This window comes from Chiloscyllium plagiosum, chromosome 1 (genome assembly GCF_004010195.1).
Source record: "Chiloscyllium plagiosum isolate BGI_BamShark_2017 chromosome 1, ASM401019v2, whole genome shotgun sequence".
Lineage (NCBI taxonomy): Eukaryota > Metazoa > Chordata > Chondrichthyes > Orectolobiformes > Hemiscylliidae > Chiloscyllium > Chiloscyllium plagiosum.
The window spans coordinates 70,602,048-70,746,226 of record NC_057710.1 but is presented as its reverse complement, the minus strand read 5'-3'; the positions used below and the strand labels follow the sequence as shown (position 1 = coordinate 70,746,226).

General features: G+C 40.2%; 2 protein-coding genes across 6 annotated transcripts in view; one reads left to right on the top strand and one right to left on the bottom strand.

Annotated features, from left to right (window-relative positions):
• The first annotated feature begins 40,399 nt into the window (after positions 1 to 40,399).
• LOC122549366 (mesoderm induction early response protein 3-like) lies at positions 40,400 to 116,765 on the top strand. 5 transcript variants are annotated; one of them, XM_043689098.1, is made up of 13 exons: positions 40,400 to 40,621; positions 50,802 to 50,826; positions 67,470 to 67,615; positions 72,341 to 72,469; positions 72,591 to 72,711; positions 84,039 to 84,121; positions 86,537 to 86,609; positions 91,557 to 91,708; positions 96,176 to 96,257; positions 96,964 to 97,058; positions 101,146 to 101,273; positions 104,335 to 104,477; positions 112,610 to 116,765. In XM_043689098.1, exons 1-13 carry the CDS (start codon positions 40,613 to 40,615, stop codon positions 113,068 to 113,070), a joined length of 1,647 nt encoding a protein of 548 aa, XP_043545033.1. In that variant the 5' UTR covers positions 40,400 to 40,612; the 3' UTR covers positions 113,071 to 116,765. The 5 variants fall into 5 exon arrangements, with proteins under 5 accessions (XP_043545033.1, XP_043545024.1, XP_043545040.1 ...); XM_043689089.1 differs by lacking the exon at positions 40,400 to 40,621 and adding an exon at positions 41,551 to 41,713; XM_043689105.1 differs by lacking the exon at positions 40,400 to 40,621 and adding an exon at positions 46,334 to 46,375.
• A 7,663-nt stretch (positions 116,766 to 124,428) lies between these two features.
• The window catches only part of setd9 (SET domain containing 9), a 26,415-nt gene continuing 6,664 nt past the window's right edge, over positions 124,429 to 144,179 (bottom strand). The window contains exons 2-6 of the mRNA XM_043689064.1: positions 143,453 to 143,820; positions 139,730 to 139,853; positions 138,351 to 138,466; positions 136,350 to 136,455; positions 124,429 to 125,086 (exon numbers count right to left, since the gene is read on the bottom strand). Of these exons, the coding sequence (XP_043544999.1) occupies positions 124,999 to 125,086; positions 136,350 to 136,455; positions 138,351 to 138,466; positions 139,730 to 139,853; positions 143,453 to 143,820 (802 nt within the window). The 3' untranslated portion in view covers positions 124,429 to 124,998. The remainder of the gene's footprint in view (positions 125,087 to 136,349; positions 136,456 to 138,350; positions 138,467 to 139,729; positions 139,854 to 143,452; positions 143,821 to 144,179) is intronic.

The window sequence follows — 144,179 nt, the reverse complement described above, 5'->3', positions numbered from 1 at the left end:
ATTGAGGGGGAGGTCTGAGGGGTTAATGAATACTCAGCAAGGCTTGTGGCTGGGGCCTGGTGTGGAGCTAGAGTTGAGAGTGGAGGTGTAGACTGGCTCTGGAGTGGAGCAGTCATGTGATCTTTGGTTCTTCATAAAATTCAGTCAAATTTGTGAGATATGATTTCCCATGCACAAAGCCATGCTGATTATCCCTAATCAGTCCTTGCCTTTCCAAATGCAAATAGATTCTATCTCTCATAATCCCCTCCAACAAATTACCCACTCTTGATGTTAGGCTCACTGGTCTGTAGTTCCCTGGCTTTTCCTTGCAGTCTTTCTTAAGTGAAGGCACAACATTTGCTACCCTCCAGTCTTCCAGCATCTTACCCGTGGCTTTCGATGATACCATCACACATTTTAAGACCTCCTGCACCTCCTCTTCTGTAATATGGATACTTCTTACTTCCCCGACTTTCTCCACAGAAAAAGTGATGGGAAACATTGATTAGGATTTCTGCCAATTCCGGTGGCTCCTCACACAGATGACCTTGTTGATCTTTAAGGGGCACTATTCTCTGCTTAGTTATTCATTTGTCCTCAATATACTTGTAGAATCTGTTTGGAATCTCTACCTGATCTATCAAGACTATCCCATGTCCCCTTTTTGCCCTCCTGATTTCCCTCTTAAGTGTACTCCTACACCCTCTATTCTCCTCAAGGAACTGACTTGATCCCAGCTGTCTACACCTGACATATGCCTCCTTTTCCTTGAACAGAGTCTCAATATCTCTAGTCGTTCAGTGTTCCCTTCTCCTGACAGCCTTGCCCTTCACTCTAATAGGAACATGCTGTCCCTGAGTTCTCACTGTCTTGCTTTTGAAAGCCTCCCACTTGTCAGGTGTCCCTTTACCTGTGAACAGCCTTCCCCAATCAACTTTTGAAATTTTCTGTCCAATACGATCAAACTTGTCCTTGCCCCAGTTTATAGCTTTCACTTATGGATTAGGCCTATCCTTCTTCATAGCTATTTTAAAAAAGAATTATGGTCACTGATCCCAAAGTGCTCCCCCGCTAACACCTCAGTCACTTGCCCTGTCTTATTTCCCAAGAGGAGGTCAAATTTTGCCCCTTCTCCAGTAGGACCATCTGCATATTGATTGAGAAATTCTTCTGAACTCACTGAACAAATCCCACTGCATCTAAGCCCTTAACACCATGTCGATCTTAGTCTATGATTGGAAAGTTAAAATCCCCTTAGTATTACAACTCTATTATTCTTGCATATATGTGCGATTTCCCTACATCCTTGCTCCCCAGTTTCCCGCTAACTATCGAGGGGCTAACTATCCAATCAAAGTGATCACCCTCTTCTTATTTCTCAGTTCCACTCACATATTCTCGCTGGATGATCCCTCAGGAATATTCTCTCTAGGTATTGCCATGGTGTTTTTCCTAATCAAAAATGCCACTTCCCCTCCTCTCTTTCTATCCTTCCTATAGCATCTGTGCCTCGGAACATGGAGCTGCCGTCCTGTGCCTTCCTCAGCCATGTTTATGTAATAGCTGTGATATCCCAGTCTTATGTTCCCATCCATGTCCTGGACTCATCTGCCTTACCTGTCAGGCCTCTTACATTGACATAAATGCAATTTAATTCATCTGTCTTCCATCGTTCCTGCCATGCTCTTGCCTGCCTCGTTTATTTACTTTGCTCTCTTTAACTTCGGTACCAGCCTCAACCCTCTCTTTTGTCTCACTACAGCTTTGGGTCCACACCCTTTGCCAGACTGGTTTAAACCATCCTAAGCAGCTATAGTAAATCTCCCAGCCAGTACATTGGTCTCTCCAATTCAGATGCAACCTATCTCTCTTGTACAGGTCGCCTCTACCCTCGAAGAGATCCCAATGATCCAAAAATGTAAACCCCTACCCCTGCACATCTCCTTGGCCATGCATTCATCTGCCCTATCGTCCTATTCCTACTCTCACCAGCACATGGCACAGGGAGTAATTCAGAGATCACAGTCCTTGAGGTCGTCCTTTTTAACTTCCTACCTAACTCCCTCCATTCACACTGCATAACCTCATCCCTTTTCTACCGCTGTTTTTGATACCAATGTGTACAACGACCTCTGGCTGCTCATGTTCCCCTCTGAGAATTTGCCACAGCCATTCTGAGACATCCTTGACCCGAGCACCGGGAAGGTAACACATCAGCCTGGAGTCTTGCTCAAGGCTACAGGAATACTTGTCTGTGCCCCTGACGAGAGAGTTCCCTTTCATATTGCTCTGATTGGTCAGACCATTGAATATAGGAATTGGGAGATCTTGTTGCAGCTGTGCAGGATGTTGGTAAGGCCACATTTGCAGTACTGCTTGAAGTTCTGATCGTCCTACTATCAAAAGGATATTATTAAATTAGAAAGAGTGCAGAAAGGATTTACTAGGATGCTACCTGGACTGGAAGGTTTGAGTTATAAGGAGAGTCTGGATAGGCTGGGACTTTTTTCCCTGGAGTGTAGGAGATTGAGGGGTGACATTATAGAGGTTTATAAAATCATCAGAGGCATAGTTATGGTGGATAGCCAACAGCTTATCTCCATTGTAGTGGAGTCTAAACCAAGACAGCACAGTTTTAAGGTGAGAGGGAAGGTATATAAAAGAGAGGCAATTTTTTAACACAGAGGGTGGTGACTGTCTGGAATGAGCTGCCAGAGGTCAGTGTAGAAGCAAGTACAATTTCATCATGAAAGAAACATTTGGACAGGGATATGGGTGAGATAGGTGTGGACTAAACTCAGGTAAATGAGACTAGTTTAATTAGACAAAGCGGGTGGCATGGGCAAGTTGGGCCAAAGGGCCTGTTTCAATGCTGTGGACCTCTGTGACTCTATGATAATGGCCCACTTGGACATTGTCATAACCTGCTTTACAACAGAGTCAGTCATGGTGCCAAAGACCTAGCTGCTGCTGCTTTTTTCCCCTAAGATACTATTCTCACCTCCCCCCCAACAACAATATCCAAAACTGTGTACCTGTTTGATAGGGGGATAGCCGCAAGTGACTTCTGCACTACTTTTCTACCTTTCCTGACAGTTATCCATCTACCTGACTGAACCTGCGGTGTGACCATTCCCTGAAACTACTATCTGTCACACAGTCTGCCTCCTGTATGCCCCTCAGTCTGTCCAACTGCCGCTCCAACCAATCTAAGTAATCTGAAAGGAGCTGCAACTTCCTGCAGACATAGTCGCCAGGGACAGTCGACTGTTCCCTGATCTCCTCCATTTGACAGAAGGAGTTTATCACTCCACTGACTGCCATCCTTTAACCCCTTTAACAACTTTCTTTTTTTTAACTGAACTCTTGAAAGTTTAAAACTTTTAGGCGACGTTTTAAAACAAAAATTAAACTAAGTAAGTCCCTACTCCTACTTAAACAAAAACTGGCAAAATAATAGTTTGGAAATACCCACCAGGATTTATTCACCAATCAGCTGCTCCCATTGGTCCCACTCACTTTCTAAACTGTCATATCTGGTCTATTCCTGACCCCACTGGGCCTGTAGAGTAGTCAGCGAAACAAGACACAGCAATGGCCCCCTACCCCACTTCCCTATACTCCCACACTCACCTCAGCTCGCAACGTTTCACTCTCTGCAGCTAGCACTCTGTGATCAACTTGGATTTCCAGAAGGCCTTTGACCAGCTGCCCCATAGATAATTGAGAAAACATGGTGTTAGGCACAAAGTGCTGGCATAGACAGAGGATTTGCTGATTGGCAGAAGGCGGTGAGTAGAGATGGAGATGTCTTTGTCAGGATGGCAACCACTGACTCATGGAGTTATGCAGGGATCCTTATTTGGCCACACTATTCATGTTGTGCATTAATGATCTGAACAAAGGAACTGAGGGCATTGCTGCTAAGTTTGCAGTTGACACAAAAATAGGGGGAGGGACAGGTAGTGTTGAGGAAGTGGGGAGGCTGTAGGAGGACTAAGCTAGGCAAGTGGAGACAGAAGTGGCAGATGGAATACATAGTGGCCAAATATGAGGTTATGCTCTTTGGTAGGAAGAATAGAGGTAGAGGCTATTTTCTAAATGGGGATTAGCTTCAGAAGTTTGAACATAAAGTCCTAATTCAGGATTCTCTTGAAGTTAACATGCAGGTTCAGTTAGCTGTTAGGAAGGCAAATGTAATGTTATCATTCATTTCAAGAGGGCTAGAATACAAGAGTAAAGATGTATTGCTGAGGCTGTGTAAGGCTCTGGTCAGCCTGAATTTGAAATATTATGAGCAGTTTTGAGCCACATATCTAAGAGACAATGTTCTAATATTGGAGGGGGTGCAGAGGAAGTTTACAACAATGATCCCGGGGATGAAGAGATTGTCATATGAGAAATAGGTGAGGACTCTGGGACTGTAATTGCTGGAGTTTAGAAGGATGAGGGAGGGATTTGATTGAAATTTACAGATTTCTAAGAGGTCAAGATAATGTAGACATGGAGAAGATGTTTCCACAGGTAGGAGAGATAAGGACCCAAGGACACAGTGTTAGAGTGAAGGGGCAACCCTTTAGAATTGAGATGAAGAAGGATTTCTTCCACCAGAGGGTGGTTAATCAGTGGAACTCATTGTTGCAGAAGGCTGCAGAGGCCAAGTTTTGAGTGCATTTAAGACAGAGAGGGATAGAACAAAGAACAAAGAGAGAGAGGTTTTTGATTGGTAAGGGGGTCAGGGTTCCAGGAAAAAGGCAGGAAAATGGTGTTGAGAAACTTATCATGGATGATTGAATGGCAGAACAGATTCGATGAGCTAAATTACCTCACTCTGCTCCCACATCTTATGGTTTTATGAGTATATTAATTTTTGAATATGAGAAACATTAGCAGTGAAACACACATTTGAAATTAGAAGTGAATTCAAAAAGATAATAAGTAAAAATAGATACTGTATACAGATCAGTCTCCGGATGGTTAATAAAGGGTGGATAGTTGAACATTGCAATGGTCATTAATGGTAGCATTTACAATACTAGCTGAACAGTTAGCTTCAGGTTCGGTAGATTCTGTAGTTCTGATTCATATTGGACATGATTGAATTCCATCATTCAGGGTGACTGGTTGGCCTGCTTTCTTTTGTATGTTTGTTTCCTCAGACTCAGAATGAGAGTGTCTTTTAGATTAGATAAGATTAGATTCCCTACAGTGTGGAAACAGGCCCTTTGGTCCAACAAGTCCACACCGACCCTCCGAAGAGCAATCCATCCAGACCCATTTCCCTACCCTATATTTACCCCTGATTAATGCACCTAACACTATGGACAATTTAGCATGGCCGATTCACTTGACTTGCACATCTTTGGATTATGGGAGGAAACCGGAGCACCCGGAGGAAACCCACGCAGACACAGGGAGAAATTGCAAATCCATACAGACCGTTGTCTGAGGTGGGAATCAAACCCGGGTCCCTGGCACTGTGAGGCAGCAGTGCTAACCACTGAGTCACCGTGCTGCCCAAAATCTGCAAAACAGGGGTGACGAAGAGATAATTCTTCCACTGTGACCTTCACAGCCTGCTAATGCTTGAACCTAAACTGTACGTACACAAACATTCAGTCCCATTACCACATCACAGGATAGTTGGATTTGGCTTTTGAATCACTGTCCTCGGGTATTCTTCAAAGGGAAAGACACAAAATCTGTTTGCAGTGTGGGACATAATCCACAGGGCAGAGCTAGTTGTTGAGCAGGGGGTCATCAGTCCTTGATTATCTTTGTACTCCGAAGATAAGGTAGTAATATCTAGATTACGCCCGGTGCTACGATCTAGGGAGGGTGGGAATAGGAGGATCATGCATGTCTGAGGAACTGGTGCAGGGGGAAAGGGTTCACATTTTTGATTCATTGGAATCTCTTCTGGGGTAGAAGTGACCTGCATAAGAAGGACGGATTGCACCTGAATTGGAAGGGGACTACTATACAGGCAGGGAGATTTGCTAGGGCTGCTTGGGAGGATTTAAACTAGTAAGGTTGGTTGGTTGGGGGGGGCGGCCAAGGGAGATAGTGAGGAAAAAAAATCAGTCTGAGACTGGTACAGTTGGGAAAAGGAGCAAGTCAAACAGTCAGGAACAAAGCAGAGAATGAGGTAGGACTCATAAATTAAACTGAATTTATTTGAGTGCAAGAGGCCTAACAGGAAAGGCAGATTAACTCAGGGCATGGTTAGGAACAGGTATATCATAACAATTACAGAGATGTGGCTCAGGGATGGACAGGACTGGTAGCTTAATGTTCCAGGATACAAATGCTACTGGAAGGATAGAAAGGGGGCAAGGGTAGGGGTGGGCTGGCACTTTTGATAGGGATAACATTACAATTGTACTTAGGGAGGATATTCCTGGGACGATGTCCAGGGAAGTTATTTGGGTTGAACTGGGAAATATGAAAGGCATGATCACCTTACTGGGATTGTATTATAGACCTCCCCAGTAGTCAGCGGGAAATTGAGAAACACATTTATAAGATCTCAGTTATCTGTAGGAATAATAAGGTGGTTATTGTTGGGGATTTTAGCTTTCCAAACATAGACTGGGACTACCATAATGTTAAGGGTTTAAATGGAGAGGAATTTGTTAAGTGCGTATCAGAACATTTTCTGATTCAGTGTGTGGATGTACCTAATAGGGAAAGTGCAAAAGCTGACCTTCTCTTGGGAAATAAGGCAGCACAAGTGACTGAGGTGTCAGTGGGAGAGCACTTCAGGGCCAGCAAACATAATTCTAACAGTTTTAAAATTGTGATGGAAAGGATAGACAAGACCTAAAAGTTGAAGTTCTAAATTGGAGGAAGGCCAATTTTGATGGTATTAGGCAAGAACTTTCAAAAATAGATTGGAGGCGGATGTTCACAGGTAAAGGAAAGGCTGGAAAATGAGGTAACAAGAGTCCAGAGACAGTATTGTGACAAATGAAGCTCACTGCAAATAATTTTAGTCCGAGTCAAATTCTGAAGCAGTTTTTATTCATACATTTGTGCAAGCCCGGGTGACCACAAAATAGGCACATTTCTGAATAATACTATTGCACATTTATACAGTTTTCTATGAGCCTCCCTGTACCTCCCCTTTTACCTCATATGTGACAGTTGTATTGCTCTGTGCAGCTGCTAATCTAATTGGCTGATCACATCTGTCTGTGGCCTGTTGTTAGCGTGCAACCCCCCCTTGATAGCTGAGTCTTATTACTTTTGCTGACGCAACACTGGGTCTTATCACTTCTGCACACTGAGTCTTTATGACTTCTGAGTATCTGACCTCTGCAGAAGCAAGATGCAGCTACTTGTAGCTGTTTGTGCAAGCATATCAAGCTTAACATACACCCACCTCATGATTCAGCCTTGTGACTTTTGCAGAAACAACAACATTTGCAAGTGCCTCTCACAGTATGTTCCTGTTAGGGTGAAAGGAAAGGATGATAGGTGTCGGGAATGATGGATGACTAGAGAAATTGAGGTTTTGGTTAAGAAAAAGAAGGAAGCATATATCAGGTATAGACAGCAGAGATCAAGTAAATTCTCAGAACAGTATAAAGGCCGTAGGAGTATACTTAAGGGGGAAATCAGAGGATGAGGTACTGGATGTCTTAAAACACATAAAGGTAGATAAATTCTCAGGATTGATGAGGGTAGAGCGGTCGATGTAATCTATATGTATTTCAGTAAGGCATTTGACAAGGTTCCCCCAGGGACACTGCTTAGCAAGGTTAGATCACATGGAATACAGGGAGAACAAGCCATTTGGATACAGATCTGGCTCAGAGGTAGAAGACAGAGGGTGATGGTGGAGGTTATTTTTCAGATTGGAGGCCTGTGACCAGTGGTGTGCCACAAGGATCGCTGCTGGGTCCACTGCTTTTCGTCATTTATATAAATGATTTGGATATGCGCATAGGAGGTATAGTTAGTAAGTTTGCAGATGACACCAAAATTGGAGGTGCAGTGGACAGTGAAAAAGGTTACCTCAGAGAACAATTGGATCTTGATCAGATGGGCCAATGGGCTGAGGAATGGCAGATGGAGTTTAATTTAGATAAATGTGAGGTGTTGCATTTTGGAAATGCAAATTAGGGCAGGACTTGATGCACTTACTGGTAAAGTCCTAGGGAGTGTTGCTGAACAAAGAGACCTTGAAGTACAGGTTCATAGATCCTCGAAAGTGGAGATGCAAGTAGATAGGATACTGAATAAGGCGTTTGGTATGCTTTCCTTTATTGGTCAGAGTATTGAATACAAGAGTTGGGAGGTCCTGTTGTGGCTGTACTGGATGTTGGTTCAGCCACTTTTGGAATATTGTGTGCAATTCTGGTCTCCCTGCTATAGGAAGGATGTTGTGAAACTTGGAAGTGTTCAGGGAAGATTTACAAAGATGTTGCCAGGGTTGGAGGATTTGGACTATAAGGAGAGACTGAATAGGCTGGGATTGGTTTTCCTGGAATGTCGGAGGCTAAGGGGTGACCTTATAGAGATTTACAAAATCATGAGGGGCATGGATAGGATAAATAGACAAATCTTTTCCCTGGGTTGCGGAAATCTAGAACTTGAGGGTAAGATATAGGGTGAGAAGGGAAACATTTAAAAGGGATCTAAGTGGCAACTTTTTCACACAAAGAATAGTGCGTGTATGGAATGAGCTGCCAGAGGAACTGGTGGAGGCTGGTACAATTACAACATTTAAAAGGCATCTGGATGGGTATATGAATCGAAAGGTTTACAGAGATATGGGCCAAGTGCTGGCAAACAGGAGTAGCTTATTTTAGGATATCTGGTCGGCATGGACGAGTGGGACCAAAGGATCTGTTTATGTGCTGCACATCCCTATGACTCTGTGACTCTATGATCACAGTTCACCAGTACCCTTCCACTAACACTCTCATTCGTTTGGCTGAACTGTTCCTCACCTTCAATAATTTCTCCTTTAAATCCTCCCACTTCCTCCAGATCAGGGGGGTAGCCATGAGCACCTACATGAGTCCCAACTATGCCTGTCTCTTCATCGGGTACGTAGAACAATTCATCTTCCGGAGCTACACAGGCACCATTTCCCACCTTTTCCTCCGTTACATCAATGACTGTATGGGCACCACCTTGTGCTCCCATGCTGAGGTGTTTTTTTGTAAATATTTTTATTGAAGAAAAGATTTTAGGTTTTTTACAAAATTATAAAACCAATACAAAATAGCATGACAACTTTATAATACAATAGCAATAATAGAAGGTAAACTACTACTCTACTCCACAGATTACAGAAACACAAAAAAACCCCCCAAAAAACCTATAAAAACTACAGTTCAATAAATAACCAAGGAGAATGAAGGAAAAAATAAATAAGCGGATGAAATTAAATTAAACCAAGTTATAACAAGATAACTTAAATGATATTCAATTAAATTAAATTACTGCACTCAGCTCAATTTCATCACAGCTCCTCACCACTGGGAGCAATGGCAAGTAGACCCGTATTTATTTGGGATTCTTCCTCCCAGCGGCCCCCAAATCAACAGACACAGGCTAAACAAAGGCCCTGAATAATATAGTTGATATATCTACATTAATATAGTTCAAAAAGGGCCCCATGTTCTGTAAAACAATTCCGTTTTCTGATACACCATGTTCGTAAGGAAGTCCAGGGGTATGTGTTCCATGACTATCCTATGCCACCTCGAGAGTCCTAGGGGATTCTCCGACACCCAGCCCATTAGAATGTTCTTCCTCATGCAAAATGAAAGAATTTTTAACAATTTCTTCCCATGCACATCCAGGGAAGGAAGATTTGGGAGACCCAAAAGGAGGGATACTGGATCCAAGCTAACCTTAGTTCCCAAAACCTTAACCAAAGCACTTGCTATGTCATCCCAATACCTGTGGATCCTCTGGCATGACTATAAGCAGTGAGTATGAGTACCATCTCCATTTTGCACTTGGGGCACATTGGGGACACTCCTGTCTTGAATTTCACAAGCCATTCTGGTGCCAGGTGAGCCCTATGGAGTATGTTCAGTTGAATAGCCTGGGCCCTATTACAAATTGAGATCTTCCTAACATTTTCCCAGATATCCTCCCACATCTCTGAGATTTCCACCCCATCTCTTGAGTCCAGGTTTTATATAGCCGTTCAATGTCCTTCGAAACACTACTACCTAACATGTGATAGAGATTGCTAACCGAGAGGGTGCCCATTGACCAGAGCACTCTCCTGTCCATGTCCGATTTGTAAGGATTAAGCAGAAATGTAGGGTTTTTTTGTATAAAGTCCCTAAACTGGAAGTAACGAAAGAGATCCTTCTTTGGTAGCTGAAACTTCTGACTCAGCTGTTCGAAGGACATCATGGCCTCCCCGTCAAATAGATCTCCCAAACAGGAGATTCCTCTGGAATCCCAGACCTTAAAGCCAGAGTCCATCAAACCCAGCTGGAATCCCAACATTCCCACTATGAGAGTGAAAGGGGAAGTTTTTTATAAATTGCTCTCGCCCTGTCATATCATTCTCCATGCTTTAACTATGTTTAGGACAATCGGGTTTTTACAGTGATCCATAACAGTTCTCATCTTGTCCATAAACAATAAATTAATGAGGGGGCATTTTGTCTGGGAGACCTCAATGTCTAGCCAAATTGATCATGGATCGTGACAAGCCCATTCAGCCAAATAGGATAACAAGGAACTCAATTGGTACTTCCTAAAGTCCGGAAAACCTAGCTTTCCCCTCACTTGCGGAAGCTGCAATTTATCCATCTTAATAAGAGGCCGCCTATGATGCCAAATGAAAGATCCAAGCCAGCTGTAAAGCCTGCGCAGTGTTTGCCTTGGCAGCACCAAAGGGAGCATTCTCATGGGATATAATTGGCGAGGAAGAGCCTTCATCTTAACCAGAGCTATTCTATCCGACCGTGTTAGCAGAAAATCGTCTCAACGCCGAAGGTCCTGCCTGATTTTCTTTAGCAGCTGCTTATAATTGGCTTTATATAATTGATTGAAAACCAGGGTAATAAAAATGCCTTAACACAGAAAACCTCCCTGTGACCACCGGAAAGGGAAACAGGTTCCATCCCCAAATTTGGATATACTAGTAAGACCCCCCACAGGCATGGCCTCTGATTTCATGAAATTAATTTTATACCCTGAAAACAAACCAAATAGATGAATCATTGTTTAAGCGGGGCACATTGGATTGGTTAAAAAGAGAAGCCCGTCATCCGCATAGAGGGTAATTTTATACCTGCCTGACCCTACTTCCAGAGCAATTATATTGGGATCCGTCTGAATGGGTTCCGCCAGCGGCTCGATCACCAATGTAAATAGTAGTGGTGAGAGAGAGGGCACCCTTGAAGCAGTCCCTGCCGACAGATAAAACTATCTAACCTTATACCATTAATGAGCACTGCTGCTTTCGGATCATTATACAGCACTGCCACCCATTTGGTAAAAACCTCTCCAAGACCAAACCGTTCCATGACATAAAAGATGTACGGCCACTCCACCCGATCAAATGCTTTCTCTGCATCCAGGGAGAGTACCAAACCCCGGATCGCTCTTTGTTGACATATTTGGACCATATTTAATACTCTTCTAATGTTATTAATAGACCTATACCTTTAATAAAACCCGTCAGGTCCTCCTGTACAATAAAAGGCAATACCCTCTCCTGCCTTAACACTAGCACCTTCGACAGGATTTTAAAATCCATGTTCAATAACGATATGGGCCTGTGCAAAGTGCAATCTTCTGGGCTTTTCCTTTCTTAAGGATAAGAGAAAATTTGCTTCTCTCAACGAAGATGGGAGACAGCCCTGACTGAATGAGTAATTGTACATATCCAAGGGTGGCCTGGCCAGCTTGTCTATAAACTCTTTATAAAACTCACTGAGATCCATCTTGTCCAGGCGCTTTACCACTCTGGAGCAGCCTCACTACCTCCTGTATTTCCTGAATTGTTAAGGGGGCACTCAGAAAGGGCGCCTGCTCTGAGGTTACACCTGAAAGGTCCACGGTCTTAAAAAAGGACTCCATCTTCATCATTCTATCCTCACAGCCCTCCGATGGATACAGCTCAAAATAAAGCTTCCAAAATGCTGCATGACTCTTTTTGGCATTGCAAGTAAGAGTACCAGCACTCTCTCTGATGGATGTGATAGATTAGGGGGCATTCTTCTTTCTGGCCAAGTACGTTAGATATCTACCTGGTTTATCACTATACTCAAATAATCTCTGCTTTGCAAAAGAGATTTCCCTCTTTGCTGTTTGGATAAGTGCAGCATTCAAAATAGCCCTAAGGGCTGTAATTCTCTGTAATTTAGTTATAGACGGCCTATCAAAGCATGCTAACTCAGCCACCTTCAGGAAAGCCTCGAGCAAACATTGCTGTTCTCCCCTCTGTTGTTTTCAGGTCGCAGAATAAGAAATAATTAAACCCCATGCAGAGGCCTTGGCCGTCTCCCATAACACCGATGGGTTGCTGGCCGTGCCTGAATTGATATCCCAAAAAATTTTAAACTCCCGCAAAAAATACTCTATAAACTTGCTATCTTTCAGGAGGAAAGGGTCCAGGCACCAGTGCCGGGAACCCGCCCCACCACCTCTGGCCTTGACCTCCATATCCACTGCCGCATGATCAGAAACAGCTATATTCCCTATTCGACAGAACAGTACCGAGTTCAAAAAGGCCGATGGGACAAAAAACATGTCAATTCTGGTATAGCACTTACATGGACATACCCACAAGACCCTTAGGTATACTGTCCACCTCGGAGTCACTCATGCAATTAAAGTCTCCCCCTATAATTGTATGATGCGCCCCAAAGGCTGTCAATCTAGAAAGTACATCCGTTATGAAATTAAAGGGATGTGTCAGGGGGCAATATGCATTCAGAATCCCATATTCCTCTTCATGTATTAAAGTTTTAGGTATTATGAGTTGCCCGGACTCATCCTTAATTTGGCCTAGCATTTGAAACAGGAGGTTCTTCCGGATGAGAATAGCCACTCCTCTGCTTTTCAATTTAAAAGATGAGAAAAACATCTGACCAAATCCTCCCTGTTGCAACTTCAAATGCTCCTTATCAGTTGAGTGCATTTCTTGCAACAAGACTACATTGACCCTCTCCTTTCTAAGGCTTGACAGTATATATTTTCTCTTAATTGGTGAGTGATTCCCCTTAACATGCCAGGTGTACCATTTAAATGAGTGGCTAGCCATGATCATCTGAAACAGTCTGAGACCCCCCCAGGAGGAAAAACCCCACTCATAATGGACTGAGTGAAAACCACAACCAGTACATATAAGTTTAAAAATGCAATCTCCAAAACTACTCAATCAAAACTTCTAACAGCTACTTCTACAACAAAACAGCATAAAACATAACTGAAAGGAGACCTCCCCCTTATCCACAGGAGGCACTCATACGCCCATTAGTCCCACCATGACTCCTTCTAGTTGAAGCCATGTCCCACCCCAGACTACACAAAGTAAGGAAAAAATTCCAATATCTTATGTCAAGAAAGTTGAAAGTGGGCACCCAACACATCCCCTCCCCAATGTAATTCTAGGCACTCCGAGAACAAAAAAGAAACTCTCCCCGCTTCCCCCCACCGCCCCCACCCCATCTAAACAAATAAAGAATGATGGGGAGGGGAAGAGAGAGGAAAGGGAACAAAAACAAAGGGGGAAAAGAGATAATTATGATCCCGAAATATATTGAAGGGAAGACCAAGATCGCCGCTGCCTCCCCCCCACCCCACCCCACAACCAGGTAAATCACGCATGTTACAGAAAGAAATGGCAGAATAGAATAGTTGTCCACATAACTCAGGCCTATCGGTATATTTTAGAGCATCCAAGAAGCCTTTTGCCTTTTCCGGTGAATCAAAGTTGAACACAGACCATCCGTGGCTGAAATGCAGTATCGCCGGATGTGTAACAGAATACAGGATATTCAGGTTCCTCAGCCACCTTTTTACCTCATCTTGTGAATCACGACCAGGGAAAATTCCTGAAAAAGCATGACTCGTGATCCTTTATATACCATAGTCTGGGGATCCTTCCCCAGTGTTCTAGAGACTTCCAGTATCATTTGTTTGTCTCCATAATGCTGGAGTCGCATTTGGACCGGGCGGAGACGCTGGTCCGATCCGGGCCTGCGCACTGCGACCCGGTGAGCCCGCTTGACCCGCACCAGGCATACCTCAACCTCCAGCCTTAGAAACTGTGGGAGTCATTGCTCCAGAAAGCTGACAAGCTGGCCTTCTTCCTCCCATTCGGGAAGCCCCAGCAACCTGCTCCTCCAAGGCTCGCATTCGACATTCCAAGGCACTGAGGATTCTGCTGCAGTCTCGGAAGCTGCGACCTGTTGATCCGCCACCCCCCTCCCCCGACATGCTGCCCGAGACGCTGGATCTCCAGGTGATGCCTCTGCAGCATGACCAAGATCAATCCCAGCCTGGCCTGGGTCTCTTCCATTGAGGAGTCGATCTTCTCTCAGAGTTTTGCAAACTCCAAGATCAGGCTCTGCTGTGCAGTTGAGTCCTCTGGATCAGCCGCAGAAACCAACGCTGCAGCCACAGGTGGATCTGTTCCTGTGGGGAGGCGTCCCTGCCTGGTGCAAGCCCTGTGCTCCTTTCCCCTTAGTCATCTTTAAAACTGCTATAAACTGTTCAGAACTGGTGGTAAATAGTTCCAGAGGTCAGGAAATAGCTATTTTAACAAATTGAACAGTGAAGGGAGGGTGAGTGCCCCACTTTGTCTGGCCCCTCTGCTGCAGAGCTCAGCAAAAGCAGACCTACTGGGTCACTGCCATCTTGAATTCCCCCCCCAAAAAATGAAGTTGAACAGTTAATCAACTGCACTAACACATTCCATCTTGACCTTAAGTTCAGTTGGATCATCTCAGATACCTCCCTCCCCTTCCTGGACCACTCCATCTCCATTAATGGTAACCGACTCAACACTGACATTTACTACAAACCTACCAACTCCTGCAGCGACCTGGACTACACCTGCTCCCACCCTGCCTCCTTTAAAAATGCTATCCCTTATTCCCAATCCCTCTGCCTCCAGCACAAATGCTCCCAGGAAGACCAATTCCACCACAGAACAAAACCAAAGGATCCTTCCACATCCGACAGAAATTTACCTGTACTTCCACACACTTCATCTACTATGTCCTTTGCTCCCGATGAGGTCTCCTGTACATTGAGGAGACAGGATGTCTACTTGTGGAATGCTTCAGAGAACATCTCCGGGATATACGCACGAAACAACCCCACTGCCCCATGGCTGAACACTTTAACTCCCCCTCCACTTCCCCAAGGACATGCAGGTCTTGGGCCTCCTCCATTGCCAAACCTTTACCACCCAATGACTGGAGGAAGAACACCTCACCTTCCACCTTGTGACCCTCCAACCACATAGAATCAATGTCGATTTCACCAGTTTCCTCATCTCCCCTCTCCGCAACTTATCCCTGATCCAACCTTCCAACTCGGCATCATCCTCTTGAACTATCCTGCCTGTCCGACCTATCACCTTCATCCCCACCTTCAGCTACCTATCACATTCTCAGCTACCTTCCCCCCAGTCCTCCCCCCCGCATTTATCTTTCAGTCCCCTCGGCCCACAAGTCTCATTCCTAATGAAGGGCTTATGCTCAAAATCTCGATTCTCCTGCTCCTCGAATGTTGCCTGATCTGCTGTGCTTTCTCAGCACTGTAACCTCGACACAGTTCATCCTGTTTTGAATCGCTTCTTCAGCCCTTTAAAATGCTGATGTCTGAAGTTCCTTTCGCATCCATTGGTGTGAAACTCAGTGGACGTCTCTCTTTCTCCAGACAGCCACTCAATTTGCAGCAACAACCATTTCGGCTAGAGAATCATGGAATCCCTACAGTATGGTTAGAGACCATTTGGTCTATCGAGTCGACACTGACTCTCAGAAGAGCATTCCAGCCAGACCGATCCTCCCAATGCCGTAACCCCACCCCCTAACCTCATCACCTTGTAAACCCACATTTCCCATGGCTCTTCAAATGAAGATTATTACTACCAATCTCTTGCTTTCCCCTTTCAACTTTCATGTTATTTCTGTCCAAATGATCATCCAGTGCCCAACTGAGTGGCTCAATTAAAACTGCCTCCAGCACATCACCATGCAGAGCAAACAATATCCTAAACACTTGCCGTGCAAAAAAGAATTCTCCTCACATTGCATTTGATCCTTTTCTCAAATCACTTTAAATCTATGTCTACTCATTCTTGTTCCTTTTATGAGTGGGAACAGTTTCTCCCTATCCATTCTGTTCATCCCACAATTGATTTTGAAAACCTCTATCTGACCTCCTCTTATCTTTTTCTCTCCAACCAGAACAATCCCAACTTCTTCATCTACCTTCAGAACGCTTCATTCATCGACCAATTCTGATAAATTGCCTGGACAGCTGACATTGAAGGGGTAATTCCAGAATGCATGGAATAGATACATTTCAGTCAGCAAGAAAAGTTCCAAGGGACAGATTCACAATCTGTGGTGAACAGAAATGTTAAAGTTAGTACCAAACTAAAAGAAAAAGCATATAATTGTACAAAGATAATTTGCAAGTCGGAAGATTGAACATAGAGCATAGATCAGTACAGTTCAGTGCAGGCCCTTCGGCCCTCGATGTTGTGCCGGCCTTTTATCCTACTCTTAAATCAGGCTAACCTACATTCTCTTCATTGTATTATCTTCAATGTGCCTATCCAACAGTCACTTAAATGTCCCGAATGTATCTGACTCTACTGCTACTGCCAGCAGTGTATTGCACACACCCACCTGTCTGTCTAAAGAACCGATCTCTGACATCTCCCATTAACTTTCCTCCAGTTACCTTAAAATTATGTCCTCTCAGGATAGACATTTACACCATGGGAAGAAGTCTCTGTCTATCGATTCTATCTATGCCTCTCAACATCTTGAAACCTCTATCAAGTCACGTCTTATCTTTCTTCACTCCAATGAGAAAAGCCCTAGCTCCCTAAACCTTTCCTCATAAGACATGCCCTCCAGTCCAGGCAGCATCCTGGTAAATCTCCTCTGCACCCTCTCTAAAGCTTCCTCATCTTTCCTATAATGAGGTGACCAGTACTGAACACAATGTTCCAAGTGTGGTCTAACCAAGGCTCTATAGACCTGCAGCATAACTCGCGACTCTTGAAATCAATCCCCCTGCCGATGAAAGCCAACACACCATACCCCTTAACAATCCTATCAACCTAGGTGGCAACTTCGAGGGATCTATGGCCATGGACCCCAAGATCCCTCTGTTCCTTCACACTTCCAAGAATCCTGCCTTTAAGCCTGTATTCTCCATTCAAATTCAACATTCTAAAGTGAATCACTTCACACTTTTCCAGGTCGAACTCCATCTGCCTCTTCTCAGCCCAATTCTGCATCCTATCAATGTCCCATTGCAACCTACAACAGCCCTCCACACTATCTGCCACTCCACCAACCTTCATAGCATCAGCAAACTTACTAACTCACCCTTCAACTTTCTCATCCAAGTCATTTATAAAAATCACAAAGAGCAGAGGTCCCAGAGCAGATCCCTGCAGAACACCGCTGGTCATTGAGCTCCAGGCTGAATACTTTCTATCTGCTACCACTTCTATAGGCCAGCCAATTCTGCTTCCAGACAGCCAAATTTCCCAGTATCACATTCCTCTACTTCCTGAATATGCCTATCATGGAGAACCTTATCAAACGCCTTACTAAAATCCATATACAACACATCCACTGCTCAACATTTTATCAATGTGTTGTTACAACACAGGGTAAACTCCTCTGCAAATTAAAACCTGTAACACAAAAAAGATTTACACCGTGTGGTAATCTGTGAAAATTCGAGAGGCCAAGAACTATCTCAAAGGTCACTACTTAAAGTAAAAATCAACAACTTTATCTTTTAAAGTATAACAGAGAATAATTAACTATTTACGACTCCTTTCTCTAACCTATCTTTTACCTTCCCCTTCTATAATATGAGTACTATAAAACCTCCTGATTAATATTTACCAAAAATTCAAATTTCAAAACCAGCCAGCTGTCGAATCCTCTCTTTGGATTTTACCCTGTCTTCTTTTCTTCTCGTTAAGGATTTCTGTTTCACAGGTTGTTGATAGATAAAGGTACCTTTAAGAGAGCTAATTTTCTGGGCAGTCTGCATATGTTGGTGGCTTGGCAGTTCTCCTTAACTGTTCAGGTTTTCCTGGTCTTATATCCCCAAATCATCAGATTGTGTCATTGGCTTTTAAGATTGTCAATATACTAAATTCAAACTTAATTGAAGTTTGGTATATTTTGGGGTGTAATTTAAACTGTTTGGCCTAATTCAAATTTGTTTTTGTATCCAGGCAACCAGCTGCTCTAGCTGCTGGACCAAAAGGTTACATTGTATCTTGTTCAGAACACTTGTTGCTGTCAGGTAGTTCTGCCAGCTTTTAACTCTCTTAAAGTTACAGTATACTTCTACACCTTCATAACACCTCCTCCCTTAAGAAAAAAATGAACCATCATAATGAAAAGATGGCTTCATTTTTTTTCTATTCTTTAAACATATCACCCGAACATACTGATAACCTTAATCTAAGTTCACCTGAAAGTCTTCCCAAATAACTGTATATATAACATTAAATAAATACAAATCTCATCTAAACCTTATCTGTTAAATCTGCGATAACACATCTGCGACTACATTCTTACAACCCACAACATGTACGATTTTTCAATTAAAATTCTGTAACATAAGACTGCATTGAAATAGTCTCATATGCTTTTCTTTAAAGCATTCTAAGAGTGTAAGAGGATTGTGGTCCTTGCACACCACCGTCTCCGATACACTGTTTGTGACATACACATTAAAATGTTGCAAGGTAAGTACCAAACTCAATTGTTCTTTATTGATCACGGAGTATTTCCTCTAGTGGATGTTGATCTTCTTCGAAAAGTAACCAATTGGCAGTTCAATCCCATCCTCATCTTTCAGGAGTTTTCAGCTCCAACTCCTATGTCACTAGCATTGATGGCGACTTTAAAAGGTTTTGAAAGTTTGGTGTAGCTAAAACTGGTTTGGTGATTAATATGGCTAATGCCTCCTGGCATTGTTCTGTCCGCCGAAACTTTGCATTCTTCTTCAGCAAATCGGTTAAAAGTGCCACGACACTGCTGAAGTTTGGAACAAAATTCCAACAAAAACTGTTGAGTCCTAGGAATCAAAGCACATCTTTCTTTGAGGTTGGTAATGGAAATTCCTTGATGCCTTCATCTTTGCATTCCGTGGGGCCAACCTTCCATGACCAATGTTATGTCCCAAGAACGTCACCTCTGCTCTCGCAAATTCAGTTTTATTTAAGCTTATCACAAGTTTTGTTTCTCGTAGTCATTCAAAGAGCTCTGCCAACTGTACCATGTGATTTTTCCAGGACTTACTAAAGGTCACAAGATCATCCAAACAGATTGCACAGTTTGTTAACCCAGCCGCAACTCTAATCATGAGTCTTTGGAACATGGTAGGTGTGTTCTTCATTCCAAAGGGCATCATTTTAAACTGATATAGCTCATTTCGAGTTACAAACACAGAAATTTCTTTCGCTGTCTCTAATAAAGGGATCTGTCAGTAACCACGCATTAAGTCCAACTTGGTGATGTAACTGGCTTGTCTGACTTTCTTAATACAGTCCTCCAATCCAGGAATTGGATATGTGTCCAATTTCGTAACGGCATTGACATTCTTATAATCCATGCAGAATCATTGAGTCCCATCTGGTTTGGGAACTAAGACGATTGGCAAACTCCACTCACTCTGGCTTGGTTTGATAATGTCCTTGTTGAGGATGGCGTCCACCTCCATCTGGACCTGTCTGGCTTTGAAAAGATTAAGCCAATAGGGGTGTCATTTTATCTGAACAGTATTCCCTAAGTCGACTTCATGTACAATAGCATTAGTCCTCCCCATCTGATTCTTACATATGTCCTTATACTGCAGTAACAAATCTTTCAACTGCATTCTATGCTCCTGTGTCAGATAGCTTACTAACCTATCCCACTCCTCAAGAACTTCTTCATTTTTTAATCTATTTTGAGGAACATCAAAATCCCCATCATCTGGATTTGATTCCTCACTCTGCGGGACAGTAACTAACACCTGTTTCTCCAGTTTTTTCTCTCTAGTGTAATGCAGTTTCAACATGTTCACATGGCATACCCGATACCTTTTTTTTGTCTGACATTTTTACTAGATAGTTCACCTGACTCAACTTTTTCTCAATTTGATAGGGACCACTAAACCTGGCTTGGAAGGGATTTCCTGTCACTGGTGACAGTACTAACACGTCATCCCCTTGGGAAAACACCCAAGTCTCAGAGCTTTCATCTGCCACCTGCTTCATTCTACACTGTGCCCTCTTTAGGTGCTGTTTAGCTAACTAATCTACTCAAGTTAGTCTCTCCCTCATCTCTGATACATAAGCTCAATGTGACATTTCTGACTTTGGTCCTGTCAATTTTTCTTTAATTAATATCAAAGGGCCTCGTACTTCATGCCTGAATATTAACTCAAAGGGAATGAACTGAGTAGATTCATTTGGGGCATCTCTGATGGCAAACAATATGAATGGGATACCTTTATCCCAATCAGTCAGGTAATCCTGACAATATGCTCACAACTTGGTATTCAAAGTGTGGTGCTACCTTTATAAAGCTCACTGAGATTCATGATGATACATACTGGATTTAAAGTGTTGTATACTTAAGCTATCCATAACGTCCTTAAACAGCCTAGCAGTAAGATTTGACCCTTGGTCCGACTAAATCTTTCTGGGTAGCCCACATCGAGTGTAGAATGCAATTAATTCCTCTCCCACATTCTTTGCCATGATACTCCATAATGTAATTGCCTCCGGAAATCTGGTAGACACATCCATTACGGTTAACAAGTCCTGGTTCCCACTTTTAGTTCTCGGGAGGGGACCTGCACTATCAATTATAACCCACGTGAAAGATTCTTCAAATGCGGGAATTGGTAGCAAAGGTGCTGATTTTATTACTACCTGTGGCTTACCTGCCATTTGGCATGTATGACACATTCTGCAAATGTTAACCACATCCTTGTGTATTCCAGGCCAATAAAAATGTTTTTGTACCTTAGCCTGAGTCTTTTGCACCTGTAGATGACTTCCTACAGGTAGTTCATGTGTTACCCTTAACACTTCCTGTCTGTATGCTACCAGCAACACAGTCTGGTGCACTTTGGTCCATTTCTCGACTGCACTAACCTGTCGTGGTCTCCATTTCCACCTTAGGATTCTATCTTTCTGATAATAACCCTCCAGAATATTCTCTGCCTCGTTTTCAGATTACGCATCCACATATATATCTTTTATCATCTTGACTTGCTGTTGCAAGTCCCTTAGCCTTTCAGGGCTAAACACGTCTGTCTGACCCTCTGTCTGCTCAGGTTTTTCCTGAACCATTACGTCAAACAGAGTATCCGTTAAATGAACCTCAACTCGTTCATCTTTCTCTTTACTTTTTGTTTTGTGCTGTGACTTATGACAGTGGGATCTGGTTGCCATGCAGTCTGGGAAAATACCAGGATATTTCTGTTTTAACTCCACAGTTTCTTGGTCTTCCTTGGGCTTCTCCACAGTAAGGGGTGTCAATCCCACTTTGGATCCTGCCAAATCATTCCCAAGAACAAACTGAATTCCTGGAAGTGGCACTGTCAATCACTCCCACACTAACTTCCCCAGTCTTGAATTGGCACTCCAACCTGATCTTACATTGAGGAAGGCTAAATGCCTGTTCATCTATCCCACAAATTACCACACTCTCGAGTAAAACATCACAAAGAGTGCATATTCGCTCATCCCTTACTGTCAGCAACTGATTAGATCCTGTATCTCAGAATTATAACTTCTTGTCCTTCTCCCCCTGTTCTTTCTGAGTAAACTTTACCCACAGAGGCGAATTCTTTGTAGAGATCAGGTGCTAACTCCATACCCAGCCCCTGCCTAGGCTGTGCACTCTCCTGCAGCTCCTCGGCTCTTCTTGGGGTCTCCTTTACTACCTTTGGCTTAGTTTCTTTTACCACATTTTTTCCAACAGTGCATTTCTTTAACAACCAGCACTGTGACTTTACATCTCCCACCTTCTGAAAACATCTGTTCCCAGTGCCCTTCTGAAACCACCAGCACTGTAATGTTCTGTGTCCCACTCCATTACAGTGAAAACACCTGAGGCCTTTCACATCCTTTTCACACTATTGGGCTTCTTTAACATGTGGTAAATTCTTACCATTGGTTTCTACTCTTGGTTTTGTAGTGTAGCATCTCTGTTTCTCCGAACTTCTATCCCTCACAGATTGAAATTCTGGCCGGACGTTTGTCTTATGCACCAACATGTATTCATCTGCTAATTCTGCTGCCCTTCTCACTTCCTGAACTTTCTGTTCCTCCACATGAATCCTTACCATCTCTGGAAGTGAGTTTTTAAACTCCTCCAGCAGAACAATCTCTCGTAGAGCCTGAAAGGTCCTATCTATTTTCAAAGCATGCACCCATCTATCAAAATGACTGTGTTTAATTCTTTCAAACTCAACATAAAATCTAAAATCACACAACACCAGGTTATAGTCCAACAGGTTTAATTGGAAGCACTAGCTTTCGGAGCGACGCTCCGACGCTTCATCAGGTGACAATCACCTGATGAAGGAGCATCGCTCCGAAAGCTAGTGTGCTTCCAATTAAACCTGTTGGACTATAACCTGGTGTTGTGTGATTTTTAACTTTGTACACCCCAGTCCAACACCGGCATCTCCGAATCATAACATAAAGTCTGACCTGGTTCCTTATTTATGTTTCTGAACCCATGTCTATATGCTTTTGGTAACAATTCATAAGCACTTAAAATAGCCTGTTTAACCTCCTCATAACCTCTTGACACCTCATCTGACAGCGCGGCAAATACCTCACTAGCTCTGCCTACCAGTTTAGCCTGAATTAACATTCGCCATAAATCGTCAGACCACTCCATCTACCTAGCCAATTTTTCAAATGAAATAAAGAAGGCTTCAACATCTTTCTCATCAAAATGTGGCAGAGTTTTGACATATTTGTACATATCACTACCTTCTCTTTTAATCTCCATCCTGTTAATTTGACTTTGCTGACTAAGTCACAACTTCTCAAGTTCAAATTCTCTCTTTTTTTGTCTCTTCCTTTCTCCTCTCTCTCTCATTGCTCAGCGAAAAACTTTCTCTCTCTCTCTTTTTCCTCTCTGTCCCTCTCTTTTGTCTCTCTTTCTTTCTTTCTCCCTCTCTTTCTTTTTCTTTCTCTCTCCCTCTCTCTTTCCTCTCTCTCACTCTTTGTTTATCTTCTAACTCCATTTTCCTCAATTGTAATTTGCATTTTTCTACCTCTATTGCACTTGTCTGTTTCTCTGACACACCTAAGTATTTTAGCAATTTCCTTACAACTTCAGCTTTACATCTCTCTTTTGTTAAACCCAAATCTAATATCTTTGCTAATTCGAAAAGTATGGCCTTATGTTTTCCTTCTAAACTTTCTTGGCAAACTTGAGAATCAACTTCAAATCCCAGAACCTCTTTAGCAATTTGAAGAGCCATTTCTCTCACTTTTAATTTAATCAACCACAAGTCACCGAAAGTAAACAAATTGCGTCACCTAAGTTTTATTTAAAGATCTAGAGAACTAGGACACGAACCTGAAAGTGTTTAAATTTGCTGGGATTTTTCATATCCCCAGATTTATTCAAATCTATCTAAACCAGTTCAAATCCCAATGACAAGCCCTCAAATTGTTATGACATGAGGTAAACACCCCTGCTAATTTAAACCTGTAACACAGAAAAGATTTACACCATGCGGTAATCTGTGAAAATTCGAGAGGCCAACAACTATCCCAAAGCTCACTATTTAAAGTAAAAATTAACAACTGTATTTCTTAAAGTATAACAGAGAATAATTGACAAACAGCTATTTAAACTCCTTTCTCTAAGCTATTTTTCACCTCTTCCTTCTACAATACTAATCCAATAAAACCCCCTGATTAAGATTTACCAAAAATTCAAATTTCAAAACCAGCCAGCTATCGAATCTTCTCTTCGGATCTTCCTCTGTCTTCTTTTCTACCTCTTAAGGATTTCCATTTCACAGGTTGTTGATAGATAAAGGTACCTTTAAGAAAGCTAATTTTCTGAGCAGTCTGCATGTCTTGGTGGCTTGGCAGTTCTCCTTAGCTGTTCAGGTTTTCCCGATCTTATATCCCCAAGCCATCAGATTGTGTCATTGGCCTTTAAGATTGTCAATATACTAAATTCAAAGTTGATTGGAGTTTGGTATTTCTTTGGGGTGTAATTTAAACTGTTTGGCTTAATTTGAATTTGTTTTTGTCTCCAGGCAACCAGCTGCTTTGGCTGCTGGACCAAAAGGTTACATTGTATTTTGTTCAGAACACTTGGTGCTGTCAGGTATTTCTGCTAGCTTTTAATTGTCTTAAAGTTACAGTACACTTCTACACCTTCATAACAGTGTTTTGTCACATCCTCAAACATTTCAATAAGGTTTGTGAGGTATGACCTGCCCCTCACAAAGCCATGCTAATTATCTCTAATCACACTATGGTTTTCCAAGTAATCATAAATCCTATCTCTCAGAATCCTCTCTAATAATTTGCCCACCACTGATGTAAGACTGTCTGGTCTGTAGTTCCCAGGATTATCCCCATTCGCTTTCTTGAACAAGGGAATTACATTTGCCACCGTCCAATCATCTGGCACTACGCTCGTGGGCAGTGATGATGCAAAGATCGTTGCTAAAGGTGCAGCAATCTCTTCCCTCATTTCATCGAGTAACCTAGGGTATATCAGTCTGGCCCAGGAGATTTATCGATCTTTATGGTTTTCAAAATTTTCAGCACATCCTCCTTCCTAACATCAACCTGCTGTGGCATACCAGTCTGTTTCACTCTGTCCTCAGAAACATCAAGGTCCCTGACACAAGTGAAATCGAAGCAAAGTACTCATTAAGGACTTCCTCTACTTTCTCCAACTCCAGGCGCAAGTTCCCTCCCTGATCGGCCCAACTCTCACTCTGGCCATCCTCTTGTTCCTCACAAAAATGTAGAAACCTTAAGATTTTCCTTACTCCTACCTGCTAAAGCTTTCTCACGCCTCCTTCTAGCTCTCCTAAGCCCATTCTTCAGTTCCTTTCTGGCTACCTTGTAACCCTCTAAAGCCATGTCTGATTCTTGCTTCCTCAACCTGAGGTAAGCTTCTTTCTTCCTCTTGACTATATGTTGCACATCCCTTGTCACCCAAGGTTCTTTCAACCTACCATCCCTTCCTTGCCTCAGTGGGTCAAATCACGATTAGCAAGTGCTTCCTATACAACCTCCACATTTCTGTTGTGCATTTCCCTGAGAACATCTGTTCCCTGTTCAAGCGCCCAAGTTCCTGCCTAATAGCATTGTAATTCCCCCTCCCCCAATTAAATAATTTCCCTCCTATCCCTCTCCATGAGTATAGTAAAAGTCAGGTGAGTTGTTATCACTATTACCGAAATGCTCTCCCACTAAGAGATCTCACACATGGCTTGGTTCATTGCCAAACACTAAATCCAATACAGCCTCCCCTCTAGTCAGCCAATCTACATATTACAGCAGGAACCCTTCCTGGACACAGCTGACAAAAACTGCCCAATGCAAACTATTTGAACTAAGTAGGTTCCTATCAATATTAAAACTTTATTGCTGGAACAGCACAGCAGGTCAGGCAGCATCCAGGGAACAGGAGATTCGACGTTTCGGGCACAGGCCCTTCTTCAGGAAGAAGGGCCTGTGCCCGAAACGTCGAATCTCCTGTTCCCTGGATGCTGCCTGACCTGCTGTGCTGTTCCAGCAATAAAGTTTCAACTTTGATCTCCAGCATCTGCAGACCTCACTTTCTCCTCCTATCAATATTAAGGAAGTTGAAGTCACCCTTGACAACAACCCTATTACTTCTGCACCTTTCAAAAATCTGCCTCCCAAGCTGCTCCTCCCTGTCTCTGTTGCTATGGGGGGAGGGGGGGGGGGGTGCCTGTAGAAAACTCCCAATTAAGTGACTGCTCCTTTCCTGTTTCTGACTTCCACCCATACTGACTCTGGAGGCAAACCCTTCTCGACAATCTCCCTTTCAGTAGCTGTCATATTATCCTGATTAGCATTGCCACTCCTCCACCTCTTTTACCTCCCCCCAATCATTTTGAAACATCTAAACCCTGGAACATCCAACAACCATTCCTGCTCCTGTGATATCCAAGTCTCCATAGTGGCTACAACATCATAGTTCGAAGTACTGATCCACGCTCTAGGTTTGTCACCCTTATCCCTGATACTTCTTGTGTTAAAATAGACTTACTTCAACCCATCACACTGCTTGCACCTTTGCCCCATCAAGTGCCTATTCCTCCTCACAGACTCTGGTTCTTCACTATGTATTCCATCATCTGATCCGTAGGTCAGGTTCCCAGGCCCCTGTCAATGTTGTTTAAACCCTTCCAAAGAGCTCTAGCAAACCTCCCTCCCAGGGTACTGGTGACCATCCAGTTCAGGTGCAACCTCTCCTTCTTGTACAAGTCCCACCTTCCCCAGAAGATATCCCAATGATCCACATATCTGAAGCCCCCACTTCTACACCATCCCTGCAACCACATGTTCATCTGCACTCACAATTCAATTCCTAGCTTCAGTAGCACGTGGCACTGGTAGCAATCCTGAGGTTACTACTCTGCTCATCCTGCCTTCTAGCTTCCAACTTAACTCCCTATATTCTCTTTTCAGATCCTCATCTCTTTCCCTAACTATGTCATTGCTACCAATGTGTACCAGAACTTCTGGCTGCTCTCCTTCCCCAGAACAGAATATATAAAATAATATGGAGTGGCCAGAAAAGTAATACAGTAAAAAAATTAGAGTATGAGGGAGAGCTCACCAGAAATAGAAAAACAGATAGTAAAAGTTTCTAAAAAGGTTAATAACTTAAATGTTGATTTTACTGAAAGCGATACTAAAGACTTCCTTATGGAAAGTTAGGAAATGATTGATGAATTAAGTAAGCATTGTGTATCAGGCTTCCCTCTAGAGGATGCAAGTAACATTCCACAAGGAGAAATAATTGAAGACATGTAAAGGAGGGATGAACTCAGGAAATTCACAATCACCATGGTCGTGTTACTGAATACATGTTGTAGGTGAAGCCTGACAAGTGCCTAGGTCTTGATGGACTTCACCTTAGAGTCTTTAAAGAAGTGGCCAGTGAAATAGTTAATGTCTTGATTTTCCAAAACTCCCTTTATTTGGGGAAGATCCAATAGACTGGAAAATAACAAATATAACTTTTTTATTCAAAAAGACAGAAAACAGACATCTACAGACTAGGTAACTTAACCTTTGTCATAGAGAAAATGCTTGAAGCTCTTATTAAAGAGGATAATGCAGGCCACTTGGGTACATTCAATGAGGTAATCAGATAGAGCCAGCATGATTTTATGAAATGGAAATTATATTCAACTCATCTGTTTCAGTTTTTGAAGAGGTAACATGTGTAATGGATAAAGGAGTATTATTGGTTGTATTTTTCTCTGATTTCCAGAGGGCATTTGATAAGGTGCCACATCAGTGGTTATTCTGGAAAATAAAAGCTTATGGTGTTGGGGTGAGCTTGTTGGCATCAGGAGAAGATTGGCTGGGTAACAGGAAGTAGAATGTAGGCATAACCATTTTTCCAATTGGTGAGATATAACAAGTGATATGCTACAGGATGTGTGCTGAGACGTCAACTGTTTAAAATACGTTGTATATAAGAATGACTTAGATCAGGTGGTCTAAGATATGGTTGCCAAATTTGCCGAAAATAGATGGAAAGTAAGCTGTGAAGAAGGCAAAAGCAAGTTGAAATAAGATAAAGATAGGTTAAGTGAGTGGTAAAGATATGGCGAATAGAGTGTGAGTGGAAAAATGTGAAATTTTGCTATCTTCCTGAAAAGGTGGTGGAAACAGAGGCCTTGAATATTTTATTCAGGCAGAAGTAGACAGATTCTTCTTAAGCAAGAGTGTAAGAAGTTATCAGGGTAGATAGGAATGGATTTGAGATTATCATCAGATCAATCTGATTTTATTGCATGTTCAAGAAGTCTCAAGGGTCTGAATGACTAATAAGGGACCCTAATTTGTATTTATAGATAAGAAAAGAGATTAAATTCATGATGGACAATGATATTATTGAATGAGGTCATAGTAGCTGGAGCACACCTATCATGATGATTCCAAAACTGGTTGGACCACAAACGTGAGGGTGCATGGGGCTGCATGGTGGCTCAATGGTTAGCACTGCTGCTTGCAGCACTAAGGATCTAGATTCGATTCCAGTCTTGGGTGACTATCCGTGTGGAACTTATACATTCTCCCCATGTCTGCGTGGGTTTCCTCTCACAGTCCAAAGGCGCACAGGTCAGGTAGTTTGGCCATGCTAAATTGCCTTGTAGTGTCCAGGGATATCCACATTAAACTGGTTAGCCACAGGGTTACAGAGATGGTTTGGTAGGAGCCAGATCTGGGTGGGATGTTCATTGGAGGGTCAGTGCAGACCTCAAGGGCAAAATGGCCTCTTTCTGCACTGTAGTGATTCTGTTTTTCTGTTGATTATTGCAAAGGGTGAACTCTTATTCTGTGTCACAACTCAAGGTCTGCAATAAGAGAAATAGTCAAGCACAACTCATCATCTGAAATGACATGCTAAAAGGATATTGGTAAGTTCCACCTACACTTAGAGCCAATAAATATCAGCTTTTGTATTACTGAACAAACCTTGTCAATGTAAAGTCATGCCAAATGGAATGAAAGGTGCACAAGCAACTTTCCAATGATTAAATAAGAAATCTTTTGAAGGATTATGTAACCACATTGTTTACATCGATACATTGGTTGCATTTGGTCATAACTGACAAGGACATTTACACCACTGGAACAAACATTTTGAACAGAATCAGTCTGACCATACATCTGGTTAAAAATGAATTTGCCAAAGCAAAAGTACCTTATTTGGGCCACATTGTGGGACGAGGTCAAATATTACCTTGAGAAGAGAAAACAAGAGGTATTTTGTATCATGCCATGCCTAACACCCAGAAAACACAAAATTCGTATGAATGGATTATATTGAAAGTTAATTTCAAACTTCAGCACGATAATTACTCTTTTGACAAATTTCTTTAAGAATAGCAAGAAATGTGAATGGACAAAATAATGTTAGAGTGTCTTTGCCAACTTGAAAACTATGCTGACAACCGCACTTGATTTAGCAGCACTGATTGATGAGAAGTTATTTAAACCCACTGTTGATGTCAGCAACTTGGGTGTGAGTTCTGTTTTACAAAATGAAGCCTAAATGAGGTTTGAATAGTTAGTCAGTTATTTTTCTAGGCAATTGAATACTTGTAAACAGAAACACCATACCATAAATAAAGAGACATCAAAGAATGAATATGACCGAAAATTGTTTATGTGTCAGTTTTGGTGAGTTTCACAAAGAGTTTTTCTTTGCAAGGCCTTGTTGTCTCATACGGTCACTCCAAATACTGGGAAGGACTCATTCAGCATTGTCAGGGCCCTGCAAATAATCTCAGAGGAAAAGATCCCCTTGAAAACCATAACCATAACACTGTAGAATTTGGCATTCATTTTTGAGGGGGAGAAATGTAGGTTAGGAACAACTGTGTAAAACTTAAATAAAGAAATTACAAAGGATTGGCGAAGAGCTAGGTGGAGTCGACTGGGAAAGAAGCTCAGCAGCAAAAACAGAACAATGGCAGACAATCAAGAAATGAGTTAATAGGTCACATCGAAGATATCTCCCTGTGAGAAAGAAGGATTCTAGAAAGGAGATGAGACTGCCATAGTTAACCAGGGAAGTTAATGATGGCAGCAAATTGAAAGAAACAAAACATACAGTGTGGCAAACATTAATGGTGAAGCAGTGGATAGGGAATGTTTTAAAAACCAACAAAAGTTACCACAAATTAAAGATGGCTTAGACTATTGCTTGAACATTAATCCTGAAACTCAGCTAATGTTAACGGCATTGGGGCTTGAATTCTGCCACAGCACATGCTGGAATTTCATTTCAATTTTTAAAAAATCAGGAATTAAGAATCTACTGAGGACCAGTGTTGATTGTAAGAAAACTCCATCTGGCTCACTAATGTCCTTCAGGGAATGAAAACAGCCATCCTCACTTGGCCTAGCCTACAAGTGATTCCAGGCCCACATCAATGTTGTTTCTCTCAATCGCCCTCTGAAATGGCCTACCGAGCCATTCAGTTGTATCAATTACAACAAAGTCTCAAAGAAATGAAACCGGACGGATCACCTGGCATCAACCGAGGCAATAGAAAAGACAATGGTAGAAACAGCCCTGTCATTCCTGCAAACTCCTTCTCACTATTATCTGGTGGCTCGTGCCAAAATTGGGAGAGCCATCTCACAGGCTAGACAAGTAAGCTAGACATAAGCATTCTCATTGAATCATACCTTACAGACAATGTTCCAAACACTACTATCACCATCCCTGGATTCTGTCCCACTGTCAGGACAGACTCAGCAGTGGTGGCGGCACAGTGGTGTACAATCGGGAGGGCGTAACCCTGGGAGTCTTCAGCATTGACTCCTATTCCATGAAGTCTCGTGCCTTCAGGTTAAACATGGGTAAGGAAACATCCTGCTGATTGCCATGTATCGTTCTCCCTCAGCTGGTATTCCTCGATGTTAAACAACACTTGAAGGAAGTACTGAGGATGGCAAAGGTGCAAAATTTACTCTGGACGGGGGATTTCAATGTCCACCAACAAGATTGGCTTGGCAGCAATGCTACTGATCGAGCTGGTCAGGCCCTAAACAACATACCTGCAAGGCAGGGTCTGCAACAGGTGGTGAAGGAGCCAACAAGAGGGAAAAACATACAGACCCATCTGTCCATGACAGTATCACTAAGTGTGACGACTGCACAGTCCTTGTGGAGACGAAATCTCAACTTCACATTGAGAATAATCTCCATCCTGTTGTGTGGCACTATTACCTTGCTAAATGGGACAAATTTGGAACAGATTTAGCAACTCAAGACTGGGCATCCATGAGCTGCTGTGAGTATTCAACAGCAGCAAACTGTAATCCAGCATAATCTGTAACCTCATAGCTCGGCATATCCCATATTCAACCATGACCATCAAGCCAAGGAACCAACCCGGTGCAATGAAGAGTGCGGGAGTGTATGCCAGGAGCAGCAAAGGGCATAACTGAAAATGATATGTCAGTCCGGTGAAGCCAACATAAGCAGCAAGTAATAACAGAGCTAAGCGATCCCACAACAAATGAATCAGATCTAAACTCTGTAGCCCTGGCATATCCAGTATTGAATGGTGGTGGACAGTGGAGGAGCAAGTTCCACAATTATCCCCATCCTCAATAATGGGAGTACTCAGCACATCAGTGCAAAAGATATGCTCAAGCTTTTGCAGAAATCTTCAGTCAAAAATGCTGAGTGGATGATCCATCCCGGACTCCTCCAGTGATCCCCAGCATCACAGATACCAGTTTTCAGTTAATTCAATTATCAAGAAATGGTTGGAGTCACTGGATACTGTAAAGGCTATGGGCCCTGACAATATTCCAGAAATAGCACTGAAGACTTGTACTTCAGAACTTGCTGACCTCCTGGCCAACCTCTTCCAGTACGGTTTACAACACTGGCATCTATGTGACAATGTGAAAAATTGTCCAGGCATTTTCTTTATGTAAAAAGCAGGACAAATCTAATCCAATCAGTTATCACCCCATCAGTCTACTTTCAATGAACAGTAAAGTGTTGGAAGGTGTCATCAATAGTATTCAGCAATAACCTGCTCAGTGACCTCCAGTTTGGGTTCCAGCATGGCCACTCAACTGCTGACCTCATTGCAGTCTTGGCTGAAAATGCACAAGGTGAGGTGAGAGTGACCCCCAACCCCCCACACCCTTGACATCAAGCCTGCGTTTCACCAAGTCTAGCATCAAGGCACCCAAGCAAAACTGGAATCAATGGGCATTGAGGGCAAACTCACTGCTGGTTGGAGTTATAACTGGCACATAGGAAGTTGGTTATGGTCGTTGGAGGGCAGTCATCTCAGCTCCAGGACACCTCAGCAGGAGTTCCTCAGGATGGTGTCCTAGGCCCAACCTTCTTCTGCTGCTTCCTCAATGATCTTCTGTCCAAAATAAGGTCAGAAGTGGGGATGTTCACTAATGATTGCATGACGTTCAGCACCATTTGCCACTCCTAAGACACTGAAGCAGTCCTTTTTCAAATCCATCAAGATCTGGACAATAACCATGCTTGGGATGACAAGTGGCAAGAATACATTCATGCTATACAAATGTCAGGCTATGACTATCACCAATAAGAGACAATCTAACCACTGCCCCTTGACATTTAATGATGTTTCCATCACTGAATCCCCTACTATCAACTTCTTGGGGGTTACCAATGACCAGAAACTCAACTGGATTCTTACATAAACACAGTAGCTAAAAGAGCAGCTCAGAAGCTAGCAATACTGTGACAAGTAACTCACCTCCTGACTCCCCAAAACCCGTCCCTCATCTACAAGGAAAAAGTCAGGAGTGTGATGGAATACTCCCCATTTGCCTGGATGGTACAGCTCCAACAACACTCAAGAGGCTTGACACCATTGCGGACAAAGCAATCTGCTTGATTGGCACCACATCCACAAGCATCTGCTCCTTTCATCACTGATGCTCAGTTGCAGCAGTATGTACTAGCTACAAGATGCACTGCAGAAATCCACCAAATATCCTTCCAAATCCACAACCACTTCCATTTGGAAGGACAATGGAACATCAGCACCTTCAAGTGCCCCTCCAAGCCATTCACCATCCTGACTTGCAAACTTGTTGTCATTCCTTATCTGTCTTTGGGTCAAAATCCTGGAATTCCTTTCCTAATGGCTTGTGGGTCAACAGGTTGGACTGCAGCAGTTCAAGAAAGCAGCTCACCACCAGTTTCTCATGGGTAGTTAGAGATGGGCAATAAACACTGGTCAGCCAGCAAAGCCAACATCTAAAAAAATGAATTAAAAAAGGGAGAAAATAAACTTTGACAGTAAACTTGCAAATAATATCAAGAGAAATAGTGTGAGCTTCTTTAAGTATAAAGCAAGATAAGCCAAAGAGATACAGGCCCCTTTGAAGATGAGGCTGCAGAAATAATAATAGAGAATAGAGGAATAGCAAAGGACTTGAATAAATACTGTGCATCAGTCTTCACGGTGGAAGATACAAATAGCATTCCAACATTACTGAATAATCAAGACACAAAAGGTGTCTTACATAAACACAAAAGGTACCTATCACTATGGAAAACTAGGGAAACTAATGTTTCTGAAGACAGGTTAGTCCCCTGGACCTGTTGAGATACGTTCTTGGACAGTGAAAGAACTAGATACAGAGATAATCTTCCAAGAATCCTTAGATATAAAAAGCTGCCAGAGGATTGGAAAATTTTAAAAGGGAAGGAGACAAGAAACAGATAACTATAAGCTAGTTAGCTTAACATCTGTTATTGGGAAAATGTTACAGTCTGGTAGAAAGGATGTAACAACAGAGCATTTATTTGATTTGTGATTTGATTCATTATTGTCACGTGTACCAAGATACAGTGAAAAGTATAGTTTTGCGTGCTACCATACCTTACATAAATACATCAGGGTAATAGAATATAATGCAGAATATAGTGTAATAGAGAAGGTGCAGAGAAAGACCAACTCTAATATATGAGACCATGAGTCCATTCAGAAGTTTGATAACAGCAGGAAAGAAGCTGTCCTTGAATCTGTTGTGTGTTTTCAAACTTTTGCATCTTCTGCCCAATGGAAGAGGTCAGAAGAGAGTATAATCGGGGTGGAATGGGGTCTTTGATTATGTTGGCTGATGTCCCAGGGCAGCAGGACGTATAGGCAGAATCAATGGCTGGATGGCTAGTTTGCATGGTGGACTGGGCTGCATTCACAACTCTTTGTAATTTCTTGTAGTCTTAGTTAGAGCAATTGCAATACCAAGCTGTGATGCATCTGGATAGGATGCATTCTATGCTTTCTACATAAAAATTGGTAAGAGTCATTGTGGACATGCCAAATTAAGAATTAAGAACAGCATCTTATGATCAATCAGAGTCAGCATGGCTTCATGAGAGGGAAATCATGCCTGATAAATTTAATGGAATTCTTTGAGGAGGGAACAGCAGGATAGATAAACAGATGTAATATACTTAGATTCCAGAAAGCATTTGTTGAGATACCATATATTCGAGTACTTAATAAGAAAAGAGCCAGTGGCATTGGAGATAGTATATTAGCATTGATGGAAAAAGTGGAGTACTATAGGGATCAGTACTGGGGTCAGAATTATTTACAATATATGTTGAAGACATGGATGAGCAAAGTGAACGTACTATTGTCAAGTTTGTGGGTGACACCATCCACCTAAATCCCTCAGGCTAACTGGCTATATGGTGGAGCAGGCTCCCTCTACCCCAAATGAAGACCCCAAGAGTGCTACAAGATATAGCTGAAGGAAAGAAAGAACAATACGTCTGAGGATTCATTGATGGTGTGAGTGATTGTATCACATTTGTTAATAAGTATTCACTTCTCACCAGTGGGTGTGTGACAGAATGTCTGTCCAGTTGTAACAGAATTGAAGATGTGGAGCTGAGCCATCCAGCATGCTACAGACTGGTTCCAATTCAAGATGCAAAGTGAGCATCTGCTGCACCATGTGCATGATTTGGGAACATGCAAACTGCTTTGACTTTACCAAATAGGGTAAATGTTTCCACACTGCAAAACATTTCTTGTACATCATAGCCATTGGGAGATTGACTCCTGATACTGCATGATGTGGCCTTGAGTGCTTTGGGCCAGCCACTCAGTAGATTAATGCTTATAATTCAGATACAATGCAGTCTTTGACCTGTACTATTTGCCTATGTGATGCTGTTGCCCTTTACATTGTTTAAAAGTGAAGACCCTCCCTCAGAAAGTAAAATACTTGCACCGCCAACTCTGGGAGTGGTCACTACCATGACTTTCCATGACTCCCAGATTTCTTACACAGTAACCACAGGGCTGACTGTGGACTTCCCAGACTGAAGTGGTACGGATATCCTGACCAACTCAAATAACAGATTGACTGTCCCTAAGCCCTTGATGTTAACTTACCTGCACTGTCTGACTGATGACAGACACCACTTCCCTCCCCACCACCTTCTCCCCGCACTGCCCCCAAACACACACACACACACACACACACACACACACACACCTTGACTCAAATAAGGTCTATTCCCCTTCGAATTTGAGACATGGCTATTGATGCACATGCAGTGCATTGGCCACATAAGCTGCTGGCACATGGTGAGAGTTGAGATTAATGTAGCACTGTGATATTCAGCAACATGTCCACAACCTTAACAAATCACTGCTGGCAACCAAGGATTTGATCAATAATCAAGCTGCCAGCTTTGTGTCTGTATTAAAAGACAAGTCAAGATAGATGTAAAGTGAGGATTGAACTCAAAAAGTCTCAAAAAGACATTGCATATCAAGTCTAGACACAAATGCTGTGGGCATTGAAGTAGGTGCGAAGTGAATGAGCTTTAAGAGAGTGAATGAGGATCCCTGAGATGCTGCTTGATTGAATAGATGAGAGAGTTGCCTGTTCTTGCATGCAAAGTGTCCTGGTAGCAGCATAGCAATGAAGTGTGCCAGTGATCAAAAGCGCAGGGCAGTACAATAGATGGATTAGAGATGTATCATGGTGATGGGGTGAGACTGATACATTTTGGATGCCCAGGTCTGTGGATGGGGACTGGCAAGCACTTGCTGCCCATGGAGTAGGCCCTAATAGAAATCAGCAGGAGCAAACAATGAACTCACCTTTCCAGGTAAATATTCTGAATTTCACTATTGAATAGGAGAATGCTAAACTGCATATAAATGAGGTGAGATTACCTAATAATGAGATGTCAAAGTATGCTAATGCATACACTAGGCCTCTCTTTGCTCACTAGTGAGATTTTCATCTCACTGCTCAACAATATATCAGCAAATGGGATTTTTGGTCTTGATTCCAAAAAGCTCTTTGCTGGCCATCTCACTCTATTTTCCCAACTTTCTCACATGGTTCCTGTTAGTCAGGGACTGAGACAGTTCTGCCCTCAGCACTGTGTTGGTTCCTCAACAACTTGAAATTTGCATATTTAATAATTGTCAAGGTACCATTATTTGAATGGGTCACAAGCCTTAAGGTTTTTGGAAAGCTTTGAGCGATTTCATTAAAAGTGTTTCATTGGAGTTTAATATTCCAGCTATGAAATTTAAAACTCATTCATCTGGTTTTAAAGGACAATGTTATTGTCAACATTTTGTCAAAAGTACATTGAAGGACATGAGAATGTTGTGTTGAAAATGGAATTGTTTAGAATATGGATGTTATGGAAATTCTTGTGTGTTTAATGTAACAGTTAATGTAACAGAAATAGTGTCAATAAGAACTTTTTGATAGGAATTAAAAATGCCTCTTAAGAATTTCTTTTCTTTGTAGAGTGGTAAGATGGACATTGAATATTACAGATACATTTTATATAATTTTTGGAAATTTGACACTCAAGTTGAGGCAGGGGGATTTTGATAATTTCTGGGAAGGTGTTATCAAAAGGGCAGGAAGTCATTCGGACAGTGATGTAAATACATTAGTTCAAAGACAGCATGTAATTTCAGCCAACTGCATAGACCTCTGTGATGTTACTGGATAATACATGTATAATGATATGTTTATGACAGGCAGATTAAATAGAACAAAGTCATTACTTTTGTTTTGACTTCAGAGCAGATGAATCAATGTTTTCAGTTAGGTTTAAAGGAATCTGGAGTTAAATCAGAAGAAAGAATAATTTCTCCAAGCAGGAAACCAAGTTTTTTTTTCCAGTTCACTTCAGTTAAACCAATCTCTTCAATAGCAGGGGTTGCATTCTGTGGAGTTTCTGAGCCAGTAATGCTTATATAGATATCTTCAAGTTAAAAGTTAAACTGAGAGAACACTTTAAGTAAAGAATTAGAAGAGATGCATTCAGCTTGGTAATGGAAGAAAAGGTGAAATTCCCAAATCAGAGTCTAATATGGCTCGCCATTGAAACTATTCTTGCAAGTATTTTCTGTACCCTGTCTCATGCCTTCACATTTTCTTGAATGCAATGATTCTCATAATTGGATTCAATATTTCATTTGAATTTCAACCAGTGTTGCTTTTGTACTCTCTATCCCCTTTATGAATCTGAGGAAATCATTAGATGTATGAATATCAGCTCATTACTGTTATTGTATGTTTACAAAACAAAATCAAACTTCCAGAATTTGTATTATTTATAGTTCTAAGGTCCAGGAGGACACTAAATTCATGGTCAATGTCGACAAACTTGACTGGCAAATATGGAGTATCTTACACAGTTGTCAAAGCAATGTCTGGCTCCTTTTAAGCATGTGTGATGGGGATAATCATTAAAATAACAAGGAAGCTCTGTGAGGAACAACATTATAATACTCAATCTCAGCGAGAAATAATTTGCAAGTGGTGACTTTGATTTGATTTGATTTGATTTGATTTATTATTGTCAGGTACTGAGACATAGTGAAATGTATTGTTTTGCACGCTCCCCAGGCAAATAATACCTTACATAAAAACGTTAGGGTAATAGAACAGAATGGAGTATACAGTATTACAGCTATAGAGAAGGTTCAGAGAAACATCAACTTTAACACATGAGAGATTGATTCAAAAGTCTGATAACGGGTGGAAGAAACTGTTCTTGAAACTGTTGGAATGTTTTCAAACTTCTTTATACTCTGCCCAATGGAAAATGGTCAAAGTGAATATAACCGGGATGGAAAGGGTCTTTGATTAAGTTATGATTTGCTACGAAAGCTAGTGTGCTTCCAATTAAACCTGTTGGACTAAAACCTGGTATTGTGTGATTTTTAACTTTGATTAAGTTGGTTGCTTTCCCAAGGCAGCGGCAAATATAGACGGAGTCGATGGATGGAAGACTGGTTTGATGGATCGACTGGGTTGCATTCACAACACGATATTTTCTTCTGGTCTTGGATAGAGCAGCTGTGCTATACCAAACTGTGATGTATCTGGATAGGATGTTTTCTGTGATGCATCAATAAAAATTGGTAAGAGTTATTGTGGACATGTCGAACTTCCATAACATTCTGAAGAAATAGAGGTTTTGGTGTGCATTCTTGAGCGTGGCATTGACACTTATGGACCGAGACAAATTGTTGGTGATATTTACACCTGAGGACTTGAAAGACTTGACCATTTCCACCTCAGCACCATTGATACAGATGGCAGTATGTCCTCCACACTACTTCCTGAAGTTAATGGCCAGCTGTTTCATTTTGCTGACATGGAGGGAGAGATTGTTGTCTTTACACCATGCTCTATATCTCTTTCCTATACTATTTCTCAGCATTGTTTGAGATCTGACCCACTATGTAAATGAAATTAGAGCTGAGTTTGGCCACACTGTTGTGAATGTATAGGAGTATAGTAAGAGACTGAGTACGCAGCCTTGTGAGGCACTAGTGTTGAGGATGATCATGGACGAGATGTTGTCGCCTATCTTTAATTGATTGTGGTGTCTGGGTCAGGAAGTCAAGCATCCAGTTGCAGAGGGGGGGTGCAGAGACGTGGGTCTCGGAGTTTGCAGAAGAGTTTGGTTGGAATTATGGTGTTGAAGGCAGAGCTAAAGTCAGTAACTAGGAGTCTGATGTAGGTGTCTTGTTATTCAGATGTTCCAGAGATGAGTGTAGGGCCAGGAAGATAGCATCTGCCAAAGACCTGTTCTGAGGCTAGGTGAACTCCAGGTGAACCCAGGCAATCTGGGATGCTGGAGTTGATACATGCCATTACTAACCTCTCTCAAAGCACTTCATATATAATGGATGTCAGAGCAATTGTGCAGTAGTCATTAAGGCATGCTAGGAGAAAGTGAGGACTGCAGATGCTGGAGATCAGAGCTGAAAAATATGTTGCTGGAAAAATGCAGCAGGTCAGGCAGCATCCAAGGAGCAGGAGAATCGACGTTTCGGGGATAATCCCTTCTTCAGGAATCCTGAAGAAGGGCTTATGCCCGAAACGTTGATTCTCCTCTCCTTGGATGCTGCCTGAACTTGCTGTGCTTTTCCAGCAACACATTTTTCAGCTCATTAAGGCATGCTGCCTAACTTTTCTTTGGCACCAAGATGATGGCAGTTTTGCAATGATGGAAGTAGATGGGAACCTCAGATTGGAGTAAGGAGAGGTTAACAATGTCTGCAAATACTTCTGCCAGCTGGTGTGTGCAGGATCTGAGAGCAGGGCCAGGGATTCCATCTGGGCCAGTTGCTTTCCATGGGTTCACTCTCAGGAAGGCTGATCTGCCATCTATGGTGGTGACTATGGGTACAGGTGCGCCGGAGTCTGTCAGAGCAGCTGACATTGTTTCATTGACCTTCTGTTCGAAACGAGCAGAGAATGCATTGATTTCACTGGGGAGGGGGTGTATTGTTGAAGTTATCCTACTCCACCTTGCTTTGTAGACCGTTGTATCGTACAAACTGATGGCTGAACATAACTGAGGGAATGAAGTTGGAGTGAAAACGGAAAGTCAATGTTAATTTTTGGAAGAAGAAGCAACACCTTTATTCTAAGTATCCTGTGCGAAGGCCCATTAAAAACACACACAGATGGTTTTACATGAGGGTTCACACAATGCGTGATTTTCCCTCTATCTCCAGGTCAGGCATGATGGACGCACTCATGTTTTGCTTTGGAAAGAAAACAGGTTTTGCATTCCTAGAAAGGAGAAACAAAACAAAAAATGCTGCATTCCCATCGCTTTTATCAGCCGAAACCCTAAAGGTAGATCGTGAGTCAGCGAAACCTGTCCCGGGGATTACTCGCAGTCACTCTGAGATATAGTCATCTCATGTATCTGGACTCAGACAACATTCAATTATTATTATTGGTCCGGCACCGCAACCAAGCGCGGCCAATCCGCTGAGCGCAGGGCGGGTCATCTCAGCATCTCCAGGTTGGTTTGAGGGAAAAGGGGAGGGAGGACTTAAGTTCAAGTTTTCAGAAACAAAATTTCGGGGTTTTGTTAGCGTGTTCTGTTTGTTTTTTTTTGGGGAGGGGGGTGGTGATGGGTTTTGCGGAGGTGGGAGGGAGAAGTTGCTGGTTGATGTTTGTGGCTGGGACAAGGGCAGCGCTGGAGTTGGACTGACACTTTTGGTTTGCTCCGCTGCTGCGGGCTCCGCCAATGGGAAAGCCCTGGCTCTGCCTGCATCCGGGTCTCGGCGCTGGCCAGCTCGCTCTCCGGGAGGGCGAACAAACATGGCGGAGGTAAGGAGACGCCGGAGCGGAGCGACCCGACCCGACCCGACCCGGGCAAGGCTTTGGGGGGGAACCGACAACCTCGACCCAACGTCCCGTTTCCCCCTCTTCCCCCCGCAACCGGAGACGGCCGCGGCTCCGAGAAGCGGCGAGCGCTGACTCCGGTTTGCGGGTAAATAAGAGATGGAGGGAGAGCAGCGGGCACCGCCGCCGGCTTCCCCGAAACCCCTTCTCCCCGCGCGTGTGTGTGTGTGTGCCCCGGGATGGGGTACGGAGGGGGGGTCGATCTCGGGTTATTTTCGCGGGTGGGTTGGGGCTGCTTGTTGTTGTCGATGCCGAAGCTGGTCGCCGCTAGGCCCCGGCCGGTCCCTCCATCACCACCACCACCTCCTCCTCCTCCTCCTCCATCATCACCCACCGCCCCTCGGTCAATCGCAGTCTCCCTTCGCTGCGAGAGACGGAGCTCCCGGTGCTGTTTCACTGCCGGCGCCCATCAGGAGGACGCTCCGCTGGCGGCGGCGGACCCGGTAACTTTTAGTCTCGGCCAAGGCTCAAGGGGAATCTGTCCCGACAAGGCTGGATGGGTGGGCGGGCGGGTGTCGGGAGCTGGGCGCAAAACGTCCTGCGAAAGAAAAAACGAAGGAGCAAAGCTAGGTAAGGGGCACACGGAGGAGGAGAGGCAGAGGAGCGAATACGGGCGCTGTAGGTTCGTCAAGAAGGGCAAAGAAACAAAGTGGGCAGAAGTGCCGACCAAACCAGCGGGGAGAGAGGAACTTGAGATATCGGATCAAGAGTAAACAGTATAATCTCTCGCCTGCTCCACCGTTCGGTACGATCATGGCTGATCATCGTTAGCACTTCATGTTGTTATTTAAAATTTATGATTGATTCTCGGTTGGATCAAACTCCCAATTTCTCGCCCGTCTCCCACAGCACACCAGTTCCAGGGAACAAACATCTCTGTCTTAAAAAGTGATGCAACATCCACTCTCCCCGGATAGTGTTCCAAAATTCGCAATCCTTTCGAGTGAAGAGGTTTCTTCTCTTGAATTCAACTCACCTTTATCCTTCTATGGTTCTTCAGTAACTCAGCCTCTCATGGTAGGACAGCTCCCACCCCATCCCTGAACTTTGCTGGTACCATTCCGAGTATCATAAAATAACGACTGGGCGACTGGCCTCTTTCCGCTCTGTCTAGTCTGCATCAACCCTCTGAGATACATCCCACCCAGACCCCCACACCTCAATAACCATGGCCAGTCCACCTAACCTGCATGTCTTTGGACTGTGGGATGAAACTGGAGCACCTGGTGGAAACCCATGCAGAAATGGGGAAAACACACAGACTCAACACATTCTGTCACCCATGGCTGGGATTGAACCCGGGTCTCTGGTGCTGTGACAGACAATACAAAGTTAGGTGAGAACGTAAACTGCAAAGACAACACAGACTGCATGAAATTAGAAAGTGGACAAAGTGATGGACGGAGTATGGGGAAAGTGAGAGGTTCTTCACTTTGTAAAAATAATACGGAAGTAAAACATTTTTTCAAAGATGTAATACTTCTACATGTTGATGTTCAAAAAGACGTGGGTGAGCTTGCACAACATAAACAGGAGATCAACATGTAGACCGAGCAGGCACCTTTAGAAGACAAATGACACAGTTATCTTTATTGCAAGGCAATTGGAATTCAAGATTCCAAGAGTTGGGCTGAGAAATGGCAGATGGAGTTCAATCTGGGCAAATGCAAGGTGATGCATTTTGGAAGATCCAATTCAAGAGCAAACTTTACAATAAATGGAAAAGCCCTGGGGAAAATTGACGTACAGAAAGATCTGGGTGTTCAAGTCCATTGTACCCGGAAGATGACAATGCAGGTCGATAAAGTGGTCAAAAAACATATGACATGCTTTCATTGATATGGGATATTGAATGCAAGAGTTGGCAGCTCCTGTTATCGTTGTATAGGATTTTGGTTCCGCCACATTTGGAATACTGCTTACAGTTTTGGTCGCCATATTACCAAAAGGATATGGATGCTTTAGAGTGTGCAGAGGAGGTTCACCAGGATGTTGCCTGGTATGGAGAGCACTGGCGATGAAGACAGGTTGAGTAGATTAGGATTATTTTCATTAGAAAGACGGAGGTTGAATGCGGACTTGATTAAGATCTACAAAATCATCAGAGGTATAGACAGAGTGGACAAAGTGAGGGACTCATTACTAAGTTTCATGAGTTCAAGTTGAGAGGGGAAAAATTTAAGAAGGGTATGTGTGGAAAGTTCTTTACTCAAGGGGTGGTGGGTGCCTGGAATATATTGCCAGCAGAGGTGGTAGAGGCTGGCACGATAGCATCACTTAAGATGTATCTGTACAGATACACGAATGGGCAGGGAGCAGAGGGATATAGAAACTTAAAAAATAGGTGGCAGGTTTAGATCGAGAAACTGGATTGGTACAGACTTGGAGGGCCAAAGGGCCTGTCCCAGTGCTGTAATTTTCTTTCTGTTAAGAACATCTTCTTATAATTGTATGGCTTTTTGCTGAGGTCACACTCGGAGCAGTGGCTCAATTTTGGTCTCCATGTTTGAAGAAAGATATATGTGGTCAATAAATATGTTTCTGATGTCTTGTGGTTATTATTTTCTTCAAATAGACAAAATGTCCTTGGTTTGTAACTGGGCAGAAACAGGGCTGCTGCTTACACATTCTCCCTGTGTCTGCATGGGTTTTTTCAGGGTACTCTGGTTTCCTCCCGTAGTTCAAAGATATCCAGGTTAAGTGAATTGGCCATGCTAAGTTGCCCCGGGTGTTCAGGGATGTGTAGGCTAGATGCATTAGTCAAGAGAAATGTAAAGCAATAGAGTCTGGGTGGGATACTGTTCGGAGAGTTGGTGTGGAACAATTGGGTCAAATGGCCTGTTTCTACAGTGTAGGGATTCTATGACTAAACCTGGCTTATATCATGAGTATAGATGTTAAATAGCTGAGGATCCAGCATTGATTCTTGTGCCACTCCACTATTCACAGCCTGCCAACTTGTATCTGCCCTGCTGATCACTGCTATCTCTCTCTGCATGCTAATATATTACTTGTTACCCTTCTCTTGGGTATGAACATTTTGTCACACATTATTGAATACCTATTGGCGATTCAAGTATGTAACATCTACTGGTCCTCGTTCATCTTCCCTGCTAATTGCATTCTGAAAAATCTACTATATTTATCAAATACCAATTTCCATTTATAAAACCATGTTGACTATGATCTTGTTTATCTGTGCACTGTGAATTAAGACTTTCTTAAGAAATTCTAGTGCTTGACTGATAACTGGCCCATCGTGCACAGCTTTCTATTCTTCAATTTACAAAAAATAAGGTTAAATTTGCGAACTACCAATCTGCTCTAGAATTGGGCATGGGAAGCAGAGAAAACAGGTGGGGTCCAAGAGAGCTATTGAGCAGGCAGAAAGATGAAGGAAAGGAATTGTGTGGGAAGAGGAAGGGTGTGGGAGAGAGAAGAATTGGGCGAATGCAGGAAAGGAATAGGGAGAAGGAGGATATCAGGGAATGGTGAGGGGAATAGGTAAGGGAGAAGAATTGGGCAGGAAAAAGGAAGAGAAGCAGTGCAGGTTGAGGGGCATGAGTCATGGGAAAAACATTTAGGTGAGGTAAAGTGAGAAGAAGGGCTTGAGATTGGGTAGACAGTGGGAAAGAGGAATCTGGTAAGGAGAAAAGAGGATTGAGAGAAAATGACCATATTGGACATTGGAGCAGGTATATAGTTGGAGAGTATGAGAAAATGAGCAGTGAAGGGAGAAAAGTAGAGAATGGTAGAGAGGAAAGATGCAGAGGGAGAGAGGATGAGAATGGGGAGGGAGGTGTGTAGGTAGCAAGGAAGGTAAGTGGTAGAAGAAACAACATTTCGACATTTGCGTTTATTTTAGAGTTTTTAATGTGGCAAAGCATCTTCAAGTGCTTCGTAGCATTGTTTACCAACAAAATTTGATAGTGAGCCACAGAGTGAGATATTGAGTCAGGAAGATGTAACTGTTGAGCAGTGCCTTGAAGGACATCCGATGTAGCAAAAGCACAACTGCCAGTGGTGGAGCAATTGAAATTGGGCTGAATTTGGAGATGCGTAGCCAGACTTTGAGAGTTTCAGGACAGGAGAAGCTTTCAGAGATGGGGTTAAAAGCGAAATAATGCAGTTGGAAGGTCATCATTCCAAAAAGCTGACTGGGTTTCTCTCCACAGATGCTGCCTGACCTGAATTTCTCCAGCTATTTTTGTTCATATTTTAGAGGTGGAGAATTGAGAGGCCATGGAGCAATATTTCCTCCAAGTTCTGCAGCAACCGAAAAGTTCCTATATGGGCCACGCACAAGTCAACTTATTTAATTACTCAAAAAAAAACCTGAAAAGGCTACTAACTTAAATTGGTATGAAATAAAGTTAGAGCATTTTAATGGGATTTGTGGAAAGGAATTTTAAAATCAAATTGTCAGGTGATCACATGAGTAAATGGGATTTGGTGTGAGTACTATAAGTAGACTTTTCAAGGACTTCCAGTTTATTTAGGATGTAAACTGGAACTTGAATCAAGAGAGTGTCACTAGATTTCGAGGTAGCAAAGGCATGGATGAGCGTTGCAGCAGCTGAGCTGGTCACAGTCTGGGTTGGGCGAGGTAAAAGTAATTTGTTTTAGTGATGGAGTGAACATGTAATTGAAGCTGTTTTCATGGTTGGGTGGGACACAGCTTGCAAATATTCAGTTTCAACTTGGAAGGTGGCCAGGGAGGGGGATAGATTTGCTTTGCTTTGCTCTTCCTGGAATTTAATTGGAGGAAATTTCATCTCATCTAATATGAGATGCTGGACAAGCAGTTTGACAGATTGGGCAGTTGGGGGGAGCCTGACATACTTTCGAGTGAATGTGCCAAGAGACAGCTTGTGGGTGAGATGTAGATCCTTGGACTGGGATTTAGAACAGTACAGCACAATACAGGTCCTTCGGCCCTCGATGTTGTGCTGGCGTTTTATCCTACTCTAAGATCAAAATAACCTGAATACCCTACATTACTATTTGTTTGTTGAGGTGTGGATATCACTCAAGAGGTCATCTTTTATTGTCCATCTCTAACTGATCTTGTGATGGACCCACAGGGCCATTAGGGAAGGAATTCCAGGTTATTGACCCAGCAACAAATGAAAGTATGGTGGTGATCCAGATCCAATTTATTTATTGTATATGGCTTGGAAGGGTAATAGGGTGCAGAGTAGTGAAGTTCCCTTGTGCTCTTGTCCTTCTCTGTAGTAGAGGTCTTGGATTTGAAATGTACTATCTAAGGAGTCTTGGTTGTTACTACACTGAATCTTGTAAATGTTGCACACTCCTGCTACTGTGTCATTAGTGAAGTAAATAAATGAAAGAACTGGTAGATGTGATGCCGATCAAGTGGGATGCTTTGCCCTGGATGGTAGGACCATAAGAAATAGGGCCAGCAGTAGGCTGTTCATCCCCTGAGCCTGCTCCACCATTCAACAGGTTCATGACTGTTCTGGCGTTCATCATGTCCACTTCCCTGCCTTTGCTTGTAACCCTTGATTCCCCTACTAATTAAAAATCTATCTATTTCAGCCTTTAATATGCACAAGGATTCTGCCCCCTCAGCTCTCTGTGACAAGGAGTTCCAACAGCTGTCCACCCTCTGAGATGATGTTGAACTTTTTCAGTGTTGTTGGAGCTGTACCCATTTAGGCAAGTGGAGAGTACTTCATCATACTTTTGAATTGTCTTGAAGGTAGTGAATAGACATTGGGAAATCGAGGGCTGCAAAATTTACAGCCTCTGATCTGTTGTATCCACTGTATATATATGGCTGATTCCGTTTTTGGTTATTAGTAAATCTCAGTGAGGAGTTCAGCAACAGTAATGCCATTGAACATCAAGGGATGATGGTTAGATTCTTATTGGACATGGTCATTACCTGGCACTTGTATGGCACAAATGTTACTTTCCATACAATCAGCCCAAGGTTGGATGTTGCATCTGAACATAGATTGATTCTGATCTACTGAGGGATTGGTGGTGGGGAATTGGTTCTGTGGGTAAGTGAGATAAGCCCCCCTAAGTGCTTCTCAGATGAGAGACGGACTGGGTTTGAGGTGGGCTGGTAAGATAGAGAGAAGAAATTAAGAGTCAACAGGCAGAGCGTAAAAGGCGGAGTGAGAAAGCAGCTAGGAAGTAGAGGTGGTAATTTGATACAAAGTAACTGTAGAAAAATATTACAACTGGGGGAAAGAACAGCTGGGAGAAAGAATGTTCAGGAGAGGAGGCAGAATAACAAACGTGGTAACAGTAAACATACAGGTCATCCTGCTATGTTTTGTCAATGCAAATTGGCTGTAACATGATTTGATGAATTGTTGATGTTGTTTGGATAATGCAAGCTTTTCTACTGGACGGGTATAGCGGTTTTCTAATACAAATCTTCTACAGCGTGATTTTCTATAGTAGGTATCTGTAGTCCGATTTTCTATAGCATGAGGAACACAACTGTTGTGTTATAACAGAATGACCTGTATGTGCGGGACTGGGAGAGGAGGGCTTTTTCCAAGAAAGAGTAAATAGAAAACTTCCTGGAAAGGATGTGAGAGAGAGAGAGAGAGAGAGAGAGAGCAATAAAACTGTTCGAACAGAGTAGAAGCCTTGGGAAGCAGTGAGAGAAAACTGTGAAGTGAGATGACAATACAGCTATAAAGGTGGATAAAGACGTTTGGAAGCAGCTGGGAGAGAAATGTGGAGACAGTATAGACCAATTAGGGAGGAGGAGGATAGGGGGAAACAAAAACAGATACTTGAGGCAAAACAAGATTCAAGACCCTTCGCAGGAGTATTAGACAAATTTTGATACTGGGCCAGATACGAAAATATGAGGTTAGTTAACAAAAGGCTTTCTCGCTGCGGTGCATTTGAAAGTGTATGTTCAAGGAGGGAATTGAGGAGGAAAAGTGTAGAGATCCAAGGAATGAATTACAGTGAAAGGATCTTGGCAGTTGAAGATATTAAATTTGCAGTTGCCAACGCATTGTTTTGTGATACTACCTGTGATCGAAATTGATCTTTGTCTCTTCTATTTTGCATGGAACATGATGGTTGAAAGCTTTTATTCACAGTATTAGGAATACAGCAGTGAGTAACTCACCTCCTGACTTCCCAAAGCCTGTCCAACATATACAAGGCATAAATCAGGCGTATGATGGAATAATCCATACTAATCTTGAGGCGTGCACCTCTGTCAAGACTCTAGCTCAAGTAACTTAACACAATCCAGGTCAAAGCCTCCTACTCGATGAGCACCACATCCGCACCCATTGCTTCTCTTACATGCTCAGTAGCAGCCATGTGTACAATCCGCATCTTTGTGCAAAATCCTTATGCAGCATCTTCTAAATGCATGACCATTCCATCTAGAAAGACAAGACCAACAGATACATGGGAACAGCACCATCACCTGCACGTTTCTCTGCAAGCAACTCACCGTCATGACTTAAAAATATGTTGTCGTTCCTTCATTGTCACTGAGTCAACACCCTGGAATTCCCTCCCTAAGGCTATTGCAGGTGTTCAAGAATACATCTCACCACAATCTTCTCAAGGGCAACCAGGGACAGGCAAGAAATGCTGGCCAATCAGAAACATCCAGGATCCACGAGAGTTTTAAAAGAAAATATGGTTGATTTGTAACTGTCTTATGTTGTGGCCAAGCACTCCATTAAGTTCACGGACAATTAGGAATTTACCACAAATCATCCTTGCCAGTACTGTCCGCATTCCATCTAAGGATAAAGTGAAAATTAAATGTCAGACAACAAGGCAAGCTTCTACCAGAAACAGAAGTAAATTGCAGGTGAAACTCCATAGGTATGACTGCATCTAATAGAAGAAGGTAGTGTTCAAGTTTTGTATTGGGTGACTTTTTCAGAACTAATAGCAGTGAATGAAAAGTGGTATTTCTGCTGAAGAACAGGTTGAGGGGTATGAGGTAGAGGTGGAAATCGAGTTGAGAGAGTGACAAATGAAAGGGGGAGGTAAACAAGGGGATTAGAGATAGCAGGTCAGTATAGAAGAGAAGCTGAATTGGTAATGAGAGCTGAAAGTAGGAGAGAATATGTAGGCTGTGCTGTAAGCAATGCATTTCATGACAGGTCCAGAGGTGGGTTTCAAAAGAATGGAAGGACATAATCAGGCTGTAATGTTATTGAACACGATGCAGGAGAGTCCCCAAGAGAACATGAGATGCTGTTCTTCGAGCTTATGCTGAGGCTTTCTGAAACATTGCAGTAAGCCTGAGACACAAACATTGGAGTGGGAACGCAGTGTCTTGAAGTGGCAGACACTGGAAGCTCTGTTTAATTTTTTTGGACAGAACGTAAGTGTTCTGGAACATGATCACCCACTCTTATGTTCAGTGTCCCCCCCCCTGTAGAGACCACACTGAATAGTGAATATAGTAGATGAGATTGAATGAAGTGCTGATCAATTACTGCTTTACCTGGGAGGTATATCTGGGGTGTCGAAAGAAAGGAGATTGGAGATTAATGGGCCTACATTACACCTCCGATTGCATAGGAATGTGTTAGGAATGGAGGGGGAGTGGACCAGGGTGTCCTGGAGGGATCAGTCCTTGCAGTAAGCTCAAGGCACCATGCTGGATGCCAGATTAGTTTAACATCAAAATAAAGTGCTGGTCAAACTTGGCATTAATGGGAAAGTAAAAGCATTCACTCATTAAAAACACTGAGAGACTAAAGCAAAAAATGGAAATCTGAAATCATTAAAAATGCTTTTAAATAGGTCAGGCAGAACCTGTGGAGGAAGGTGATCTTTAATCAGAACTGGAGAGACTCTAGGGTAGAGATATAATAATATAGAACCAGAGCTAAACTGTTTTGGCAGAAAACAGTGCTGGGGGTTGAAGAAGATGGTGGAGAAAAGTGATGAGGGCTCATAAAGAAAAGCTGATGAGAAGAGGAAATATGTTAACACTAGGCTGACCAGAGAGATATTTTCATTAAAAATATCTGCCAGTTTGGAGTGAAGCGGAAAAGAGACCAATTTTGAATACATAGAGAGGCAGGATGAATAGAAAAAATAAATACCTTGACTCCTATCCAAATTTGAAGTTTCTGCTCCATTGTGATTGTATTTCCAGTGCAGTTCAGCCAATGGCGGACCAGTACTAATGTCTAAGAAATTGCAAGCACTGTTCCATGATCTTTTACAGTAACTCATTTTTTCTAAAAAAAAAGTTCCAAGTGGGAGCAGACATGAAAAGGTAGGAGAAAGATGGAACAAAGTATGGGACAACTACATAGAATTGATAAATTGCAGAAAACTTTATTAGGAGAAAATGCAGTGAAGTGAGATTTCGCACTAGATCCAAAACTGATAATGCCCCATAACAAAATAATTACCATGCAGTGTTTGTACTAATTGCGCCAGTTTGTGGGCAGTGGAAAGGCCAATAGCTTTTTTTAAAATCCAACAATTTGGTTTGGGTGGGTTTCGCTTCGGCGGGTCGGTGTGGACTTGTTGGGCCGAAGGGCCTGTTTCCACACTGTAATGTAATCTAATGACATGGATATGTATGTTTGAGAAGCTTTTTTTCAAACCTGACTGCCAGTGAAGTTAAAAAGATAATTCTATACAGTGTTCTCTTTTAGCACTACAGAGTTTTGCAAGTGGTGGGTTAGACATTGATTTAAAAAAAAGTTTGTTTTTGTGATAAACCTTGTCTTACATGTTTTTGTACAGCATTTTTTACCAGTCCTAAATATTTGATTTGTATTTTCAATATATTTTGAAAAGACCATAAGATGTCATAGAAATAGACTTTTCAGCCCATCGAATCTGCTTCACCATTCAACGAGATCATGGTTGTCTGATTATTCCAAAAACACTTTTAGTTTATGGAAGATTCTACTTTTGGCAAGATATAAATTATTTTGAGATTAAGTTTGAGCTACAAAAAAATCCATTAGTACAAATCTGTACAATTTAGGTCCAGATTGCCAATTGGAGTCAAAGCGAAACCCTTGAACCATGTTTAGTGCTTAACACATCTTTATTCAAGAAAAGTGAAGATTTTTAATTAATACATATTTTTAAAACTTTGTTTCAGGCTTCCTATGGAAGTTCAAGTCCAGGTATGTGCTTATCTCCTTCACTTCCATTCCTGCTCATAGTGAGAAATCAATTTTCAAGGTGTTTGGGTATCACCCTTTTACATTGTTTCAATAGTTTGAAACAACTTTTCTTTTGTAAATTATTATTGGCTCCATCCTACAAAGTAAGAGTGAAATGCGGGTTAGATCATATGTTACAACAAATAAGTTACAACTGAAATCATAAATGAACAGTTAGATGTATTTGTGAACAATTATGTATTGAGCTAATTCAATCAAATCTCTTATTTTGCAATGATGGGAACAGAGACGAGATTTCTTCAAACCAAATTAACTGCATTGTTTGGATTTTGTGAAAATTGTTTGACAGCATTGTGAAGGATGTACAGTTCTGGCTTTAATCTTTGGCCATCCACTTTAATCATAAATGCAAAGATAATCTATTCATTCTCTTGATGTCGATGCTGCTCTTAAAATTAGGATAGTTATATCAAAAAGGTTAGATAAGAATTTGAATAAAATATTAATATTTAAATATTTGAAAATGGAGTATAACTTTAGCAACCTCTCTTTCAGGCAAAGAAACTCTTAAGCTTTTTATTAAATTTCTTGGCTCTGGCATTTAATCAGTATGTATACTGATTGCCTCTTGCAAATATGAAACATTTAACACTGTGTGAGGGAGGAACAAAGCGGAGATTCTAATTAAATTCGCAAGAAGTTGAGGCGAGTGATGCTCTTAGGTTTATGATAAGATTTTATTTTGATGTTACTTTGACTTTGCAGTAATGAGCAACTGCAGGTACACCTGAGATTGACTGGTTTTTTTCCATAATTGTAGCCACTGGTACAAATCATTGCAAATATAGCTATGTCGTTAAAATTTGAATTGGTTTGGGGACATGGATTTAGCTCCCACAATGGCATCTCGTAGAGTTTCAATTCAGTTAGTGTCACTAATAATGACTGCGACAACTGTCATTGATTGTTGTGAAAATACACTTAGTTCATTTTAGGGAAAGATATCTGCCATCCTTACCTACCTGTGATTCTAAACAGTATGGTTGACACTTAACTGCCGTCTGAAATGGCCTCCCAAATCACTCAATGCTGTGGGTGACAAATGATTATTGTGCAAGTGCTTCCCACATTCCATGAAAGAATAGAAACCATATTTGAGCTGTGGTTTTCCAGTTTAAATTTTCGTCTGATGGGTATGTTTCTTGAATAAATTGAACATGTGTTTTTAGGTACTCTACAACAAAGGGTGTGTATGATGCAGGCACTACAGTTTTCCCAAACTTAGTTTTATTGCAATATCTTATTGAATCAAAAGTGCAGGTTATCAGCTTAGTGGTGAAGCAGCCCTCTTTTGCGTATGGCTAAAGTGCCATTAAGGTAATGTAGCATTTACATCTGTTGAAGTACTAAAGATTGGTCAGCAGGGGTCCAATCCATTTATTAATGAAAGATCGGTGATATTGTTACTGCCCATCAATCAAGTATATCTTGAATTAACTTGAATGACCATCTACCATTCAGCAATGTATTTCTTTTGTATATGTATATTCTTTAACCCTGCATGAATAAGGAGTCTGTGTGTACATAAAAGGAAATGCAGTACTTGCATGAGCAAAAAATAAATTTGGAATGTTGGATTCAGGCTCCATTAAACAATTTTTGATAATAGATATTTCATGAACATATTCTGCTTATTTGCATATTCTGTTTTAAAACATGTACCTTCAATTTTATTTAATTTGAGTCAAATGCATCTTTATCTTTGGGCAGCACTCTGATTATATCTGCCTGTCGAATGGGATTCTGTAGGTTTATTTAATTTAATGTTCTCTAATTCTATGGAAGTGTTTCATTTATCAGTATTCATGGAAGTTGTGTAGATATAAGTTTTTTTTTAAAGAAATGAATCTTATACCTGTAATACTCTCGTAGTTATCCCTAATGGTGCTATTGTCTCTCCTACTCTTTCTCACTTCAGAAATGGTTCAGTCGCTAGCACATGCACAGTTGGGATAACAGTAGCAAGTGAGATATTTCACATACTAAAGATTTTAATGTTGTAGTACATTGAATAAATCTCTGCACCTCTGATTTTTGTAAGCTGTCTGCATCCATTGTAGTTTTTCTTTCCCCATCAGGATGGTCTGAAGGCCTCCAGATCTTGGTCGAACAGTCTCTATCCACTACCACCCTCCTTTGCCTGGATAAACTTATTTTCACTTTGAAAAACGATTCCTTTTTCTCATCTCTCTTTCTTTGGTCCCAGTTATGTCTGTCTAATTGTGGAGTATGTAGAACTTTCCTTGTTTTAGAACTGCTTGTTTGGGGGAATCACTTGGCTCTTTCTCTAGTACATCAGTAATGTCACTGATGCTGCTTTCTGCCCTTGTCTGGACTTGGAAAACTTAAATCAGTTTTGCTTCCAACTTTCATCCTTCTCTCACCTTCACTTAGTCTGTCTTTAGCTCTACCATCTTTTCCTTGACCTCTTGATCTTCTACTTCTAGGGATAGGCTGTCCACCAAATCCATTACAAATTCACCAACTGCCGCAGTTAACTCAATACATCTCCTTACACCCTGCTTCCTACGAGGATCCATTCCATTCTTCCAGATTTGCCATCTCCGTTGCATCTATTCTGATTGTCACCTTCAACTGTGGTCCTGACTATGGTTGAGGCCCCTCCCCACCAACACCCAAAACGCACACAATTCCTATGCAAAGCAGAAGGTGTAAGACTTGTCCATTGACCACCTTCATCCTTGTTGTCAAGGTCCCAAACACACCTTCCAAGAAAAGTTGCATTTCACTTTCATTACCTCCAATCTAGTTTACTATGTCCGTTGCTCATATTGTGGTCTTTACATTGGAGAGACAAAATGCACATTGTGGAACACCACTGCTGTGTCTGTAGGAATGACCTCAACCATATCATTACATTAAACCATTTTGCTCTATGCTAACATTTCTGTCCTGGACCTATTGCAGTATTCCAATGAGGCTTAACACAAACCGGAGGAACAACACCTATTTTTCTCATTAGACACTTTACTGTCTTTAGGACTCAATACTGAGTTGCACAGCTTCAAAACATGACCTCCGTCCTTTTTTTTTTCTTGCATCCCCGGTCTTATTTTAGTCATGTTTGACGTCGCTTTCAGCGGGCTGGACCCATTTTCCAGAATTCCAGATAACCCACCCCACTCTTTGGGGGGGGGGGGGGGGGGCGGAAATGGGGTTTTTCCCTCACATCTCCTTTAAACCTTATGGCCCATACCTTAAAGCTATGGTCACTGACCCTCATTAAGGGAAAAAAAATTATTTCTGTCTGCCCTCTTAAGTTTCCGTATCTTGATCATGCCCACCCTGAATCTCCTCTGCTCAAAGCAGAACAATCCCAGTCTCTCCAATTTCTTTTTATAACTGAAATTCTGCAGCCCATGCGATATCCTGATAAATCTCCTCTGCATCCTGTCCAGCACTATCACATCCCTCCTATAGTATGCAGCATTAGACTTTTGTTTGCTTTGCTCATTCTTTGAGAGGATTAGTGTTCTGAGGATATTATTCCAAATTTATTATTCATAGTTCAGCTAGTCATCAGTGAAAACCAGCTTTTTTCGAACTGGAGTGATAGTTATGCATATGTTTGAAGTGAAATTAGAGTCAAAGAGTCATAGAGATGTACAGCATGGAAACAGACCCTTTGGTCCAACCCGTCCATGCTGACCAGATATCCCAACCCAATCTAGTCCCACCTGCCAGCGCCCGGCCCATATCCCTCCAAACCCTTCCTATTCATATACCCATCCAAATGCCTTTTAAATGTTGCAATTGTACCAGCCTCCACCACATCCTCTGGCAGCTCATTCCATACACGTACCACCCTCTGCGTGAAAAAGATGCCCCTTAGGTCTCTTTTATATCTTTCCCCTCTGACCCTAAACTAATGCCCTCTAGTTCTGGACTCCCTGACCCCAGGGAAAAGACATTGTCGATTTATCCTATCCATGCCCCTCATAATTTTATAAACCTCTATAAGGTCACCCCTCAGCCTCCGACGCTCCAGGGAAAACAGCCCCAGCCTGTTCAGCCTCTCCCTGTAGCTCAGATCCTCCAACCCTGGCAACATCCTTGTAAATCTTTTCTGAACCCTTTCAAGTTTCACAACATCTTTCCGATAAGGAGACCAGAATTGCACACTATATTCCAACAGTGGCCTAACCAATTTCCTGTCCAGGTGCAACATGACCTCCTAACTCCTGTACTCAATACTCTGACCAATAAAGGAAAGTATATCAAATGCCTTCTTCACTATCCTATCTACCTGTGACTCCACTTTCAAGGAGCTATGAACCTGCACTCCAAGGTCTCTTTGTTCAGCAACACTCCCTAGGACCTTACCATTAAGTGTATAAGCCCTGCTAAGATTTGCTTTCCCAAAATGCAGCACCTTGCATTTATCTGAATTAAACTCCATCTGCCACTTCTCAAATCCTGTTGTAATCCTCAGATCCTGTTGTAATCTGAGGTAACCCTCTTCGCTGTCCACTACACCTCCAATTTTGGTGTCACCTGCAAACTAGTTCTCCCTGTATTCCATGAGATCTAACCTTGCTAATCAGTCTCCCATGGGGAACCTTGTCGAACGCCTTACTGAAGTCCATATAGTACTGCTACTGCTCTGCCCTCATCAATCTTCTTTGTTACTTCTTCAAAAAACTCAATAAATTTTGAGAGACATGATTTCCCATGCACAAAGCCATGTTGACTATTCCAAATCAGTCCTTGCCTTTCCAAATACATGTACATCCTGTCGGTCAGGATTCCCTCCAACAACTTGCCCACCACTGAGGTCCGGCTCACCGGTCTATAGTTCCCTGGCTTGTCTTTACCGCCCTTCTTAAACAGTGGCACCACATTTGCCAACCTCCACAGTCTTCCGGCACCTCACCTGTGACTATCGATGATATAAATATCTCAGCAAGAGGCCCGGCAATCCCTTCTCTAGCTTCCCACCGAGTTCTGGGGATTTATCCACTTTTAACCATTTCAAGACATCCAGCACTTCCTCCTCTGTAATCTGGCAAGATGTCACCATCTATTTCCCTACACTCTATATCTTCCATATCTTTTTCCACAGTAAATACTGTCACAGTAAATGGGGAATTTAGTATTTCCCCCATTTTCTTGTTTTGATTTATTGGTTTGAAGTGTGCTGTTTTAATGATTGCTTTGAGGGGCTTATTTATTTGGGGAGAATAAAATCAACTTTTCTCCTTTCAGTTGAGAGCAGTTTGTCAAAATTGCTTGTGGCAAACTGATTCTCCTGAGAAAGGGAGATAGGTCTGTTTAAAAAAAAAACATTATCTCAGCATAAGGTGTTTAGTTAAAAATGTGACAGACCGAAACTGTTTGGTTGAAGCTCTGAAGGGGTTATTTGAAGCTAGAAAGCTAAGTTGCATGGAAGTCTTCAGGAAGAGTTTATCAGATCCTCAAGATTGAGAATTGAAACCACGGTTAGTTTAAACCTGAATGTTCTGAAAGCAGAGGAACTTCTCTCTGTTAGAGTACTGGAAAGCAATGTTTTTGGGATTATTGGGATTGTAGTTTCAAAATCTTTTAAATTTGTGATTGTGTAAATAATTGATTAGTTCTGTTTTGTCTTTGTTTCTTTTACTTGCAATTTCTGTTTTATAGTTAAATCTGAAAATGTAGCATTGCATGCTTGTTTCAGTGAAAGACCACCTCTTTAAAATCAATAAAACCAAAATATGATTGATCAAGCCAGGTTTCAGCCTAGGATTTGACTTCTCCAGTGGGGGTGCTTGGTGGGATTTTTGAAATCACTGGTTTAAGGAAGTTCAGTGTCTTTTTAAAAGTAACAGCTGAGTGGTGGCTCTGGACATAGAATCCATTGTCTTCTGCATAGGATCGTTGTATGGAGTTTGAAGACGGTTATGAATATTGCCAAGAGTTTTCTGAAGTGGAAGATTAAACAGTGAATAATTTGAAGTCTTTGATTAAAGCTAAACTGAGAAAGGTAGCAGATAAGCTGAAGTTAGAAGTAAAATCAGGATCTCAAGAGAATGAGATGCCTCAAGCATTTATCTGGTTATCCAACATTTGGAATTGGAAGAACGGAAATCTGAAATTGAGCTGTAACAGCTGGGATTACCCAAGATAATGGTAGAAATTAAAACACTTGATTAGAGGAGAGAGAGAGAGAAACTAAGACAGACAAAGGGATGCAAAGTTAAGAAAACTTGGATTGGAAATGGTGGAAAGAAGAAAACAGAGAAATGGCATATGAGAGGAAAAAGAAAAGCAGAGAAAATGGAAAGAAAGATGGAATTGAGTTTGGGACCTTGGAGAACATGAGTTGCCGAAGAAGGATTTGATTTAATATAAGGATCCATCATTAACGCCTCAGTTTATTGAAGATGGAGTTGAAAGGTATTTTTAGTTCATTGGGGAATATAGCCGGACAGATGAAATGGCCAGAAGTGGTTTGGACCTTCAAAAGTTTAGAAGAGTACAGCTGTGACTCTGTTCTTCAGCTGGTCAAAAAAAATCTGAAGAGTGCAAACTGTCCGAGACAGTAATCAATGCTGAAGAATTAATGCCTGAAGCTTATCAATTAAAATTTAGGACTACAAGAGAAAGAAACCTAATCAGACACTTGCAGAATTTGTGAAGGACAAATGTATGTTGTGGGAACATTGCTTTAGATCACTTAATCTAGAGAAAAAAAGATTGAAAACGCAAAGGAAATCATGATTATGGAAAAATTCAAATAAAATATTCCCAGAAATGTAACAACTTCTTTGGGTGAGTGTCAAGTATTCAAGATCAGAGAAGTAGCAGTTCTGGCAGATATCTATGATATCCTCTGTGCAGGAAATGGACCCACAGAAATCCACAAAGAAGTTTGCAGATCTGAAGGTTGAAGATCTGAAATTTGAGAAAATCTGAGAGTGAAAAGTTAATAATTTTAGAATAGACAGGACACCACCTCACCGGAGGAGAATGGTTAGACCAAGAAATTACATAAAAGTATAACATGTATCTTTTGTAATAAGATAGGACATAGCAAAGCCAGTTGCTTGAAGTTAAATAGGAAACTCATTGTAGTGGAAGGAATATTTAAGGAATCTTCAGAAAAGGGGATGTCAGTAAAGGAATTAGGTATTAAAACTGTAGTGGGAGTTCAAAGTGAACATTTATCCTGAGAATGTACTAAGAAGGGAGAGATGGCTCAGGATAGTCATAAATTTCATTTTGAAGTAATGACCAGGAGAATCAAAACTAGTTGTTCTGGATATTATCTTAAAAGGGGAGGTAGTTCATTATGCTTCAAGTCAAAGAGGTAACAATAAAGATACCGAGAAACACTTGAGCAAATTGGTCATTGATGCTGCCTGATGATACTCTTGGTCTTCCAGAGGGGTTAATGAAGGGATAAAGAAAACATTGAAGGCATTCTTGGAGATTAAAAACCTGCCTTATTATTACAGAGTTGGACTATAGAATGACTTTGTAAATTGAGAGGTTGAAGTAGGAGTAACAAAACAAATTCCTGTGGAAGAAAATGATCTGGCACGTCAAGAATATTAGTTTTATGAGGCGTGGTGAAGAAACCAATTGAGGTAAAAGAAACCAAATTGTTATAGGAGGAACATTGTGGATTATTTTCTGACCTTGTGGATTATTTTCTGGAACTCCAACTTGGGACCATTGAGGTGATTTTAAAAAAAAAGACTTGTTCAAGCAGGAAGGTGGTTTGGAAATGGTGTGAAAAGAAACAATTTTTGGAATTTCACAAAAAAAATGAAGTTGAAAAGACCAAGAATCCAATGTTTAACTGTTTTCTTCACTTGAAATACAAGTGGATTTGACATTGAAAATGTTGCATCCAGTGCTTGCTCAGAAATTGAATCAGAAACCTGAGTGGTGGTGTTTTTAAAAATGCAGAGTACTAATGAGAAAATGGAGAACACTTCAAATATCTGTCGTTGAGGAACCAACTGTAGTTCATCAGGTGGTAGTTCTATCTGATTATCACAACTAAATTTTACTATTGGCTTACACAATTCAAAATGGCAGGTTACTTAAGTATTAGGGAAATACCAGCTATTATATTAAACATTTTTATTGATGAGGATGAAGTATAGACCTAGTGTTGACATGAAAGACTAGATGTCAGTCATGACACACACCAATTAGTCAGAAAACCCAACTCCTAATTAAACCTGCATTTTTAATTCTAATACCAATTTTTGAAGAACCATTTAGCAGAGTCTCAACAGATTGTGTTGGCCTCCTAAAATCTGGAATGGGAACCAGTATCTTTTAATGATTATGGACTTTTTCACAAGATTTCCTGAAACAGTTGGAAAAAATGTAAATGTAAAAAGGTTAGTTTTCTTTTTAAATAAGATAAAGATTATCCAAAGAAATACAGTCAGATCAGGACTCAATTTTTAAGTCACAAATATTGTCACAAAAGAAATAATGAATACTTAGGAATAAAACAATTTGCATCTTCTGCTCATCATGTGCAATTGCAAGGTGATTGAAAAAGATTGCATCAAAATTGAAGACCACAATTAAAGTTTGTTGCCAAGAATGTCCTCATGTTTGGGTTAAACAAATTGCTTTGGTACTATTTGCTATCAGGAACATAGGATTTAGTAGTTTTAAAATGAGATATGGACATAAGGTAAGAGGAGCACTTAAATTGATTAGAAAAATTATAAACTGAAGCTCATGGTGATTCCAACCCATGTTTCAAGTTTGAGAGCAGCTTTTTAGGGGAATATGAGTTAGTTAAACAAAATTTGAAAGGTGATCAACATAGTGATGAGTACATAAAAAAAAGCTGAAGTTCAGTTTTGTTTATGGAAGACACGATTAGTATTACAAAAACAGTAATTGTTGGAAAGGCTCAGCAAGTCTGGCAGCATCTGTGAAGAGTTGACATTTCGGGTTATGATAATGCTGTAGCTATAGAGGTTATTTTGTCCTGGTTTCTTTCGAGAGAGATTGAACAAGAGGTGACGAGCTGACTAAATAAGACCATTTGGGTAAACTGCATGGGAGGCCTTGGGTTTTTTTAACAGCCTGAATGGGTGCGGCCATCTCTTAGATTAGGATTTCTGGGTTTTGGTTTTTCAGTAGCATCAGAAACTATTGGGACCTCAACAGAGTTGGAAGCTTCATTGAATTTCTCCTGGCTACTGCTCTCTCTGAATTTTCTGTGTCATTTTTCTTTCTGGATTGGAGAACTACATATGAGAATGTGTCTGAATTAGCAATTTTGACTAAGGATGTGTTTAAGGTATATTACTATATTGGAACAGTTATTTAGTAATAGTTACCATATCTATTATTCTGTTAAGTTTTTCAATAGTTAAAGTTATTCTAAATTTTTCTTTCTTTAGTCGAACTTTCGCTACAGTGTTCAAATAAATTGTGCTTTGCTTAATGTCAAGTAGTTTACCAGATGCATTATATCTAGAACAGGCACTCAACAGGCTACTTTAAAATATTTTGGGGTGCCTGGACTGGTCCATAACAGGGTCCAGTGACCCTTCCTCAGAACTTGTGGTTGCTGAGAAAAAGTTTTTGTTTTGCAGAACGTAGGGTGGAGGGAAGGGTGGAAGAGAAAAGAGTTGGATAGACAAAGGAGTAGATAATGATTAGCCTGGGAGAATGTTAGCCACCGATGTATCCGTTAGTAGCTATTCAATGCGTGTAATAAACCACGTGATAATAAGGCCTGGTGTTTGAGGTAAGGACCTAAGCGAAGGTGCCTGAAGCCCTAAAATTGTTGAACTCGATTTTGAGTCCAGAAGGCTGTAGAATTTCCAAGTGGAAGATGAGGTGCTGTTCTTCCAGCTTATGCTGAACTTTGCTGGAGCACTGCAGCAAGCCTGAGACAGAGATGTTGGCCAGGGAACAAGGTGGTGTTGAAGTGACAGGTAACTGGAAGCTCTGGGTCCAGCTGTGCCAACAAATGAGGTTTTGGCAGAGCCTAACTGAGAAACTATTCAAACTGGCTTGTTTCACTGCAAGATGACAAGTTTCATTGCTTGTACTTATTTTTCTCTGAGTGAACCTCTGTAATTCGTGCATGGCAGCAAATCCTGAAGCCAGAAGTCGATTGGTAAGCGTGGACCTTCCGAACGGCTGTGTACAGGGGAACCTTGATTATCCGAATACCAATTATCTGAATATCGGATAATCCAAAGGAGATGTCGAGATCCCGATAGAAACATTATATCAAAGACTTGTTTTCAACAGTGATCGCGCCTTTAGTTACACTGATTAAACAGGCACCGTCTCCAAATGACTGACTGTCTGCCCCTTCTCTCTCCCCACACCTTTCCCTGGAGTTCTGCAGAGAGGTGTACCCTAATCTCTTCTCTTTTCCCCCCCCCCCCCCAGTTTCCCAGGAATAATGTCTTTAACATTGTCCTATGCAGGGCAAACATAGAACCTGTCAAAAATTTGCAGTAAATAGTGTGAGTGCTATTTGGAAACTTGCCCCACAAAGGGAGCTGGACCGAGTTGGGGGGTGGGGTTGGACTAGTTTTTTGGGGGGTTGGGTGGGGTTAGACCGGATTCCCGGTTGAGGGGGGAGGGTTGTGGGGCAGTGCTGGACAGGGGGGGGGGTGGGCCTCGCGCGCTGTGTGCTGCTGCTCGTCTCCTGAATCGGGTGCAGACTTTAAAACTCAGAGCCCCAGAAAGGCATTTAATCGATTTTCCAAATAATCGATTATCTGAACGAAATAGTGCCTGCCCATCTTGTTTGCGTAATCGAGTTTCCACTGTATTAGTTTTGTTACCTATCTCTGTGAAGCCATTAAAATCAAGGTTCACTGAACCTTGTCAAATCAAAAAGAAATTAAATGATGTTTTTTATGTGGTGAATATTCCACACAGGAGAGAGAATTAGCGAGTGTATGGTTTAATCTGTTGAAAAGATAGTGTGATGGGCAATAGTCAGGAGAAAAATGTACATACAGTAGTGAAAGAAATAGGGAGTGAGAAAGAAATATAAGAACAACTGGAGAATGAGTAAGAAATTGAAAATTCAGAAGTTGATCCTCCAGTAATCAAATTAGTAAACATGTAGGTACTTAAACGATTAAATGTTCTATCTTCCAAAAGATTTTCGAGGTGACTTACAAAGATTATTGCTGAATTGTAAGCCAGTTTGTGGCAATGTGCCAGAGAGAACTTTTGACTGATCATTTTAATTTGGGAGTCAGTTACCTATAAAATAACACCCTTACAGACTCAATCTGATCCAATTAGCTCAAGTGAAGAAAAAGATTAAGTTGACGATGGACAACAACGTTGTTGAACTGAGTCATAGTAGCTATCATGATGGTGCTGAAACTGAATGGATCACAAAGATTCTCTATTGTTATTATGAAAACAACATGATGACAAAGACAGACTTGTATGTTATGCCAAGACAGGAGGATTGCATTGAATGAGTTGGGCGAGTACCATTTGTTATAAAGTATGGTCTTGCTAAAAGGATATTAACAAGTTACGCTGATTGATCGAGCCAAAGTAATATCAACTTTTTGTAATAGCGGTTGGAGTTTATCAATGCAAAGAGATGCCATTTGTTAGGAGAAATGCAGCAACAGCATTCAACAGTTAACTAGTAACGTCATTGAGTTTTAAGATTATTTGGCTATGCTTATGACAATTGAGTTGATTTTGGCCACATCTGGAAAGAGCATTTACACCACCTGACCAAACTTTGATTTTCGAGAATAACTGATTTGATTACAAGTATGGTAAAGGTGAATTTGGCAAGGCAAAGGTGTCTTTTTATAGGTCATGTGGAACAACAGCAAAGAGCATCTCGAGAAGCCTGAGGGCTATTTTGGATTTTCCTGTGCCTAGGACAAAATGTGAAATTTTGCATTATGATGATATGATTAATTCTATGGTTGGTTTGTTCCTAAGTTCACTGTCATTGTACCTTCAGATTTGTTAAAGAAAGTCAGGAAGTTTGAATCGACACAAGTATTAACATGTCTTTGAAAACTTAAAAGCTATGCTAACAAATGTGCAGTTTTGGCAGAACCTAATTGAGATACTCTTCAAACTGACTTGTTCCACTGCAAGATGACAAGTTATAGTCCCTGTAATTATTTTTCTGAGTCAACCTCTGTAGTTCGTGTACAGGAGCAGATTCTGAAGCCAGAAGTCAGTGCTGGAAACATACTGATTTGGTATGCACAGACCCACTGACCAGCTGTTGGGGGAACATTGGTGATGAGATTAGAATTGATCAGTCTGTCGGTTACTTTACAAAAAAAATGTTAGCATGTATGTTCTGAAGTAAGTATTTTAAATAAGGATATTCTAAAGGAAAAGGAGCCATTGAGTTTTGTGATGGTTCTATACCATGGTTTGATTATGTTAAAAATGTTTCAAAGTGCCTTTGAAAATTTGGAAGCTCTTCTGGTTTTCCTAATTGAGAAGCAGTTCAGATACTGAAAACTTAAAATTTGATTCTCTGACAAACTGGCAAGCACAGAGATGTTTAAAAAGTTAGATGTTATACCTTGCAGAAAATTATTGAGGTGAAGGCCATAACAGATGATGGTTGTTGATCATAGAATGCCGACACTGTGGAAACAGGCCATTTTGCCTAACAAGTCCACACTGACCCTCTGGAAAGTATCCCACCTAGACCCATTCCCCTCCATTTCCCCAGACTAATGCCCCTAGCCTACATCCCTGAGCAATATGGGCAATTTAGCATGGCCAATCCATCTAACCTGCACATCTTTGTATTGTTGGAGGGAACAGGAACACCCAGAGGAAACCCACGCAGACATGGGAAGAATGTGCAAACTCCATACAGGCAGACAGTCCTCGAGGCTGAAATCGAACCCATATCCCTGGCCCTGTGAGGCAGTGCTAACTGCTGAGTCGCCGATTTCAGAGGACGAGTTTAAGGACTCCTGTGCAAGAAACAGCTGAAATGACTTGTCAAACAACTGCTTCATCTGAATAGCCAGGAAAATCTAAAAACTGCATGTTAAAACCAAAACGTTATCAGGTGTAAGCAACGCTAAATTTGAGTAGCATTTTTAATAAGTGAGTGCAATATCACCAATAGTACTAATGACATGTATATAAAGGTTTGAGGGGAACGGCATTACACCAGAATGGATTGTTGAGAATCAGAATGTAGTAGCAGAGAGCAGGCATATAACCTCCTCTCAGTACCAAAGTATACAGGAGGAGGAAAGACACATAATTTGAACAGTGTATTCCTACAAAATAAAACACAATTCCTAAATAATATTTTACATTAACAAATGCAAACTTTAATTTGAAGGTCTTACTGATCTCTGGTGCAAGGTACCTGAATTGTATTCAACAAATTTGCTCCCACCTCCCCAACACGAAGAAGGCAGAAAGGTTTACCTGTTTGTAGAATATGCCTAAATTATTCTTAATTCCATTGTAAAGAGATATTTTAGAATAGTTGTGAGATCTTTTCACTGCTAGATGATGAGCGACATTCCCAGTCATTCTATTTCTCTTGTGCATGGACCACCAAGGTGGAAGAAACTTTTACTTGTATGGACCACTGTCCTTTTTACCTTCTGAGACAAAAATTGTGGCCAAAAGTCAAGTATTCCAATGGTGTTTAACTCGCCAATTGTCTGTTTTAAAAATTGGTCATGTTTCTGGAAAAGTAAATGCTATTGTGGAAGCTTTATCAAGAGCTTTGTCAAGGAGATTGATGTTGTGCTCATGACCTAATGTAAAATAAGGTTGCTGTGTAAGTCATAGTTTTAACATGTTGTCATTACTTCTGTCAAACTGATTGTTTAGTGTTAGGATAATATTTGATAAATAATTAAAATGCTTCTTAGACAAATTTTCAGTGGGGGAATAAAATGTGGCTTATATATATTTTAATATTCATTTTGGATTTGAGTTTTGAACTAGTGGCACATAGATTTTTGTGTACCTAAACTAGTTCCATGTTTAATTATTATCTTGTAGGTATTTCTGTAGCCATGTTTTTTTTTTTAAATTGTGTATGTTGTGTGTTGGGAGGATAATAGGAATTTGTTTACATTGGGAGAATTTACAGGTGAGCATGCAATTAGTACAATGCATTATGCTTTCAGATAGAAAATTGTGGAATTTTGAGGAATTATGAAGGGAAATGCTACTTGCTTGGGCGACGGGTAGAAAAACCACTTTTTAGTTTCGTTCGGAGCAGTTTGCAGACGTCTTGGCTGAAAGCTTGGTTATACAACTTCTTTCCTGAGAAAGAGATGTTATTTACAACTGTTAAGAAATGGATTGCTTCAGTGAAAGGAGCTTAATTTAAAAATTCCATACCAGAACTATTCAGTTACAAGAGATTATTAGAAGTTGAGAAAATCAAAGCTCAGTTGTATGAAGATTTCACAAAGTTTCTCAAGATGCAGAATTGAAGCTTCAGGATTAAGTTCTGTAGTTGTGAAAGAAAAGGGAATTTTCTCAATTATGAGTATTGCAAAGGGTTTTTCGGGGATTACTTGGATAGTATCTTACCAAGTGTTTCAAAGTCTTTAAATTTTATTTTATGTGAATGATCATTGTTCTGTTTTATCATCTTTTTTGTAAAATGAACTTCTGTTTTAATGTTAAACCTGAATCTACAGCACTGCGTGTGTGTTTCAGAGAAAGACTGCCTTGTTAAATCTGAAAAAAAACCCCACCAAACAGAGATACCTCTTTTGGTCTTCCCTTTTATTTGTTCTTAGTCTGACTTTCATGCTTTCAGTTGTCAGCAATGAAGAAACTTTCGAGAGTTCTTTTGATGGGGCGAAGTTATTCTGAACTTATTCTTTCTATTGAATCATCATAGAATCCCAGCAGTGTGGAAGAAAGCCATTCCAGTTCACTTCGACCCTCAGCAACCCATCAAGACCAACCCTCTACTCTAACCCTGTAATCCTGCAATTCCCAATGGCTAATACATTCAGCCTGTACACCTCTGGATGCAATGGGAAATTTAGCATGGTCTACCCACCTAACTTGCACATTGTTGTGTTGTGGGAGGAAGCCAGAGCACCCAGAGGAAACCCACAGACACTGGGAAGATGGATTGGGTTTGCCCAGTCATCCAAGGGTGGAATCCTATGCTGTGAGGCAGCAGTGCTAACCATAGCAACCTTGCCACCCTAAGTTTTGATTATGTATCTTACTGCAAAAAACATGTATATGCAGAATGCCCGAAATGCTTCCGAATCCAACGGAAAAATCACGTCACAAATCATTAAACCTACCTTCATGCACCCACCATCCCTTCTCTCACAGGAAGGCAAAAAGTCAGAGGGCCTGTATAAAATAATACAAAATGTACTTGATTATACACATTGTCTAAAACCGCAAATTCTTATGGAGGAGGCTATATTATTTTATTCAGCTATGCCTAAACAATGACATCCACTGAAGACTCACTGCATCAAGATATGGGAGAGTCGAGTGGCAATCAGAGGAAATACAGGACCAACGTTGTCAAAGTCTTTGCAATTTTCTTGCTTGTTGCTGGAGAATCCACAACTACCAACTGTGAATCTGCAGCTCTCGGTTACCATGCATGATTGTGGAAGTGCATTTTAACTTCAGGAATTGAAACATTTTTAGTGAGCACCATTTGGCATCTGTAGGAAAATTGCTTAAGTTATCACCTAAAACTTTCAGGAGAATAATTTCAAGATTGAGCTTACATTTCTCAAACCTCTGTGACTGATGGCAAATTAAGATCCCGTGTCAAACTTTATGGTTAGCGTGCATACCCCCTCAAACTTTCTGGTGTTCCATTTTGTATGACTTCTGTATTGTGATATGGGTAGTACTCAAGGTTATTATTATACTCAACCATGCATTATTGTTGGGATTGCAAGACAATTTCAACAGATTTAGTTCATGAGCAATGCATTAAGCTGGCAAAAAGGGGGCAAGGTATTGACTCTTCAGCAGCTTTGGACCCTTATTGCCTGACCTGAAGACAGTATGAATTTTGCAGTCGACTTAAGTTGAATGGTGTCAGAATCATATGATTTAGTGCATAAGGGGGCCATTCGACCCATTATGCACACAGAGTGATGGGAATCCTTGACGTCAACTCAATTGCTCATGATCTTTCTTTTGCAACTTTTCATTCCTTACTTTTGTTTGTTTCTAGTGCTGGTTTATAGTGTTACATCTCTTATTTGCTCTTAATTGTCTTAATTTTGGTTCAGATTCTTTCATTTGAATATAATTTATTTTGCATGCCGAAACATCAATTTCTCCTATCTCGTTCTCTTACCCATTTGCTTCCACCTTTTGAACTGTCATTTTTATTGTAAATGTATTTGTATAGAAGTTTGTGTGGTACATTTACACACGTCATGTTTAATACCAAAGGAATTATAACTCCCTGTGCTTTTAAATTAAATAACTGATCTTTAGAGCCATCTAATGCAAATCAAATTGGTTACCAATATGTTAGCATGATATCTATTTTTGATGTGATTTAATTACCTAGAACACTAAGCTGAACATATATCCAAGATTTAGGATGCTCATTTGATTTGTTTTTACTTTTATAGTTGGCTCATTGTCTTCTGAGGATCATGATTTCGACCCTACAGCAGAAATGCTAGTGCATGAGTATGATGATGAGCGAACACTTGAAGAAGAGGAAATGTTAGAGGGAGGGAAGAATTTCACATCTGAAATTGAAGATTTGGAGAGGGTATCTGAAGTTTTTTTTCCTTAATAGTAATTAAAGTTAAAGTCAAACTGCTGAACCAGTAAAATAAAACAAGTTGAAGATATCCATCTTTATGCACTGACTCTCCAGCATCTGCAATTCTCACTATCTCCAAACTGCAAATGGTGGAAATCTGAAATAACTACAGAAGTTGTTGAAGAAACTCAGGTCTACCAACATCTTTGATGAGAGAAGCGGAGTTAATGTTTTGAGTCCAGTGACCCTTCACCACAATAGGTCTTAGTTAACTCTGCATCTCTCTACACAGACACTGCTAGAACTCCTGGATTTCTTCAACAATTTCTGCTGTTGTCGAAATAGTCCTGTTTAATGTTATGAAGTTGATCAGTAGTCTTTCAGATTTAAAATAAGGATTTGTAAGGTTGTGAGAATGCTCTGTGATTAGGGGTCAATAGTGTGCGCAAAACAGTTGTTGATACTCTTGGGTAGCATCAAATGAGGTTATTTAAAAAAAATTTTTATTCTTTACACTGTTGCCTTCATACAAGGCAATTAAGTTTGGTACTCTTCAAGTAAAAGAGAAAATGCTATAAGAGCTTCATTAGGAGACATGAGCTAACTCCTCCTCGTTCAGCTTTCTCAGTTTCTTTCTAAACAAAGATCAGAATTTTTTTTGAACAGAATTCCTTTTATGCTTAGCTTCACACTGAGATATCTTTCCAGAGTGTATGAGCCTTCACTCTGCAGGATTGAGCATAAGTGCTCCTCAAGGAGAGGTGAAACTAGAGATCCAGTTACCCTCTGCCAAATGTATGCAAAATCTGTTGATCAGCTAGTTAATGTTTGGCAAATCGGTTCAGAGCAAGTCTTCAGGTTGTACCTTTGATGAAGCCAAATACTGAGAATTATGAACATAAAGGTGGGGGAAAGCAAAATTACTCTCCCTGTTGCTGCATAGCGCAGAATGGTACTTGTTCAAGAATGGCAATCCTTTAAAGCTCAAATCTCTGACTTGTAACTTGCAAAATATATGCTTGAAGTTCCTATACTATTGGAGTCAATGAATGTGCCAACACTTGATGAACAAGTATGTTTTAGCTTTACGGTTGTGTGTGTCTATGATTTTCATTTATCAATTGTGCCACCATGAAGATGTATCAAGTTAGCGACCACATGCTGCTTTGAGTGGGGAGAAAGAAAAAAGCTCAATCAGCATGGCATCGTAGAAACCTGCAATACTGTGGTCTTCAGTGTCTTTGAGCGAAATTGTAGCTGGAGTTACTCAGTTTGTATGGTATCATGTAAATAATGCTAGACATGTTTGAAACTAAAGGTTTTAAAACTCCTTCTTCAGACAATGTCTATTAGTATGGAGTCTTTGCTTAGCTTCTTTCTCCACAATCACCCCATCACTGAAGCCTTTGTTTGAACTGTGGTATCAATTAGCTTTTATCTATTCACTGCTGAAACTCCTATGTAAGACCACCCTTTGATTTACTCCCTAGTGGGAAAAAAATGTCTCGGTCATGAATAGGTTCAGAGGCTATGAATACTCGAGTCAATGAGTAAAGAAGATTTGTTGAAAAATGACTGCCCCTTGGTTTTCTTGAAACCAAGGGTATTGTAGTTTTTAGTGGTTCAACTGAGGAAAACAGTGTTAGGTCATCTATCTTGCTTGCAGTTTCAAGTGACTTTTGAGTTTGTCCACCCCAGTCCAAAAGTGGCCTCTCCACATCTTGACATCTATCTTGTCAGACCTCTGAGAATGAGGACTGTTCAATTTAATCACTTTCCTTCTAAACTCCAGAGAATATAGGCCATTTTGTTTAATATTTCTTAATGGGACGACCTGTCGATCCAGGCATCAATATAATGAACCGTCATTGCAAAAGCATTTGCATCCTTCCTCTGGTAAAGACGAAAATTTTGCACATCACTGTAACTATAACCTCATGACAGCCCTATACCTCTATACATTAATTGCTGTAAGACTTGCTTATCCTTGCACTCCAGTCCCTTTTTTGACAAATGCTAATGTACCATGTTCTTTATGAATTGCTTGCTGGAGTTGTATGTTCTTTTCTGATTTATGTATAAAGATACACAGATCCTCTGAATAGCAATGTTTGCTTTTCTTTCACTTTGGAAAAGCAGAATTTTAAACCTCACAATTGAGTTGAGAATTCAGCACTTAATCCACATTAATGTTCATTTGTCAGTTTCTTGCCTAATTACTTAACTAGTCTATATCAATTTGCAGCTTCTTCACAGCTTAACTGTTTCAGCCACCTCAATACCAACCTAGATATATCATATTCATTCCATCTGTAAATCATGGATATAGATTTTAAGCAGCTGATCCAGATATTGTAACACCAAGCCAATCTAAATAATTCCTAGTTTATAGGTTATGTTTTTGACCATTAACCAATCCAATTAATATTATTACTTATGACCTTATAAACCTGAACCTTGTTTCATAACCTCTTGCAAATGTTATCTCCCCTTCCGTCCATTCAGATTATTGAATAATCTGAAATTTGCAGAACACAACCCTGCTTTCTGACTCTATTGACTGTCAATTCATATTGTGGTTTATGTTATGGACCAGACCAGGCAGCTTAGACTCTAACGTTTATCTTTCTTAATGGCAAGTATACAGAACTGCATTACAGATGCGATTTGCTTGGTCATACTGTCAAGCTTCAAGCAAAATACATTTTATTCATACACCCTGTTTAAAATACAAATAAAATTGATGTAACTAACCCTATCGAAATACTGAGCAAAATAACAATTAACTACTCATCAACTGTTCGAATATAACAGCACCTCATAAACACAGCCTTGGCAAAGACAAATTCAGCAAAACCAATTTCCTCACTTGTCTCCTACAATCCAGGAGAAGGAACGCCAACAATGAATAAAGCAACAGAGAGAATTTAAGCGTTTGCAGCAACAGAGAGCTGTATCTAGCAGCACCCCAACTGAAAGCAAAAACTCAAGTCCTCTGTCTGCGTGAGCCTGACTGCATCCACTCATGCTTCTTTTGTCTAATTTTTTAAAAATCCAAAACTATTTACTCTGTTCTCCATGGAGCAGCAACCTATGCACCAAGTTTACAACACCCCTATTCAAGAGAAACAAGACAGAACAACTCCCTCTTAAAGGCATATATTGTCACATTTATCAAGTGCCCTGTTGCCACATTCTTAATAATAGATGCTAGCAATTTCTCTCCTAAGTTTCAAGAAATTGTCTTGTAGGTTCTTTGTTTTTGTTCTCTTTGTCGAGCAACTGTTGATGTGTTATTCAGTTATTGTCATATCCATTGGGAATGTTTCGGAATCTGTGGGCATTTGAGAAACTTATTCAATGTATCCACTTTCTCTTGAAACCTTAAGTGTAAGCTGTCAAGTCTGGGTGTTTTTTTTGGATTAGTTGCATTAGCTTCTGTAGTTCTTTGTCTTTAAGTTCCAATATGCGAGACATTTTGCCAATGCATAAAATCCTTTAAATTGTTAACTTGTCACTGCTTTTGGCCATATTGTTGACTAATGGTAATACAAGAATATGATTTGACTCCCATATAGTACGGGTGTGCTATTTTACCAGCGGAGCTTTTATTATTCAAGGGCACGTATTTGTTGAGCATTATAAATTGTCTCTTTTAATGTTTGTCTCTGCAGATATTTTCGGCAAATATTCCAATATACGTCAACATACAAAATAAATAGTCCAATATACATCTGCCCTTCTCTAATTGACTTTTTAAAATTTAAGACCATAGTTTCAGCCTTCACTGTATCACTTTCAATATTATGAAATACTCTCTTGTTATGATCACTCTTCCCCAAATGATCCTTAATTGTGAGGCTACAATTAACCTTGCCTCTTGAACAATCCAAGATCTAAAATGATCCTTTCTTTAGTTGGCTCCATGGTATTCTTTTTTAAATACTGAATGCATTTCAAGATACTCTCCACCAATACATCCTCGTAAATTTGGTTTGCCCAGTTCACATGAAACTTAGTACTCTATGGTAACTGCATTACTCCTGTTACATGCTATGATGACTTTTACATTTTTAGTGGGCCAATTTCCCCTTAGCGTTTGCTCCACTTCTCCGCCCCCCCCTTGCCTTTCCGCTCCTTTTCCTGCTCCCGCTGCCTTCTCCCCCATCATTCCTTAGTCTTGACCTTAGACTTCCTTAGTCTTCCTTAGACTCTTCCTTCAGATGTTCACTATTCTATTGCCTGATTTATTTGGTTTGCATATTTCCTTTGTTTACGTTTTGTCTACAATGATAACATACTAGCGTGCACCTTTGCCCATGAGAACTATTAAAAATGTAGGTTTTCTCATTCTTCCTCGATCGAGTTTCTTACTCTGGCAATCAGATTTTGTACAGTAGGTTCTACTTATTTGGATTGAGATTCATTGAAAGTGATTTGATTTTTATTTCTTGAATGTGAGCAATTGGTAAGTCTGCATTTATTTCTCTGACAAAAAATAAGGAATTGTAAACTGTGGCCAAATCAGAATTGTATGAGACTTTGAGAGAAATCTTTTTTAGTTAATAGAATTCACACCCTGTTGCTATTTTTGTCTTTAACAGTAAAAGAGTTTGGAGGTCTGTGAGTTGTTGCTTAAGCAAATTACATGTATATTAAATCTGTTGAAAATGTTTTATTGAAAATTACATCGTTAAAATTTTATGGAGTGCAACTCTTTGTGCTCAACAGGAGAGCAACATGCCACTTGATGATTTGCTGGCACTTTATGGGTGTGAACCTCCGGTTATTGAAACTGAAAATCCTGAGAGTTCGCCAAGTGAGCTCGCTGATGAGTTACCTGACATGACTCTTGATAAGGCAAGTTTAGTAACAACCATCTTTTTATATTGATGCGTGAAAATTTCCTTGAAAAATTTTACTCAAAGTGTGTAATATGATTGACTAGTAAATATAATTTATTTTTATCTGAACCGGATAGGAGGAAATAGCAAAGGACCTACTTTCAGGTGACGATGAAGAAACCCAATCTTCTGCTGATGACTTGACCCCATCTGTTACTTCTCACGAAACAACAGATTTATTTCCCCGACACTTGAGATGTAAGTCTATGGATTAAAAATGAAAGCTTGATTTTAAAAAAGAAAACACCTTGTGGCTAGAGTGGAACTTTCAGAAGTTGTGGTTTTTAAAAAACCATCTCATCAAGTAAGTTTTGAGGTGTGTTGCTAGGAATAGAAAAGGAGCAGCTAAGTTGCAAAATGAAATTGTCACAAAGTGGGCAAGTTAAGAAACTAACTTCTACTTCCATTTAATCAAGCCTCGTATTTAATATTTACCTCGTAATTAATAGGCACAGAGGAATCTCGATTATCGTAACGAGAGCTCAGGGTTCCAGTGCTTGGCTAAACGGTGTCATCCGGCATTCGATTATCCCAACAAAATTCTCCCCGCCTGTGTCGTTCGTATAATCAAGGTTCCTCTGTGTCTTTAAGATACAGTAAGGTAATTTGGTATGAATTTTGCTTGAGTACGAAATTATGTCAGTGTTAAATGCCATTGCGCAAACACATGCAAAAATGACTGACCAGTCGCTCAACCTACTGACTAGGCACTGGCTTAACTTGACTAGTGGATATATTTTTGTCATTTCCCACAAGGATCAGATAATGAAACTGCTGAGGCGAAACCTTTGATTCTAGCAAAACAATTTTTGGTTTTCAGGAGGCTTAGAGTACCACACCTGTCCAATGCTTGCAAGTGTACCTATGTTTTCACATCAGATTCGTATACATTTTTGGATACATGATTTTGAATTGCGTAGGTAACCACCTCTACTTATGTGCTGTTTCCAAAGAAACTTGGTTGGAAGTTGAGGATTTGTCTTTTGTGACTGTAAAGGAATTTTGAGTTCTTTGATTCAAATGTTTCTGATCTTGACGTTATTACCAGTGCATTTTTCAGTTATTTTGTCCGTTTTCCACAAATGGCAGTTGTTAGTTTTAAATCGTATATAGTTAAACTTTTGTTAAGTGAAAATATTAAGAGATATGGGCCAAAGCCAAGTACATGGAATTGGATCACGCATCAGCCGTGATCTCATTGAACAGCAGAACAGGCTTAAGGGCTGAATGACCAACTCTGGTTCCTGTGTTCCAGAGAGAGACAGATTCTATGTTGGAATAGATTATTTGTTAATCTCTCCAACATGATACTTCATAAAACTGCTATCCTGACAGTATTTCAAAACATGGAATTCGTTGCCAGTTAGTAAATTAATAAGTGCCTTTGCATTGTGCAGTTGCATCATCAAAGACATGTAGGGCATGATTTCAGTGCAACCATTGTATCTGTTGCTGGGGAATCTAATATCGAAATGGAATTGGAGGCAAGGTCTTGTTGGTTTGTTGCAACCTAGAAGTTGTCAGTTCGTTGTCTAGTATTGTAAACCAAAACCAGTTTTGGTTTGTAAAAATTACAGCATTGATTGAAAGGTGGGAGCTTCCATTATATTTTGGATGCAGGTATAAATACCAAGAACAGTGTGTATGGTCCCTTGACGTCATGGGCTATGACTGAGTTACTTGTTTCTCTGATCAAACGGTGATGAAGTATTTGGCAGACTTACTTTGAAATTAATCAGTTTCTGCAAATGCAATTCAGAAAAATTTCTGTTGGATCAAAAACTGAAGTACTTTTTTGCTAGTCGTCACGAACTGGCAAACAACGTCCAGACCATAATACACCATTGTAATTGGGGATCTAAACTTTTCTGGATTGATTTGAGTATTTGACTAGATTTTGATTACTCAGTGTTAAGTTTGTCTGTGATAACTTGTGGGGCGAAGAAATCAAGCACAGACTTGAGATAAATGAGAATTTTATCTTCAATAACTGCCCAAGCTCATATTACATAATCGTTTGATAATTTTGAGAAAAGACACATTTTGTGTTGTACTGAAGAGGACATTTTGCAAGAATACAAGTTCAAGGGAAAAGTCAACATTTAGGCTGCATGAGATGGGAGTGCTAATTGTGCCATTGTCAGAGAGTTATACAGCAAAAGGAAACAGACCCTTTTGGTCCAAGTCGTCCACGTTGACCAGATACTCTAAACTGAGCAATGGACCCAGCACTGAACCTTGCGACATACCACTGGTTACTGGTCTCTAGTCTAAACACAACCCTCTACTACTCCTCTCTGTCTCCACCTTTAAGCCAATTTTGTATCCAAATGGCGAGCTTCCTCTGAATTCTTTGTGATCTAACCTTGCTAACCAGTCTACCAAATGGAATCTTGTTGAATGCCTCACAGAAGTCCACGTGAGCAAAACCTACCACACTGCCTTCATCAATCTTCTTAGTCACCTCTTCAAAAAATCTCATTCAAGTTATTGAGAAATGATTTCCCATGCACAAAACCATGTTGACTCTGCCTAATCAATCCTTGCCTTTCCAAATGTATATAAATCCTGTCCCTCAGAATCCCCTCACCTTATTCATCACTGACATCGGGTTCACTTATCTATAGTCCCCAGCCTTTTCTTAAGTAATGACACGATATTAGCCATTCTCCAATCTTCTGGTACCTCATCTGTGGCTGTCGGTGGAAAAAAAAGGTATCAGGAATCTCCTCCCTAGCATCCCACAAAGTTCTGAGATACACTGATTAGGTTCTGGAAATTTTGTGATTTGGTTCATTGTTATTACATACACTGAAGTAGAGTGAAAAGTGTTGTCTTGCTGCTTTACTGGCAGATCGTAAAATAGAAGTCCATTAGGGTAACCAAACCGAGTACAGGATACAATGTTATAGCTGTGAAGAAGGTGCAGAGAGAGATCAACATGAAAGAGGTCCATTCAAAAGTCTAATAACAGTAGAGAAGAAGCTGTTCTTCAATTTGTTTGTAATATAATGCATTTAATGCATTTAAGACCTCCAGCATCACCTCTCTGTAATATGGGCACTTTTCAAGACTGTTTGGCATATAAATTTTAACTGATAAGTGTTATTGCCATGGATAATTAAAACCGGTCAGCATATTGCCCTGAGAAATTAGTCAAAATTGATTTGAAATAGGCACAGTTTATGAGCATGGGCTGGTTGGATCCATCAGCATTTTAATGTGATTCTGCAATTGGACAAAATTTGCCAGATAATCCTGAATGGTGTCACAATAATTCCTTGCACAATGTTCAATTGTCATTTGGGCTTGCAGTGTCGCGCACTTATGTGTAATGAAAGCTGCATGTATTAATACATGTTGCAGACATAAAGAACTTGTTTATGTTGGTTTGCCTGTTTCAACTCAGCAAACTAGAAGACAAATATTCACTGGTTACTTTTCAGGGCAATCCCCTGACCACTCAGTCACCCTGCCTGGTTTAGATTAGATTAGATTAGATTACTTACAGTGTGGAAACAGGCCCTTCGGCCCAACAAGTCCACACCGACCCACCGAAGCGCAACTCACCCATTCCCCAACATTTACCCCTATACCTAACAATACGGGCAATTTAGCATGGCCAATTCACCTGACCTACACATCTTTGGACTGTGGGAGGAAACCGGAGCACCCGGAGGAAACCCACGCAGACACTGGGAGAATGTGCAAACTCCACACAGCCAGTCGCCTGAGGCGGGAATTGAACCCGAGTCTCTGGCGCTGTGAGGCAGCAGTGCTAACCACTGTGCCACCGTGTTTAAATTTAACGAAATCTGGCTGTATATAAAATATTTATCCCCATTTATGGGTGCAATTTTCATGGCAACTCCTCTTCCAATCGATGCATTTGCTATCTCGTCAGCACTCTCCTCTCATGTGGTATAAATGATGGTTTTCTCCTTGAATTTGAATTCTTGCAAAATGTCTTCAGTGCAAGACACACAGTTCAGACAAAATGTCTATTTTTCAGCAATTTATTATTTTTAGGATGCATTTTTAAAACTCAAAGCTGATAACCCAGATGGTAGTTTATTTGATTAAACAATTTTTATAAATAGGTCAAAAAAGTAATTTATTTTTCCTCAAACAGGAAAAATCTCCCTTTTCCAGCAATGAGCATAGCTGATTAAATCCCTTTTTTAGTTGGGCTACAATTCCACTTTATTTCCCGTTCATCAGTCATTGAAAGACTCTGCCCTTCGTCTGATGTATCGTAACATTTCCCCCAGCAGCATAAATCTAGCCGCTACTTTCTCACATGGTTGAGCTCTGTGTTCTCTTGTTTTCCAGCTTGGAAAGATCATTGATCTTCAAGCAAGTTGTCTGCTGGTTTAAAACATTGCACAAATGTAATGGCATCTTCGTGGTGGCAGCTGGCCACTTCAGGTTCTTGCAGTTATAGTTGAAGCACAACCTGGCATTGTGCAATTTATGATTGGACGTCTCCTCCCGCACCAGACGGGAGAGTCTTCATCAATCCTCCAAGAAAAGAGTCACTGCAGGAGTGAGGTCTGGGCGCCAGGTAAGTTGGCCCCCACCAGAAACCTGCTCCACAGGTCCCAAAAAGAATGGTCCTTGTCAGGTCACCCCTCCTGCGGTGGCTCAGCTTAGTTTGGTGATGGCTTGTCTGAGGAGTCGGTCAGTCTGGTGTCAAGTAAGCTTGGTGCCAGGATGTCACCTTTTACTGTTAAACCCACCCCATTCAACCCTTTTTGTTGAGAGGCGGTCTCAGTCAACAAGATAGCCTGGGATTTGCAAGCACTTGGCCAACCATCAGTCCATAACTGCATCATTTCTGCTTTTATATAGACTTCTATATAGTGAGAAGTTGATATTGACAAATGCTCCATTGCTGGCAGGCATTTTTTCTTGATAATTTAATCACTCAGCCAAGTAATTTATGTGGTTCCTCAAAAATAACCTTAACAGGTGGAACTTTATCTCACAGTGCCAAAGACGGAGCTAGCTCATGCCGACTTTTAATCAAATGCTCCTTTATTAGAGGATCAGCCAGACAGTACTTGGAAGTGAGACTTCATCCATGATGGGGTGCTATTTAAATGTTCTTTCTAGTCTTTCGCCATCACTTTAACCAGTTTACCCCACTTGGGATCAAAGGAGACAAGAAATCCTCACGTGTTGTCTTCAGTCTGTTCTTCTCCCCACACTTCAGAATCTCTTGTCTTCCAGAGTGGGTGAGAATATTGCCATTTTTATGCTGTTGTCCCTGTTAAAACCTCTGATGCTAACGAAACCTGGTTTGCTTATGTTGAAAAAAGAGTTTTGAATCCATCCTGGCAAATTAAACTTTGTCTGGACATTAGTCCAATTCTTCAAGGGTTGTTGTGATGATTGGCTGATGTTTTTCTTGTGTATGCCAGTTTATATGGCGGAAGTTTCTGAGTTTTCACATTAGGAAAAAAATGCTTCTGAACTAAATACTTTCTCTCCTCATCAGTTCTGACCTGAAATTATACTTTTTATTTTGTGTTTCAGCACTTCCATTTTTGATGATTAACTAAGCAGGGTTGTCCCTCAAGTTGCAGCAGGACCCCAATAAAGCACACTTTCTTATGAAATTTGGGGCTTCTAACAGGCTATAGAGACATTTGAATTAATTTTTTATTTTATATCATGCCATATCTGATGTTTCTGTGTGCTGCTATAAAGCAGTCATTAACTGGTCTAAAATAACTTGTAATGATTGCCTTAAAGCAAAGACCAAAGAAGGTTTGCACATGCATTTTGATCACTGGGTTATAAAGGAAATTTACTCTCTTGGATTCATATGTTTGTGCATGTGTGTTTTTGGGTGAAGAGCTGTAAATTTTCTTTTGCTCTTCAAAGAGGATTGCAACAGCTTTCTGGAAACTAATGTATTTGAGGACTATCAGGTGGTATAGATGACATGTTATGTAGAGCAGGAAGCTCAGCTCCAATCAACAAACACTTCTCACAAACTTAGAAAAACCCCCTCTGTCAGTATTACAACTTTTGTTTTGCTTGTTTGCCACATAATTCTTATGAATTATAGTTTTATAAGTGGCTGGGATATCAGCAAAGCTGTATGTATTCTTGTTATGATTGGTTTACTTTTGAATTAGCTGGATGCAAAGTTCTTTCAGTCCTCCATTTAAGATCTTCTCTGGTCATCTGGAGACCAACTACTTGTGTTCTGGAGGTATAGCCAGGTGTGTCCTTGAGTCTTGAGGTGAAGATTTAAAAACTGCATACACTTCTGATTCATGTTTCATCCTTCTTCTCTCCCCCCACCCACCATCCCCCCCCCAACACCCGGCATCGAAAACATCAACCTAATAATGATTGCATTCATGTCAGGTTAGGACACTTAAATATAACAGGGTGCAAGAGCCCAAGATCTGGTAAAATTTGCATTTTCTTGCAGCTTTAAGCAGGAATCTACTTCCAAAACTCTGTTCAAGGAAAAAAAAATAGCTTGGACATTAAGCAGTTGCTGTACTTAATTTGATCTTATGATCTATGATGAATTTACTTGTTCACTGCAGGGTTATCACCTTCAGAATCACATCTGGACCAACGAGATTTTCTTTAATAGTTTATATAATGGAATACATTGTTTATTAGCCACTCTCCAGTGGAAACTGGTCATCTGATTTACAATGATTTGTGGTCATGAGGTATTTCTGTTCTGAAATATCTTAAACACTGGCTCAACTTGATCTATTACAGATTTTACAAACCAATCTTTTATAGAATTTAATTGAGATCCATTTTCCTGTGTCTTCTGAAACCGATTTGCTTTAATTTCTCCTTTGTAAATGAATGTTACTTCGTCCAGAGATGTTAAATTTGTTTAATTAAGTGTTCCTGGAGATGATAATTTCTGAATGGAAAATTGTCCTTCTGATGGCCTTAATTTTGACAGACACTCTCAGCAGTTCAACAATGTGCCTCATCACCACCACCTCGGACTGTTCAGTGGTAGACAGCTATACAATAAACTGTATAGGTGGCCTAGCTAGTGATGCCAATATCCTGTGAACAAATAAGTCTTAAAAAGCTAATGAACCCTCAATAATTTAGTATGCAGACTTAATCTTGATAAACTACATGCTTTCTTTTAAGTCAAGTGGATTTGTAAATATCAACAGTAGTAGTCACTCCTTATGCTATTAAATCAACAATCGTGTGAAGTGGAAGAACAGCTCAGGTTTCATTGCAGGGATGACAGAAGAATTGTTTTTCTTCAATGAAGGTAGTTCATGAAACTGGACAGTTTATATCATGTGGAAATATCTCGTATTGTCTGTTATATAACACTGGCAGAGGTCAGCTATCTTTTCTTGCATGCATAGCTGTTGAAGGGCTACTTGAAAGAGTCTTCGTAGTTGTTGACATGTCGTGTTTTGACTTCGCGCTTTTGTTCAGGCAAGCATGTCATCTTGTTTGTAAGTCTTAGACAGCATACACCAGTGATACAAGATGGATGCTAAAAAGCAAGAAAACTAAGCAGTTTGCTCCCTGTTGTAGTGAAAGCAATGTTTAGCATTGAAATATTGCTGTTCTTGTAATTGGTTGCGTTCAGATGTATGCAGGAACAAAAATAGTGGTCCTGCCTTTGTAACTTATTTAGCAAGTTTGATACTATTTCTGTATTCGTTAGCTCCTGTTGAACCTGGAAACTGATTAATCATTCAACAGTAGGTGAGATCTATCCCAAGTGTTACAATTATTAATTATGATATTGCTGTATTTAGATTTAGATTTTTATTTTGTATGAACATACTTGTTAGCTATTAACTGATAGCTGTGAGGAAATGTTGGTTTACCAAAGATCAGTTAGTGAAATTATCTGATTGTGTCCCTGATACCAGAAAGGGAGGCTTTTATTTGGTTTAAAAATGTAATGTTGGTAATTTAGACATTATAACAGTAGAGCTCAAATTAATCTGAAACTGGCCTTGTTCACAGTGGAAAAAAAAACTTAGACTGTGAAGACAAAGCAGATCTGCTGAGTTTTCTGACTTCTCTTCGCAGTCATTGTCATCTAGCAGACTGCTCCTTTTGTCACTTTTGTTGGAAATTGTGCTTTACTTGGTGTAGAGAGATATTGGTACTGTACAAATGGTTGGACAACACTATTCCCTAATTACAAATTAATTTTAACTGTGTTTGAATAGGTAGCATGCAGCATTTAGATGCTTTTGCGAGGGGCACTTGTTGCTTCTGATTATGGTTATAGCCCGACTCTGCTCAAAAGCAGGAATGTCTGAAAACTGCACTTTACTCCTTTCTGCAATGATGTCTTTTTCAGTGACACAAATAGGTATCCAAAAGTATGGTTCTATGATAATGATTCAAAATAGTTACTGTAAAATATTACACTATAAAATTGAAGCACAATGATTTGACCACTGTAATAGCCTGACAAAATAAAATAGGATAATTTATAGTATTCTGAGAATGAGAATGATGTCACTGAAGGGCTTCCAAGACATTTTGGCATCTCAATTCATTTACTGTGAGGGCGAATTGCACATAGTTTACATGTAATCCCGAAGGTAAGATCGGTCATTAAGAAGAGCTTTGAGCCTGTATTTTTAATGATTTTTTTTAAGGCTTTTTAAGATCTTTTTGACTAATTAAGGCATGGTCGTGTGTTACTTAAAGTTACTCATATTGGATGTTTCCTTTGAGTAAAAAGTGCAAAGCCTACAAAGGTGCCCATTCTTCCAGATGTATAGCTATGTTTGTGTCCTTCAAAATTATGCAGGACACATCTTCATTGACAGATCTTACTTGAAATCTCATCATTGAACATTTTGAATATTTCTCAAACAGTTCCTGTTAGCTTCAATCTTTTTTATTCTGGCATTGCTGGTGAGGACAGCATTTACTGCCCATCCTTAATTAGGCCAGACTAAGTAAGGATAGCAGTTTTCTTTCCCTAAAAGGTGTTAGTTTTTTTCAACGATCGACAATGGATTTATGGTCATCCTGACTCTTATTTCCAGTTCTTTATTGAATTCAAATTCCATCTGCTGAAGTAGGATCGGAACCCAGGTCCCGAGAACATTACCTCAGTCTTTGAATTAATGGTTCAGCAATTAATACCTCTCGGCCATTGAACCAATAACATTATAAACATCAACATAAGCAACATTTTATAATTATCCAGAATGGTCAAGCTGTAATTGCATCCTATGAACAGTTGTGATGCTGCTACTGTTGCAAACGTATAATTGAAATGTTAATTATACAGGATTTCTATTATAAATGTTCTTGGAAGTTAAAATGGAAATATAAAAGTGATACTTAAAAACTGAATTGCTTTGGGTTTAGTGGATCACCTAACCTCTCCTTTACCTGAGACAGTACCTGATGTTAACTGTTTTGTGTAGTACTATGGCTGGTTGACAAGGGAAGAAATAAAGTGGACAAAAGCTGCTAGCTTTGGTGAATAGTTAAGGATTTGAGGAAATGGAAGTAGGAGCAATGAAGGCGGTTTCTAGCCATAGGTGTCAAGTTGATGCTCCATCTTGGTTTCTTCATAATGTCCCATCCTCACATGCTAATCTGTGGCTAATTTGATTTGATCAGTGATGATGAGATAGCTGAAGGTACTGGATACAGTATAGTCTGTGGCCCCTGATTATGTCACTGTGTGGTGAAGACTTGTTTTTCCAAACTAGCCAGAGCCCGAGCCAAGCTGTTCCAAGAATCATGTATTATTGCAATCTGTCTAATAACATAGCAAGTTGCCCATGTATGTCGTGTCCATAGAAAACAGATAAATCCAATCCAATCAATTACATTTTATCAGTCTGCTTTCAATCATCAGCCAAGTAAGGAAGGTGACATTGAAGGTGCTATCAAATGGCACTTATTCAACAATAACCCACTCATCAAAGTATGGTTTAAGTTCTGTTAGGCTCAGTTAGCTCCTGGGCTCATTGCAGTCTTAATGCAAATATAGCAAAAGAACCTTCAGAGATTAGGTTAAAGTGACTGTCTTTGGAATCAAGGCAGCACTTAACTGAGTGTAATCTCAAGAAGCTTTAGTGGAACCTAAGTTAATTTGGAATTAGGAAAAACTCTCCACTGAGTTGGGGAACGGGAGCTGGTGAGCGGACATGGAGATGTTTGCTGGTGACTGCAGGTTGTCTGGTAGCACTACAACTTGTCAGATACTGAACCAGTTAGTGCCCATATGCAGCAAAATCTGAACAATATTTGGGCTTGGGCTAGTAAATTTAACTAAAATTCACACTCCTACTTAAGTGCCAGGCAATGTCCATCTCCAGCAAAAGAAATTGTAACCATTTGTTATTGACGTTCAATGGCCTTATCCACACTGAAACTCTCATTCTCAAAATTCTGGGGATTCCCATTGATCAGAAACTGAACTGGTCTAACTGTTATTATAGCAGCTACACGAGCAGGTCAGAGGCTGAGAATGCTGTGATGATTGGGGAGTGAGTGATCAGATGAGTCCAGGAATTTGACCCAGCATCATTGAAAGAATAGCAATATAATTCAAAGCCAGGCTGGTCAGTGGCTTAGAAGAAAGCTTGCAGGTGGTGGCCACCTTCTAGATGATATTGTTGCCAAATTTGGAGGATGCAATCAGAGGAGCCTTCATGAATTTCTGTAGTTAATTTTGTAGATGGTCAACACTGCTGCCACTGTGTTTTGATGATGAAGGGAGCGAATGTTCATGAAAATGCTGCCAGTTAAGTGGATTTTGTACCAGGTCATTTCCAGCTTGAATATTGTTGAATCTGCTATCATCCAGGCAAGAGGGGTGCATCACATCACCCTGCTGAATTGTGCTTTATAGATGGTGATCAGACTTATGGGCAGTCACTCTAAACTAATCTCTGAAGGTTATTTTGCTATATTTGCATCAAGACTGCAACAGAAGATGAACTACACCAGGATTCATAGCCCTGACCTGTTCCTATAGCCACATTATTTAATTATATAGCTAGTCAAGTTCATTTACTGTTCAGTGGTAATCCCAGGATATTGATAATGGGGGATTCAGCACTGGTAATGCCTTTGAATGTCAAAAGTTGGATTGTTAGATTCTCCCTTGTTGGGTGTTGTTCTTTCCTTGGCATTTGTGTGATGTGAATGTTATTTGTCCCTTAGCCTAAAGAACTAGATATTGGAATTGATTTACTGTGCCTTCACTGTTACAAGCTCAGACACCTGAAACTTGTTTGTACCTAAATCTCTCAAACTACTAACAATTCAAGAAGACAATTTACCACTTAGGCAGTTAGTTGTGGGCAATATGTGCTGGCCTTTTCAGCAATGATCTCACCATGGATCAATAAAAAAAATCCATGATTAATATGCATTCTGGGTATTGTATTTAGCACTTGTGGTTGATTTGAATCTTGGTCAAGAAAAACATTTTCTTCCATCTTGAGCAGAATGAAAACATATGTTTTTGGCTGTTTTCTGACAACAATCTTTAAATTTCTCACATCAAGCAAGCACCACGTTTGATGGTGATAAAGAATCTGAAGATGAAGAAGGACAAGATGATTGTGTACCACCTGAAGACTTAAAAAAGGTACTGTAAACTCAACATTATTCAATCTGACCTCTAACCGTGTATTATCAGTTAAAATAAGTGAGATCTCTTTCAGCAGTTGTGCAGCAGAATGAGTAATAACTTTGTCAGATATAGTATAATAAAATTTATTAAGCTTGTGTTTGATTCTTTAACTATTAGAATTGAAATAAATTTAAGTGTTATTTACATGAATACATAGGATGAATTAATCTAAATTGAACTCCTTGTGTAGATATTCCTGAAGGTTAGTTCTTAACTCATTTGTAAGGGCGATGCAATGGATTTTATTTCAGTTTAAAAGAATTCGGGGTCACTGTACACATGATGAGTATAAGATTGTTATTTATCCTCAATGATAGTCGTCTTAATATTTTTTTAATAAAGCAAGCAGCAAGTGAAAAATAGTTTGTTCTGTCGGTGCACAATACAAAGTTTTTCTGATGATCTGCTATAAAAGAAAGTTTGAAGCTCTGGCGTCCAAAAAATAATTTAAAATCATTATTTTAGGCAAAACAATTCAGTGTAAGTTAATGGCATATGAATAATTCTATTTATACTCCCAAAGATTGCGTAAGTCTTGAATCTTACAAATTTTGTGTTTACAAAAATGCCATTTTTGAATGCCAAGAGCAGTCATGTGTGTCCTGATTGCTCAGAGATAGGGACCCACATTTCTATTTTGCAACTCCCTGCTTCCCTCCTAAATATGCTAACTTGTATTTGGAGAGGATTCACAGCAGCTGATGGGCCTTTGCTGTTGATTTGTAATAAATTTCATTCATGCATTTCTTGATGCATGTCTTTCTGATTCTTCCTCAGTCAAAGTACTTAACTGATATGGCTTCACCTGGCATCCGTGCATCCAACAGGAGTCACCTAGATTGTAATATAGAGTGAAATGATGGCTGTGTTGCTTTCCTCATTAGTCTGGTTGTTGGCATTCCATTGTCGAATACCACTTCTATTCTGCTTTAGTTGAGATTTGACTCTGACCGGTGATCATCATCTAAAATCAGATTCCAGAAAAGTTTAACTTACTAGCATTGGAAGCAACTTGAATGGAAGCAACTTTTTGATCTGCAGGTGCTTTGAAGTACTTGTCTTAGTTTGAACATGGTGTAGAGTAAAAATATTTGCCTTGAGACAATCAAGTACATTCCTTGTGGGATAAAACAAAAGAAAATTATGTATTGTTACTGAGCTTCTCATAATTGTGAGAATTTTTGCTTGTAATCCATAGCTTAGATAAATGATGAAACTATTATTTGAGTGCAATAGATGTTCATTTTAGTAATGAATTCTGTATCTTTGTTAATAAAGACAGCTATTTACACTGTTTATTTTAATATCTTGACTTTGAACTTCACCTGTGATTCTTATAGATGTGTCAATTTCTACATGTCATATAGTTTTGCTTCCTGATTTCAACTCTTGTGTCAATATAAAGTGACTTTATTTCCCGTGGATGGAACTGAAAATGAGTTTCAGTAGAATGCAATTCTGAAGTCATGTGTGATTTTTATGATGTGGGGGTGCCGGTTTTGGACTGGGGTGTACAAAGTTAAAAATCTCACAAAACCAGGTTATAGTCAGTCAGGTTTAATTGGAAGCACTAGCTTTCGGAGTGCTGCTCCTTCATCAGGTGGCTGTGAAGGTCACAAGACACAATTTATAGCGAAAGATTATAGTGTCATACAATGGTATATTGAACAAACCTAGAGTGTTAAGTCTTTAACCTTTTAGAATGCAGGTTTCGGTTCATTAATCCATTCCTTGTTTTAAGTCACCTTCTTGAGATAACTTAAAGTTTTATAACAAAAGATGGCATCTCCGCTCAGTCAATGCATGAAAGGTGTGAGGTCAGAGTCTGTTTGTATCCCAATCTTGAATCAGACTGGTTCTGTTTTCAAAGTGGAATATACAAAATATTACATGAATGGACTGCCTGCAGATTGTCTGCTTTTTGAGCAAAACAGAAGTATTTACAAATATAATTCTGCAAATACAAATTCAGCCCATAGACTTGTATATGTGTGTGCATCCATGAAAGAGAGAGAGAGTGACTTCTAATTCTGATTTTTATGTTTGGACTGCAGTGTTGGCTTTTACCATTTATGTCTAAACCACTGCAAATCCAAAATCTGTTGCAGTGTAACTTGACGGGAGCGATAAATTGAAAGAGAATCACAGTTATAAGTGAGATAGATCTTATCCAGTTTTCAGAAGGTGAACCACCACCTGTAGATAATCTTTTCATTGAATTAAAATGATTTAATATCGTTGTAGGAAATATCTGAGAAGGTTGTTGTAACTTTAGTTTGTATTAAACCAGATTCTGCCTAATCATAATATTACTTTGTAGAATTTTAGATGGCTGCCTTCATCAGGTAATATTCATTTGCCTTTATTTAGGAAATAATGGTGGGTTCAGAGTATCAAGCTGAAATTCCGTCTAGCCTGTGTAGATATGAAGATGGTGATCGAGGTAAGGCATGTGTTTATGAGTTAACTCTATCTTTAAATCAGTGCTACATATGTGTGCTCCATATGTGTTTTTTTTATTTCAGTCACCATTATTTCTCGATCTCACGGCTTTTTATTAGTGGTATGGGATGAAGTGAATGCATTAAGTCACTGTCAAACTTTGGGAAATCTAGATGTTCTAACTAGTGCCAGGTCCCATTTGTCGATTACTGATTTGTTCATTGATCTACTTCAGTATTGGCCTCTCTTTGAATATTCTCATCCTTATGTTCATGTTATGTCCATGGCTTTATTTTCATGATATTTTCAATCTTCTCCAGATCCAAAATCCTCCTCACAACTCTACATTCTTTAAATTCTGGCCCTTTCTCCGTTCCTCACTGCCTTCCCATTACTGGGAGACATGCTTTCCAGCTGCAAAAAAAAACAAAAACGGAAGAACTGTGGATGCTTGAAATCAGAAACAAAAGCAGAAATTGTTTGGAAAACTCATTCAGTATGCCAGCATCTGTGAGGAGAAAGCAGAGTTAATGTTTCAGATACAGTGACCCTTCTTCATGCTTTCCAGCTGTTCTTGTCGATACATTCTGCAATTCCCCCCGAACCCCTCTGCCTGTTCCTTTCTTTCCTTTGAGCTGCCCTCTTAAGTCATATGGTCAAGTTTGCGGTCACTTCACCTAATGTCTCATTTAGCTTGATGTTTATTTTTGTTGATTGTCCTATAATATGCCTTCATCCATTTTACTATATGAAAGATGTTATCAAAGTTGTTATATATTGAAGATAATCTTCCAGTTTCTGGCAGTAATTCCATAATGCCAACAATATTCTTACAGTAATAATTTGATAGCATGTGAACTTAGAACAAAATATAATTCCTATAGTGTGGAGGCAGGCTATTTGGCCCATCAAGTCTACACGGACCCTCTGAAGAGCATCTCACGCAGACTCACCCATCTTTGCTGTCCCACATAGCCCGCATATCCCTGAACGCGATAGGCAATTTAGCATGGCACCTAACATTTTTGGACTGAGAGGAAACTGGAGCACCTGGAGGAAACCCACACAGACATGTGCAAACTCCAGACCAACAGTTGTCCAAGGCTGGCATCGAACCCACGTCCCTGGTGCTGTGCAGCAGCAGTGTTATCCGCTGAGCCACTGTGCTACCCTTCTGACTGAAAATGAAAGATTTTAGTATCGTTTCCGTTTCATGAGGAAGAAACCTTGTTAATTCCTAGTTAAAAATATCTCCATGAAGTATAATCAAAAATCCTTAATTTATTTCTCCAGGCTTGCGAAATTCTGAAACCTCTGTTGTAGAGTCATACAGCACGGAAACAGACCCTTTGGACCAACTTGTTCACGCTGACCCAAGACATCCCACTCTAGTCTCTCATCCCTCTAAAGCCTTTCTATTCTTAGGTCCGTCCAAGGTTTGCATAAAGATCTGTAGCTCAGGCACCAGTTGTACTTGTGGGTATATTCGCGAGCTGGCAAGTTGATTTGCAGGAGTTTCGTCCCCGGTGTAGGTGACATCTACAGTGCTTTGGAAACTTCTATGAAGCGCTGCTGTGTCTTCTGGAATTTAGTTCCTGCTGCTTCTGGTTGCCGGTTCTGGTTGCCGGTTCTGGTTATTTATTGTAGTAGCTGTTCTAGGTCTATGTGCTTGTTGATGGTGTCTGTGAGTGAGTGCCATGCTTCTCGAAATTCTCTGGCTACCTTCTGTTTGGCAAATAGTCTGCAGAGATGTTCTACCTTTCCTTTCGTAAGTTGGGGAGTGTTGGTGAGTTGTAGTCCTTTTTGAACAGGGTCCTAATACTGCAGCTTTAGTGTGTATGTTTGGGTAGTTGTGGTTATAGTTCAGGACCTGGTCGGTGTGTGTGGCTTTCCTCTGCACTTTAGTGGTGCGTTCACCACTCTGTGTTCTTTCAACCATCATGTCTGGGAATGGGAGTTAATTGTTGGTTTCCTCCTCTCTTGTAAATCTGAACGTGTGAGCATGGTGTTGATAATCTGGTGAGTGTTCTCAATTTCTGTTCTCTTAATGAGAACCGAAGTGTCATCTACCAGAGTTTGGGTTGGATTTGTGGGGGGGGCTATTTGTTCCAGTTTTGCATCACTGCTTCTGCTATGATCCCAGAGATGGGTGAGCCTGTAGGTATATTATTGTTGAACGTAAAGTGTGTCGTCAAGCACAGGTCTAGGATTTTGAATATGCAGTCCTAATTGATAGGTTCCCTGTAGTGTTGTCTGTTCTGCCTGTCCAGGAGGTTGGCTGTTGTCTCTCTGGCTAGAGTTTTGTCAATTGAAGTGAACAGTGCTACTATAACAGATGAAATTGTTGTTTCATCCTTGTCTATGTCCATGGAGTTTTTCGATCAGCTGATTAGATGTTTTAGTTTTTGTTTTTGTTCAAGTTTATGCGATGGAGTTCCAGGGAGTGCCACAGTGGGTCTAAGTGATGTCTGGTTTGTGTACTTTGGGTAATCTGTATAATCTTGGGGTGTTGTTGCTTTCTTTTTTCATTCCTTTGTAGGTGAATCCTGGTTATTAGTCCATTTTATTTGTAGGTTCCATAGTGTGCTGTTTATTTCTAGATTAGAGTGGTGCTGGAAAAGCACAGCAGTTCAGGCAGCATCTGCCTCCTAGCAGAACGCTTTAGGGAACATCTCAGGGACACCCGCACCAATCAACCACACCGCCCTGTGGCCCAACATTTCAACTCCCCCTCCCACTCTGCCGAGGACATGGAGGTCCTGGGCCTCCTTCACCGCCGCTCCCTCTCCTCGGATGCTGCCTGAACTGCTGTGCTTTTCCAGCATCACTCTAATCTCGACTCTGGTTTCCAGCATCTGCAGTCATTGTTTTCACCCATGTGCTGTTTATTCTCTTGGTTAGCTGTGGAGTGGGGTCACAGTCTCTCTGTAGGTAAGTGTCAGTATCTGCAAGTAGTTACTCTGTTTTGTGAATATATTCAGTCTTGTCCATGATAACCGTCATTTATGATGGATGAAAGAACACAGAATGGTGAATGTACCACTAAAGTGTACAGGAAAGCCCCACACACACACACACCGACCAGGTCCTGAACTACAACAGCAATCACCTCAACACACACAAGTGAAGCTGCATTCGGCCCCTGTTCAAAAGGGCTACAATGCGTTGCAGCACTCAACCTATGAATGAACACTTTGACAGAGTATTCACCAAGAACGGATGTCCTCACAACTTCATCTGCAGATGCCTAACAGACAAAGAACACGGCAAGGACATACCACGACCTAACTCACTAGCCACGCTACCTTACATAAAAAATGTCTCAGAACTGAGCCAGACTTCTCTGACCACTGGGATTCATCACAGCCACACTCCGACAACAACTTGCTGGAACAAAAGTCCCTATCCCCATCATGTGCAAGACAAACTTAATTTACAAGATTCCATGCAAGGATTGAACAAAACGCTATATAGAATAAGCTAGCAAATAACTAGCAATCCGCATCTACGAACACCAACTGTCCCTAGTAGCCATACACACACATGATAAGGACCACAAATTTGAGTGGGACAACACAACAGTAATAGGAAAAGCCAAACAGAGGGCAGCCAGAGAATTTCTAGAAGCATACACAGACTTTATCAACAAACACAATCAACCTCGATGCAATATATCAGCCACTACAATGAGCAACTGGAAGCAGCAGGAACAAAACTAAATAAATTCCAGAAGAGACAGTACTGCAGCGCTTCACAGGATGCTCCACAGCACTGAAGATGTCACCTAGACAGGGGATGAGACATCTGCAACTTCTCAGCTCAGCAAACATATCCACAACTACGATGTATCCATCCAGATGCCTTTTAAATTGTACCTGCCTCCACCAATACTACTAAAAGCTAATTCCATACACCCATCACCCTCTGTGTGAAAATGTTACTCTCAGGTCCTCTTTAAATATTTCCCCTCTCACCATAAACCTATGTTATCTAATTTTGGATTCCCCCATCCTAAGAAAGAAAACCTTAGCTGTTCACTCTATCCATGCCCCACATGATTTTATAAACCCCTCTCAGGTCACCCCTAAGCCTCTGACATTCCAGGGAAGAAAAGTCCCAGCCTATTCAGCCTCTCCCTATAACTCAAACCCTCCAGTCCCTGCAAAGTCCTTGTGAATCTTTTCTGTACCCTTTCCAGTTTCATGACACTCTTATCGAAGGTGACGAGAATTATACGCAGTATTCTTAAAAGTGGCCTCACCAATGTCATGTACAGCTGGAACATGACATTCCAGCTACAACACTCAACGCACTGACCAAATGAAGGCAAGCATACCAAACATTACAGCCTTCACCCTGTCTGCTTGTAACTCTGCTTTCAAGGAACTACACACCTGCACCTCCACATCATGTTTGGCAACACTCCGTAGGCTCTACCATTAACTGTGCAAGTCCTTTTGTCTTAGCAAAATGCAACCCCTCACACTTATTAAATTAGATGCTATCTGCCACTTCTCGGCCTGTTGGCCCATTTGATCATGGTCTGGTTGTATTCTGAGATAACTTCCTTCACTGTCTACTACACCGCCTATCAACTTACTAACCATACCTCCTATATTCACATTCAAATTATTTATGTAAATGATAAAAAGCAGTGGACCCAGAACAGAGTTTCTGTAGATGTTCAGGTGATCTCTGACCAGAAAGTGAATTGAGTGTCTGTCTTTCTCATGACTTAACATAAAAAATCAAAATTCTAAAATAAACCAGATAAAATACTGTATGGTAAATTTATATAAGCTAGGTACTGGAGAAATACTTGCATTAGAGCTCTTACTGACAGGTTCACACTTGTGTTCAATGTATTTTGTATTTTTAATTTCATGGATTGAAAATACTCGTTACATGAAATCTTATTAGTAAGTTTGTTTCTTTATTTTATTTCTAGTCTATGAAAATGAGGACCAATTACTTTGGACTCCCTATTTGCTTCCTGAAAGTACGGTAAAGGAGTTCTTGCATGAAGCAGCTAAGAGATCTGCAGATGAGAAAGGCATTGGTGGTATACCTGAAGGGACACATGTAAGGGACAATGAACAGGTGAATATATGCTTGATTACAGATCTGATATATGACTGACCTGAATAAAGTCCACTAGAGACTGTGTGGTAGTTTATTTTCCATAATAGATTTTGTCTCAATTTGGAGGCTTGCCACTTTTGTTTCTGACTATAAGGCAAAATAGAAAAGAGAAAGGAATAGGAACTGTTGGATGGTTGTCAAAAGTAATGATCAGAGATACTGTTATAACACACAGAAGGCAACATGTCCTCAACAGTAAAGAGAAAAATATAGTAGAATTAAAAAAAGGGGATCTATTACACTTTAGGTTGTATAGTGTAGTCCACCAAATAATGGAAAAAGATAGAGGAGTGTCAGAAGATACAAAATCTACAAAGCATAATAATGAGATGCATTATTATCTTAATAATATAGATTCAGAAAATAACAGTGAATCTCACAGAGCAGGAGAAATTTATGAAATGTACAGAAGAGATAATTCTTGATTGTTTCCAGCCCAATGGGGAAGAAGATAGCTGAATCTTTTCTAACCTTTAGTTAAAGGGCAATTAACAGTTCAACACTAAATGCCCAGTTGGAGGAAAGCTCATTTCAGTGAGAACAAAGATAACTCAGTAAATGTGCAATTATAAATTTAATGTAGGGAAGTGTATCGACTATTGCATTTTGATAAGAAAACTCAATAAAAGACATTCATTGGGATGCAGGAATAGAGAAATCAGTCTCCCTATATTATTTCAAGGAGAAGTGATGGCACTGTAGTATTGTGGCAAATCTAGTAATCCAGAGACCCTGGTAAAATTCCAGGGTCTGAAATGTCTTGTCTTGTGAATTGGTCCAGCAAGAAATTCAATAGTATCGACCATTAGGAAGCTTTTAAAAAAAGACAGAGACCAGCTGGGCAAGGATGAAGGTATCAGAAACAACAATGGCAAATGTTGCTCTGTCAATCCTGCACATTCCTCCTTACCAGTGAGTGACAAAGATATTTGACCTCATCCTCATCATACTATCTATTGCAGGTGCCTCTTTGCATTGATTGTATCAGTATGAGTGACCGCTGCACAATCTTTGTGGAGACTAAGTTCTATCTTCACTTTGAGGTTACCCTTAATAGTGTTGTATTGCATTATCACTGTGAAATGGGATAGGCCTCAAACAAATCCAGCAACTCCTCAACACAAGGCATCCGTGAGGCACTGTGTGCAGTATTGTATTCCCAGTACAATCTGCAACCTTGTGCCCTCTCAGTCTCTCTAACACTGCACAGTGATATATGCCATTATATGCCATTCTTTCAATGCTTCTGGGTCAGCATCAAAGTCCTGGAACTTTGTCTCTAATTGTTTTGTGGATCTACATACTTTAAATTGACTGCAGCGGTCAAAAAAGTCAGTTCACCCCTTGGCACTAGGGCAACAAGAGATGGCCAGTAAATGCCAGCCCAATCAACAATGCTGACCTCATGATTAAATTTTTTGCTAAAACTGTAATTTTTTTGTACATACACCTTTTGGAGGTGGGAGGACAAATTGAGAGGGCTGTTTTCTTAAAATCAAGGGATCCTTAGTTTTAAAATCAATACATGCAGCTTTTTGGATTAGTTAAAATACTAAAATCTAACCAAAAGCCAATGCTCCTATAAGCTGCTCATAGCTAATTTTGTGGGGTTGGTATGGAAGAGGGACTTGTAATGAGGACTATCATTCAATTTTTAGGAGGCAACTTGTCATTTAAAGCCTTTTAAGGAGGTTGCATGTTTCTGGTATTAGCTTGTCATCTGGGCTTCCTCAACTTCTGGAAGCCTGGCATATAAAAGCTGCTCTCAGCAAGGGGATCCATATAATAAAAACCTTTCTATAGTACCTGAGTCAAGAAGGTCAGAAACTTTGTTTTTGAATTGTATCGTTAGACACTGGTGCAAATTATCTTGAGCCTCACACAAGCTAACAGAATGTATTTTTTCATTTGGTATTGTTTGTAGTGAGGAATTTTGTTAGTAGCCCTTAAAACACTTTCTGTTTTATTAATTTATTCACAATTCAATGCAGTCCAAAATATGTGATACAAACTATTTTTGTTAAAAAATGAGTATTCAATGAATAGGCAGTCATCACTGATATTATTGGAGGAGATTTGTGAAAAATAGAGAATATTATAAAACAAAATGATGAGTGTTAATTTACATGTAAGCAGTGAACCAGAGAATATTAGCTATCTGAGGAAGCTTTCAACATCAGCCAGTAAACGCAACCGCTTTGAGGAATATCTCCAAGTCGGTTTTATTTTAGAATTGTTCAATATTGGAAGAAACGTAATTGTTTCTAAAATGGTAATCTTTTGTTTCTGGTGCATTTCTAAGAGGTAATCACCTTCCGTTGTTAAGTTAGACCATAAGACGTAGGAGTGGAAGCAAGGCCATTCGGCCCATCGAGTCCACTCCGCTATTTAACCATGGTTGATGGTTGTTTCAATTCCACTTACCGGCCTTAATTCCTTGCGAGATCAAGAATTTATCAATCTCTGCCTTGAAGGCACCCAACGTCCCTGCCTCCTTGGCAATGAATTCCACGGGCCTGCCACTCTCTGGCTGAAGAAATGTCTCCTCATTTCTGTTCTAAATTGACCCTCCACTAATTTTAAGGCTATGCCCACAGGTCCTCGTCTCCCCGTTGGAATGGAAACAACTTCCCAGCGTCCACCCTTTGTAAGCTATGCATTATCTTGAGAGTTGCTGTTTGATCTCCCCTCAACCTTCTAAACTCTAATGAATACAATCCCAGGATCATCATATGTTAGGCCTACTGTTCCAGGGGTCATCTGTGTGAATCTCCGCTGGACATGCTCCAGTACCAGTATGTCCTTCCTGAGGTGTGGGGCCCAAAATTGGACAGTATTCTAAATGGGGTCTAACTAGAGCTTTATAAAGTCTCAGTCGCACATCGCTGCTTTTATATCCCAACCCTCTTGAGATAAATGACAACATTACATTTGCTTTCTTAATCACAGACTCAACCTGCAAATCAACCTTTAGAGAATCCTGGACTAGCACTCCCAGATCCCTTTGTACTTTGACTTTATGAATTCTCTCACAATTTAAAAAATAATCCATGCCTGTATTCTTTTTACCAAAGTGCAAGATATCGCACTTGCTCACGATGAAGTTCATCAACCATTTCCTGGATCACTTTTCGAAACTCTAAATTTTTCTGCAGCTTCCCCACTTCCTCAGTACACCCTGCCTGTCTGCCTAACTTTGTATCATCACGAACTTCGCCAGAATGCCCCTGTCCCTTAATCCAGGTCATTACTATATAAAGTGAACAGCTGCGGCCCAACACTGAACCCTGTAGGACCCCATTTGTCACCAGATACCATTCCAAAAAAGAACCTTTTATCCCAACTCTCTGCCTTCTGTAAGACAGCCAATCTCAAATCCATGCCAGCAGCTCACCTCGAGCACCTTACTCAGCAGCCTCTTGTGAGGCAGCTTATCAAAGGCCTTTTGAAAGTCCAGATAGATGACATCCACTGGGTTTCCCTGGTCTAACCTACTTGTTACCTCTTCAAAGAATTCTATCAGGTTAGTCAGGCACGACCTCCCCTTACTAAATCCATGCTGACTTGTTCTAATCTGACCCTGCACTTCCAAGAATTTAGAAATCTCATCCTGAATGGTGAATTCTACCTGCAGCTGAGGTTATGCTAATTGGCCGAAAATTTTCCATCTTTTGTCTTAATCCTTTCTTGAACAAGGGGGTTACAACCGCGATTTTCCAGTCATCTGGGACTTTCCCTGATTCCAGTAATTTTTGATAGATCACAGTCAGCACCTTCGCTATTTCCTCAGCCACCTCTCTCAGAACTCTATGGTATAGCCCCATTGGGGCCAGGAGATCTATCAATTTTTAGAGCTTTATCTTTTATTGCACTTACTCTTTTGTAATGGCTACCATACTCAACTCTGCCCTCGACTCTCCTTAATTGTTGGGATGTTACTCATGTCTTCCACTGTGAAGACTGACACAGCGTTTGTTAAGTTCTTCAGCTATTTCCTTATCTCCCAGCACTAGCCTTCCAACATCAATTTGGAGCAGCCCAATTTCTACTTTTGCCTCTCCTTTGCTTCTTACGTATTGAAAGAAACTTGAACTGTCATTTCTAATATTACTGGCTAGCTTACCTTCGTATTTGATCCTCTATTTACTTATTTCTCTCATTGTTATCCTCTGTTTGTGTAGACTTCACAATCTTCTGATTTCCCAGTGCTCTTGGCCACTTTATAGGCTCTCTCTTTTTCTTTGATACATTTCCTGACTTCTTTTGTCAACCATGGCTGTATTAAGCCCTCCCCGGATAATCTTTCTTTTCTTTGGGTTGAACTGTGTCCTCAATTACACCCAGAAACTTCTGCCATTGTTGCTCCAGGTTAATAGTAAGTTGTTTTGTATGTGGATTTAATACTTTTATTTTAACTCTTTCCAGGCACTGTATGAACTTCTAAAATGTAACTATGTTGTTAAGGAGGCACTTGGAAGTTACCACTCAAATATAAAGGCAACACGAGGTAAGGGCCCAAAAGCAACAGCAGTTTTGGGAGTTCATACCTATATATGAAATCCATAAGCAGTTGTCACTAATTCTGTGTTCTTCTGTAGGATGCATTTTAACGTTCTGAGTTCAATTCCTAAACAACTGGAATTAATAAAAATTCCTCTTTACTTTATAAAAATCCCAATTTAAAAAAATTGTAAAGGTCCACCTTGTTGAATGAGATCTGACTTGGTTCATAGTAACTGATAATTCTTTATTTGTGCCTAAACTTCTTGAAAAGCTAAACTATTGTAATTTTTTTTAACAAATGCGCACATTTTAAAAATTAATATTTTAGTTTTGTAATTAAGTAATCAGTGCGTGAAATTTTGAAGTTAAGCTATTTAATTAATTGTATTATTTCCCTGGCTTTGTCAGTGAAAATACTTCGATGTAATTGGCTGCTTATTCTGTGTTTTTATCCCTGTTTCTGGACCCTTGGAAAAATTCTTGCCACGGCACTATATTAAACTATGATCCACACGGGAATATAAATGCCACAGAGGTTGCTGTAACTTTGTGCACAGCTCTCTTGAAAACCAGCTATAAATGCTAAATTGTTGAATTGTTGGAGTTGAACACAAAATCCAGCCCAATAATAACCTGCTTGGAACTTAAGAATGTAGCACTTGTGGCATGTTGTATTCCATGATCCTAATTCCGGTTCACATAATCCGTAGATGAACGGTCTGCTTGGACAGAAGAGGAGTGCAGAAACTTTGAACTTGCACTTCGACTCTACGGTAAAGATTTTCACCAAATACAGGCAAATAAGGTAAGATAGATTTGTGGGTATATTAGAGCTTAAATTGTGTTTATGATTATTTAATTAGATCTGCTGCCAGTTACAATACTGGCATTGACCTGGCAGTGTAGAAATTTGTCTAAGTATATCCTGTTCACAAGAAGTAAGACCAATCAATCTACCCAGTTATTGCTCATAAGTCCATTCTGACTTATCAGCAAAGTAGTGAAAGGGTCACCAATAGCATGACCAAGTAATACATAATTCAACAATAACTTGCTCATCAAGGCTCAGTTTGACTTCTACTAGACCCACTCAGCCCCTGGCTTCATTACATTCTTGGTCCAAACATGGATAAAAAAGTTGAACTGAAGAAGGGAAGTGAGGGTGAACTGACCTTGGTGAACAAGGCAGTATTTGACTGAGTATGACATCAAGATGACTTATGAAAGCTGTAATCAGTGGGAATTTGGGAAATCTTTCTGATTGGAGTTGTACCTGACACAAAGGAAAATGGTTGTGTTAATTATAAGTCAGTTTTCTTTGCTGCAGGAGATCTCTGCAAGACTTCCTCAGGGTATGGAGGAGAGGAGTCTGAAAGATTTGATTGGGGTATTCATAATATTGTGGAGGAGCCTGTATGTTCTCCAACATTACCCAGGGCCACCATTAACTGTATAAGTCTTGCCCGTGTTTGTTTTATCAAAATAAGTCTCGCATTTATCCACATTAAACTCCATTTGCCACTCTTTAGTCCATTGACCCAACTCTTCTCTGTCCACTATTCCACCAATTTTGGTGTCATCTGCAAACTTACTAACCACGCCTCCTGTATCCTCATCCAAATCGTTCATTTGAATGACTAACAAAAGTGGACCCAGTACTGATCCCTGTGAAACACCATTCGTCACAAGCCTCCAGTCCGAAAAACAACCTCTGTCACCGTCCCATGTAATCTAACTTTGTCAAAGGCTTTACTAAAGTCTGTGTATATAATGTTTACCGCTCTGCCCTCATCCATCTTTTTGGTTACTTCCTTACTAGATTCAATCTAGTTTATGAGACGTGATATCCCTTGCACTCCGTTCAGGACAGTCAGCAAACTCTTCAATCTGCAAAGGCCCTTGGCTTGTGGGGGGGAAAAAAAATCACAGACAGCTGCGAAGTGAACCCTTGTTTGCTGATGACTCTGCTTTTATATCGCACATGCTGAAAGACATCCGGTTGCTTGTTGATTTCTTTGTCCAAGCCTCCATATACATCAGCCATACAATTGTGTCTGAAAAAAAAGTCAATTTTACCAACATTCTGCTGGCTTAAAATGCCAAGACAACATTTTACAAGTGACAATCGATACACCTCCAGTCAGTTCATAGGTTCTACTATCTTGGCAATATCCTCTGCTACAATAGCCTATTGGATGATGAAGTTTCCCATTCTTGGGTGAAACTAAGCTGAACATTTAGCAGACTTCCCCACAGGCTTTGGAAAGAGCAGGGAGTTTGTTCCAAATGATGACCTCTTGTGACTTCTCCAATTGAGAAATGGGCAATCTTGCAGTGTTCCATGATACAACCAGAATTGTTCCACCATTGCTGCTTAAGATCTATGTGCAGTATGAAGGGAAAGGAGAAGGACACAATCCCTAATGCCCAAGTTCTTGTGTTGCATACCTGGTGTCTAATTCATGTTTACTTCAGCTCAACTTCATTTGGTTGACTGTGTTATTCACATAGAATATTTGCCTGTGACAAAAGTGGTGTTCTACAGCAAGCTGAGCACAGGTATTTTCATCATTGGATGTCCCCAAACTCTATTACAAAAATAATCTGAAACCCAATCTCAGAGCCTGTAAGTTGGACTCCTATGTTTTGCCAGTGAAGAAATGTGGAGAAATCCAAAAGGCAAAGTCTCTTGTCATTAGAGTCATAGTCATAGAGATGTACAGCTCAGAAACAGACCCTTTGGTCCAACTCGTCCATGCTGACCAGATATCCCAACCCAATCTAGTCCCACCTGCCAGCACCTGGACCATATCCCTCCAAACCCTTCCAATTCATATACCTATCCAGTTGCCTTTTAAATGTTGCAATTGTACCAGCCTCTACCACTTCCTCTCGCAGCGCATTCCATATCCATTGCCCTCTGAGTGAAAAGCTTTCCCCTTAGGTTCCTTTTAGATTACTTACAGTGTGGAAACAGGCCCTTCGGCCCAACAAGTCCACACCGACCCGCCGAAGCGCAACCCACCCATACCCCTACATTTACCCCCTTTAACCTAACACTATGGGCAATTTAGCATGGCCAATTCACCTAACCCGCACATCTTTGTGACTGTGGGAGGAAACCGGAGCACCCGGAGGAAACCCACGTAGACACGGGGAGAATGTGCAAACTCCACACAGTCAGTCGCCTGAGTCGGGAATTGAACCCGGGTCTCTGGCGCTGTGAGGCAGCAGTGCTAACCACTGTGCCACCGTGCCGCCCACTCATCTTTCCCCTCTCATCCTAAACCTATGCCCTCCAGTTCTGGATTTCCCCACCACAGGAAAAAGATCATGTCTATTTAACCTGTCCATGCCCCTCATGATTTTATAAACCTCTATAAGGTTACCCCTCAGCTTCTGATGCTCCAGGGAAATTAGCCCTAGCCTATTCAACCCCTCCCTATAGCTCAAATCCTCCAACCCTGGCAACATCCTTGTAAATCTTTTCTGAACCCTTTCAAGATTCACAACATCTTTCTGATAGGAAGGAGACCAGAATTGCACGCAATATTCCAACAGTGGCCTAACCAATATCCTGTACAGCTGCAACATGACCTCCCAACTCCTGTACTCAATACTCTGACCAATAAAGGAAAGCATACCAAACGCCTTCTTCACTATCCTATCTACCTGCACTTCAAGGTCTCTTTGTTCAGGACCTTACCATTAAGTGTATAAGTCCTGCTAAGATTTGCTTTGCCAAAATGCAGCACCTCCCATTTATCTGAATTAAACTCCATCTGCCACGTCTCAGCCCATTCGCCCATCTGCTCAAAATCCTGTTGTAATCTGAGGTAACCTTCTTCGCTGTCCACTGCACCTCCAATTTTGGTGTCATCTGCAAACTCAGTAACTATACCTCTTATGCTTGCATCCAAATCATTTATATAAATGACAAAAAGTAGAGGACCCAGCACTGATCCTTGTTGCACTCCACTGGTCACAGGCCTCCAGTCTGAAAGACAACCCTCCACCATCACCACCCTGTGTCTTCTGCCTTTGAGTCAGTTCTGTATCCAAGTGGCGAGTTCTCCCTGTATTCCATGAGGTAAATCCATAGCAATCAACCAGGCACACCATAAAACCAGCTTCTCCACCCACTAAAAATGATGCCACACAGACTAATTTTTTTTCCTGATTGTGTGAACAAACATGTAAGGAAAGTAGTTCCTTTTAAGACTTTCCCCTCCAAACTTTAATATAAATAGTAAACAAAGGAAATTCTTAACTTGAAGTAGCTTGCTGATTTCCGAGGTAACTGTTCCTGTATTTAGACACATCCATTTCAGATCTAGCAAGTCAAGGTTTGAATGCAGAAATTTTGCATTAATAGCAATGTGGTAATGAGCAGATGTGTTTTCTTGCAGTTGTGTTTAATGCCTAAATATTGGCCTGGGCAGGAATAGCCTACTCTACTTTTTTATAGTATGATTCGATTCTCTACATCCATCTGGGATAGCAGTTTGGACTTGGTTTAATATTACATCTGCAAGGTGGCATCTCTAACAGTCCAGTACTCCTTCACTCATGGTATACTGTAAGTGTCAGCTTTGTGATAGAGTGAGACATAAACCCATGATCTTATGACTGAAAAACAAGAATTCTGCCATGGCTGATGTACTGAATTACACACATGAAGGAAATCGATATAAACTGTCCTTATTGCCCACCTATTCAAAAATATTTTGGGTGGTGGATGAAACGTGACAACTTTTAAATTTAACATCTTTTAACTGAGATTTATTTGCATTTCATTTGTTGAAGTATGAAGATAGTTTTGGAAAAAGAGCCTTGTTCTGAACGTATCTTCGGTTTCCATCTCTATTTAAGGTATTTGTTTCTGTTCTTAGGTCAAGAGTCGAACGGTGGGCGAGTGTGTGGCTTTTTACTATATGTGGAAGAAATCAGAAAGATATGATTACTTTGCACAGCAAACTAGGTTTGGGAAGAAGAGGTACAATCTTCATCCTGGAGTTACGTAAGTAGACAACAGTTGTTTGTGCTACTGGACAAGATGGTTTAAGATGGAGCTGAATGGTGTTGAGTGACTCCAAATAATATTAGTACGTTTTTACTCTGAAGTACTTTAGCCAAGTTAATTCACATTTTTACTGTGTCCAAACATAAGAAAAAGAACAGGAGTAGATTATCTGGCGACTCAGGCTTGTTCTGTCACTATTGAATGTGACCAGAATTGATCTACCTTTCCTGACCAACTCTAACACCCGTTGTCATATCTCTGTCTTAATTTTACTCAGTGAAAGTGTCCTCAACTTTTTTGGTTAGATAGTTCTAAAGATTTGCACGCACTTGAACAAATATCTCTTTATTTTCTCCCCAAATGATAAATTGTTTTCTTTTCCTGAGATTGTGCCACACCCCTGTTTTGTGGCTTCCCTGGCCAGGGCGAAGCAATCTATGTGCAATTTTGTAAAGCCCCTTCAAAATCTTGAGTGCTTCAAGAGATTGCGTGAAGACATCTGCAATTTACTTAGTCCCTCATTTTAGAACTATCATTTTATTTTGGTTATCAGTCTCATGAATCTTTGCTGTATGCCTCCAATGTGAGTACATTTTTCTTTAAATCTGGATGTTAAAACTATGGGCAATCTGCCAGAAAAGGTCAAATTGGCTGAGGCACTGTAATGGGGAACTGTAGAGCACATGACACGAATTTGGAGTAGGTGTAGCTTATTATACCCCTCAAGCCTGCTCTGCCATTCTGTTTTTAAAAAACAATGGAATTCTGACCACTGCTTTAACTCTGCTTTCCTGTGTGAGCACCTTGTCAGTTAAAAATCTCCCAAGCAAGACCTTGAACATATTCAGATGAACAGCCCCTACTCATCTTTGGGGAAGAGAATTCTTGATGAAGAGCTGGTGCTCAAAACGACGATTCTCCTGCTCCTCGGATGCTGCCTGACTGGCTGTGCTTTTCCAGCACCGCACTCTTTGAAGAGGATTCTACAGACAATGATCTTCTGAAAGAGAAACTTCTCCCCATCTCCATCTTAAATGGGAGAACCTGTAGTTTATCAACTGTGTCCCTGAGGTCTGGGCACCGCTTCTCTCTTCACCCCCCCCCCCCCCCCCCCTGTTTGCAAGCATGCACGCACACACAGCACAATAGACTCCCGTGGTCCTGGAAAATTGAGAAGAGTGTCAATTTGCATCATTTTTTTTCATTACGGTGGTGGATCTCAATGCATTCACTTAATTCTTTAGCTGTTAAGTGAATCCTTATAGTTGAATAAGATCACATCTCATTTCCCTAAACTTTAGTCTGTTCAGTATTTCTTCCTAAGACAATACCTTCATCTTGGAATCTGAACTTCACTGGCATCATAGAATTGTTATGTTACAGAAGGAAGCCATCTGGCCCATTGTGTCAGCAACTGCTGACCAAAAGAGCATCATTACCTTGAGCCAGTCTCCAGCTTTCTCCCCATACCTTTGCACATTCTTTTTTCTCAAGATAATCATCAAGTATCTTTGTTTGTAAACTTTGATTCCAAAAAGGTGCACTTCCATGATAACACTGGCTAAAAATGCAGCTCAGTGCAACGTAGCACCATTTGAGATGGGGTATGTGAGCTATGTGAAATCTCTCTTGTACTGGTAAATGTCAGCTAGAGTATAATGGGTAAAGTGATCTTGGCCTCCCAATCCTTAGTAGAAGAAACAACAATTTGCATAGATTGCTTCAATGTAATAAAATATCCCAAACATTAAATGTCTTCATATAGCAGAATTTCAGAAAGGTAAGACCAGTCATGGTTGCGTCACCCTAGTAACATCAAGTGACACAAGTTGAAAGTTTGTGGTTAAACATCTATTGTGAACCTTCAACCTGTGCTGTGAATATCCATCTATGTTGAATAGCCAATTGACATTCAGTACTAAAGTTTATATTTGAATGGCTACTTGGTTGAGGGATATCCGGATGGGTACATGCACAGGCAGGGTTTAGTGGGATATGGGCCAAATACTCACAAGTGGGACACAATTAATTAATTTAAGATATATGGTCTGTATGGGCAAGTTGGACTGAAGGGTCTGTTTCCGTGCTGTTACGCTCTATGACAATGACCTCCTTACTATCTCAATTGAATCAGCCTGCACTGCATTTCCAGGCAATACATTCCATAATAGATCAAAGCATGATCAATACTTATTGTTCTGAGTTGGGTGGTGAGCCACTATTATGCTGCTAGGAAAGGTGTTCCAAAGTTTTGACCAAGTGACTGTGTGGGGAAGACATTGCCCTTCCAATTCAGGATACTGAATGACTTGGAGAGGTTAATGCAGGTGGCAGTTTTGAAGAAGAATTATACTGGACTTGAAAAGTTAATTCTGATTCTCCCTCTGCGGATGCTGCCAGACTTGTTGAGTTTCTCCAGCGTTCTCTTGTTTTAGATTTTCAGCATCCGCAGTTTTTGGGTTTTTTTGCGGGTGTGTTCTCATGCGTCTGTTGTCCATTTTAAGTGGTGGAGGTCACATGTTTGGACACTAGAAAGTCCAGCAGTGATGATCTGGTATTAAAAAGACTGGCTTCTCACAAGTGCAACTAGTTTTGTATGTATTAGGTCTGACACTACCAAGTGGGAGAATTTTATCTCCCTACCTCCCCCAGTTCTGGTGACTTCAATTTTGCTAGAGCTCTTTGATGCTCTGGACTCAGTCAAATATTGTCTTGATGTCTCCTAAATCAATAAAATATTCTTATACAGACCTTCACAAGGATGGACTTTATAAAATGAGGGGGCAAACTAAAAGAATAAACATTCTTTTTGGTACTTTTGGCTCACCACCCAACTCAGAACAATAAGTATTGATCATGCTTTGATCTATTATGGAATGTATTGCCTGGAAATGCAGTGCAGGCTGATTAATTGTGTCCCACTTTGCAGTGTAGTTCTAAATACCATCTGTCAGTTCAGTGAGTCCATTATGTCCTTATATTCAGGAATTATCAAGTCTGTATTTCAATACACTTTAAACTACAGCGCCCTGTTTAACAATAAGATATCTCTTTTCAGGGATTACATGGATCGTCTGGTAGATGAGGCTGAAATGGGAATGTTAAGTCGATCAGTGCATTCTCCATCTATCTGTTCTTCAGTCAACAGACCTGAAACCATTTCTGATCACAATATAATGAGCTCTGGACATGAGTTTGCTGGTAAGAGCTGTTCACATTTAGTGTTTTCATAAAATTCAAGGCTGAGGATTCAAAATACTTAAAAGTGTAACTGAGAGATTTTATTATGTAAATGGGAGAAGACCTAGTACACCTAATGATCAAGATTTTGTCTTTGTGGATATACATGGTAACAATTTGATGATAATGAAAGAATATTGATGTTTCGGTTCAGAATTTATTAAATTGTGAGATCTCAATCCAGGCCAATCCCTTAAACTCACAAAGTAAGTGGATTTATGCAGTAGGACAAAATAACCTTTTTAAACATTTTACCTGGAAAGATAGGGGCATTGAAAATCAAACAGTCCCTCCTGCCCTCAAGATTGGAAAGATTAGATTCCCTACAGTATGGAAACAGGCCATTTGACCCAACAAGTCCACAACAACCTGCCGAAGAGTAACCAACCCAGACCCATTTCCCTACCCTATATTTACCCCTGACTAATGCACCTAACACAATGGGCAATTTAGCATGACCAATTCACCTGACCTCCACATCTTTGGATTGTGAGAAGAAACCGTAGCACCCAGAGGAAACCTACGCAGGCACGGGAGAATGTGCAAACTCCACACAGGCAGACGTCTGAGGCGGGAATCAAACCTGGGTCCCTGGCACTGTGAGGCAGCAGTGCTAACCACGGAGCCAAAACTGCGCACATTACTTTGTGTGGTTTCACCAAAGCTTTATATAATTACAATAAAGCATTTTTATTCCTATACTAAAATGCTCTTTTAACAAAGGCCTACATACCACTTGGTTTCTCAATTACTTGCTGAACCTGCATGTTAGCTTCCAGTGACATATGAACATGAAAATCCCTTTGAAGTGCAACACTTGTCACTTCTCAATGTTGAAGAATTGTTTTATATTTCTCACCAAAGTGAATAATTTTATACTTCTCCACATTTACAATGGGGAGCAAAGAAATGCCTGACCAACTAAATACATACTTTGGTTCTGTGTTTACAAAGGACAATATAAATAACGTACCAGAAATGTTGGGGAATGCAGACTTTAGCAGGAATAAGTGAAGAAAAGCAGTATTGATAAAGAAATGGTTTTGGGGAAATTGATGGAATTGAAGGCTGAAAAAATCCCCAGGGCCAGATAATCCATATCCCAGTGGGCATAGAAATAGTGGATTCACTGGTGGTCATTTTCAATGAATCTATAGACTCTGGAACAGTTCCTATAACTTGGAGGGTAGCTCTGTTTAGTAAGGGGTGTAGCGAGTAAGCAGGGAATTATAGATCACTCAGCCTGCCATCAGTAATGGGGCAAATGCTAGAGATCATTTCAAAGATTTAGTAGCTGTGTATTTGGAAAACAGTGGCAGGATGAGACAGCCTGCATGAATCTACAAAATGGAAATCGTGCTTGACATTATCTACCGGAGTTCTTTTGAGGGATGTAACTAGTAGAATTTGATGAGGGGAAACTAGTGAATATTGTTTATTTGACTTACAGAAAGCTTTTGACAAGAGTCCTACATTAGAAATCAGAGTGGAAAATGAAAACACGTGGATTGGAGGTAGTATGTTGAGATGTGTAGAAAACTGGTTGGCAGACAGGAAACAGTAGGAGTAAACAGGTTTTTTTTTGAATAGCAAGTATTGACTGGGGGTACCGCAGGAATCGGTACCACACCCCAGCTATTCACAATGTATATATAATGAGTTAGATGAAGGAACTAATTGTAATATCTCCAGATTTGTAGATGACCCAAAACTGGATGCAGAGATTCTTCATTTGAACTAGCTAAGTGGGCAAATACATAGCAGTATAATGTAGAAAAATGTGAGACTATCCACTTTGGTCGCAAAAGCAGGAAGGCAGACTTTTATCTGACAAGTTATAAATTGAGAGAGGGAAAAGTGCAATGAAACCTGCTGCTTTGCTGCCCTTGTTGCCTATCCTTTGTCGTCCCACCACCTTTCCTTCTCCCCTCCACCTCACGTAACCATTTGATGTGTCACAGAAATATTTGCATGTCAACACAGATTTTTGAAAGTTGTTGGAGAGTTCTTTGACCCCTTGCACTACAGTGTCTTTGTCACTTTGCACTATAATATGTACAAACCTTTTTGCACAAAAATTTTAGACTTTTTTATTGATGAACCACTTTCATCCCCATGGTTTTATTTCTTTGTAGAATTGTTGGTTTTCTGAGCACTTTACACTTGCTACAGTTTGTATGACCGTTGTTTTTAAAGTTGTCTGGTGCATTTTACTCTGAAAAAAGCCTGTTCCCATAAATCCAGAAAGCCTTTTTTTTAGCAGTTGCACAACATTTAATACATTGGAATTTTGAAATGATGTGACAATGCTGCAGTTTTAGGTGACAGCATTAAAATAGTAATTTAGCTTTTTGAATTAAATCCTGTTCTGCAGATAGTACAATGGGATATCACTAGTGTTTGTGAAAAGTATTTTAGCAAAGCCTAAAATGTGAAAAGACCAATAATTGAAATGCAAAACACTGGCAAGAATCCTTTGAATTAACTTGTTCACTATAAACTCTCTCCCAGATCTCTCCGATCTCTAAGTGGGTATGATATAGTGAAGGTTAGAGAGATGTGGCTCCAGGGTGACCCGGAATGGGAACTGAATTTCAAGGGGTTTCAGGTTTTAGAAAGGAGTGACAAAAAAGGAAAAGGAGATGGTGTAGTACTGTTGATTTAAAAAGAAGTGACTGTGATAGGGGATATCGGCTCTGAAGTAGAATCTAGAAGGGACTCAGCTTAGAAACATAGGGGCAGAAAAAAATATAGGGTTTGTATATAGACCCAAATTGTAGTAATATTGGCAAAGACGTTAAAAAGGAAATTAGAGATAAAAATCAGAAAGATCCAGCTATTATGGGTGACTTCAATCTGCATGTAATTAGGCAAATCAAATCCGTAGCAATAGAAGAGGAATTCATGGAGTGTATAAATTATGGTTTTATGGATCAATGTGTTGAGAAACAAACCAGAGAAAAGGCCATTCTTGACTGGGTATTGTGTAATGAGGAAGGAATAATTGACAATCTAATTGGGCCATTAGGGATGAGTGACCACAATTGTATTGAATTCTTCACAGATGGAGAATGATGTTTCTTAGACTAGGCTCCTCAATTTAAATAAAGGAAATTATGATGGTACGAAGTCCATACAGTCTGAAACATGGTAATTCATAGTCAAGAATGAAGAGATGCAGACCAATTAAATTCGCACTTTAGTTCTGTCTTCACAAAGGAAAATACAAATAACATTCCAGAAATATGGGGAACTCTGTCTAATAGGGAGAAGGATTTGAAAGAAAAAATTGTATTTGTGGAAAAATGGTATTGGGGAAACTAGCAGGAATAAAAGCTGATATATCCCAAGGAGCTGAAAACCTTTATCCCTGAGTACTTAAGGAATTGGCTTCAGGTGAGGTAGATGTGCTAGTGGTCACCTTCCAAAGTTCTGTAGACTCTGGAACAGTTCCAATGGATTGAAGGGTAGCTAACCTAATCCCATTATTTAAGAAGGGAGGCAGAGAGAAAATAGTGAATTATGGAATGATGGAATTCGCTCAATATTGGAATTGGGAAGATACTAGAATCCGTCATATGCAGGTGCAGTACAATATGGATAAATATGAGATTATCCAGTTTGGTAGCAAAAATAAGCAGACAGATTATTATCTAAGTGGTGACAGACTAAGATAGGGAGATGTGACAAGACCTGGGTGTCCTTGCTGAAAGTAAGTGTGAAGATGCCACAGGCAGTGGAAAAAAAACTCGCCTTATATATTGGCCTTCATAGCAAAACAATGTTGAGTACAGGAGCAGGGATGTCTTGTTACAACTGTACGGGCATTGGTAAGACCACGTCTGGAATATTGTGTGCAGTTTTGGTCTCCTTATCTGAGGAACAATGTTCTGGCTATTGGGGGAGAGCAAAGCAGGTTTACCAGATTGGTTCACGGGATGGCAAGGCTGGTGTACCGAGTGCGATTGTATATCAGTTAGGAGTATCTTCACTAGAGTTTAGAAGAATGAAGGGGCATTTCATAGCAATCTGTAACATTCTAACAGGATGAGATAGGGTGGATGCATGAAGTTGAAAAATGTGATGCTGGAAAAACACAGCAGGCCAGGCAGCATCCGAGGAGCAGGAGAATTGACGTTTCGGGCATAAGCCCTTCTTCAGGATGCATGAAGGTTGGGGAGTCCAGAACAAAGGGTCAACTTCTAAGGATAAGGAGTAAGCCTTTTAGAACAGAGATGACAAATTTCTTCACTCGGAAAGTTGTGAGCCTGTGGACTTCTGCCAGAGGGAACTGTTGAGGCCAAAATATTGAATACTTTCAAGAAAGATATAAATACACATTTTCAGACTAAAGGGGTGAAAGCAGGAACAGGGTACTGAGTTGCGTGATCAGTCATTATATTGAATGGCAGAGCAGGCCTGTGTGGCCTAAATACTATGTTTCTAAACTGAATTGGCAGAAGAACATAATATTTAATTTTTTTAATTGATAATTGAATTTATGTCCAGAACACATATTAAAAATACACATATGTATGACTGACATTTGTGTTCCACAGTGTTATGCTAGATTAGGGATAGTAACATTTATAAAATACGGTAAACTCTAGTTGTCAGATGCAAAAAAATTAAAAACTATGAAATGTTAGGCTATAACAAGAAGGCTAGAATATATAGAAAAATTTGCTCCAAAAAAAAGCAAATCTTAGCAGGACTTATGCACTTCATGGTAAGGTCCTGGGGAGTGTTGCTGAACAAAGAGATCTTGGAGTGCAGGTTCATAGCTCTTGGAAAGTGGAGTCGCAGGTAGATAGGATAGTGAAGAAGGCGTTTGGTATGCTTTCCTTTATTGGTCAGAGTATTGAGTACAGGAGTTGGGAGGTCATGTTGTGGCTGTATAGGACATTGGTTAGGCCACTGTTGGAATATTGTGTGCAGTTCTGGTCCCCCTCCTATCGGAAAGATGTTGTGAAACTTGAAAGGGTTCAGAAAAGATTTACAAGGATGTTGCCAGGTTTGGAGGATTTGAGTTATAGGGAGAGGTTGAATAAGCTAGGGGCTGTTTTCTCTGGAGTGTCAAAGGCTGAGGGGTGACCTTATAGAGTTTTACAAAATTATGAGGGGCATGGATAGAATAAATAGACAAAATCTTTTCCCTGGGTTGGGGGAGTCCAGAACGAGAGGGAGGAGGTTTAGGGTGAGTGGAGAAAGATATAAAAGAGACCTAAGGGGCAACTTTTTCACGCAGAGGTTGGTACGTGTGTGGAATGAGCTGCCAGAGGAAGTGGTGGAGGCTGGTACAATTGCAACATTTAAAAGGCATTTGGATGGGTATATGATTAGGAAGAGTTTGGAGGGATATGGACCGGATGCTGGCAGGTGGAACTCGATTGTGTTGGGCATGGACGGGTTGGACCAAAGGGTCTGTTTCTGTGCTGTACATTTCTATGACTTGTGGCATATGTCTTTGGATCTGGGCATGGAAAGTTTGCATTACACATTGTGCTTCTTGCATCCAAGGGTGAGATTGAGAGGCGATTAGTACATCAGGCTTCTATTCCTTGAGGGATAGACCTTGAAGGTCATTCAGCATATTGGAAGAACCATGAATTTTGTGCATACCCCCACATTTTCTGCCAAATATTTGTTTAGTTGTATTGAATTTGAGTATTCATGAAAAAAACATTATTGTTGAAACTTTTTCTTGTAGTTTTGTGAATTAAGTGAAAAGTGAAAGAAAAAGCCAACATAAATTCTGCATTAGAGGACAGTGTGTTTAAATAGTACTCTTCTTTCATGCAATGTAAACATTGGTTTTCTCTTTGAATTTCTTGTGAATTGTCCTGATGAGTGCAAAACTTTGACAAAATGTCTTTGCCTCAGTAATACTTTTCCTTCCCTTAACCCTGCGCATTCTATCTTTTCAAATAATAATTCTGTGAGAAACCGTGCTTGAACCTAATGCATTCTAGGTCCTAACCACTTGCTGCATGAAAAGATTGCTCCTTCTGTCTGTGTTTTATCTTCTGCCAGTTACCTTAAATTTATGTTCTCCTGTTTCGATCCTTTGACCATAGATGTACAGCACGGAAACAAACCCTTCGGTCAAATATGTCCATGCCAACTAGATATCCCAACCCAATCTATCTCACCTGCCAGTACCCGGCCCATAACCCTCCAAACCCTTCCTATTCATATATCCATCCAGATACCTTTTAAATGTCGTAATTGTACTGGCCTCCACCACTTTCTCTGGCAGCTCATTCCACACATATACAATCCTCTGTGTGAAAATGTTGCCCCTTAGGTCTCTTTCATATCTTTCTCCTCTCACCCTAAACCTATGCCCTCTAGTTCTGGACTCCCCTACCTCCAGGAAGAGACTTTGTCGATTTATCCTATCCAGGCCCCTCAAGATTTTATAATCCTCTATAAGGTCACCCCTCGGCCTCCAACTCTCCAGGCAAAACAGCCCCAGCCTATGCAACCTCTCCCTCTAGCTCAAATCCTCCAACCCTGGCAACATCCTTGTAAATCCTTTCCGAACCCTTTCAAGTTTCACAATATCCTTCCGATAGGAGGGAGACCAGAATTGCATGCAATATTCCAACAGTGGCCTAACCGTGGGCGGCACGGTGGCACAGTGGTTAGCACTGCTGCCTCGCAGCGCCAGAGACCCGGGTTCAATTCCCGACTCGCCGAAGGGCCTGTTTACACACTGTAAGTAATCTAATCTAATCTAATCAATGTCCTGTACAGCCGCAACATTACCTCCCAACTCCTGTACTCAATGCTCTGACCAAGAAAGGAGAGCATACCAAACACCTTCTTCACTATCCCATCTACCGGTGACTCCATTTTCAAGGAGCTATGAACCTCCAAGGTCTCTTTGTTCAGCAACACTCCCGAGGATCTTACCATTAAGTGTATAAGTCCTGTTAAGATTTGCTTTCCCAAAATGCAGCACTTCACACTTATTTAAATTAAACTCCATCTGCCACTTCTCAGCCCATTGGCCCATCTGGTCCAGATCCTGTTGTATTCTGAGGTAACCTTCTTTGCTGTCCACTACATCTCCAATTTTGCTGACATCTGCAAACTTACTACCTGTACCTCTTATGCTCACATCTAGATCATTTATGTAAATGATGAAAGGTAGTGGACTCTGCACCGATCCTTGTGGCACTCCACTGGTCACAGGCCTCCTCCAATCTGAACAACAACCCTCCACCACCACCCTCGGTCTTCTATCTTTGAGCCAGTTCTGTATCCAAATGGCTAGTTCTCCCTGTATTCCATGAGATCTAACCTTGCTAACCAGTCTCCCATGGATAACCTTGTTGAACGCCATTGGGAACAATTTTTCTCTCTTTTGTTCTGTTCAAATCCTAATGATTTTGAATATATCTATCAAATCAACTTTCACTCCTTTACAAAGAAAACAGCCTCAACTTCTCAAATCTGTCTTAGTAATTAAAGTTGCTTAGGCCAAGAAGCAGAACCTCATCCTTGTTTTCTGACTCTCACGAATGTTATCACACCCTTCCTAAAACAGAACGAGACATCATACTCCAGTTAAGGTGTTTAATGTTATGACTGTTCTGTAAATGGTACTGTTTGCAAAACACGTTTTGTCAATGCTTTTCTGCCTTGTGTTTCTCAGGATAGTTTGCAAAAAATTCCAGTATAAAGGGAAAGTAACATTTTTATACTGCGTGAGACGAGATTGCTGATTGAATGGCAAGTGGATTGGTAGAAGCATTACCATGTTGAATGCACCAATTAAATGATGACTGACACTTAACTGTTGAGCTTTGTTTAGATTTAAATCCTCATAGATCATTTTTCAAAGTATTTCCCTGGGAAATGAACCGGAAAGTAATTGTCAGCTGTTTTCTTAAATTGAAAGAGGCATAATGGTATATGTTCTGTCTGTCTGTCGGGAACAGGTCCATGCATATCAGTACATGTAGATTCGAGTAGCTCTTGTATTCTTTGTTTCTATTTTTACAGATTAAAATTATTAAACTATGAAGCTATTTTAGATCATATTTATGAATTTGACGGAAATTAATATTTTATTTCTCTTTTAGCACTGACCAGTGTTGATACAGCATGCAGTGTGGCAGAAGTAAACTGTTTGGATTCCTATAATTTTCCTCCATTGGACAGTTTACACTCAAAGGGACCAACTACCCATGTGCCTGTTTTAATAGAAGAGTCACTTGGTTTGCCTACAAATGGTGACACAGACTGTCTAAATTTATTTGAGACTGGATTCTACCATTCTGATTTAAACCAGATAAGCATGTGCAACGACGAATCTGAAAGACCTGCAAAGAGATTGAAAATGGGGATTGCTGTTCAAGAATCTTTTATCAATGACGTTTCTGTAAATAACCTGGGTGTGGATTTCGAGAATCGTACGCATCACATCACTAGTGCCAAAATGTCTGTTTCCGTTGCAGATTTTAGCAGCTTGTCTGGTAGTGAAGCAAATGGCTTCATCAATCCTCATGCACTACACCAGCACACAGCTCTACAATCAGAGTGACTTCTGCATTGAAACTTCTTCTGGAATGGTGGTATGCAGTAACAGTGAACTTGGTGGGTGAGCCATCAAGTTTGTTCAGTCATTCACTGGAAGTTTGAATTTTTTTACTATGACATCAGTGATGTCTTTTTACTTATTGAACCTAATCTTGATTTCTCAAGAGTTAAATAGCCATTTATTTTCAGTCCCTAATAACATAGAAATTTCAGAGATTATGTTCACATAGCAGAATTGGGGACTTAAAATTGAACTTTATGATGCAGTCTTGAAGTCTCAAGCCATTGCATCTCCTTTGTAGCCAGTAGACAAAGGAAGCATTTCACCTCCTGAAACCAACATTGGGAATCTGAAACAACAGAAATGGCTTCCATGAGTCCACACTACTGTGACAGTAGTGGGTACAGAGGAATACTAATGTTTACAGGTACCTAGCCTTGTCCCTGGCTAATGTAGCATTTTAGAAGTGAACTGCGCCTATCAGTGCAAAGACCTGCATGAATAGAGCCTTCTCTCATCCATTGACTTAAAGCAGAGCACTTCAGTTTACAGTGCCGTGAGTGCATCCTTTGGACGAAGATTGCTGGATGATGTACAAGTGGGAGGAAGCCTACAGACATGCAATTGTCTCGCAAGAGTTGGGCATGGCTGCCATCTGTAAACGGGTTGCAACTACTGCCAGATTTCTGTGTGCTTAAAAACTCTTCAAGCTTTTATTGATTAGATTAAATATTGAATTTTGTGATAATTGTATATGGATGTTTATTTTTTTTAAAGACTTTAAAGATTGTATTATAGTGTATCTCAAACTGCGCAGTGCATTGTATATCTTATGAGATTTCCTGGGGCAGCTGAAACTGTTTTCACACCGCTTGGGACTTGCCACTTTTAAACACAATTCTAATTTGACAGTCTAGCCAAATTTCTGCAGCAGTTCATTGTGTTTTGTACAAAATAATGTGTCCATATCTATATAATACAGCAAAACCTTGATGAACCAGATTGAAGTTATCTCCTCCCCAGTGCATTCCATTTTTTTTAGTCTGTTCTAAATGTGACTGTGAAGATAAAGGTTTTGAAATAAAACACTTGTTAGACTGAAGCAAGAAGCAACTGTTCAATGTTGGATTATAGTAATTAGTACTGATTAGAGATACTTAGTATCCATTTTTACAAATCCTGAAGTAGGTGCATTTGTGTGTAAAATTGCTGGAAATTGGCAGCTGCTGATTAAGGCACCTTGGGAAGTTTGTCTTATTTAGAAGTAGGAAAAGCTTAGCATCCTTAAATATACAAGTATTTTTTACATATTTACAGTACATGCAGTCATATTTCATAGTGTAACTTTTTCTATTATCTGCACACCTCCTCTTCCTCAAGTTTCTAATTTACATTGTAGGCCATTATTGTCCAAAATTAAACTTGTTCTGTGGGTCTCTGGATTTGACACTATTGAAAAATGCAGTTATGGCTATATCAAGATATTAATCCCTGTCAGATAGTTACCTTTAGATTTATTTAGTATTGTTAAAATTCCAGGGTTTTACTGTATCGTATTTGAGAAAAGTTTTACTGATTTGTGCAAGGGAATGAAGATGTGAAGGAGGCCAAGTAATTTGGATACACAACATGATGAACTGCTTTCATTTATTGTAAATATTTATATTCTGTCTGAAAAGAGTATCTATCCTCTTTATCCCACCCATACCTTTCGCAATCTCTTTTTAAAAAAATGAATTTGTATCTAATTATTTTGAAGGTTGGCCAAGTTAGCATTCTAAATGCTAAAGAATAGATACTATGGTTTGAGAGATTGGTTGATTTTTCTATGTAGATGTGTTTAACTGTACAGCCATAATCTAATGGTCTTTCAGTTTTTTAATGCAGGAATCTTGTATGATAGACAAAGCTTTAGGTTCTGAGATGATACAGAATGGCATAAAGGTACAAGACACAGAAGTAACGGGTAGCCTTGACTCTTGCCAGTATTGCGTGGAATTGTAATCCAAGTCATCAGCTTCTTGTAGCTGTGTTTATGTGCTGATCTATGCATTTGTCTTTTGTGAGTTTTTTTCTTAATGTTAACTGAACTAGTCATGTATTTGTGGAAATGCTATACATATCCCTTCATTTATATATTTGTGTGACTGTGGATTTGCAAAGGCTAGTCTGTAGTAATGTTCACACAGGTTTATGACTGATCACTCACATCAGTTGCACTTTCTGAAATTTTGAAAACCATTCCTAGTGCATTATAAATACAGAATTTAACTATGCATTCAGACTTTGTAAGTTCCCTTGGTAAACAGAAGTGTGTGATTTTATTACAGGGTTTAATTTAAAATTTCCTAGAACTGATTTGCTTGTGATTTTTAAAAAAAATAAAGAGCCACAAATCCTTATTGGGTATGTATTGTCTTGCCAATTGTATTGATTAACTCTTCTGACTGAATAATGCAATTTGTTTAAAAGCATTGTTTGGTGTTTTTGCCAAATAGACTGAAATTTAAACTACTTTTTAACCATTTAGTCAGGTCTATTATTGATTATTTGCTATCAACTTAATTCTTTTTTTCAGAATTGTGTTTGACATGTTCAGCAAAACGTTCATCAACATATGCTAAACCAAGATCATTGCGATGTGTATGATACTGGCAACTTACCAAAATTAAAACCAAATACTTGTTGGGAAATGCTATTTTAGAATTTTGTAAATTTCTTGTGTTCATACTAAAGAGGACCATAATTTGAGAATATAATTATGTTCAATTTCATCATATAATAGACAAAGTCCCCAATATTTAGTGCCATGAAACATTGTTTAGTTTATTCTTTCTAAATGACGATCTCATCATTTTAAACCACTGGGGTTTAGCAGATCTTGCTGTTTATTGTTGGGTTTGTTTAAAGTGCTGGCCAAAGATTGTGTGTTCCATTTCCATGTTGAGAAGTCAGTTCATATACTAATTTGTTTGGAAGTGTAACAGGTACTGTAAAGAATATAGCAATACTTCACAATGAAGGTGAAGCTTTTTCTCACTAGTCTAAATAATTGGTTTCCTGATATAAATTCCATTTAATTGAAAGCTGAATATGGCTTAAGGATAGCAACGTACATACAATTAGGTCATTTAAAATTGTGCAATTTTTCTTATTGGCTGAGGATAGATAACTATTGCAAATATTTCAAGCTTCGTAATATTTATTTTTAACTGAAGTCTGTAGTCTGAATTAAAATTACTTATTGAATGACAAATAGTGACTAATTGACATTCTAACTATTGCAATTGTAACAGACATCTGAAAAATTAATACATTAACACAAAAGTGCGGTTGTACAATGTGAAAAAATTGTGAACAACATGGTATTGGTGATCTATACTGATGAAAATGTTTTGGTAAAATAAAAACACCAGCAATGCTGTTTTGAAGAAATGGTGCTACAGCTCCTCTTCTATATTGTTTCAGAGTTAGTAGAACTGCCAGTGAAAGAATATGGGCTAATTAGTGACAATCAAGACAGCATTTAGTTTTGAAGGTATTCAAGGGGAATATTCTAATGTTGCATTTGGTTTTAATATTTGTATATAAACATTGAAGGTTTTTGTTCAGCATTATTTTGTACTTGTGTTGTATCTTGATATGTGGTGTACACCATTCCAGAAATAAAAGGTCTGGAAGTCTCATCTTTATTTTAATCAAGTGTAACTTCAAAGTTGATATGAGGAATACAGTGTTTTAAAACTTACCCACAGGAATATGATGTAATGTTCTAAATTACATTTAAGAAACCCAAGCAAAATCTGATGTTTTTGATCAGAAATGTAGTAGAAAAATCTGCTTGATCACCAGAGAATATGAACTATTAAGTATTACAGTTCATTGCCGCTATTACAAGATGGTGGGCTCTCACTAACACAGAGAGCTCCATTGAAATGCCGAGTGTTACTTCATAGTCTTAGGGTAACATGGTCTTATCACCTTTACAACCAGAACCATATTTCCTAATATATTTGAAGGCTTGGGTCTGAAGTTGTGATATTTTTAAAAGCTGTATCTATAAACTATTCAACCTCTTTTTAAACCAATTTAATGCATTAATTGATGGACCTATTGAATGGCTATTGCAAGGCAATATTTGCAATTTTCAATGGTTTTGCACCAGAAATACATTTTTGTGGCCAAGGAGCTTAGTCCCTTGGCTCGCTGGTAGTTGAAATTAATGTCCTACTTAACTTTGATGTTCTGTAGCCATTTAAACAGTTTAAAGGAGAACCCACCCATTATATTATGTCTTTCAGAAATATTGATCCACATCTTTCAGCCTGTGGATAATTGGAGACAGGACATACCCTGAAAGATGCAATGTGGGAAACCTTGGAAGTTTGTCTGGAAAGTTTGAAGTTCTGATCCGTAATTCCCCTGTTTCCAAAGAAGTCTCCCAATTAACTTAGAGTCAGAGAGATCAGAGGTTTTGACTTAATGTGTCTGGATATTAAGAAAGAAAAAGGTGCAACTCCTAGTTAACCATGGAGATAGAACTGGCTCAAAGGTAGAAGACAGAGGGTGGTGGTGGGGGGTTTTTCAGACTGGAGGCCTGTGACCAGTGGAGTGCCACAAGGATTGGTGCTGGGCCCTCTACTTTTTGTCATTTACATAAATGATTTGGATGTGAGTATAAAAGGTACAATTAGTAAGTTTGCAGTTGACACCAAAATTGGAGGTGTAGTGGACAGCGAAGCGGGTTACCTCAGATTACAACAGGATCTGGACCAGATGGGTCAATGGGTTGAGAAGCGAGTTCAGAAGTTGAGAGTTTAATTCCGAAAAATGCGAGGTGCTGTATTTTGGGAAAGCAAATCTTAGCAGGACTTATACACTTAATGGTAGGGTCCTAGGCAGTGTGGCTGAACAAAGAGACCTTGGAGTGCAGGTTCATAGCTCCTTGAAAGTGGAGTCACAGGTAGATAGGATAGTGAAGAAGGCGTTTGGTATGCTTTCCTTTATTGGTCAGAGTATTGAGTACAGGAGTTGGGAGGTCATGTTGCGGCTGTGCAGGACATTGGTTAGGCCACTGTTGGAATATTGCGTGCAATTCTGGTCTCCTTCCTATCGGAAAGATGTTGTGAAACCTGAAAGGGTTCAGAAAAGATTTACAAGGATGTTGCCAGGGTTGGAGGATTTGAGCTATAGGAGAGGCTGAACAGGCTGGGGCTGTTTTCCCTGGAGCGTTGGAGGCTGAGGGGTGACCTTATGGATGTTTACACAATCAGGGGCCTGGATAGGATAAATAGACAAAGTCTCTTCCTGGAGGTAGGGGAGTTCAGAACTCGAGGGCATAGGTTTAGGGTGAGAGGGGAAAGATATGAAAGAGACGTATGAGGCTATGTTTTCACAGAGGGTGGTACGTGTATGGAATGAGCTGCCAGAGGATGTGGTGGAGTCTGGTACAATTGCAGCATTTAAGAGGCATTTGGATGGGTATATGAATAGGAAGGGTTTGGAGGGATTTGGGCCAGGTGCTGGGAGGTGGGACTAGATTGGGTTGGGATATCTGGTCGGCATGGACGGGTTGGACCGAAGGGTCTGTTTCCATGCTGCGCATCTCTCTGACTCTATATAATTGATCCCCTAATCATTCACATTGATGTTATGACTGCCTTCCTGATCTGACCCACAAACCCATTCAAGAATCTTGCAAGCTACTCATTTAACAACAAGCTCTTTACGCACATTACCTGCTCTCATCTTTACTCCCTGTGACTTTGTGAACGTCACCTCCTTATACTTTTCATGTAAATTTACCCAAATGTGGTACTTAGTGTTGTAAAAAGGATGGATACACCTCACCTGTCTTCCATTAATAATCTAGTACCATGTAGGAGCTGAAAAAAAGTGTTGTCCAGGATTTTCACCTTGTACTTCGAACAATACAAGCTTGATTTTAAAGATGAAAATTTCTAGTTAATTTTAATCTTTATTGGAACTGCAGGCAATTTTAGCATTTGCTCACACCACAAGTTTTCTTGAGCTTCAATTTGTATCAATGTAGGAGTTGTTTGAAATAAATGTGATTTCAAGTGGGAAACAGTGGCCTATAACTGAAAATAGTAATGGCAAAATATACTGATTCAAGAAAGATGAGTTTGTGATGTCTTTGCAGGCCGTAGTTTGGGCACCTTTTTAATTGGTTTAATAGCAAAATAGTTGGCAATGTCTACTTGATTCTTAAAAGATGAGCTCTTTGCCTGCAATAAACTAAACTGCCATCCACACAGAATCCAATGTAAAGATCTTAACATAAAGTCTACATTTGCCTCCTCTTAAATATAATTTTTCATACTTTGCAATTACATACGCCTCCAAGAATCACCATCTTTCAATGCTGGGGGGGTCAAGTTTCTTCAGTCTTTGCTCATAACTTGGATCTTTGAAGGTATGAGCAGTCTTCTTCCTTACACTGCCTTCAGTGTTTGAATATCTCCCTAACGTTGCAGTGAGCAGAACCACGAACAGCCCTTAATATGTAGGCTGATTAGAGCACCACCCAGTTTGATCATCACTTCCTTTGATGTGTATTCTACTGTTTGAGCACAATATGCACTCTGCTTTAATCGCTATTCTGCATTGGTTGGATGCAGTCAGATTTACTGCAGTCAAAGGCAAAATACTGTAGATGGTGGAAATCTGAAACAAGCTGTGCTGGAGAAACTCAGCAAGTCTGGCAGCATCTGTGAAGAGAGAAGAAAAGTTAATGTTTTGAGCCTGGTATGACTCCTAAAGTGATAATTCTTCACTCCACACTTACTCCATTCATGTGTTGCTCCTTTTACCTTTTCTGTTCATTACCTTAGCAGATGACATTAAGCAATTGTATTATTCTAACATTTGGAATATTTTATCTCACTTGATTCTTTAGTTTCTGGACTGGCTGCAGACTTCCACTGCCTTGTAAAATTGCCCAATGTGTAAAGTCTGGTGATCCAAACATTGTTAGTAGAACACCAGGGTGTCTTATTGTATTGGGGTAATTAGCATGGATTGAGGATTTGTTATTGTAATGAATTGTAATTAATGGATTTTTTCAGGTTGGGAAGAGGCAACTGGTGGAGAGCAGTCTCCAGGGTCAATCCTAGGGCATCAATTATTTATTATCTATGTTAATGACTCTGAGGGAGCAGACTCTAATGTATCCAAATTTGCTGCTAATATAAAAATAAGTGAGAGTTGCAATGAGAAACTAAAGGATCTGCAAGGGATATAGATGGGTTGATAGTGGGCAAAAACTTGGCAGATGAAAATTAATGTAGGAAAGATCAACGATAGACTATGAAATAGGGAGAGATTCCAAACAAGTGCAGCATTTAGGGATTTGTGTGTTCTTGTGTATGAAACACAAAAACATGGTACAGCAAACAATTAAGAAGAATGGAATCTGGGCTTTTTTGCTATAAGGTAAAAAGATAAATGTCTTATTACAACTGTTTAGGTGTTAGTGAGGCTACATTGGGATTCTGTACAGTTTTGATCCTCGTATGTAAAAAAGGATATAACAACATTGGAGTGTTCAAAATGATTCACTAGGTTCCTTTCTAGGATGAAAGAGATGACTTGTCAAGAATGGCTAAATAGGTTAGGTCTTTATTCATGAGAGTGGAGAAGAATGAGGGGTGATCCTATTGAAACATATGAGATTCTGAGGGGGCTTGCCAAAGTTAGGTGATAAAATGTTTCTGCTAGTAAAGGTAGACAACCATTCATCCGAAACCCAAAAAGCTCCAAAATCTGAAGGGCTTTTTTGGGAAATTTTTTTTCCTCATTTAACAAGGTTGTTTTGCGTGCAGTTAACCCAACTCCACAATCACTCGATGCATGTCACGCACATGCGGTGCGGGGGCGTAGCCTAGCACCAGCAGGTCTCAATTCTGTTTCAGGGTCCATTTTACTCAGTGAGTCATGCTCCTCTGGTATGATTTTTAAAAATTTCACCATCAAACTCACATTCTGAAATTCGAAAAATTCTGAAAACCAGCTTGTCCTGAGTATTTTGGATAAAGGATTGTGCACCTGTAACGCTAACTTGAACTAAGGGGTGTTACAGAATCTCATTTAAAAAAGGAATATCTTCTCTCAGGGTAGTAATTGTCTTATACCTGAATTGTGAATTCTGAATTACAGTATTTAAAGGAGATATGCAGATTGTTGAAATATTGCTATTAGAAAGAAAGAGTTGTCTCTTAAAAAGTATTAAGTTGGAGAAGTCCCCAGGTCCTTGGTGGAACGTATCCCAGAATATTGAGAGAGGCGAGAGAATAAATTGCTGGAGCATTGACAGGTATCTTGATACCTACGTTGGCCACAGGTGAGGTCCCACAGGACTGGATTAAAAAGAGTAACAGGGATAATCCAGGAAATTACAGACCTGTGAACCTCACGTCAAGAGTAGGGGAATTACTGGAAAAGATTCTTAGGGACAAGATGTATAAGCATTTAGAAGCAAATAGTCTAATTCAGCGATAAACAACATGGTTTTGTGTGAGGGAGGTTGTGCCTCACCAACTTGATTGTGTTTTTTGAAGAGGTGATCAAGATGATTGAGGGAAAAGTGGCTAATATTCTCGACACAGACTTCAGTAAAGCTTTTGGTAAGCTCCCTCATTGCCAGACTGATACAAAAAGTGAAGTCACATAGCATCAGGCAGGATGGATACAGAACTGGCTTAGTCGAAGGAGACAAAAGGTAGTGGGGGAACAGCAAAGGACTGCAAAACCTTGTTAAAGGAGCAGAATCATCATGGGAGCATTCAGTATAGACAAGACCACACTGAATATTGCATACATTTCTAGTCCCCACACTATCGGAAGGATGAGGATGCTTTGGAGAGGGTACAGAAAAGGTTTACCAGATTGCTGCCTGATAAAGGAGATTTTAGCTATAAAGGTTGAATAGACTGGGTTTGTTCTCACTGGAACGCAGGAGGTTGAGGGGTGACCCTGAAAGAAGTTTATAAGATCGTGAATGGTATGGATGGAGAGGAAAGTATGAAGCTTTTTTCCAGTGTGGAGTGGTTAATTACTAGGGGACACCAATTCAAGGTGCAACGGGGCAAGTTTTTCACACAAAGGGTGGTGAGTGCCTGGAACGTGCTGCCAGAAGAGGTTGTGGAAGCAAACACAATAGCAGCATTCAAGAAACACCTGGATGAAAACGTGAATAGGAAGGGAAGGGAGTGATACAGATCGTGTAAATGAAACAGTTTTAATATGAAAAGGCAAAATGTGTCAGCGCAGGCTTGAAGGATCAGTTCCTGTGCTGTAAATGATGGTTGTGCTGATCTGGCACAAAAGAGGATTTGAGGCTTGGGCTGATCAGCCATGATCTCGTTGAATAATGGGGCTGTTTGGCCTCCAGTTCCTTTGTCTTGTGTTCTTAAGTTCCTAGCTGAAAATGTGTTGCTAGAAAAGCACAGCAGGTCAGGCAGCACCCAAGGAACAGGAGAATCGATGTTTCGGGCATAAGCCCTTCCTCATGCCCGAAACATCGATTCTCCTGCTCCTTGGATGCTGCCTGACCTGCTGCGCTTTTCCAACAACACATTTTCAACTCTCATCTCCAGCATCTGCAGTCCTCACTTTCTCCTTTCTTAAGTTCCTAGCCTAGACACAATCTAACTCACTTAAAGAGTAGAAAACAATTGTTATTTATTAAGCAACTTCTTGCACATAACCAAGAATTACCTTGAAATATTCACTTTTGAGGCCTGCTGGAACACTGCAGCAAGCCTGAGACTGAAATGTTGGTGTGGGAACATGGTTGTGTGTTGAATGGCAGGCATTTCCACAATGATCACCCAGCTTGCATTTCTTCTCTTCAGTATGGAGGACACCACATTGTGAGCAGTGAGCTTGGACAGTGAGGAGGGAGGAGTTAAATGAGTAGTTGTTCCAAGTGAGGATGAATTTGGCCTAGCAGGAAGAAGTGGACACTCTTACACTCCAATTCCTAACATCTCCTCTCACTCCCGCAACACCCTTTCCCATGTAATCACGGGAGTGTATACTTCCTCCCTCCTCATTATCCAAGGCCCCAGACATACCTTCCAGATTAGGCTGCAATTTACCTGTTCTTCACATTATCTGTATTCACTGTTCACAATGTGCTCTCCTCTTCATTGGGGAGGTGAAACATAGGCTGGGTGACAGCTTTGCAGAACATTTATGTTCTGCAAAGTTGATCATGTGTTTCCAGTTGCCTGCCATGATTGTGTTCCCTGGCCAACAACTGTCTCAGGCTTGCTGCAGTGCTCCAGTAAAGCTTGGCACAACGTCAAAGGTCATTTCATTTTCCACTTGAGGACCCTGCAGTCTCTAGGTTTCAACATCAAGTTCAATATCTATAGAGCCTGATTTCATCCTTTCATGTTTTTTTTAACCCACCTCACACTAGGTCCTGTTATGACATGAGTTGCTTTTAGCACAGTCACCTGTTCCGATATACGCATTGGCTCATCATCACATTATATGGCTTGCATTTAGCACAGCTAACCCACATTTTCATTGTTAGCTCTTATAACCTCATTCAGCTTTTCTTCTGTCCTGGCTTGTTATCCATTATCTCCTTGTTTACCTACCTCTTTCATCTCTATCGCTTTGTGTTCTCCGGCTCACCTCTCCCCTCTTTACTGCCACATCCTCCCCTGCCCACCCCGCCTCAGTTATAAACACCAGGTTGTACCTGATGAAAGTAAAAAGGTAAAACTCAAAACTCTGCTTTCTTCACAGTTCTTTGTTTTATATTAATCGGCTGACTCTGGTAATATTCTGGGGTGCTGTCTTGATGGGTTATGGAATTTGAATGCAACAAAAATCTGGATCAATCTTTTAGTAATGACCAGGAACTGTTGTCAAGTGTTGGAAAAACCCATCTTGTTCACTAATATCATTTAGCAAATGAAGCGGCCATCCTTACTTGGTCTGGCTACCATGTGACTCCAGAGTCACAAGTAATGTGGTTGACTCTTAGCTCTCAAGTAGAGATGGGCAATAAATGCTGCCTTAGCCAGCAATACCCACGTCCCATGAATGAATTTAAAACTAGTAATAAACTGATTTAAAGAAGTTACAGCTCATTATAATTTAATTTGTTTTGGGTTCAATATCTGGATTGCTGCACAACTCGAGCAGCAGCGCACATGATGAATAAATAAATTGCAAACTTGGCAAAAAGGTTCGCTTGCATCTTTTCAGAAGCAGCACCAATGGACTGCAATTAAGATGAAAATCAAGTCTACAGAAGCTTAGCCAGTTCAATTTATCCCAATTCACCCAGTCCTTTTGCTCCAATGAATATTTGTAACAGGCCAAGAAAGAAGCATATTTATTTAATTAACTTTTACATTGTTCAAACAGTATCACAGCTCTCTCTCATATGGAAGCTGACTGTGCACTCGTGCCTGTTCATCTGTCTATATTTTGTCTGAAAACCAGATAAGATTTCACAAAAAAAACTCAAACTTATGCAACAATTGTTTTGAAAGGTTAATCTGGTGTCTGCATTAATTTTTACACAATCTGATCATTTCCTAATTATGTGATACAGAAAAGCAGAACATCATTGGATCTCAAAAGGGACAGACCTGTTATTCTGAGTTGCCCAAAGGTCTTTCTTTGCACCAGATTGCTACTGTGCAATTACTATGTCTTGTTTAAGACAAAGACTCTTATTAATGGCTATCCTCTACAACTTCAGACCAAGTCGGACCTCCTGCCTTAGCAGGCAGACGAGGACACTAGCAGTCATTGGCATCACTCCCTCCTCATATAATACTCATCATCAAAACAAAATCAAATTCTCCATTGAATCAACATTTAAAATGTGAAACTCCATGTTGCTTAGGATGAAGCTCTGGGTGTAATTCATGTCCTAGTCTTTCAATGTACTATTGTGTAGTAATTAGAGAATAACTCTTCTCCCTTTTCTATGTCTCGGAGTGCTACGAGAACCACGCATCGCAAAGGCCTGCAAAACAAATCAAATTATAAGAAATTTTAAGGACAAAAACAGATGAAACATAGATTACAAAATCTGTGAGTATCATAAATCTTCGTGGAAGTGCACCAGGAAGCTATTTCAATCCTTATTCCTTGTGTTAGCTTTCAAGTTAGTAGTTTTGTGTTTTCCTGGATTTTCACTGTAACATTTGAGCTTTGTATTCAAGTGTTTAACCAACTCACCTTTAAACAGTAATATCATTTTCTTAAACAATATTTTTTCACTATTATTGTAAGAAAAAGGCTTAATGCAACTTCCATTTTCATTCTCAATACTAATCCAAAATGTTACCAATTCACTAATAAGCAGAAATAATATTTCACTCCTTACTCTCTGAAATCCTTCGTAAATCTGAATAATGTAACATTGTCAAGTATTCCCTCATAATTCTGTTGTACCCTCTCAATCAAGCATGTTTTAAATGAATTCATATTAACCTCTTTTCCATTAGTTTTGCACTGATTTTTTTTCTAACCACTTTACCCTACTGCATGACGATCTAAATATATTGGAGGTTTCGATCCATCTGTTTTCTTTATTATTCATTCATGGAATTTAGCTATCATGGGTGAGGCCAGCATTTATTGCCCATATCGAGCTGTCCTTGAGAAGGTGGTGGTTAAGAGTTGCCTTCTTGAACAACTGCAGTCCATTTACTGTAGGTATAACCACAATGCTGTTACAGTGGGAGTTCTAGGATTTTGATCCAGTAACACTGAAGGAAGGGTGCCACTAAGTTCCAGGCACTGCCCATCTCCAACAGAAACTATCACTCTTAATACTCAATGATAATGCAAATTCAATAAAAGAGTGAAAAACAGGTTTGATTGGGAGGAGGGGGGATAGAGTGAAGAGAATACAGAAACTGAACCTTAAAAGCTTCTATAACTATGTAAAGAGAAAAAAATGAAATCCAGAAAATTATAATGGGGGATAAAGAAATGGGCAAACAATTGAACCATACTTCGGTTCTGTCTTCACAAGGATGACACAAATAACCTCCCAGGAATATTAGGGAACCAAAGGGTCTAGTGAGAGGGTGGAATTGAAGGACATCAGTATTAGTCAGAAAATTGTGCTGGGGAAATTAACAGGGTTAAAGTCTCACAACCTAACAAGGCCTAATCATCTTCATCCCAGAGCGAGTAATAAAGGAAGTGGCCCTGGAAATATTAGATACATTCATGGGCATCTTCCAAAATTCCATAAAGTCTGAGGCAGTTCGTATGGATTGGAGGATGGCAAAGGTAACCCAACTATTTCAAAAAGGAGGGGATTAAAAACATTACAGATCAGTTAGAATAACATCAGTAATGGGAAAACTGCTAGAGTCTACTATTAACAAAAATGTGATAACAGAACATTTGGGAAATATTAAGGGGAGTGAACAAAGCCAGCCAAATCAATCCAAAATTGGTTGACAGGAAAACATGGCAAGGATCTTCTGAGTGGCTAGCTGTGACTAGTGGGGGCCCTCAAGGACCAGTGTTTGGGTCCCAGCTATTCACAGCATATATGTAAATGACCTGAATGAGGAAACTAAATGCAATATTTTCACATTTGCTGAAGACACAAAAATGGGGCAGTTGAATGAGTGGGCAAACATGGCAGATGCGGTACAATGTGGCTAAATGTGAAGATATACACGTTTGGTGTCAAAAACAGATAGGAAGAGTATTATTTAAATGGAGATATATTGGGAAGCATGGATGTACACGGGGTTCTGGATGTCCTGTACACCAGTCAATGAAAGTAGGCTGGCTGCTGCAGAAAGCAAATTGGTCTTCATTGCAAGGTGATTGGAGTTCAGAAGTGGGGATGTACCATGCAGTTCTACAGGGTCTTGGCAAGGCTAAGCCGAGAGTAGTGTTGGTCTTCCTACCCAAGAGTGGATATTCTTGCTCTAGAAAGAGTGCAGTGGCGGTTCACTGGGCTTGATACTGGGGATAATCAATCTGTCCAGCAAGGAGAACTTGGTTGGACTGAGTCTGTATTCACTAGAACTTAGACAGCTGAGGGGGATCTGATTGAAACATGCAAAATTTTAACAGTGTTGGACAGACTTGATGCCGGGGAGCTGATTTCACTGGTTGGTGTGTGCAGAAATGACAGGAGGATACAAAGATGAGTGAACCTGTGGATTTTTTAACCTCATAGGCTGTGGAGGCCAAGTCACTGAATACATTCAATGAAGAGATAGATACATTTTATTTTAAAGTCATCCAGGGTGTGGAGAGAATGTGAGAATATGGCATTGAGACAGAGGATTGACCATGATTGGACTGGATGATGGAGCAGATTCGAAGGACCGAATGGCCTACCCCATGCAATTTTCTATTACTATTGCTCAATTGCCCACTGTCAACAAGCCTGGACCTTACTATTGATTTGTAATTGAAATTACTAGTAATATAATTGCTGTGGCTACAAAAGCAGATCAGATGCTAGGAATCTTACAGCAAGTAGCTTGTCTTTTGACTTCCACAAAGTACAAGTGAGGAGCGTGATGGAATACTCCCCACTTGCCTGGATGGGTGCAGCTCCAACAACACTCAAGAAGCTTGACACCATCCAGGACAAAGCAGCCCACTGGATTGGCACCACACCCACAAGCATCCACTCTCTCCACCACTGACGCTCAGTAGCAGCAGTTTGTACTATCTATAAGATACATTGGAGAAACTCACCAAAGATATTCAGACAGCACCTTCCAAACCCACGACTATTTCGATCTAGAAGGGCAGGAGCAGCAGATACATCCTCCACCTCAAGTTCTCCTTCAAGCGACTCACCACGTCAAACCCCTGGAACTAGTACTGTGGGTATACATACTCCAAGTGGACTGAAGCAGTTCATGAAGGCAGTTCACCACCACCTTCTTGAGGGAAATTCGGGATAAGCAATAAGTGACGGCCCAGTCAGCACCACTCACATCCCGTGAATAAAAGAATTTCTAAGTCAGAATGGTGAGGGGTGATTAGGTCCTTATTTTTCTGTACTAATTGTCCAGTCTCACTATAGCCTGTTCTCTGGTTAGATCCAGAACATGCTGTGCTAAGAAACCATCCTGAAAACAATTCTTCACCAAGGAGATTTCGCATACGTGACTTGCCAGAGGATTGGAAATCTGCTATGGTAACATCTTTATTTAAAAAGGAAATGAGATAAGAAACATAACTAAAGGCCAGTTAGATTTACAACTATCATTGGGAAAATGTTGCAGTCAATTTTGAATATGTAATAACAAAGCATTTAGAAATATATAATCAAACAAAATCAATATGGTTTCATGAAGGGAAAATCATACTTGACAAATTTACTATAAAATGTTTTGAGGTGGTAACAAGCAGGATAGATAAAGTGAATGTAATATATTTGGATTTTCAAAGTATTTGATAAGGCATCACACATTAGGCTCCTTAACAAGATGAGCCAAAGGTGCTGGAGGTAGATATCAGCACAGATAGAGCATTGGCTAACTAATAGAAGACAGAGAGTTGAGATAAGGGGTATTTTCAGGATGGTGACCTGTAACTATGGAGTCCCACAGAGATCAATACCAGGGCTGCCTCAATTTTATTTACAATATATATTAATGACTTGGAGGAGGAAATTGAATGTGCTATGGTCAAGTTTGCAAATTAAACAAAAATATTGGAAAGGCAAGTGGTGAGGATGACACAAAAGGTCTGCAGAGGAATTTCGGCAGTTTCAGTGAGTAGGCAAAGCCTTGGTAGATGGAATATAGTGTTTGAAAATCTGAGGATATGAATATTATGTAATTGGAGAAAAATTGCAAAAAGCTATAGAACAGAAAAAATTTGAGTCCTCGTGCGTAATTCATAAAAAGTTTCACCCAAATTCAGAAGGTAAGAGGGAAGGTATTTGGAATGTTGGCCTTTATTTCAAAGGGAATAGAACAGAATAGTACAGAGGATTTGCTAAAATGATACAAGGCATTAGTCTGATCACAGCTAGAAACACTGAACTGTTTTGGGCCCCTTATCAGAAGGAAGATATGCTGGCATTAGAGGCAGTCCAGATATGGTTCACTACGCTGATCCTAGGTACGGAGTGGCTATCTTATGAGAAGTCGAGTAGGTTACGTTGTACTCATTAGAAGAATGAGAGGCAACCTTATCAAACATATAAGATTTTTAGTGGACTTGACAAGGTAGATGTGGACAGGTTCTTTTCTCTGGTGGGAGAGTATAAAACTAGAAAGCATAATCTCAGAAGAAGCGGTCACCCATTTAAGACAGTGATGAGGAGGAATTTCTTGTCTCAGGGTAGAGTGTATTTATGGAGTTCTTTATTGGAGGGCTGCCAAGGTTGGGTCATCAAGTATATTAAAGGCTGGGATAGACAGATTTTTAATCAGTAAAAGAATCAAACATTATGGATTCAAGGCAGGAAAGTGGGTTTGAAGATTATCAAATCAGCCATGATCTCACTAACCAGTGGAACAGACTCAATTAGCTGAATGGCCTGCTTCTTTATATGGCCTTTTCTAGTCTATATGTAGATCAAAATCCCCCATGATTACTGTGGTGCTTTTGTGGCAATACTTTACATCTATCCCACCACGTGGTTCCTGTTAGGGGATCTGTACACCACTCCAACAAGTGACATCCTGCCCTTATCATTGCTCATCTTTACCCAAACTCTTTCCATAGTTAGTTTCCTGCATTTAGATCATCCCTGTACATAGTGCTAACACCACTATTAACTAACAGAATTAAATAAACAAGTGACAAATTCTTCACCTTTCTGCCTTTTTACCAATATTTTTCTTCACATCTATAATCTTATTGTTCTAATTGCTTATAACTATTTTAATTCGTGCCCCTCAGAGACAACATGTACTGACAATTTTCCATCTGTCTGCAAAAAGAACTAGCTTTGATTCTGCAGCACCAATCTAAATTCTTAAAACTACAACTTCTTCCAAAAGAAGTGGTTTCTACCAAAAACTATAACTGCATCTATACATGCACCCCGCATTGAACTTTGGATGTGAATGTTAAATGGGCAGGCATATTACTTAGCTATACTGAACTATTAACTGCTTCAAAACTACACAAGATGCTTTATAAAGACCACTTTCTTCCAAGATTACCTGGTTATTTATACTTCTCCTTTGAGCTTCATTCAAAACGAAAATTCAAATTTCCAACCTCCATATCCAATGCTTTATATCTGTACCACCTCTTGTCTATCTTTCCAATGAGTTGAATTCAAAATCTTGGCCTTGTTTACAATTTCCTTCATTGCCTTACCTCACTCTACTGTAGCAATTACCTGAAGGGTTGCACCCAAGCCTATACTATTTGAAAGCTTATCCACTGCTGCTTCCTGTGGTGGGAGTTTTCAGCCACCATGGATATGCACTGGTTTCCTTCCTTACATCTCTGCTTCACTACTTAAACCATAAGAAATAGGAACAGGAGCAGACTGTCCAGCCCCCGCACCTGCTCCACTATTCAACGGGATTATTGCTGATCCGACATTCCTTGTATCCACTTTCCTGCCCTTTCCTCATAACCCTTGATTCCCCGGCTGATCAAGATTCTATTTCAGCCTTGAATATACACAAGGACTCTTCCCCCGCAGCTCTCTGTGGCAAGCAGTTCCAATAACTCAACCATCTGAGAGAAGAAATTCCTCCCCATCTCCGTCTTAAATTATTACCTCTTTATTCTGAGACTATGCCCTCTGGTCCTAGACTGTCCCATGAGAGGAAGCATCCTCTCAGCATTTACCCTGTCAAACTCCTTAAGAATCTTATATGTTTCAATGAGATCACTTCTCATTATTTTAAACACCAAAGAGTACAGACCTGAGTCCTCAACCACTCCTTATATGATATGCAGGTGCTGGCTTTGGACTGGGGTGGACAAACTCAGGTTATGATCCAACAGACTTACTTGAAATCACAAGCTTTCGGAATGCTTCTCCTTCATCACTTGACAATAAAGTAGCACACTCGGAAAGTTTGTGATTTCAAATAAACCTGTTGCACTATAAGCTGGTGTTGTGTGGCTCTTTATGTAACAAGCCCATCATCCCCAGAATCATTCTTGTAAACCTCCTCTGGACCCCTCCAACACCAGCACATCCTTCCTTAGATACGGGACCCAAAACAGTTCACAGAATTCCAGATGCGGTCTGACCAGAGCCTTATACAGCCCCAGCAATACGTCTCTGCTCTTGTATTCTTGTCCCCTCGAAATGAATGCTAACATTGCATTTGCCTTCCTAACCACCAACTAAATCGGTTTTGTTAACCTGAAGAGAATCCTGAACTAGGACTCCCGAAACACTTTATATTTCAGATTTCCAAATCCTTTCCCCATTTAGAAAATAGTCCATGCCTTTATTCTTTCTCCAAGTGCATAACCTCACTCTTTTCCACATTGTAATTCATATTCCACTTCTTTGGCCACTCTCCTAACCTGTCCAAGTTTTTCTTCAGTCTCCCCACTTCCTCAACACTACTTGTCCTCCACCTACCTTTGTGTCATCCGCAAACTTAGCAACAATGCCATCACTTTCTTAGTCCAGATTGTTTACCTATAACATGAATAGGCGGTCCCAACATGGAGTCTTGTGGAGCTCCACTAGACACCAGCTGCCATCCTGAAAAAGACTCCTTTATCCCCACTCTCTGCCTCTCCCAGTCAGCCAATCCTCTATCAAATAAATTTCCTCAAATAAGGAGACCAAAACTGTTCACAATACTCCAGAGGTGGTCTCACCATTTTCAGCAAGACATCCTATTCTTATACTCCAATCTACTTGAAATAAGATCCAACATTCCATTAGCCTTTCTGATTATCTGCTGCACCTGTGGTAGCTTTCAGTGTTTCATGCACAAGTACTCCAAAGTCCTGCAAGTTTTCTCCATTTAAATAATTTTCTGTACTTTTGTTCTCCCTTTCAAAGTGAACAACATTGCACTTGCCCACATCATTATCCATTTGACAACTTCTTATCAATATCTCTCTGTATCTGTTTGTACCCCTCTTGCAACCTGCCTTTCCACTTATTTTTGTGTCATCTGCAAATTTTGGCAACAGTCCATTATGTTCCTTTCTTCAAGTCAATAATATATTGTAAGGCGGTTGTGGTCCCAGCACTAACCCCTGCAGAATCCCACTGGTCAGGGGTTGCCGACCCGCCGGTTCCTGCCCATGAGCTCATTCTCTACTCCTGCCAAAATGCTACCTCTCACACCGTGGGCTCTTATGTCTTAATCTTTTGTGGGAACCTTAGTAAATGCCTTCTAGAAGTTCAAATGCAACACAGCTACTGGTTCCCCTCTATCCACTCTGGTTGAAACTTTCTGAAAAAAACTCTAATAAATTAGTCAGACACTATTTCCCTTTCATGAAGCCATACTGAATCTGCTGGATTAGGTTACGATTTTTTAATTGTTCTGCTACAACTTTCTTAATTGATTCCAATACCTTTCCAACAGACTCATTAGACATTAACTTTGGACTAATCAACTTGTAGTTACCTGCTTTTTGCCTCCCTCCATTTCTGAATTGGGGTGTCACATCAATAGTTTTCTAATCCTCTGGTACTTCTCCAGAGTCTAATAAACGTTGGTAAATTAAAACCAATGCATCCACTGTATATGTAGGTACCTCTTTTAGGATCCTAGGATGTGAGTTACCAGGGCCTAAGGATCTATCTACCTTTTGTCTCACTAATTTGTCTATTACTAATTATTTAGTAGTGGTGGTACTACCTAACTCCCCCTCCATTGTCTTTAGCATTAATGGGATGTTTAAAGTATCTTTCACCATAAATATTTGTTTAACTCCTCTGCCATTTTCTTGTTCCCAAAAGCCATCTCCCTAGATTCATTTTCTATATTTACTTTGACCTCTCTTTTCCTTTTTATTGTCAGTTTTTATATTTCTCCATAGTTTTCGTTTGTAACTTATTTTCTGTCTTTATTCTCTTTATACCTCTTCTTTGCTGGATTCTGAATTTATCCCAGCATTATGAGCGATCGCCAATTTTGGCTTCCTCATATGCTACTCCTTTCAACTCAATGCTCTTGTTAATTTCCTTGGTCAGCCATGGTTAGTTTATCCCTCTCCTAGACTTCTTCCTCCTTACAGGGATTTATTTTTGCTGTGAGTCAAGAATGGCCTCCTTAAATATCTGCCATTGTTTGCTTCCAGTCATTCCTGCTCATCTATCTGCCCAGTTTACTTTAGCTAACTCTACTGTCATTTCATTGTAATTCCCTTTATTTAAGTTAAACACAGTTGTTTTTGTCCCAAGTTCCTCAATCTCAAACTGAATGTTAAATTCTATCATGTTGTAAATACTACTTCAACTGAAGGGATTTTTCATTCATTTATTACACCTGCTTCATTACCCATTACCAGATCCAAGGTAACCTGCTCCTTGGTTACGTCCATGACCTAATGCTCTAGAAAACTATCTATAATGCATCTCCGAATTCATTGCCGTAGCAACCTTTTCCAATTTGATTAATTCAATTAACATGAAGATTAAAGTCACCTACAATTTTTCCTCTATGCTTTTTTCATGTTCTTATTAGTTGTTTATTTATAGCTTTTCCCACAGAGTGGCTACTGTTTGGGTGGTTTGTACCCTACTCCTACCGATGAGTTCCTTCCCTTTACCACCATCCAAATGGAGTTTACATCACCGAGCCTGGATCATCTCTCACAACTGTCCTCATTTAATCTCTTACTAACAGTGCTACCTGCCATCTTACCCATTCCTTTTGTTTTTCCAAAAGATCTAATATGCCTGAATGTTAAGTTCTCAGTTTTGGTCTACTTGTATCCATGTTTCCATAATGGCTTTGAGATCATGTTCATTTACCTCGACTGCACTGTCAGTTTATCTACCTTATTCCAAGAGCTTTATGTATTAAGACAGAAAACTTTTAAGTTTGTTCTATTATTGAATTCCCCTCCATTTTTGTGGTTCCTTGGTACAATATGACATTCACACATGCTGTCTTTTCCTTTCATTTTCTGACAATAATCAACTCCATAACTAATCTGAATTCCAACCTTCTCAAACTCTCAACCTGGCCAGAGAGAAAAGTGTCTATTCCCTTGACCACACTATCCCTAATTACAAATAAATTTCTCTCTTCTCTCCCTTCTCGCATGGCTCCCTGTATCTCCGTCTTATGGTCAGTTTGCTTATCTTCCCTCCATCCCCGTTCTTATCCACACAGGGAGCAAGAATCTCAAACCTGTTAGACAAGCTCAAGGGCTGAGGCTCCTTCAGTACTATCTCCTGGATCCCTCTACCTGCCTCACAGGTAGTCACAGCCTCCCATCCCTGACCACTGACTGAATTGGAGGTAGTTAATCTAAGGGATGTGACTACCTCCTGCAACACAGTGTCTATGTAACTCTCCCCTTTCCTGATGTGTCGGAGTTTTCAGAGCTCAGATTCCAGTTCATCAACTCTGAGCCAGAGTTCCTTAAGCAACTAACACCCCTGGCCTTGCACCTCCATTTTATTTACTTCGTTCCTAATATGATTTTTAAAAATTTCATACTGGTCCTACCTTTTCCTATTTCTTTGATCATCTTTGGTTCAATTACATCTCGGTATCGGTTTACCATAGGAACAGTGGAACAACTTTCATCCCACAAGTCTGTTTTGCCATAAAATTAGATCACAACTGGCCTGGATCTTAACTACCTTCACCTGTAACTCTTGATAACTTTGCCAAACAAAAATCCATTAATCTGTTCTCAGATTTTCAATTAATTTAAGCACAGCAGTTTATGGAGCAAAGCATATTTCTAGATTTCTAATATATATTGTGAGAAAATGTATTTTCTGAAATTAACCCATAACCCCACACATGTTCACTCTAATTTTAAGGTTATTTCAGACTCTTCCATCAAAGAACATACTTCCCTCTTTTTCTATACAGTAACTTAGGGATGCTATAAAAATGCAAGTTGTTGTGCAGTTGTATTTTGTGCTCCATCACATTCTGAGAGACCCTTTGGCAGTCTTATTAATTACAGAATTGAATGATTTCCATTAAACACTTTGTATAAATATAAATATCAAACAATGACAAATATGAACAGATTAAGTCTGTAGTATTACTTCTACACATTGTATATGTGATGACTAGTTAAATCTCTCAGCTGAACAAGGCTTTAGACAGACATGCATAAAGCATTTTATTCAATACATTTTGATTAATATCAATTATTTGGATGAGAGCGTACAACGCATGATTAGTAAGTTTGCAAATGACATTAAAATTGGGAAAATGGGGACAGTGAGGAATGTTATCAAAAATTGCAGCAGGACCTTGATCAGCTGGGGAAGTGGGCCAAGAAATGGCAAATGGAGTTTGATATAAATAAGTGTGAGATGTTGCATTTTGGAAAGTCAAATCAAGGTAGGAGTTCATTGTGAATGGTCAGACCTTAAGGAGTGTAGTGGAATAGAGGGGCACTGGAGTTCAGGTGCATGGTTCTCTTGAAAGTGGAGTCACAGGTGGACAGGACAGTGAAAGAGGCTTTTGGAACACTGACCTTCATTAGTTGGGAAGTTGGGAAGTTATGTGCAGTTAGACAGGATGCTGGTGAGGCTGCACTCGGAGTATTGTGTTCAGTTTTGGTCACCTTGCTATAGGAAAGATGTTATTAAACTGGAAAGAGCGCAGAAGGAATTTACATGGATGTTGCCTGGACTCAACAATCTAAGTTATAGGGAGAGGTTGGACAAGCTAGGACTTTTCTCTTTAGAGAATAGGAGACTGAGGGGGGATCTTGTAGAAGTGCATAAGATCATGAGAGGCATGGATAGAGTGAATGCATTGTCTTTTTCCCAGAGTGGGGAATTGTGGACTAGATGACATCAGTTTAAGGTTAGAGGGGAAAGAATAAAAGGGAACTTGAGAGCAGCTTTTTTACATTCCATATGTACGGATATGGAATGAGCTGTGAGCAGAAGTGGTTGAGGTAGGTACATTAACATTTAAAAGGCATTTGGACAAATACATGGATAGGAAAGATTTAGAAGGATATGGGCCAAGTGCAGGGCAATGGGGTGAGCGTGGATGGACATTTTGGTCGGCATGGACCATTTGGGCCAAAGGGCCTGTCTCCGTTCTGTTGGACTCTATGACTTTGTGATGCTGATGTTTAATGATAAAATAATAAATCTTAGCTCAAATATAATTGGGACCAACCTTTCCACATTTTGACCATAATTAACATTAGGAATGTACTGACGGAGCTCTATAGGAAATGTTGCAGGAACATCAAACTCCTGATAGCACACATTGGCTGCTTTCTCTGAAACAAAAAAACATACTAGATTAGTCTTTACTTAAACATATGAACAAACTTTGCAGAGTTTTCTCCCATAATTCTTTAATTGTTTATTACTGTACTTGAAGCATGCTACCAACTTTCAAATTCTAGCTTAATATACAAACTTTAGCAAAGATATTTTCTGGTCGTTTCACTGGTCTTGTCCTGAGATTCTATTCCTGAATGTAATGATGATTGTTTAGTTGACCATTGCCAAAACTTCTGATTTGAGTCTGACACGGTTCACTTTTAAAGAAAATTCTGTTGTATGGCTCTCCATCAAATTTACAGTTATAATTCGCTTCCCTTCAAATGTTTCTTCTCTGTAATAAATCTTTAACTGAGTTTGCTAAGGGCAGTGTTCCTTTAACATCAATAACCTCCTACATTCATCATCTATTTTCCTAACAGTAAAGATGTTCTCATCAGTGTCCTAGGCAATATGTATCCCTCAACAACATAATTACCTATCTACTTATAAATTAACTGTTGTATTTTCAAACTAAAACCTTTATTAGTTTTAAAAAGACGTGGATGCCTTAACACAGTGACAAACATTATACAAATGCAAAAAATTTATTTCTCTGCATTTGTCAATTTCTTTCACATCTCAATGCCACCAATTATATCTGCAACTTGTACATTTGCCACCAATGATAAGGTCTCTCATTCATCAACTGAAAGGTAATAAGTGCCCCCACGTCTCAAATGGTCATCACTAATTTCTTGTAATTGTAACAAAATTCAAAATTTAACATTCATCACATTTGGTCCTTTCTTATTAATGTTCATTTGTACTTAAGTTCAAATAAGGGTTATCCATGCAGGATAGATGAATGTTTGTGTAGAAACATTAGTGATTGAACCAGTTTCCAGTTACAATAGAGCAGGGGACTTATCCACTACCTTCTGCTCCAATTAAGCTTATTGCAAGTTTAAGTTACAGGCAGCAAGTATGCCTGTGTGCAGCTGCCAGGGGAATTATCCTTTATCAATCTGTTTGGACATATTATAACACACATCTAGGACAGATAGGACTTGAACTCAGTTCTTCTGTTTCAGAGGCAGAGTGTACAATGAAGATGGTGTCCAATCCACTTCAACTGGAATGAATCTGTGTGTTTGGTGTTATTATTACCATCTAGTAAAGTGAACCATCAAGCTGACCCTGTCAGCTTCAAATATACAGACAGGATGCTATTGATGTAATTGCAGCCTCAGTTGCTATTTTAACCTGAAGATTGAGTGAGAGAGAAGTGAGTGAAAGTTATTGAGTCTGGACAACATGAAGGTCAACAAGGTGAGAGTTTTACATTTGCTTTTATCTTTCTTCTGGGCTTCAAGTACCAGAAAAAAGAATAGCTAGCTACGTTGTGTGTATCATCAAAATAGGCTGTTTATTTGTTTATGTATTGCCAAATATTTGGATTGGTATTGTACTTCATTGTCCAAACCAAACACCTAGTTTGTTGTCTGTTGAAGTCAAAGAGATCATGTGAGATCATAAGGGCACATAGCAAGTCTGAATACAGTGACAGTGTCATTTATTTTAATGTTACAATTACTGATGCATAAGATGTGTGGAGTCATAAACTGCCTGTAGGCACAGTTCACTTTTGGCAGGCCTTTGATGCTGAGCTCAAGTATCTAGCGTACTAGTCAAGATACACTTTTGGATCTATTTTTAGTTGACTATGTTAATAATGAAAGCAAGACAATCTCTTCTGAACTCAGATGGCACTCCCATAACTTCTTAATTGTTAATACTGTCTTCAAGTGTCTCAGTTTTCTTGCTGGTGAATTGCAGCTTCATTAATTATACCAATGCCATGCACAACAACAAGTTTTACAAAGACCCTAAAATGAAAACAACATACCATTAGAACAGTTGTTGACGTACTGACCCACAGCTAACGGATTAACTGGGATTTCTGTCAGCCAAGAGACATCATTTGTTTTATAAGGGCCAAGCCTGTCCCGCCCACAGCATGATCTGAAAGTGGTCAGAGAAATTTAAACAAAGCAATGCATGCAAACATATTTATTTTGATAAACTGTGCAGAGGATAAACCTTCTACATTAAAAAAAAAACGTTCCTAGTAAGGTTTGCAGTGTTCCATTAAATAACAATTTTGTGGTCTCATACTGCAATGTCTCAGTTTTAACACACTGTACCACAAACATCTGAGTTGAGCGTGAACCTCCAATTATCCACACCCAGAATTCCCAGTTGCAGGTATATCATTATGGGCAGGAGCTGAGTGAAACCAAGGAAGGGAACTGGCAGATAAGTCACAGTGAATTTGTCTTATGTTTTTTGTACAAAGCACCAAGTTTCATCAAGAAGAGATTCAAGATCAAGTAATCTGCTCCTCATCTTGACCATGGGCAGTATCTAAAGACAACTAGGGAGAAGGGAGACAACAAGGCTACAAACATCATATACTTCAATCAGGAGAGGAACAGTTGACATGAACAAATTGTTAAACACTCCAGGTGTGGTACAATACCAGATTCAACCAAAGTTAAGAGCAATAAAACTAGCACTTTTTAAAAATGAATGCTTAAATGTATCTCTGGACATTCACATGATAAACACCCATTTCAAGAGTGTGATATAACTCACTTAGATGCTCAAACCAATCAGCAAACCTTTAGTAGAAATAATGGGCAATGCTCAAAGGATGAAGAGTTCATTAATTATTTTAAATTTTCTCTTAATTCTTTAGTTACTAGCAACATGAAAATGCATGCCTAACATAACAGTAAAGCTCCAATGAATCAGTACAGTCATTCCCACAATACTGAAGTTCTGATCTAGAACTAGGTACTAAAAGATTAATTATATATTAATGAGAAATTCTTTAAAAGCTTGGAATCTTCCAATAATAAGCAAATTATACAACTAATACTGACAGTTCTTCATTGGGCTGACAGTACAACAAAAATATAGTACATTTAACTTGATTTTAAAAAAGACACCCTCCTTCAAGAAGGGTTCAAATAATATTTGATCCCATGTTGCATAAGACGACATTAGGACAGGTGACCAAAGGTTTGGTGGAATAATGAAGATAGAGGAGATCCAAACTGGAGAAGTTCAGATATTGGGAGAGACGTACGCTAGTGGAAGATACAGAGCAAGAAAGGGCAAGTCATTGAATTCAGTTATAACTTCACACAAAGACAAATTTCACAAAATTATAAGTGCAGTATCTGACCTCACAAATCGATTTAAAAGGTGACTAAAACTCACTTATAAATAACTTTAGATATTCCTTTATCGTTCCCATCAATCAACACACCATCAATACATCGAAAAATAAATGGGTTGCCCATTGACTGGAAAAAGATAGGTTCATATTGCTGATAGATAGTACCTGTTAGCTCATAAAAAGACCATTAGTTAAATACAAATAATATCATTAGATTTTACAGATGCACAAATACACACACGTACCTGTTGAGGAGAAGGGAAGTTTGGCCAATTTATTCAATGGGGAATGACACTATAAGGTTTTCAAATTTAGTCAATGGCTTTGTTCGATGGCCTACACTTACAAATACCATTCGTATGCTGTACTGTTCTACATCCTAAGACTTGTAATCCAAGCAATCTGCTTTATTTTATTGATTGAATTGAACTCATTTTCTAGCCAAATGTTGTTAACTTAGGGGAAACAACTACTTCTTATACAATGATATACAATACTGCTCCAATTTGATACAAGCCCTTCGTTAGAACAAGCTTCTTTCCAGTATGAGTGCAACTCAGCAGGGACCGATTGTCAAGGAGATGCTTTTTTGTAAGGAGAAGGCACACAGCTGCCTTTGGTAGCGTGATGAAGACTCCGAATGTGCAAGACGTCAAAACTGGTTGAACCCCCAGAACTGCAAATAGTTGTACAGTTGAGGATGGCTGAGGATTTGTAAATAATTATCAAACTAATGTGTCATCAGTATGCTAATACAGATCACCAAGCATGGGGCCAATGGGTTAACAGCATTTAGTCTGCATTCGAATACAGGCAGCAGATGTGGACAAGTTCAGTCTTTCAGATGGTGTCAGGTAGTGGGACAGCAGCAGCAGATTGGTGTAATCAAGATCAAATGAAACAAGGATATGAGTGATGGCTTCAGAAGTCTATGTAATTTATAACAACAAACTAACATCCAAAATGACTTTACACTCCTAAAGTCACTGGGAATCCATTACTTTTATGCAAAGTGTAAACATTCAGACAACTAACTCAAAATGTATAAACAGAGTTAAAACCCTGAAAGAAACAGCTGTTGAGAATCACAGACAACAGAAAGCAGAATTTTAACACACTTGTGTTGCATCAACCAATTTCATAGTAAACACCAACAGCAGGATGGTCCATTTAACTCACATAAGGTCATACCCATAATTCATAACTAATAAGTTATAATCTAAAGTCAATTAGACATGAATTCTATTTGTAATATTTCTACTGTATTCATTATAAGACCTGTTAATAGCAAAAGCATTAGCAATAGGCAAAAATTTTCCCTGTATAAATAAGTAAACTACAGTACAAAAATATTAACATATAATATATGCATGTTCACCCACAGAAAATACAGAGTGACATGCAATGGTTAATTTCAAATTAAAGTGAAACTTCCTTCTAGCTTTGTCAATAGGAATCCCATGTTTAAACTGTCAACATTTACCTACATTATCTCTTCTGTCTGTTTATACTATGATTTCCACTTTAAATATCAAAGAATTTAATCTTAATATTAGCAATTGCTTCAAACTAAGCACATTCATTTGTATTGTTGGTCTTCAAGCCAGCAGCATGCAGCTCCACTAAAATTCCACTGGGTAGCAGTGTAGAACTACTTTGCAGAGATATTTGAAACCACCCAGCATCTAAAAGTCACCAATTCCTTAGACTCTCAATCAGATACTGAACTTGGAATTACATTTCTTCTGCAGAAGTGTCAACTCTGATCACACATCCCACCCATGTATCTGAAGACCATGGAAACCATAGACTCCCTACAAAGTGGTAGCAGGCCATTCGGCCTAACAAGTTAACACTAACCCTCCAAAGAGTACCCTACCCAGACACACTATCCCTGTAACTCTATTCCTGCCTTTTCCCATGGCTAACACACCTAACCTGCATACTCCTGAACACAATGGATAATTTAGCGTGGCCAATCCACCTAACCTGCACATCTTTGGATTGCAAGAGGAAACCAGAGCACCCAGAGGAAACCCACACAGACAAGGAGAGAACATGAGAGTCACTTGAGGGTGGAATCGAACCTGGGTTTCTGGCACTGTGAGGCAGCGTGCCATGGTTCCATAAGAAAATGTCAATTTTCAATTCCCCTCAAAAGCCACCCAGTCTTCACTGTGAGTCTTCACCAATGCCGCCCTGTGTTCCCAAAGTAGTGCAGGATATTATAGCCAATCCAACAATAGTGACATCTTGTTTTTCCTTTTGACACTGTTTAGGCACTGCTGCTTTACCTTCCCAATCAATCTTCCATTAACAAATGGCAGCCCTGGAACCACATCTCCTCCAACTCCCACCCCGTCCCCATTACCCTGTGGCCGGATGGGCCACTCAAAATGATGGATTTACAAAAACATTGACAATAAATGAGCATGCTGGGAAACTGAGGCAAGCCTTGGCCAAGGTGACTGTGCTAATAAACATGTTCCAGAATCCAGACAGGCTGCAGCTACAGACAGAATGTAATTAACCCCGCAGCTGCAGACAATATACACTCGAATTTGAATTGAATAGAATCAACCGGATTGCTATCCCCAGGACAATTGGAACTTTGAGTTGTTTGTCAGACATAGGGGTGCCTCACACCCTTTTTTGGAGAGGGCTACCTGATCTGTATGCACCTAACACCCCCAGGAATAAATGCCCAAGGACAACCCTGACATCGACAGATCAATGCCTTGTTGGGGTCTGTCAATCAGGATGACCAATCCCTGATCGATCCACTGGAAGACACTAAAGGCCCTCCCAAAAGGACTGGAGCATCTACTAACTCTAAGAATTGTTGCAACATCATCCTCTGGAGCGGTAACTCGAGACCAACCAACGAGAAGAGATGACACCCCTGGGGCTACGGAGAGAAGATGACCAGATGGTCATCACCACGTGGATCTAGGCCAAGATCGAGTGTGGTGGGATATGATCATCCAGAGTTAAGTTAAGCATAAGATAGTTGATTAGATTTAAAGTGTAAATTGTTAGTTTCTGGTGTATTTTGTTGTTCTTGCATTAATTGTGTTAAATAAATAAATAAAATTGTTTACTATTATTAAGAATCGACTCGTAGTTTCTTTGCTAGACATAAGTTAAACATGCTGTGTGTGTGGCAGGCACAACAATCCTCTTAACCGAGCATCACTAAACCCTGGCAGCCTCGCTTGTGATAGTTACTTTGAGCATAGTGCTGAAGCTCATCTGTGCCCCTCCCTAACTAATCATTGGTTTTGTTCTGAATGAAAGCCCTCCTGACCCTGGGGCAGGAAGAGATGTGAAGGCGAGGTTGGGAAAAGGGAGTGGGAATGAGGAGGGGGGAAGGGATCAGGATAAATGAGCAAGGGACGGCTGTACATTGAGTGAAAGGAGGAACAGCATGGAAGGGAAGAGATGGGAATGTTGGGGCAGGTCAACCAGAAAGGAGAGAATGTAAAGACACAGGGAAGGCTCAAGTGAGCAGGCAACAAGGCAGGACCAGGTGAATAGCCAGACATAGAGACAAAGGAAGATAGAGATGCCAGAAGAGAAAAGCACACTCATAGCAACCAGTACAAATGGTTTCAGCAAACAGAATGTAAAGTGGCCTGGTATTAATTTACAAAATAAAGAAAGCAGTCACACTGACATAAACAATGTCTTAACAAAACATGTATAAAATGCTAACAAAGAATTGCAGGATATTAAAGTTGTAAAAAGAAAAATGACTTCTGTACCAGGGTACATGCAAACAATGGCTCCTTTCGGCACTCTGCCTGTGGTAACAAACACCCCTCTTCCCGCAAAGAAAAGTGAACTAGTTGCACGATTGATAATGAATCCAAATGTTTTAAATATTGTCTCATTAGGGTTCAAATCCATTTCGCTTCCTTTTGATTTTTTCTCAATTTGTTTAGTTGATTGAAAATGAGTAAACATTTCATTGTATTTTGATTGGATATTTCCTGGCAGCAGATTAAGAAATTCAGCTTGATTGCTCAAATCACTCAAGAACAAAGCATGAAATAGCTTCAGTAATGACGCCTCAACCACTTGATCAGAAATAACTTTATCCAAAGAATCTTCTGCAACCAATCGTACTGTCCTGCAATAATCAATAATAAAAAAATTAGTCACATACTTTGAAATGTCTTGCATCATGTTCCCTGGTGATTTTACAAAGGCACAGAATTTGAATATCTTCCTTTTATTTGCAGAAAACAGGTCCTACATTCAAATAGGTGCCATTTCAAACAAGTGTAAACGAGCCACACGATGAGCTTGACTGATCACCTTAAATTGATTGTCAGTGTACTATTACTGCACTGGACTATCAGGTTTGGTTAGGTAAAAACAATGACTGCAGATGCTGGAAACCAGATTCTGGATTAGTGGTGCTGGAAGAGCACAGCAGTTCAGGCATTTGGTTATTCAACTAAAGACGTGGAATGGGATTTAATCCCC

Excerpts from the sequence above, each read along its gene's own strand:
- LOC122549366 (XM_043689080.1), top strand. The coding sequence starts at position 48,372 with ATGTTGTGGCCAAGCACTCCATTAAGTTCACGGACAATTAGGAATTTA. Across the intron at positions 72,470-72,590 it reads CTGACATGACTCTTGATAAG|GAGGAAATAGCAAAGGACCT; the intron begins GCAAGTTTAGTA and ends TGAACCGGATAG. Across the intron at positions 101,274-104,334 it reads AATCTTCATCCTGGAGTTAC|GGATTACATGGATCGTCTGG; the intron begins GTAAGTAGACAA and ends ATCTCTTTTCAG.